Source organism: Squalius cephalus, assembly GCF_949319135.1.
Source record: "Squalius cephalus genome assembly, chromosome: 3".
Taxonomy (NCBI): domain Eukaryota; kingdom Metazoa; phylum Chordata; class Actinopteri; order Cypriniformes; family Leuciscidae; genus Squalius; species Squalius cephalus.
In genome coordinates this window covers 20393818-20537996 of record NC_137124.1, presented here as the reverse complement: position 1 = coordinate 20537996, position 144179 = coordinate 20393818, and the positions used below count along the sequence as shown (strand labels likewise).

Here is a 144179-nt window from a genome sequence, read left to right as displayed (position 1 = left end):
GAGAGGTAGCAAGTATGAATACTAGACAGCGCTGACTGGGTTACCTAGTTTTAAAGCCAGAGTTCACCAAAAAAATCTGATTTTGTCCTCAATTACTCACCATCACGTCATTCCAAATCTGACTTTCTTACTTCTGTGAAACACACAAGATATTTTGAGAAATGTCTGTTTTTTTGTTCATACAATGGAAGTCAGTGGTAACCAAAACTGTTTGGTTCTTCAAAGTCATACAGGTTTGGAATGAAATGAGGGTGAGTATATTATGAAAAATTTTATTTTTGGAGAAACTACATTTAAGCCAATCAAATGTAAAAAAATTTTTTTTTTGCACCTCTAGTGGCACCAAAAAGAATTACAATTGTTTGTTTTAACAAGCAGCAATATCGGTTCAGCCAATGGTGTGATAGTAATAATACCTTAACCACACAATATCTTTAGATATAAGTTTGCAAATGATTTTGGGTAGTTTCGAAACTAATAGAGAAACTAGGCATGAAGGCCTACTAAACTTATCTGCATGTGCTTATGTGTGTGCTTTACAGGAGGAGAAGACACAGCGGCTGGTCAGATGTTATTCTGAGGCCATGCACCAGCAGATGGACGCAGGCACGCAGACAGACCCTGTAGTGGTCCTGTCGCTGGCCCAAGCTGCTGTGTTGGGACTCATCTCACAGAACGAGGTCTTTGGCGCCACCATCGCCCCCAACGGCTTCTATACCGGAGACCCCAAAGAGTCCCCCGCTCCGCCAGGTGAGAGAATGGACTACGAGTACGCTGACCAGCTTATAGGTGCCAACGGCGACTATCTTGGAGAGAATTTGGGTGAGGATGGGCACATGCACTCCAGCTGTGTTGAGAGAAGGTGGCAGGGGCAACCTGAGAACAGTAAACCCCCTGTAGAGCACCAAGACATGGCGTTACACGTTAAAGGAGAGGTCGTGACCCCAGGTTTGCCCTCTTGCACTCACATGATGAATAACATGGTGCCCAGAGATAGCATGCAGATGGTGGACCCCTCCAGCTACAGGGTCCTGCCCAAACCCCAACCCCAACCCAACAACTGCTGCACCACCTGCGTCCGAGACCCCAAGAGTACGCATCCTCCGCCTGACCAACATTTACACCCTCATTCCCACAGCCACACACCTCATGAGGTGCCTTCACGCAACCGGAGCCACACACATGAAAAAGGAGTAGATGAGGTGAGCGAGGATAGGGACAACGCGAGAAATAGCATGGGGAAAGCAGGAAGCGGCGGCGAGGAAATTAGCAGCTATTTTCAGGCTAGCGAGGTCGGCTACGAGGGAGGTGAGATGGAAGGGGTTGGGGACTTCGATGAGAACAGTGAGGGGATGTTCTGGGCAGAGCCTGTGGAAGGGGAGGCACCCCGTGGCCGCCGTATCGACCGACTGGACATCAACATCCAGATCAATGAGTCGTACTGCGTGGATGTTGGCGAGGGCTTGAAGCGATGGAAGTGCCGCATGTGTGAGAAGTCGTACACCTCCAAGTACAATCTGGTCACGCACATCCTGGGCCACAATGGCATCAAGCCACATGCGTGTCCACATTGTGGCAAACTCTTCAAGCAGCCCAGCCACCTACAGACGCACCTGCTGACGCACCAGGGCACAAGGCCACATAAGTGCACCGTGTGCAAGAAGGGCTTCACCCAGACCAGCCACCTGAAGCGGCACATGCTGCAGCACACCGACGTGAAGCCCTACAGTTGCCGTTTTTGTCGTCGTGGTTTTGCCTACCCCAGTGAACTCCGTGCTCACGAAGTAAAGCATGAAAGAGGCCGGTGCCACGTCTGCTCGCAGTGCGGCATGGAGTTTCCTACCTATGCCCACCTGAAGCGTCATCAGGTGAGCCACCAAGGACCATCCACCTTCCAGTGTAGCCAGTGCAACAAGTCGTTCGCCTACCGCAGCCAGCTGCAGAATCACCTGCTGAAGCACCAAACGCAGCGCTCCTTCTCCTGCAGTCAGTGTGGCCTCCAGTTTCTTCAACTGCATCAGCTACGCCAGCACTCTCTAACACACAAGACAAACAAGCCTCAGACCCGCGCTACCAAGGTACAGATACTATTAGTGTGTTTTTGAATAGTTGTATCCTTGCTGCTGTTGTATTGGTGTCTTTATGCTCTGTTATGGTGTGGTCCCATGCTACGTAAACAATAATTTTATGATAGTAAAATTTTCAGTACTGTAAATCAGCCATAGTTTTAATTATTGGCTATAATGGGTCATTCCAACTGTTTTCAATTTAGATCAAAATCTAGCAGTAACGTAAAGGGATAGTGATAGATTACGGTATAAACTTAACTAACTTATCTAACTTTTTTCTTTTGAATATCTTAAAAGGAATATTTATCTTTCATACTATACATTACATTACATTACATTACATTAGAAATTATGCCTCAGTACAAATACCCATTGAATGTTTTAGTGATTTACCTGACAGTTTGCACTTTTATTTTTCTGCCTTTATTCTTTCTTCTTCCTTGCCTTTCTTTTTACCTCTTAACTTTATTACAACCTCTTTACCCTAATGCAATTTTACTAGGTTACCCGTCTACTATTTTCTTTAACTCCTCCCATCTCTCTCTACTCCCTCTGGTAAAGGCCTCTTTTCTCATCCCTCCATTTTCAATTCCCTCTCAATTTCACTCAGCCATTTTCCTTTGAACAATGTCCATTGTAGCACAATATCTATCTAGCCAGCTTTAGTACTTAATTCAGTGTAAACACTGCAGTAGAGTAGTTCAGTTGATACCATAACAAATAGCTCATATGTAGGCTGATTGTTTAGACTAATTATCCACTGCTGTCATAAAATTCAGTATGATTTAAAATGTACAATTTGCATCAAACCTTTAGCACATTTTAGTTGTTGGTTGTGCTTTTTTCCCCATTAGGGAACAAAGGGGTTTAAGTGTGACGTATGTGCCCGAGAGTTTACATTGTCTGCAAACCTAAAGAGGCACATGTTAATCCACGCCAGCGTCCGGCCATTCCAGTGTCACGTGTGCTTCAAATCTTTCGTCCAAAAACAGACGCTCAAAACTCACATGATCGTACACCTGCCTGTGAAACCCTTCAAATGCAAGGTAAGACTTAAAACGCTCTTCACACCATCTCTTTGACACTTTCACCATCTGGTTTGTAAAGCGCTTTTGATTCATTTTCCACAGGTATGCGGAAAGTCATTTAACCGAATGTACAACCTCCTGGGCCACATGCACCTCCATGCAGGCAGTAAACCCTTCAAGTGTGCATGCTGTTCGAGTAAATTTAACCTGAAGGGAAATCTTAGCAGACACATGAAGGTCAAACATGGAATGGACGTCTCTCCAGATGGACAAGGTGAGAAGAATACAACAGTATTTGATCAACATCCTCTAACATGGCAGTTAAATGTTTATAATATAAATTTAATTTTGTTTTTTGATACAGATGGCCCACCAGACATGGAGCCCCATGAGGACTATGAGGATGAGAACTTCAATTTTACAGCACCAGAGAATATGGAAAACAATGATGCACCGAACCTAACTAAGCTATCTGAAGTGGCCATCCAGGAACTTGACTATTATAATTTTGGGAAGGATGTGGGAAACTACAGTACAGCATAATTTTTTTTTTTAAATTAAAGTCAAGCTGAATAAATGTTAAGGAACAAAAGGCCTGTGCTGGCACTTATCAACCATGAGTTGATTGAGATGTTCCTCCATGAGAACCAATGCTCATCTTTTTGGAGTTGCAAATGAGCAGGTAGTTGGAGGCCATCTTGACCTCCTGGTTGATCTCATTGGGTAGCCACTCCGGTTCTGTCTCAAATGAAATGGGCCGATAGTTTGCAAAGAGTCTTTTAACTCTTTTCATCTCAAACAAAGATCAACGCTGTATTTTTAGAATGAAGTGGATCACATGGTTACATTAATACCCGATACATTAGCTTCATGACATGCAGGTGCATACACGTGCAGTCTTGTTAAAGTAATACACGCCGTCCTCCAAATATAATTTTGGTTGGGAATATGGAAATGGGAGGTGCATGCAGCCTTGTGGCCTTCATCAGTGTGGTACCTCAGAACAGTCTGTTGTATTAACTTATTTTCATTTATATTGCCTTCACTTACAGTAACTCAAAGAAACGCACCAAGAGATTTCTAGTGTAAAAGAAAAAAACATGTAAGGCCCATGTAAATGGTTGGATATCTGCATGAGTAGATAGGCTTGTGTGGGTAAAAAAGCAAAAAAAAAAAAAAAAAAAAAAGAGTGAGCGTGTGCCTGGGCCCTATGTACCAAAGCTACAGCTCTTCATCGGGTACAGGACCATATGCCACCCATTCCTGAGCACCACTACTGTTGCCAGAATTAAACTAATCTGAAGTGTGGTTTAACAACCTCTTGAATGGAAAAAATTACTGTTCTTTTGTACTGATTTGCTATTTATTTTGCACTTTGAAAAAAGAAAATCGAATAATTACTTGTGATGAGCCTCTTTCATCATTGACTGTTTTGAATTCTGGTCTAACTTAAGGAGATAAAGCCTGTCACATCCATAGTAAATTGTTTCTCAAGGCAACTCTGCAGATTCTTAAATAAACCTGTTTTTTTTTTTTTTTAAGTTTATATGTATTGGAGTGAGTGTGTTAATGGATAATGTGCTAGATTGGACTATACACTCTTTGCATTTGAATTCAGGATGAACACGTGTTCATTAAAAAATACAGGTACAAATTACAATCAGCTACTGAATCGCATGGTATTATTTTTAAAGAAAAAATATATGACTAAGATTATTCAAGTCTATATCCTCTTCTTTAATATTACATGTTAAATCTTATAAGAACGAAAACAAACGTCTTTTATATAAAACAACAGTACAAGCAAGTGCTATGTTGTGTGTAAAAAAAAAAAAAGAGGGAAGCAGAAAACCAAAACCATAAACTTTCTTTGCATTTGAATTCAGGATGAACATATTCATAAAAAAAATACAGGTACAAATTACAATCAGCTACTGAATCACATGGTATTATTTTTAAAGACAAAATATATGACTAAGATAAGATTATTCAAGCCTTTAAATCTTTAATATTACATATTTAATGTTACAGGAACGAAAACCAAAAGTGTATTTTATATAAAACAACAGTACAAGCAAGTGCTTTGTTGTGCATTTAAAAAAAAGAGGGAAGCAGAAAACCAACACAATCAATTCAATAAACAGGTAAATAAATGTATCTCTCCTAGTTGATGAAACTCTCGGTAAAGATGTGCAGTCTCCCACTTGAATTGCCTCCAAGCAGAGTGTTCCTGCTTGGGTGGAATGCTGTGATGGAGCACACTGTGGTCAGGTGGTCCATGTTGCGAATAGTGTGAAGGAGACGACCACTCTCGTGATATACCTGAATTTGGCGAGGCCTGTTCACGCTGCCAATCACAAAACAATCTTGGTGCTTGGGGTCCCATACTGCACTCAGCTTGGACAACCACCGACCTGTATGCATGTTGTGCCTACATAGAAAGAATTTAACAGGCTGTTAACAAGGGGCACCTCTGATTTAAAAAAAAAAGAAAAAAAAAAAGGTTGTTAACTAAAATGGTTCCAACATAGAATATTGCATAATCTAGACATCTAGTCAGAATAAAATATGAACACATCTACAAAAGATAAATGCACACAAAATAATGTATTGTTGCTACTGTTAATAACTGCATTTAAGTTTTTGGCTTGTAAATTTATGATTTTGGCACCCACTTTGTGTAGGGTCTCAAAGCATTTATGTAAAAAAGTAAAATGTAAAAACAATGTTGAAGTTACTGACCCCAATATTTTGAACAGTGCTATTTAACAGATTATTTTACACATATGATAACACCCATACTTACATAATTGATTTTATTACAGGAGTGTTGCAATCCATTTGGGAAGTGTTGAATACCCTAAAACAAAATTGTAAAAAGGTTAATAAAACATTTGTATTACAAATTGTAATGCATTTCCAATTCTTCAGGCTCCAGCAGACCCTAAAGAGGATAAGCGGTTTGGAGGATAGGTGGCATTTACAATTCTTGGAAGACTATTAATAATTGAAATACTACTAATTTACTAACTACTAATTTAAATTGCTTTGTATAGTTTAGAACTATAGGTAGTAAGGGGGAAAGAAAAACACGCACGCAAAAATTAATACAAAGCCTATTCAACCTATTCTGGCACATAGCCATGATGCTCTGTCACCCTCTATTGGTACATTTGCAAGAAGATTTAATACAAGCAACTTCTAGTAGTGCCGCTTGTGATCTCTCAGCACCTGATATTGTCGTCCATGCAGGTGGTCAGAACTCTGTTGCCTGTGTGTGGGGAGAAAAAGGCACTGGAGACGCTGCGGCGGTGACCTTTGAGTTCACAGACTGCTAGACTGTTCCTTCGTTTTAGATGACGCAAGTCATATATGTTCACAAAGCTAGAAGAAAAAAAACATAACAAAAACATACTTTTGTCTGCAGTGTATGTAATTTACTCAGCAACTTGTGAAACATCACGTTGATCATTATTTGGTGAAAATGAACTGAAACAGTCTAGTTGAGAAGTGTTATGTGATACCTGCTCTCTGCCACTACAAAGTAATGCTGTTGCACAGGATGGACATGAACACAGCGTATAGGTTTTTCAGCCATGGTATGCAAAGATTCATATTTCCTGCAATCACACATTTCCTTTATAATTTATGATGTAAATACTTATATTTGTATGGGGTATTTAGGTTTAACATTTATGTTGACATTTCGATCTCACCCAGGAGTTCTACGGTCAACAACAGCAACTTCTCCATTCCATTCACCGAGTAGTAAAGTGGAGCAGTCATTTGACAAAAAGTCAAAACTTTTCAGTCCAGAAGTTGAGCGATACACCTGAGTACAAAACAGTAGTTATCTTTAAAAGTGTTGAAGGCTGTACATCTGTAAGATGGCACCAAAACAGGATTAAAAAACAGATATTGGATGGTAAGCTGATTTACTAGGGACACACTAACGTGTGTAATTTTTTTTTTAGTTTTTTTGTTGTTGTTGCAAATGACAGATTCCAATATCTTCAAAAATACAAATTTCAATATTTTGTCACTTTTCTTTTACTCATGATTGTAGCCAATATGCAATATTTTTTGTCATTTATACACTACCTTTTAAAAGTTTGGGGTCAGTAGGATTTTTTTAATGTTTTTGAAATAAGTCTCTTATCTACGGAGCCCCTAAAGGGACGTGGTGGTGGAAAAATTTTTAGGATGGGAGAATTTTTTTTTTCAAATCTTTTGCGTTCCCCCGAGAAACTTTTGCGTTCCCTCGCAAAACTTTTGCGTTCCTTCGCAAAGTTATTTGCGTTCCCACGCAAAACTTTTGCGTTCCCTCGCAAAGATATTTGCGTTCCCACGCAAAACCTGTTTTGAGCTCGGACAGACACTTCCTGTTTAATGTCCCGCTGGCAGTGTTTCAGAGCTCCGTAGGTTAATGGAGCGTTTCATAGTGTTTGACCTTGATCTTGACTGAATAACTTTTCTAACTATATTTGTAATGTATATTTTATTTATAAAGCGCAGTTATTTTACATTTGATTACGGTTTCTGTACCTGAACACAACACCTACATGAAAATCTTAAAACACTGTTCATTTTATTTGTATCGTTGTTCAGTTGTATTTATTTGTGCTACTGCTAGTTTATTATTTATTTATATTAGTTAGGCTAGTTGTTTTTGTTGTGATATTTTTGTTAAAACCATAGGCAAAGTTCCGTGTGTAAGTGTTCCTAAGCCTATTGATTTTTGTTCATGGTATACAGCTGCAATTTTTTTGCTAAAAGTTTTTTTTTTTTCTTTTCTTTTTTTACCTTATTGGAATCAAAGCTATGAATCGATAAGAATCGAAATCGATGTGCAGAATCGGAATGGCTTACAGTCAAATGATACCCAACCCTACATATGACCAGTGTAAACATGTCAAAGACTGGCTGTAGTTTTCACCTCATCAAACACAGCCTTCTCCAGGTCCATGCTGCGTGCAGAGCCATCATAGCTGACTGTGATGAGGTTGCAAGGGTGAGATGAAAAGGCCATGCTGGTAATTGCACGAGAGTGGGGTTCAAAGCAGAGTACACCATCATCGCCCCATTTAGCATCCTAAGGGAAACACAGTTAACATTGTACATTATGATAGGCATAGCAGAGAAAATCTTGGATTAGCCATTAGTCACTATCCAACTTTCACAAACATCTCTCCTTTCCCACCATCCAACTTTCACAAACATCTCTCCTTTTTATCACCCCAGTAAACTGTTATCTCACTGGCTTCCAGAGTCCCAGGTGGCCGAACTTGTCTCCTGCTGCCATGAGCAAGCTAGAAGCGGAGGGGTGAAAAGCTGCTGAACAGACCCGACCTTTCACAACTTTCACCACACAACCTTCATCGATGGATAATTTCTGCAGCTCTTCTTTGTACCTGAAAAAAATATGTTATTCCATTTTTAAAAAAAAGTGATACGTTCTCATTGTGTATATTGCTACAAATTACAACAAGATTGACCTCATCTGAAACTGACAGAAGAGACACAAAAATGACATGCATAGATAAACACTCTCCTTTAGACACGTTACTCACAATTTCAAATCCAATGTTTCTGTATCTTGTTTTAATGGGACCTATAAAATATATAAATCATACATATTTTGGGTTAATACGTGATGCACAAGTAATTGGAATATGACCAAATTCCGATTAATATAGGAGTGTTCTTGTCCATGTGTAAACACTGACCTCATTCCAGAGATTTAATAAATCTTCAGGTACCCTGACATATTCCTCCAGGTTGATTGGATCCAGTGGTATTGGTCCAGGGGCTTTTTTAACAATTCTTTCCTGAAATAAGAGACACATTTGTTCAATTTCATATCCAATCATTTCATAGTGTTTTGTCAAAAAAGGGTGTTAAAATTTAACATTAACACTTTCAATTGTTACTTACAGGCTCTATGGCAGTAGAAGGGGTCATTTCTAGAGTAACAGCTGTTTGAGGACCCTTATTCTGTAACCGCAGCGACTTGCGAACAGGGAGCATCTCTGTTTCTGTCTTTTCCCTAAATTAAATAATTTCTTTAGTAAGTGAGACTGTGGAGTTTTTGACCTTTAAACATTAGGAGCACTTCAACAGAAAATAATACAATTATATATATATATTATTATTATTATTATTATATTAAAATAAATATTATTTATTATATACATTTTCATTGTGCCATTTTGAAATGTTACTATTAATAGTTACTTTTTCAGGCCTTTCAGAGTAGGTTTTGGCTTGGGTCTCAGAGCTTCAGAAATCTGCAAACAAGTACCAATGTACCAATTCATTAAGTCAAGGGCATAAAGTAAAGCAAGTTTTATGTGGAAAAACAGCCAAATTACTCTCCTGCCTCACTACAAAGTTTTACCTGCGGCAACTTCAGTGAATTGAGGAAGGCCTGGTTCTGTCTGATATTCTCCAGTCGTTCCAGCTCATATTCAGACAAACCCTCACGGTAACCCTGTTTGAGATGACAGAAAAGGTGGATTTTGCCATTCAGATGGACAGTGGACATTTTGGAGTAGAAGTGAACGTGTAGTGTTTGCACTTACTGGAAGAAATTCGTTGTCATTGTCTGCTTGTGTCTCTTGAACATTTTCTTCTTCCTCACTGTCATTTTTCTAAGATAATATGTAATAGTCAACATACATGTTCACAAACACAATTAGTGGTTTAATGTTTCATAAGGGACGTCTCTTTACCTTTCTCTTGACTCCCTTTCTGGTGTTTTTCACCTTAGGCCTAAATGTCAGACATTTTGGGGATAACATTTGTTTCTTTTCTTGTTTTCTCTCTCTAATTCGACGGGAAGTCCGGCGTTCAGCAGGTTCGTCCATTCCAGGGTTCTGAGACGGTGTCCTCTCCTAAAAATGATACATTTTACATTCAAAAAAATAATCCTGCTGTAACGACCAGCATATGTCTGCGCACTGTGTCATACAGGGGGCGCTATAATCACTGCATTGGACTGCAGGAGTTTCTTTACAAAAATATAATACTGACCACATCGGTTTTTATTCGTCCGTTACAGTACTTTATTTTATTCCAAATATAATAGGTTTCGCTTTTGTTCAGTGCCTCGTCAGCCATAAATAATCGAAATAACGGTTAAACCGGTCAATTTTCTCATCTCGTCGTCAGGAGAGGCACGCAGTTCTGTCTGGCTATGATTTACCTGCTACTTTGTCGTAATTATTCCTCTATCATAGCGGACCTAAAGTTAAAAAAGTGTAACTCGGGTTTGCTTCGGCCATACGTGTGAATCAAACGTCAATCACGCATTCGAGCCACACAGTGCAATACATAAACTGTCTCTATACATATGTATGCAGATAATGGCAAGATACTTATGACATATAGACTAGTTATCATCAGCACGTGCTTTATTAAGTCTGGAAGTGAGAAACGGGAGCGGACCTCACCTGTAAAAGTTGTATCGTCTTTAAACTTATTTCACTTGTATCTGCATCCATGTCTATGCAGGTGAGGTTATTCAACGCACTTCCTTTGAATCACGCTGCTGTTATGAAAACTCCCGCGTTACTGGCCGGTTTTGTAACTGTCCCCGCCCCTTTTGTTATGGCACTGAAAGAGTGAAAGTTGATTTGATCATCTCTGAAGACCATCTTGATATTCATCATCTGGGAGGTGTTTTAATGTGACCTCGTGACGTTTCATGTTTGGGCACTTATTTAACTCTGCTCACTTCTATAAACCGATGCACGTGAGGTGCAGTAAACGAGCACGGCGTAATAGAAAATGAAAGAGTTACGCTTTCATTTATTTAAGTCATTTTTTAATTTAAACCTAGTTTTAGACTATGTTAATGATTTATTTATTATTTTATTCTTGCTTTAAATCACTTCTAACATGTTTATTAACCCTTATGTTTTTGAATTTTTTTTTTTGGCTCTATGTCTATGTTATGAATGTATGTAGTATGAATGATATCCAGACATACTAGGCTACATTCGCCGTGTTGTCGTTATCATGTGACCTGCAGCATCAGCTATTGCATCCTCTATTATGGTCTCATGGGATAGTAAAGTGTCCATCGTACTATGCAATGGTACTTGTATTGTTGTAATGGTACTTTTTGCTTACTCGTTTATGATTATACTGTGAATTCAGACATACTTAAGTTCTTTTATTAAATGCTGTTTTTCGCCTATTAGGGAAGTATGCAATTTCGGACAAAGCTGCTAAAATTCGGAGCCGCACAGTACACTACTCTTACTACTTTTACAATATCTTTCTATGACAGAAATAGTAGAAGAGGTATGCTAGTATGCAGTTCCGAATTCACAAAGTCTTTGTAGAAATAGTAGTATGCTAGTAGTTATACTATCCCATAATATGCTGCTTCAGTTCAGTTAGGATAAGCCAGTTCCAGGGAGTTGTCTCCCTCTAGTGGCTGAGAAGTGCAATTGTACAAACGCGTAAAGCAGCATGGTCATACGTATAGGTCAACTACTAGGTAACTAGAGCTAGTGCATACTAAGCTCTCCTCTTCCCATTATTTGAAGGGATAGGAAAGGCAGAAAATAATCATATCAACAGTTTTTTTGTTTTTTTTGTTTGAGTAAACCTCAAAAATATTTACAGAAGTCTTTGTGTGGTTTTTAATTTAAATGGGATATGTAGTGTAAATGTATGTTTCAATTTATTCAGTATGATTGTAAAATAGTAATTAATAAAGCCCATTTAAGTAGCTTCAGTGTACCAAGCTGATTTGTAACTTTTTATATGAGTCGCTTCACTGTAGCCTTGCTGCTTTAAATGATGAATATTTTAATAGTTTTCCAAACATTGATGACAAAACTAGTGATGACCAAATTTGTGTTGCTTTAACTTATGTTTGTCTGAATGTGAAAGTGTGAAGTTGATAATCGTATTTCTCAGAAATAACCACATTTCATATCATTTTTCATTTTCACATTTTCATTTTTTGTTCATATGGTATATATAGCTCAGGGTTATTTTTTCACAACTTCTCATGTTTCAGCTCAAAGGAAAAATTTGACAAAGGAGTCGGTCGGACTTTGCTCTTTCAGAATGAAACTGTTGTATCAGGCAGAATATAGTCACCATATAGTCACCTGAAAATAAAGCATGGAATTTATGTTCTTTACATTTTAACACTTTAACATTTGTGAGTGTGACGATGGATATACACTCACCTAAAGGATTAGGAACACCATACTAATACTGTGTTTGACCCCCTTTCGCCTTCAGAACTGCCTTAATTCTACGTGGCATTGATTCAACAAGGTGCTGAAAGCATTCTTTAGAAATGTTGGCCCATATAGGATAGCATCTTGCAGTTGATGGAGATTTGTGGGATGCACATCCAGGGCACGAAGCTCCCGTTCCACCACATCCCAAAGATGCTCTATTGGGTTGAGATCTGGTGACAGTGGGGGCCATTTTAGTACAGTGAACTCATTGTCATGTTCAAGAAACCAATTTGAAATGATTCAAGCTTTGTGGCATGGTGCATTATCCTGCTGGAAGTAGCCATCAGAGGATGGGTACATGGTGGTCATAAAGGGATGGACATGGTCAGAAACAATGCTCAGGTAGGCCGTGGCATTTAAACGATGCCCAATTGGCACTAAGGGGCCTAAAGTGTGCCAAGAAAACATCCCCCACACCATTACACCACCACCACCAGCCTGCACAGTGGTAACAAGGCATGATGGATCCATGTTCTCATTCTGTTTATGCCAAATTCTGACTCTACCATCTGAATGTCTCAACAGAAATCGAGACTCATCAGACCAGGCAACATTTTTCCAGTCTTCAACTGTCCAATTTTGGTGAGCTCGTGCAAATTGTAGCCTCTTTTTCCTATTTGTAGTGGAGATGAGTGGTACCCGGTGGGGTCTTCTGCTGTTGTAGCCCATCCACCTCAAGGTTGTGCGTGTTGTGGCTTCACAAATGCTTTTCTGCATACCTCGGTTGTAACGAGTGGTTATTTCAGTCAAAGTTGCTCTTCTATCAGCTTGAATCAGTCGGCCCATTCTCCTCTGACCTCTAGCATCAACAAGGCATTTTCGCCCACAGGACTGCCGCATACTGGATGTTTTTCCCTTTTCACACCATTCTTTGTAAACCCTAGAAATGGTTGTGCGTGAAAATCCCAGTAACTGAGCAGATTGTGAAATACTCAGACCGGCACGGTCTGGCACCAACAACCATGCCACGCTTAAAATTGCTTAAATCACCTTTCTTTCCCATTCTGACATTCAGTTTGGAGTTCAGGAGATTGTATCGAATACTTCTTGAATAGTATCGAAAGCCATACATGATACATATTTAGTTATGTTGTCTTTAATTTAGATTTTAGATAATTAAAAGGAAATTGCGCAATATTCCTTATTTAATGTCCCAAATGTATATTCACAAAAATGAACCATAATGTAAACAATATAAGAATTAAACTTGTTTTAATGATTTTTTGATGAGTGGTGAACAGGAGATGACTAATAGTAATGCTGGGAATGTGTGTTCTGTAATCCTGCTGCGTTGCTGAAGATGTTTTAGCATATATCCTATTATCCACATGAATGATCCTGGTGTGTGATTTGGACGGAACTCCAGGATCAGATAAAGGACGACTGAAGCTTGTTTGCTTTGCATGCGACTTTCACACCATCCAGAGGAACTCAACTAGATAATCGGCCACAAAGCCCACAGAGTCACTGCCTCTCTTTCCCTGACACAGGCATGCTAAGACATCACTAACCATCACTCGCAAAACAACCAGTCAGGCGGAACGACTGCTCATCTCTCTGGAGTAAAGTTGTCTTAAATTTGCCAATAAAATCAATGTACTTGGGAGTTTCATTTGATTTAATACACTTTTTAAAATGTAAAATATTTATAGCTCTTCAAAAATTCCGTGTTTAGTTATGTATATAAACCTGCTATAGGCAATCCACAGTTGTCCAAGGAAGAGTCTAATAAGGAAGTATAATGCTTGAAACTGGGTTTGGTTTCTGGGAATTATATAAACTACATCATCTACACCCTTTATGGGGCATCGTCATTTATATCCAAATGTGTTTTCAAATGGTTTTAGTCATTTTTAGTGCACATTCGGTAAAATAACTCAAAGATCAAATGCATAAATGACAAAGTCCTTTTAGGGGATACTTTCTGTGTAGCTGCACTATTGTTCAGTACTGGCAGGAAGTATAATAGTATTTTTGCCTGTGTTTTAGGCTGATGTTAAGAAGTTTTATAGAAGACAGAGAGGAAAAGCTGTACCTTTCCCAGAAAGTATTGATGATAGTGACGGCAGTGCATCAGTAAAATAAGGTCGTAGTAAGAAAGGAAGAAGTTGAAGATCAAGGAAAATCGAAGCAGCGAGGGTGATGGCAGAGATGAAGAATATAAGCCATAGATTGTTGTGGAAGTCAGGAATTTTGTAACATTATCCTCTGGCAGTTTGGAAGATGTGATCCAGGTCAGGAAAGAGGCCACTGCCTATTGGTCTCACTACACTGACAAACAAATGATCCAAAAATGATGACTAAACAGAATCGAGTTACGCGTGGAAAGTGTGGGCTTCACTGAAAAAGAAGTGTCATGTTGATTTTCACTTGTGCTACAATCATTGATTTGCAATTCCAACTATGAAACAATGTTAAATAATTTTTTTATGTTTGTCGAAACATCACGTCTAGGACATCATTTCACTACTTTCCTGGCAGCTAAGTTGCATCTAAATTTGTGAAGTTGTAAAATTGTAAAGTTTTTGACATTTTCAAATGTAAGTTCCAAATGAAATATAGCAGTGCACGATAAAATGGAATCTTAATAAAGCTTTATAATGTTTTTTGAAACACTAAGACTTTTTCACTACTTTTGTGTGTGAAGTGTGTGAAGTTTCAGACAAGTTTCAGGCAAAAATATTTTACCCTAATAGGACAGTCAGTGATAAATGACAGCGCCCTAAAAAAGGTCAAAGGTCAGATGTTGAAAACTAATTATGGAAAATGATTTTAGGCTTAAATATATGTAAAATATAAAGTCATTTATCTTTTCTAGCTGTGATTTCATAATTAGTCCCACAGTGGGTTAACTTTGACTTTTATGAACATTTATTAACTGTGACGTTTAAGTTCATTTTAGTGTTAAGAATAAACCAATGCACCATATTCTGTCAGTGAAGCATTTGTTGAGTCATTGAGAGATGAGCGTGATTTAATTTGTTGGACAGCTGTCCGGGATGTGTGATTGAATGCGTGTGTGTGCATTTGTGCGTGTCGGTGTCCCCTTCAGCCTATTTTGTACCAGACGTTATATATCCCTTATGTCTGACATCCATTACACATGATTGCAAGTGATAAGTTCTTAGTCGCACTGAAGGATGATTAACCTTTTTACTTGTTTTAACTCGTCTTAGGCTGAAGCCGTGCAGTGAGTTTGTATTCCCTGGAATGCTACAAACCTGCATTCTCACACCACCTTGAGGCACATGTGTACAATGACAAACACTCACACACACCCTAATAAATCCTGCGGTGTGTCTGTGCGTGGGGAAATTTAATGTGATGTTGACTGCTCGGAGCAAACAGTGCATGTTACTGCATGCACCTGTTACAGGGACAGTCTACACACAAAAAAAGAAGAAAAAAGGAAAATGCTCTCATAATTTTACATTTTCTAAAATGTATCAAAAATATGTGGTTTTTGGGACTATACAATGAATGTCAATGGGGTCCAATGTTGTTTTGAAAAAACTGTTAAACATTTATTGTGTATTCCGCAGGTTTAAAATGACTGAAATTACATTTTTGGGTGAACTATGCATTTAAGGGCTTAGGGTTAGGGTTACTGTACTATGAATGTTTTACTAATGTTCCCATTAAGTTATGAAAACGTTATCTTGGTTATGTGAACGTTAGAGCGTTATTTTATCATTTTGTAAGTGTTGCGGGAACGTTACTTCTGAATATTCTCTATAGCATCTGAACAAAAATGTTTGTGATAATGTTTTAATAATGTTATTAAAGACCAAATAACTTTGAATGTATGTTCTATTAACGTTACTGGAAGAACATTTGTTCATAACTTTGAACAAGAACCTTGCCAGAGTGTTACCGAGAATGTCTCCTATTAGCTGGTTATATAAGTGTGTGAGATTCAGTGCAGTCCTTGATTCAACTCTAAAACTCAGCAAAAGCTTTTCCTACTTTAAAATTTTCTCCTCCTTGGTTTTCCAAACCAACTCTACATTCTACAGTCTTCTTATATCTTTATCTCTCATTGAGCATTAAGTGACAAGTGATGCTGAGTGATTTTGGCAGGTGAAAGCCCATAAAAACAACAGCAGGAAGTGTTCTGTCGCTTAACTGAAGAGGGTGTGCCGCAGCCAGGGAAGCAGAAGAGGAGATAGATAGGTATGTGAAGACTGGAATGTTCATTTCAGTCACACCTGGGATAAAACACACCTATTGGACCTGGTCTTTCCCTTTTCATTGGCTGATTTGATCATGACTGACAGCACAACCAACAAATAAACACTCTCTTTTGGCTGCTGAAGGGGTTTGATCTATGATCCCCAATTGTGAACCAATAGCATGTCATGGTTGACTTGCAGATAGGTGGGGTGGAGAGGAAATAAAACTCATCTGTGGGGTGTGTCCACAGTGGCATACGTACAGACTGTGAGTCTGTACAACACCGTGCAGATCTCCTGCCTCAAAACCATGGTTTGTGGAAGGCGGACTTAGACTCTTCCTGGTGGAAAGCTGCCGAGAGCCCTGGAAAAATCACAGATGTCCTCTCTAAACTGGTAATCTCAGCTGCAGCTACCTAAATGGGGAGACATGTCATGAAGACTCATTTGCTGTTCTTTTGGCTGAAAGAAAAATGCTGGACAGAGCAGGTGGGAACTTGTGCCGGAGATTTGTATGGAAGCAGTTGGAGTTCTCAGTGGGACTGTTGAGTATATGTTCAAATGGTCGCTCACATCTCCTTATCACTTTTCCAGCCCAGCTAAAGATGGTGAATCTGTTGGACGGAGAACTGATAAGGGCATGTGGCTGACACATACAGCTTTGTGTCTGCTGGGCTCTCAGGTCAGGGTGCGTTGGTGATATGTGCACATTTGTGAATGTCAATGACTGAATAACTAGTAGTTGGTAATAAGTTTAACTCAGTATTATTTTAAAACCTTTTCTAACTCTTATATGATTTACTTGAACTTTTATCCAGATACTGCTGAAACAGCATAATTGACTGTCATTTCATGTCTTACTTGCATACATATAATCATCACGTTTGAGTTTTGTATTTCTAAATTATGGTCCCAATGAGAACCAATATTTGTTAATTTAACCATAATTAACTTTTTTTTTTTTTTACTATACTAAAACTGAAATGTAGGTGTATGTATGTATGTATGTATGTCTCAATGTAAACTCGGGCTGCGCATGAGTTGGTGATTGTTGTATTTTTAGTCTCTTTTTTTATTCAGCTTTACCAAACAGGACACTTCTCAATCACATTAATTTCTATAATAATAAATTAGCAGTAGATTAGATTCATTGACTTTGCAAATTGGTAGAGTATGTGTTACTTTTCTTAATACAGACATTATTAACTTTTGATGACAATAATGCTCACGGCTTAATGAAAACAATACCAGCGTTTTAAATAGACGCAATAAAACTAAATCTGCAAGCAAAAACATTCAGATAAACTGTTTATGTAAGGGGAAAAGAATTTAAACATTCCAATTTTACTCTAAATGCAACTCATGTCATTCTACAAACTTTACTGTATAAAATGCTCTTTACCTTTAATTTACAATGTATTTAATGTCTTTATTTCATCATTCAAGAATAGGCTTTGTGAAAATGTTAACCTACATTCATGTTATGCATAGAATTTTATTGTGATACATGGCATCAAATTACACAAGCGATGGCAATGAAATTTGAATATGAAAGGTATATCAAATGTCTAATTTGTATAGCTATGCAATATGGCTAATAACATTAAGATCTCACAAATTATTTCATGCTTAAATGTACACTTCATACTGCAGTTTATCTTATTGCATAGGCATCACCAACCTGACAAATTTCCTACATTCTTACTCAAACAGGCTCTCCGTTCTTTATATAAAGTAAGCAGATTAAATAGACTGAAAATTTGGAATGTAAAATTTAGGCAGGAAAAGGCGACACACTGTTTTTTAAATGAAGAGAGTGATTTTCATTGGGCAAGGTGTTGTCTCAAGCCAGGCCCACCATGGAAGCACTGAGATCCCACAGTCTGCGGGCTGCAGCATCATCCCTACCCTGGGGAGCCGCCTCTTTGGGTGCACAATCACTGCAAAATGACCAAAAGAGAGCAATGAACAAAAGCATGAAATGATCATTATTTAACGACAATGCTCAGACAATAGTGTGAATAAAAGCTTTAAAACTGTATGGAAAAAAGTTTGTTGTTTTTTCTATTTTGACCTTATTAAAATTATGAAGACATCCATTGTAAAACTTCAAAGCATGTTCGTTGTATCAAGTTTGTCAACTTCTTCCTATAATTGCCTGTCTATGATATCTTGGGAGAGGTGACACACATGCAACCATGTTTTGCGTTGTAACGCTAACTTTAGAAAAGTTGCATGCCTTGATGAACATAATCATACTAAATTGCAGTTAACACATGTGACAGAAAAAGCCACTGACCTGTAGTAAAGGCCACTGGTATTCTGCAGACTCTCATCCACAGCACAATAGATGGTGGTCTGTGAACCCTGCCAAGGTGTTTTGACAAAGAAAAAAAAGGGCAAGAACATAAGCCTCTTCCACAGAGGCAGGGCGGGTAAAAAGTGTCGGCCGAGTTCAGTACGGATCACCCCAGGATGCAGAGAGTAAGTTGTCACTCCTGTGCCTGAATGACATAAAGGGAAAGTGTTTGAAATCAGCATGATTGAGAGTGTGACACTGTGATGTTTCAATTCAATAAGAATGAGAAAGTTTTCTTTATAGCTTACCTTTCAGCCTGACAGCTAGTTCACGTGTAAACAGAACATTGGCCAGCTTGCTCTGTCGATAGCTTATGTGTGGATCATAGTCTTTCTCCAGGTTTATATCATCAAAATAAATCTTGCCTATCCAACAGAAAATAATTTGAAATTTAATGAGTTACATGCTTGGGAATCAAAAAATCGAATGTGTCAAATAAACACTTTAAATGTATTTACATTGTAATACATTAAAATAAAATATGTTGGAAAATAATACCATCATAAGGAGTTCAATCACTGCTTCCAATAATTTAAATAATTATGATAAAAAATGATAAAATGATAATGATAAATATGTGCAAGCTTTTTTTTTTTAGGCATAATTCAGCTAAGCATATAAAGACATAGATGGGATTCCACACCTTTCTCATGGGCCAAGCTAGAAACATTGACAACACGGCTGGGTGTTGATTTCTTCAACAAGTCCAGAAGTAAGTTGGTAAGCAGAAAATGGCCCAGGTGGTTCACCCCAAACTGCATCTCAAAGCCATCTTTTGTCTGCCACTGTGGGCACATCATTATCCCTGTTGGCAGAAAAAAGAAAGAAAAAAAAGAAATCAAATTAAATTTAAATGAATGAATAAGTAAATACATACAATACATAGGTTTGATTTGCTGACAGAGCAAACCTTGTAATCTGTTGCCAAAAAATAAAACACTTTGTTACTATATCAACCATGTGCTTATGCATTCTAATCTGTCTGACATTCCTTACCAGCGTTATTAATGAGAATATCCAATCTCTCCTCATTCTGCTGTACATCTTTGGCCAGAGCTCGGACAGACTGCAAGGAGGCCAGATCCAGCATCTTCACAACCACGTTGCCATTTCCGCTCCTCTTCCTGATCTCATCCGCTGCTTTGTTGGCTCTGCCCATGTCTCTGCAAGCCAGAATCACCCTTGCACCTGAACAATGGAGGTTTATAAACAGTAATTGTTGTGACAATGCAATATTTTCTGCAACCATCAAGCCTTCAACAAATACAACAGTACTACAAATCTCTTATGCACTCTCTTGCTGACCACAGCAGTTTCTAACTTTGAAGGGGTTCCATTAGCCTCAGAATAACAAATTGGGCCATGTTAGTGTGGTTTCATAAGTGATGGATTGCTTAATTAAACCAGTTTTATCTCCCCCCTGTGAATTTATCATCCTTTTCAAACCCATCGGATATACCATTGAGGGTACTGAATATCAATCAGTATAAAAATAAATCAAATGAATAAGATAGAGCCTCCAACAATCATCTAACCGGCCTGTTTGTGAAATTCAGGGACAGAGTTCCATCGGCACTGTTATGAGGGTCATTGATGTGATGCTCATTTTGTGTCTGGATTCAAAAAGTTATTCAAAAATACATTAAACATTCAATTCAGACCAACAAATTTAATTGAATGCACCTCTACTATGAAAAACATACAATCAATTAAAATTTTGTGGAGCTTAAAAGTAAAAAATGTCAAGGTGGTATAACTGTCCAGAGATGGTAAAAAAATAGTGACTTTAGTACTTTTCAGTAAAAATAAGCTATTTTGTTTTAAACTATAATATTTGTTTAAACATTTGTCCTCTAAATCAAGGTCAGTTTTTTGCCAAGTCACTAAAAAAACAGAGTGGACCTCTTTAGACCCTCATTACCAGGGCTTTAACTTTTTTGCTCACCAGCCACTGTGGTTAGTGGTTTTCCAGAGTTACTAGCCACTAGCCATGGAAAAACTGCCATATAGATATTTTCATAATTTGGCATCCGGTATATTAGGCTGCTGTCACTTTAAGACCTGACGCACGGACACATTATACTGTTTTATATAGCCAATATACTTGTCTTTATTTGCACGCACTTTGGTTGTGAGCACAAAATCTGAATAAAATTATACTCAATACGTGCAAACCCTCTCTGAAATTCAAGCCCTGTAACACAACAATATTCATCCAAAGCAAATGAAACGAGTGAGTAAAGGGTTTGTGTTTCAACTCGCTGTCGGAGAGATTATAGAGCTAGAACGCGCAGCTGGTATTGTGCATCTTGCAGAAGAGTTTCAGATATTTTAGTGATATGTATCGAAAAATCAATACTTTTGACAACACTTCATTGCACTTAGTTTATTATTTCAGATGCCTTTTTAAAGCTACAATATGTAATTTTTTCACCTCAAGGGGTCGCTAACCTCTTACAATAACAAAGGGGTAGATTGATGATGCAGTAAATGAGCGTGGAATCATGGAACTTGACGTCATGCTGATGGATCTAACATTAATAATGTTTAAGGGGATATAATGTTTATGAGTGAATACATTCATGTTTTTTAACATGACTGTGGTTGAAGCAGGTCGCGATTGCTAATGAGAGACATCAGATATCAGTGTCACACACGAGTCCAGGGGCAACGCAGATATTGCGTCATTGACAGGCAACAAGGGACGGGCACTATTTAAAATTGTGAATTTCTCTGAATTTACTAATTCTTGGAAACATTTAGGATAATTTAAGTACACAACTGAAAGAAATATATAACACTGTGCAAGTGGTTTTTGGATATTTTGATACAAAATTCTTACATATTGTACCTTTAAAAGACTACAACTGAAAAATGTATATTATATAAAATTCAACCCGCCAAAGTGACTGCATTACACGCCACCACTGAAATCCACCCGCATTTGGAGGGTGTTAATGTCAAGCCCTGCTCATTACTGTGTTTTAAGGTTGTCATTAAAGGTGCAATAAGCGATTTCTGAAAAATGCTGTTGATATTTGAAATCACCAAAACAAACACGCCCTTCCCCAAAAGGATCGCACACCTACCTTTATGGCTCCGCCTCCAAAATTCACAAACAGGCTATGCAACACTTGCCTGGTAATTCCAAACTCTGCTACTTCGCTTTGCTTCGTAGACAGAGTCTGGCCTGGCATAATTGAAAAGCGTTTTCTTTCTCGCAGGGGGGGCGCTTGTCTGAAGTTTAAAATCATTGGTTACCCGTAAGCCAATCACATAACGTTTGGTTATGGCGTGTGTTATGCGCATGCTCAGCCGCATCTAACTTCCACTGTAAACACATGTATGATGCGAAAACAAAACCATCGAGCGAAATACCGGAGTTAACATGGCTGTGAACGACTTTTGCAGATTATGTGAAGTAAATCTACGCATCCACGGTACAATCAGTGTCTACGTCACGGCTCTCAGCCCGCCCTCTGTTCGTTGATTGGCCGGCTGTTTTCAGGCCGGAGGAAAACGGAAAGCTATTACGCTATCTCAGACTGAGTACAGAAGCGAAATGAAATTGAGCGGAAGTAAGAAGTCTGACGTAGTCAGGCTAATGCAACACAGGCACCTTGACCTAATGAGAACGCCCTTACTGCTGATTGGCTACAAGTGTGTTGTGGTGCTCCGTCTGATCCACTTTCAACAGTGTTTCTCAGAAATCGCTTACTTCAGTTTTTTACATACTTTGGGCTTTTTCTTTCTTTCTTTTTTTAAAAAATATCAGATAGGGTAACCCTACCAAGCATTTTAAACTTGATTTAAAAGGCTATTATTTTTGTTATAATTTTGAACATCCTTACTGATATAATATCAAAAAATAGACTTGCTATAGAGACCTATCATGATGCCAGTTTAACTAATACTTTAAAATAACTTAGCAACTCCATTAAAATGATCTGACCTCTCTTGGCCATGTCCACCGCAGTCTCTTTACCGATACCAGTGTTGGCTCCCGTTATCAGAACAGTTTTGCCGTCCAAGCGCGCTCTGCTGCGGCAGACTCCACCACCCAGCCATCTCCGCAGGGCAAAGAGACCCACACCTACCGGTACAGCAACATCATTACCTCACCTCTAATCTTTTCACTCTCTTTTTTTGTTTAGCAAAAGTGGTGTTTTTTTTTTTTAAACAAAAATCACAGGGGATACATATATCACAAATAAACACTTAAGAAAACAGTATAAGAAACTCAAAGTAGAGCAAGGCAATAAATTACATTTTCAAGCAAGATACAGTAAACAGAGATAGTCTACTAAAAAACAATTCACAAAAAATATAGCCTAAAGCAACTGAAATTAAACATACAATAAATGAATAAACATAGCCTAAATAAATAACAAGTAACTTAAAATAAAGAAGAAAAAAGTCATCTTTAGGAAATCAGGAGGTAACTCTTATGATGAAACCATAATTGTTTTAATTAACAGCAGTTTTAGCAGTTTTCTTGTTAAATGACGAACAAAGGGAGACATATAAATCAACACAGAAAAGCCTAAAATTGGGCTTAGAATCAGTGACTACATTTATGGAGACCTCACCTCTAACCTACTCTCAAAACATTGGTATCTTTGATAAGCCCAGACAAAGGTTATCCGATAAACATGCAAGAGGCTCATAGAGATATCAGTAAGTAATATAAAAAAAGATATATCTTAGATGTATCATTATTTCTCATTAAATATTAACAAATATATATTGTTAAATATAACAGTGTTCCCACATCTTTCAAACAATAAAATCCCATGACTTTTTTTCTTTTACCTTTTTTTATTTATTTATCATTTGACATATTGCACGCACTAAAAGCACTTTCTTGGCTGAGTCACTGCAAAATGATACACATTTATATATATATATATATATATATATATATATATATATATATATATATATATATATGTGTGTGTAAATTATCAGTTTTAAAAGTGCCTCATATTGACATGTTTTTGATTGCCGTAGGAACCCTGATTGTTCTGGGAAGCCATTATTTTATCGAACAAGTAATAAACATGCAAACTATGGTTTAACTTTTGCCTACCCGTAACCAGGACAGCTGTGACACCTGTAGGGTGTTCTTCCACAAACTCCTTCGCTGCCTTTGTGTATTCCTGCATTATTACACCTGGTAGATTCACCTTCAACTACTTCAGCTCTTTCAGCATCGAAAGTGTTTACAGAGTACGTAACAGACAGACAGAGAGACGGAGAGGTCAGTCACCGCCCACACACACACACACACACACACACACACACACACACACACACACACACACAGGAAAAGAGAACTTCGGAGTAAACACAGTGGACTCACGTGCTCCAGCCTCGAATTTCAAAATAAGAGTGAAGGTTGTAAAATGCGGCTTTGGCATACACAGGAACAAGAGTCATCAATAGTGTCATAAATCATAATACATTTGAAATGACTAGTAGTGCTGGCTTACAGTCTGATTTAAGCGAAAAAAAATGACACTTAAAATTGTCAGGGGTGAATTGACAGTCTACCTTATCAGATAGACTGGTGCAAAACATAGTCAACGTAATCAAAGTAAATATTTCCCCTTTTTCCCCTCACACAGGATAAATTTGCCTTTAAACATGAAAATACCTTATTATAAATGAATCATATTTGCAGGTCCTTGGCATAAAATGTTTGAAAAATCCTGCTTTAGTAAATACTGAGAAAATTGTCGAGACAACATCGTGGCATAGGGATTCGGTCAGTGCCACTTACATTTTCTTTATAAGGTCATTGTAATGGTTAGAATAGTGTTTGGGTGTGTATTTGATACTTTCTATTCAGGCGAGGACCTGCAACATGGAGGAGCACATATTTGTATACATAACCTTGCGCTAAATCATGCCAAGGTTTAAGGCTCCAGCCTATTTTTTTTTCTTCCTAGCCAATGAAAAAATAACAATGATTAGAAAGGTCAACATTTTGAAGGCTGTGTAGAAAATCAAATATTTGGAAATAAGGATCATAAAACTCGCAAGCTTCTTGTAAATTTGTTGTTGATTGCTATACAGAATTAAACAAAGAATATTTCAGAACTCATAGTGAAAAAGTGGGGGAAAAATATGAATACAAATATTTATTTTAAGTCTTCTACTTTGTAAAGTAGGCTAATTTATTAAATTGCTTCTTTTTAAAGCCTATATATGTATTTCCTACCCCACTTCCTGAGTCTACACTCCGTAGAGCTATCAGAACATGAAAACTTTTAACTATAAAGTGTACACCAACTAGTTTATGTACTGGAAACAGCTTTGTACTTTGCTTTGTCGAAGTAATAGGATATTATAAAACCATGAGGTAATAAGAATGATATTATTGCCTTCTTTACTGCCCCCTACAGGTAACTGTATATAGAACAGGTCAGTCAGGAACTTAGAATTGAAAATAAGAAAATAAAAATAATCTGAAATGATCTAAAATAATTAATGAAATAATCGCACCTTAATTTATTTTGAAAAGTAAAACGCCAAATAACCCGGAAGTGTCCCGTCGTCCTGCCACGTCAGTGGTGTGTCGCTTCAAGCTGTCAAGTAGCAGAGTGAGTTCAGCAAACCAGCTTTAACTCAATGGAGGAGGCTTTCTGTGCATTGTAAAGAATAATAATTTAAGTTTTCTTCCATCATGAGACACCCTTGTCTTTTCATTTTGGCTGTGTACATAGCCTTTATAAATGCTACCGAGTTAACTTTTGAATTGCCCGATAACGAGAAACAATGCTTTTACGAAGACCTAGAACAAGGAGTCAAGTTTGATGTAGACTTTCAGGTAACTTAATTGACTCTTTTGTGTTTTGCAATGTTGGTTTATCATTTATCTTTTGCAAGTCCACGTTTGTTGATTTTTTTTTTTTTTTTTTTTTTTTTTTTTTTGGAGCACAAACAGATATTACCGTGATTTTTGCGGCTTCAGATGTTATTATTCAACACGGTTAAACAACTGAAGATACGATATATTCCATATTCCCAAATTTCAGTATTAATTCTCTCCTTTTCATACAGGTAATTGCTGGAGGAAACTATGATGTTGACTGTTTTGTGACAGATCCAGTGAATAACATGCTGTATCAGGAACGAAAAAAGCAATATGACAGCTTTTCCCATACAACAACCATGAAGGGAGTGTACAAGGTCTGCTTCAGCAACGAGTTCTCGACCTTCTCTCACAAAACTGTATACCTGGACTTCCGAACTGGAGAGGATGCCAGATTATTGCCTGACATGAACGGAGCGACAGCTCTCACACAGGTGAGAAACACAAATGCCATGCACTCACACACAGCATGCACTCTGCATATATGCATTTGATATGAACCTCTGAATAAATCATGCAGATGGAGTCGGCCTGCTTGTCTATCCATGAGATCCTGAAAGTGGTTTCAGACTCTCAGACCTGGTATCGTCTTCGAGAGGCTCAGGACCGACTCAGGGCTGAAGATCTGAATGAGCGTGTGCACATTTGGTCCATTGGGGAGGCCATCATCCTGTTTGTGGTCTGTATTGGCCAGGTGCTTATGCTTAAGAGTTTCTTCAATGACAAGAAAGCCAGTGTTGCCACCAGCACATAGACCTAGATCTCTAGTTTGCCGTCTTCTCTCCTTGAAGATAATCTGCTGATTTATTAGTCTGATCCCCTTAAAACGAAAAGTCTTGACTGTTGCCTACAACCAATAAAAAATAACATTGATGTCAAACAAAATGCCTTAATTACAGAGTCATGTACTAAAAGAGTCCATTATCTTGTGTTGTATATTCAAATCGGCCTCTATGTGCATTGCTTACTGTTGCAGTAATGGAAATCGACCTGCTGCACCTTTATAATGCCACATCTGACTGTTTTTGGTTTGTACCAGTGTTGTTTGTTTTGTTAACATTGTACTTTATCCACTTGAAGTGTGCTCTTGTCAACTTTAAATGCATATGTCTTAACATACCTTTATAGAAAACAATAGTTTTGGTAGTTTTTGTATGGTAACTATAATGATATGATAATGAATGATTATGTTGTTGAGTTGAACCTCTATTTTTCTATTTAGCAAAGCCCTTCTTTGTTTATCCCACATTCAAAAGGGAAAATTCATGCAGGTGGTTTATTTATATGTATATAGATATATCTGGCAAACTATAAAAAGTATAATTTTCCCCTTCATCTCTTAAAGGGGTCATGAATTGAGAAATAAAAATTTCTTTGATCTTTTGACATGTAAGAGGTCATTGTACTATAAAAAAGATCCTGCAGGTTTCAGAACTCAAATCTGCCTCGTTAGTCCAAAAACAGCTTTTATTGAAACCCTGCTCCGAAAATGACTCATTTCGGATTACGTCACATTATGACATAATAATAATGCGACGAGAGACCGCCTCTAGAATCAGATCAACGCCTACTTCTACATTATCGTATCTTTGGCCCCGCCCGCTGGCGCATTACTGAGATGAGAATAGAGATACAGGATCACTGGACTAAAAACAACATTACCTGCAAAGGATCCTAATTCTAGGAAAGTCGTTATTTATTTTCAACTAGGCTATGTGAATGTCTTTTATTTGTTTGGTACATTTCACTGTGGATTCTTTGGTAAATCAGTCGCAATTACGGCGCAGGCTTTGCAAACAGCCTATTACTGTAAGATATGGACACGAGTCACCCGACAGTAATGCCATAACATGTAAGTAGCCGCGTTCTGTGATCAGTGATTTCTAATATGATTCAAGTACAGTCCGACATTCTTTGTCTCAAAATCGTTTATTGCTGTTAATGTGTCAGAGTTCTGGACTCTCACCAAAACTTCCGTTTATCAATGACGCTGTCTACACGGTGCAATACATCTCTTAATAACATTGTGTTTGGACTGTTATGATAAAAGCATTTGTGAGAGTGCAGAAATCGAGTTACAATCACGAGATCACTGCATTTGTGTCTGTCATCGGCTACAATGCTCATCGCTGCAACAATTCATGTGGTAGGAGTAGATCTAAATCTAATGCTATAATCAATACTTTTCATGATTAATTAACCTCGACAGCAGTAATAGTAAATATCTAGTAAAAGTTTTCAGAAGAGTTCCACATGCAATACTTGTTTCATGTGCAAAGATGCTAGCCAGTCACAGCAGTGAGCGTTTACGGAGTCTCATAGCAGACACGACACATCCGACAGAGCGTTCAAATCAGAGGGCTATAATCACAGTAATTGGCCTTTTATTTATAAATTGACCCTTTTTGATGTAAAAATCATACTTGCACTATAAGTGCACACCAGGAAACAAAAAAATAATACAAATTCAGTTCATGACCCCTTAATTATAAATTCTGTCAAGTGCAAACTGCATGCACACAATTTAAGGGCTTACATCATGTCTGTCACATATGATGCCTCTAACTGAAACATCAACTTATTGTGCTATTTTATAGACCTAATTCATATTCTTCAAATATTTGTTACAAACATAGCCTATCTCTTTTTTTCATTTACCTCAGCCCTGGAAGTTGAATTGATTTGTGATTGCATTGATTTATTATGTCATTATTACCTTAAATCAAGTTGTTTATATTCCTGCCTTATGTAAATTGAACAATTAAAAGCAAAGTTTGGGATTGATTTTATGAATCGTCTTAATGGCATATAATCACTGAAACATCTCAGATGAAATAAAAAAATACTTCTTGATGTAAATAAATATTTGGCACAAGCAAGACCATCTTAACTGTTGATATAATAGATGTAAACAATAATGTAAAATACATTTTGTTGGACAGAAACTTAAGTTATTATAGTGTTCTTTTTTAATAGTCTAAGTGTAAATGATCCTCCAGAGTCCATATGACAGTCTGAGTCCAACATCTACACAGTTATGAACATTGACTCTCACTGGCTTTCAGTTTATGAATACATTTCGCCTCAGCCCTCCCTTGAAATAATGCATGAATATGGATGGGCTGTTGTGCCTGAGCCTATTCAGTGCATTGGACTACCTCCAACGTTGGCATAGAACCACCAACGGCAGAGGAGACCACACCGTCCAGTCCGAAGGATAATGATGGGGAGCAATGACTCAAAGGGGCTTCTGATCACCGAGAAGGGTCTGTCTGGCATGTCTGCAGTGAGTGACATGTTGCGCTCGTCCTAAACGCTCGTGCGTCTGTACTGACTGGCCAATATGTTGAGCCGACTGATGAGTGGCAGCGATCGGACTCTTGACAGGGAATTCAACTGTACAGTGCGACTGCTGGACGACTCGGAATACACTTGCACGGTTCAGGTCAGTATTAACATGTTTTCATCATCACAAGCGGGTTATCCCCATCACCGACACACGTGCTTTAATGTTCGCGCTGCTGATACTGCGCATTCAAGCGGGAAAATCCGCGAGCATCTGTACGAATCTGGACACTGCACAAGGGCTGCAATGCGTAATGGCTAATTAACGTGTTAGGACATTTCCTTGATGAATGAATCAGCGCTGGTTTCGGTGACCCGTCTGTATCGGGTCACCTGTCACGTATTGCCTGCCGCCAGCCCGAGAGACCTGAGTCACATTCAGTGGGAAGAGGCACTAGTGGAAAGGTTTCATACATTAAATTGCCTCTCGGGGCGAACTATCCACGATAACAGCTGCTGAAAGATTGTTGTAGCATATACGTGCAACACTGTAATGGTGATTCACTAGCTGTCCCTGTTCTTCTTGTTTGGCCAAACATACTACAAGCCACATTACCGTGCAATTCAGCTATGTTTCTAGACAAATTCCCTGACTGTTTCAATAGGCTATACAGTGTTCTTGATGCATTTGTTTCCTACTACTTGTCTAAGGCAACCCAAAAGCATGAATGGAGATTAATTGCTTTAAGTTAATTGATTAGAATGTGCCATTAATGTAATTTATTGAGTTGTATTGCATCATTGTATTAAGTGAATAATTAAAAGCAAAGTTTTGGATTGTTATAATGAGTCATCTTAATATCATAGCAAAATCATTGGCTGAGATGCTAAGTTGCCAAGAAGAGCAGTGGTTTTGTTTGTATAAATATATGTATGTTGTCCTTGAAAAGCTAGAGAATGAAAATATCCCAGGTGGAATGAAAGTGATAGGCATGTTTTTATTAACGAGTTTCCTCCTGGGCTGAGCTATTCACAGATGTTCAGAGTCAACAACAGTTGCTGAAAGATTGCAGAAGCTATAATATGCCTAATACTTTGCAGCTGCTCTCACTCTAAAAACACTGGGTTAAAAACAACCCACTTTGGGTTGTTTTCAACCCAAGGGCTGGGTAAAAAATAGGACATGACACATGTTGGGTTACCCAGCAAATTGGGTTATTTAACCCAGCATAATGGGTTGATTAATTTTTTACTATAATACTTTCTTTCTTTTTTTTTTTTACTTCATACATAAATTATTGTTTACCGATTAACTTAAATCCTCTAAACTTTTTTAAATACTACACACATCCAATGGTTTGCAACTTTGCATGATAATTCCTTTATTTTCGATCATATTTTACAGTATAGCATATTTTATATCATTTTTTAATACATATTGCCTACATTTAAGCTCATTTAACAAATATTAGAAGTAAAAATAAAAACATTTAGAAGTAATTCATGTGTAATTGACCAGTCTCTGTTCTCGTGCCGGTGTCATGACAAATCGGGTCCTCCCTCAAAATCGGGTCAATTATTGATTAGCCTATACTAAGTATACGAACGATATTAATTTTAAAATATATATATATAGGTTACTATATAGCCTAGTGCATAAAAAAACAAATTGAACATTTATTTCACTTGATAAACTGTTAATTAGTTTAATTATTATTATTAATAATAATAACAATAGCCTATTAAGTGAATAATTGAACATCATTACATTCTTTTTATAATTGAAATATATTTGGACATTTAACACTTTATTTAACATGTAATTACCTTAAAGATGATTGTAAATGTAGGACAAGTGAAAATGCGTGTATAAAGCTATCAGGCTAATTTGGGTATCTGTATGCTATGCTAAGCTAACTAATACAGACATTAATGGTCATTATAGTTCAAACAGCATTTATCATAGCATGATTTTGTAGGAATTGTAATCAGGCGCTAAAGAAAATACCTATCACCACACCTGTGTGGTGAAGAGATGGTAGAGATGAGTCACACCTTGTAGTATGCCTGATCTAAAGCTGTTCTTGCGATAACTTCTTGTTGCTAACGTGAGCTGTTTTAGCTTTATGTGGTAGATTTATGTAGCATGCCAAATCACGCTGCTATGTAGGCCTACAGCTAAATCCCGCTGCTATGTACAAGATAAGATAAAAGCAGTTTGTAAAAACATTTTAAGCAGGTAGTCTAGCAGTTTTCTGCCATCAACTAATATATTTATTTGTATAGCGCTTTTCACAGTACAGCTTTACAGAAAGACAGACAGCTATTGTATAATAATTGAATTGTATATGTAAGCTAACTAAAAAAACGAGAAATGTTTATTTTTACAATCTATAGCTTCGGTTATATACTAGTATATGAAACATATAAGTTTAGACATCAATGGTTGTTATAACGTAGTTCAAACGTCTTATATAATAAAGTGATTTTGTCTGATTTGTAACCAGGCACTAAAGCGATTACCCATAAAATGTGCTTTGAACCAATCGGATTGCTTGGGTCCTAAGGTAGGACTCATCTCTAACTGGGACGGACGACGACTTCTAACTTCAGACCGCTGCCCTGTGTTTCACTCGTAGCCAAAGTATGCGGTGAATGGCCCCATAACCTGTCCATAAACAAACAGTGAACAGCTCTGAGGACATATTTTAACATCCTAAGTATATATTCTGTATCTTTTTGAATAAAATCCTAAACTTTTATACAAAGAAATCACGTGAAAAGGCCGACGCAAGTCACATGACACTCGTGTAGGTGACTCACATCGCGCCCCTGGATGTTGCTTTGCATAAAATTAAACAATATACATCACAATAACGAATTTATAGCTAAAATAAAATGTACACAAACCTTCACCAATTTGACGGAGCTGCACTGCTCTCTCCTGAAGAGGTCGCAAAAAGCCTGCAATAAATAACTCGACCCCTGGGTTGTTATGTCTGACCCAGTATCCGGGTTACACAAAAACTACCCAAACACTGGGTTGTTACGTCTGACCCACGATCCAGGTTACACAAAAACTACCCAAACACTGGGTTGTTACGTCTGACCCAGGAGCTGGGTAACACAAAAACTATCCAAACACAGAAAAAATAACCCTAAAAAATGGCTCAACCCAGGGTTTGGGGATATATTTATTTATTTATTTATATATATATATGCTCATGTGTCTGAAACTCATTTTGGTGGGACAGTTTACCATGACTGAACTCCACATGCACAAGTTACTAAAGGATTATGTTCAGAGCTCAGTTGAGGCAGAATTCTTAAACACTGGAACAAAGAAATTTTCCAAGAAAAGAAGTTAATGGATTTGAAATAGTAAGTGTCCTGTGTATAAGTTATATATTTGACAACATGAAACATTAACTCTTGGAATAGTGAATTTAGTAGTCATTCATGGTACTAGTTGTGTGAGGTCATGTTTGTGGTATGTCTGGGAATATCAGCATCAGATTGTGACATTCCATTGTCCTTGGAATTCTGTGTGATGCTGTGGTCTCCATGGCAACAGGCCGATTCCATCATCGGTTCCCAGCTGCTCCTGCTCTCGTCAGACAGGATATAAGCACACGTGTGCAAACACACATACCCGTCTGTTACACAGGATTCATTCAAACATGGCGGCTAGACATTGCAAACAGAGACAATCCTCTTCTGTCCTTTCCGCCCCTGTCCCACTTGGGATCGTCCTCTGTAATTGATTGATCAGGACAGTGGAGTTTGGTTAGTGATGAAATGCTTATTAGTGAAATATGGCCTCTCTCTTTTGAGAGACTGCTGACTGCGTTTGGCTCCTGGCAGTCACACATCAAGAGACCAGATATCTGAGACACTCACACATATACCTTCATTACAGAGCTCACCTTTGTGTAGGTCAGCGGTGCCTCTCAGCTATATTTCACTGCTTATTGTTTGGCCACACATACTACACGTCTGTCAAACGTCAACTATTCAGATAATTCACTTGTAAAATGTTATATAATTTGTCCACTGTACCGCTCTTGACTTATCCTATTTTGGCTGCATTGTTCTAATTAGCATTTCAGAGTCATAATTAACTTGAAATGAAAGTACCAGTTGTTGAAGGCATGTCCTCAGGAAGGCACGTCTTGCTCAGTTTGCAGTATCTAATTGCTTCTCTTTCTTTCATATCTCACAGTAGCATGCATGAACATGAGGCATTATGATTTGTCGTTGTTTTCATGGGGATGGCATCTCTTTTTCTAGAACACAAATTATCAATAACTTTAATCAAATCCTTTGAGGAATGAAAACAATGGTATTGTATTTAATGTTGTCAAATAACAATGGCAATGGTATTGTATTATTGTATTCATTTGCCTGGTTCAGCACATGCAAGTACAGTATGACACATGGGTGGAAAAACAGCAATATCTGCAAGATGGTAAATGAGGCAAGTATTTTGTTTGTGTGCTCATGATCGGAAGAAAGGCAGAGTTCATGTCAGAAACTACAAGCAATGTCTGACAGCGTGTCAGTATATGTTCTCAGATCTCCATTCACTTGAGATTAAATATTCAAATCAGCTCCATGCAACCCGGTATCACGACAAGACGTGAAATAATCACGTTGGTCCCCTTTGGAAAACGTGTAGATGTCACAGTTTAACGCCCTCAAACGTGAATCTTACACGTACCCTCAAACGTGAATCATACATGTTCTCAAACGTGAATCATACACGTTTGCCATATATTGAAGATATCTGTACAATTTCCTATTCCATTTTATAGATTATAAATGTAAGATCCCTTAACTCTACTCCGACACCTAAACATACCCATTTTATGGACAATATTAAAATGATAAAACGTATGGACAGATATGTGTATGAAAATTGCATTTTTATGAACAATATGGCATTAAAAGATAGTTTGAGCCACGAATCCTACCCCTAAACCTACCATAACAATTTCTTAAAACTACCTAGAAAACAATTATAAATTATAAGAAAAAGATCCAAACTCAGCCCTTTATCCAGTAATCGTCATCTTGACCGTAAACGTCAAACCCCGTTTGTTATGAATTCAAATTCAAAAATTGCGCCCGAAGCGTTACGACAGGTTACTATGGTTACGGCAATATCAAACGCTCATTGGCTCTCCCCTCGCCTGCTTCGTCACAGATTGCGTCATGCACATTCACAATTTGAAATGAAGCGCGCACTGTGCCGCGCAGCCCTCAGCGAACCGAACCGAAGACGGATTAACATTTCATTTCATTTGAATTAATAACTTAAATTCTGCTCTGTTACCTCATACAAAACCACTGCCAGAGAGGACTGCCACACATCGTCACTTGAACAACTTTTGGTACCGATTTTGACATTTTCTCATTAAATAAATTATTGTGATTGTCTGTCTGTTGTTTTTCTTTAAAATTGTAGCCTACGTAACTTAGTTTTAAGAAATGGTTATGATTAGATTGGGGTAGGATTAGCAAACGTCCCGGGATAATGGTACGTGTAAGATTCACGTTTGAGGGTACGTGTAAGATTCACGTTTGAGGGTACGTGTAAGATTCACGTTTGAGGGCGTTAAACTGTGACATCTACACGTTTTCCAAAGGGGACCAACGTGATTATTTCACGTCTTGTCGTGATACCGGGTTGCTCCATATCAGCAACATAAATAATATTAATAAATTATGCCTTTCAGGTCATGAAAAGGGAAACCAATAGTGAGAGTTGAAGGTGAGATTTGTGTTACTGTATGTGTGTGTTTGCACATGAGAGAGAAAAAGAAAGAAAGTGACATGGAATGAGAGATATGGTTCATAAATGGTTTTCTTGGTAAAAAGGAGGCATAAACTGCTAAGTCTTTCTCCAAAGACCAAACCTTTAAGGTTCATACAGTACATAACTTTATCAAGTCAGTTACAGTTTTTTTTTATTTTTAGATTGGTCTAATTTGATACCAAAAAGTAAGACTGACTGTCCCTTGACTAAGTGATACTAGTACTTAAGTCATAGGGCCCTATTTTAACGATCTGAAACGCAAGTGTCAAAGCGCAAAGCGCAAGTAACTTTGTGGGCGGGTCTTGGCGCTGTTGCTATTTTCCCGGCGGGATAAATGACTCTTGCGCCAGGCGCAAATCTAAAATGGGTTGGTCTGAAGTAGCTTCATTATTCATAGGTGTGGTTTGGGCGTAACGTGAAATAAACCAATCAGAGCGTCATCTCACATTCCCTTTAAGAGCAGGCGCGCTTGTTCTAAAGCGGATTCCTATTATAACGGCGGATTTGCCAGACGCACGCGAGGAGCGGTTCACAGCCGAGGAGAGCAACGCTCTCGTCAGGGACGTTGGGGATGGAGAAACCCACCCAAATTAACTTCGGTTAAAAAGGCGTATGATAATTTGGGTAAATGTGTAAGCTAGATGTATGATTTTATAATAAATTATCTATCTATCTATCTATCTATCTATCTATCTATCTATCTATCTATCTATCTATCTATCGTAATAATGTATGATTTGCAAAAATGAAAACTGCTGCTTCTGTGTAGATGAGAGAATCAAAGTGTATGCGCGTTGTGCACACGCTACATTGATTATGGCCAAGCATGCGCCCTTAAAATAGCATATGAATAACATGCGCAACGCGCCACTGACTTTAAACTATTTTTTCCTGGTTAGTGGCGCAACTGTTTTCTAAACCTGCAAAATAGCATGAAGGAACGTTTGCGCCTGAACACGCCTCCTTTTTTGCGCTGAACCGCCCAGGGAGCGCAAGTTCATTCCCTAGTTTAGCGACGTGCTTCTGTGGAGGGAAAAACTCGCTTTGCGCGGGTGCAAAATAGGAATGATACATGCGTCAGTGTACAAAGTCAATTGCGCTGGGTGCAAGATAGGGCCCATAGTCTTTAATGGCTATGTTTATGCAACTGCCTGAGGTTATTGCTTGTTTGCTACTAAACAGTATACTTTTGAGGAAAAAAATGTGTTCATGTGTATTGTGGAATGAAATATCCTTGTTCTATTGTACATGTATTACGGCTTGGAAATGTTATTGGAAATTTAATTTCTTTTTTTTACTTAGTAGTCCAGCAGTTGTTGTGCTGAAGAGTAATAATAAGAAGAGTGGAGGGCATTTATAAACTCAACTAACTGTGTAATTTGTAAAATGACCGTAGGGTATGGCTAGTTCCCCTGCCTCATCAGATCAAACTCCACAGTCAGTCATTCTAAATCTTCTAAATCGACACATGACCATGAACAATAAGAATGAGAGAAAAAAAGAGTAAAAGAGATTTCTTTCTGTTCGTGATAAAAGCAAAAAATTGCATTTATTTATTTATATGATGTGCAGAATATATCAAAAGAGAAAAAGATCTTTATTTTTATTTTGGTTTTATAAGTGTTAAATACAAATTCTTGTAGCTCAAATAGAATAGTAACACCAAGTTCAATTACCAGAGAATCCATGATCTGTTAAAATGTTAACTTATCTAATTAATACCTTAAATCTGCCAAATACATGAAAATAAATAAAAGCATTTACTAAATTAATAAATGTAAATTCACCTACTCATTGAAATCACTTACTGTATTGTCTTATATGACTTGGATGGTTAAATATAAAGATGTACCAGAAGCATTTTGTTATAAGAGAACTTGCTGTTATATATTCTGTGCGTAATAGTGGTTTTCTCCTTTATTTTGCTTCTGCTCAGATACTGCTTGTAAGATGATCCTTAAGCAATGCAACTAAAAGATAAAATGATTAAATAAACCAGGTCAGGATGAATTTACACTTTGATGAAAAAAATCAATTAATACACCAGGATGCAAGTCATTCTGTGAAGACATGCTTTATATATAAGTTTCAGGAGATTTTACTTGGTTACTTCAAAATGCAATGAAATGTTTGTATGAAAATTAATACACGGTATATATATATATATATATATATATATACACAAGCACACACATACAGTGTATGTATATATATATATGTGTGTGTGTGTGTGTGTGTGTGTGTGTGTGTGTGTGTGTGTGTGTGTGTGTGTGTGTGTGTGTGTGTGTATATGTATGTATTTGAAATGGCTAAGTTCTAAGTTCTTGATCATTTTAGGCCAATATGGCAGTCGTGGTTTCAGTGCTTGCTTCTTGTAAAATAAAACATATTTTATTTAAGCTACTGATATAACTGGATTCATCTCACATGGCTGTACATATTTTGAAAAATGTTTTTCAAAATTTCTCTTCATTTCAGTCATCATTTACTTACCTATTAAGTAAATGATGACTGATCTTCTTACCCTCATATCAGTCTAAACCCATTTGCCTTATTTTCTTCTGTGAAAAAAAAAAAGAAAAAGGAAAGGTTTAGCATAATTTTCATGTTGCTCTTTTCCATAAAATAAAAGCAAATAGTGAATACAGGTTATTAAACTCCATATAGGATTAAAAAAAAATCACATTTGCTCAGTGCATAAAAACACAGCAAGGAATATGACTTGTAGCAGCATTGACATTTTACAAATTAATAGACTTCACTGTAAGGTATAGGAGAATTGAAACTGATTTCTCGTTTGATACTAACCTACTGGATGCCTTGACAATAGGGGAATGTGTTGCTGTAGAGTAAATCTTGGCCATATGCTGTCAGGTGTAGATAATTTTGTCACTCAGATCACTCTGTCCTAATTGCAAGATTTCAATGCATGTCCCAGTGCAACTGTCTAAATCATGATGTGGAAGGTTTGGGGTTTTGGATATAAAATATTTAAAGAGGAAAAGAAAAAACTGTTCTAAAAAAGAGAGAGGAAAAGTTTTCATTAAGAAAATAGTTCTTCTCCTTACAATACTATTTTTTGGTGTCAAGTATGTAAGACTGGAGAAACTGGAAGAACTGGAAAAGAGGGCTAGTCTCTGAGAAAACAAAGGAAATTAACATTTGAACTCTCTTGCTATATTACCATCCCCATTCGAGACATGATCACACTTGAGTTGATCACCTACCAATTTACACATCATTCCCTTCACCCCTCCCTACCTGAATTCACCCAAAAATATGGTTTAATATGAACAATTATCATACAGTATTATACATGTTTGGTATCATTTGAAATGTCTCAGTGCGACTGGTACAAAGTTATCATTGCCACAGAAGTAAACCAAAAAGGTAATAAGGTGTGGAGAGTTTGGAGATATCTTGTTAACTGCTGTGGGTGTGCCCCAATGTAAATCAACTCCTGTCCCCTGTAAGTCTGGGACCGTGATTAATGCAAATTCCCACTGTGAGCTCATGTTTACATTTGAAAAGAGGTTTCTGCCTTGGTCTGAGTATTTAGGGAGATGCTGAAGAAGGCTTGATGGCGATTTGTAACTCAAATTAGTGCCTGCATACACTCCGCATTATGTATTTTATAGTGTAAGATTCGCATCTTCTCTCTTTATTCCAGAGCATTTGATGTTTTGTATTTATTATCTTTGAACTGATTATGAAATTGGCATGATACATTTACCAGACATAATAAATTGTCACATTTGATTTTATTCCGACTGTGGCTGAAATTGTTTTCCCAAGTAGATTAAACGGATTTGTATGTTAACGCAAGTTTTGCGTCAGATTAGTCAAGTCAAGTCAAGTCAAGTTTATTTATATAGCGCTTTTCACAACATAGGTTGTATCAAAGCAGCTTCACAGTAATAAATTAAAACAATACATCAATGTTTGTTTCTAGTGGAACGTCCACGTTTGGTAATGCTGATCAATGGTATCGTTGATTGATTAATTCAATTAAATATCCCCAAATATCCCCAACTGAGCAAGCCAAAGGCAACAGTGGCAAGGAACCGAAAAACTCCATCAGGTGACCTAATGGAGAAAAAAAAACCTTGGGAGAACCCGGGCTCAGTCGGGGGCCAGTTCTCCTCTGGCGTTTATGAACTAGAGACCGGATTTAACGAATAATATTTGCCACTAATTCAAGTGTACGTGTTTTGCAAAGACAATAAGTGAATTTCCGTTTAGTACAGCAAAAGTGCTGCTTGACCAACCTTAGTCTGGGTGTGTCTTAACTCTGTTTTAATTTAATGTTACTTTAGATAAGTGTATGTGGGAAACCATGGCATGGGCAATCCAAAACTAGGCAAGCAAAGTTGGTTGACTTATCTGTAGTAGTGGCCGTACCTCTACTGAAGTAAACGTTACTTTAATTTCAAGTGTATGCTATCACGGGGGCTATTATGGCTACCGTATCTTTGATTGTGTAAGCGTGAATGCAACCGATCTCAGGTATATAGCAATTACCTCTGTTTGGTGACCGAAGCTGGCGAGCTTACGATCGTGAGACCCACGTTAAACAAGGCGTGAGGACCTCTGAGCGACATAGCTTATGAATGGGTAAAATATAAGTAAAGAGTTTTGAACAATCAAATGTATTGCTAAACTATTATATAATTGACCAATAACCAATTGGCAATCTAACCTAAATTCGAGGTTGTGATAAAATAGAGTCAGATGGAGTCACATAAAAGCTTAAATGGAATTAAATTACTTTGCCTCGTGGAAAGACAGTAACACGCAGAGACCTTCACCCGTTATATCGGAAACCTCCATTGAGCCGATTTAGACGGGCTTACAAGTAGTAGCAAGCAAGCAATAACCAGAGACTGCTTTTCACCAAGAGAACCATACCATCTATATCCCTCACTCTTTTTCTCTCACATTCACATTCACACATACGCATACACGCATACAAATCACACCTTTAACTCTCACTATATATTCCCTTCTCATGACCTGAAAGGAATAATTTATTAATATTGTTTGAGATGCTGATATGGAGCTGATTTAAATATTTAATCTCGAGTGAATGGAGATCTGAGTACATACTGAGATTACTAGTGTCAGACATTACTTGTAGTTTCTAACATGAACTCTGCCTCTCTTCCAATCATGAGCACACTTATAAAAAACAAACAAAATACTTGCCTTATTTACGATCTTGCAGATGTTGCTGTGTATAACATCTCCTGGTGTTTTTCCACCCATGTGTTATACTGTATACATACATGTGCTGAACCGGGGAAATACTCCACATTAGTGCTTATAATGTCTGATAAGCCAGTCTGCTAGTTCACATCTGTCTGTTTAGTCCTGAAAGCTGCTGTTGTGACCCTGATCCCTCGCCTTCCTGAACTGCTTTTTGCAGGCAATGATTATTTTAAAATCTGACTTTCCTCTATCACACAGCTCTAAAGCTTTCTAAGATGCCTTCAAAGTGCTGTGTGATTGTTAATATTTGATTGAGCTCTGATGTCTCCAGAGAGATTCTGAAATATTAAGCAGAAGGCAGGCCAAATGCTCACACCCTCTCTCCTTAATTGTCCTCTGACTGCCACTGAAATTATTGCCACAACCAGGGCTTGGCATAAAAATCTTTTCACCACTATAACAAAAAACCTCATTCAGCAATGGTGTTTAAAGAGACACATTCCCCTAACAGCAAGATTGCCTTAATCAACACAAGAATCCCCATACAGTGGAGGTCGTTTTGTCTGTATCAGTGTCTATTTTGCACCACAACATGGATAAACTACAACAGGTAAATGTTAGCTGTGTGGAAAATATAGATTGCTTGATTTAAATCAATACTGATGTGGATTCTTAAATCTCAAGATAATTCTTTTAATCTATACTGTTTTCCAATGATGCGTCAATTCAATAAACATTATTTGTAGCACACATGCCACCTATTAATGATAATATTTCAATAAAAATGGGAGGAGAAAGATAATTCTATTATTAATACTAATAGTATTATGTGCAATTTAAATGTTTGTACAACTTATAAATAACGTTTTATTTGAGTGTTGATTATTAAATCAATTTGTATAATTACTTGATTATTAATGTTACTTGTGGTATGTTCCATTTAGGGACTAATATACACTTTTGGTACCAATATGTACCTTTGGCTTTGAGGTACTATTATGCACTCTAAGTACAAAAGTGTACCTAAAAAAGGGTAAAGCAAAGTCACTAAAAGGCAAGTCTCCAACCGTTAGCCAAAAAATTGCAACGGCTAAAGCTAACGCTCCTGCTTTGGCTGTATGCAGGGAAGGTGACAAAAGGCCATTTTTATTTTTAAATGTATATCACCACACTGAATAAACAGTTTTGTGAGGAAATAGCTAATCATTTAATGAATCGACAGCCTGTTCACTAATCTTCAATATGTTTTAAACTAAACAATACTTTCATTGAAAACTATATGTAGATTTCACTGTGATAAAATGTTTATTTTTTAAAGGAGAACTCGGCAACTCTAGCGAACTCTAGTCACTTCTTCGCTGATTTTCCCTTTTGTTGTCGCATGTTTTCCCCACGAGCTCCCCCTACAGCTGTGGGGGGGCGTATATTTCACAACACGGACGTAAAAAACTCACTTGCGGCGGCCTCCTCCCCCTCTCTACCGCTGCTCATGTGCGTTTGTTATGATCGGAGCAAGCCAACTGTATCGTGTGGAGCTATGTCTACCGAGGTGGGTAATCTGGTAATACATCATACATGCGTGTGTGTTTATGTCGAATTGCCGTAAAGCAATTCGTGTTTCGCGCTCGTTCTCGTTCTCGCTTCTCACGAGACTTCCAATTTCTGTCTTACCGGGACGGCAGTCCCCAAGTTGCAAGGTTGTTTTTCCACCTGGGAACGCTGGGGGGAGCAGGGAAAGTCATCAATATCACCAGAATAGGTTGTTTAACCATCCAAATGATTTCTAGACAGTTTTATTAAGTTAAAAAAGTTACCAAGTTCTCCTTTAAGAGAAGGCTGAGTGGGGAATGTCATGACAGGTAAGACTCATTCACGGCATTACCACCAGCAAATGTGTAGTAGTATTTAATAATAGGTGTTGTGTAATATTGAATGATATTGTGTATTGTCAAAAGAAAATAAACAATATCGATGTTCCCTTTCAAGGGAACTCAAGCTGCGTCAAAACGCTGTGGGAACTCCTCTGCGTGATTGCGTCATGAAGCATGTATAAAACCAGTCCATTGGTGTGACGGAACGTCATGTGACGTCAGCGATCAGGAAGCACACCTGAACCAAACAGCGTCATCTTCTGTGTCTTCAGCAAGCGCTCTGTGTGAATCTATGTCCCTGGTGTTTTTTGTCTGAATTTGCTAGGCAGGAGTTTTCACCCATAAATATATATATATAAAAAAAAATTTATAATGGCGCGCAAACAACATTTCAATAGTGTGTTCATCCCTACCCAATCTACATCATGGGTGGGGATACACATGTATTGTGTGTTGTTCGTTTGGGAGCGCAGCATGCTCAATCAGCCCTCTAAGGGGGTGAATATAAGCATTGTTGTGAGAGTTGAGAACACTGTGCTCCCGCCGATCGCTCTTTGAGGAGGGCTCAAGTTGCGGGGTTCACAAATGGATCTGGCAGAGGGGTTAGAGATGGGCTTCGCCCTTTCTCTGCCTTCACCTGCCAGGTCCAGTGTCTCATCTCGGGGAGCACGCTTTGCGGTTACTTCCACTCCGAATGAGGCACCGGTACTGCAATTATCCAGTTCGGAGGAGCTGAATGTTGTAGTTATCGAAACAGACTCGCCACTTCTTGTGAAGCAAACAGCCTTTTGAATTGTGTCCCTCCCTGGCCTCACAACATTACAAGCGGGTATAGACGTGGTTAAAGTGTGTTTGGCTGCGGTGCATGCATGTCAGAGTGGGCTGACAGTTTCATTCATAAAAATAGGCTTGTTTGAGATGAGCAAAATCTGCGCAGAACCGATCAACGGTGATCACCGCGAGATGCATGCCGGTTAGAAATTGTGTCCGAGTGCGGTCCGCCTTGCTCTGATGTCATGCTGACGTATGTCAAAAAAACTCTCACGACCGCAAGGCGCACGTGTCGGATTCTGCAGTCGCGCGCAGTTGCTCTCCACCGACTGTGCTGATCAAAAGCACCATGGGAAACGACTTGCTGACGACACAGCTTAATGCTCATTGTTTTAAACAACCGTGATGTATTTTTCTCTTTTAAAATGTTTGATTTTAAAATTTTGATATCATGTTTTATGTGTATACGTACGTTATATGTAAATACATTCTCTGACAGTGCGATATGGGTTATGTGATGTAATTTTTATAAAAAAATATATATATATAAAAACACATGTCTGTATTAAAGAAAAAATTATTGATAAACACGTATTTGAAATCGAATTAAATAACAAGTACTTTGGGAGTCTTGTTCATTGTATTTATTTTCATATAAAAGCAACCGAACTTAAATTACATCCAGTTTATTAGCAACACCGTGCACGAGCGTGAATCCTGTGAATCCCGCGATATCCACCTTTGATCTCACAAGTGTCAGATCCACTGCGAGAAGAGAAAACTGTCCGTCTTGCCTGCGCTTTTTTCACTCCTCCTCTCACTGCAGCCGCCTACTCTCACCTACATTTCAGGCAAGGCAAGGCGCATCTCAAACAAGCCTATTGTTCCCTATGTGTAGAAAAACACACACACTATAAAGGAAGTTTTAGCTCTGCCCCTGTTGAGTCTTAACTAGCTTGGATCTCGCGCTTGCTGAGGCAGCGCGTAGATTATGGGTCAACATAATAGGCTTGTTTGAGATGCGCCTTGCCTCGCCTGAAATGTATGCGAGAGTAGGCGGCTGCAGTGAGGGGAGGAGTGAAAAAAGTGCAGACAAGCAGCCCCCAAGGTGGTCGAGCTCCTTTGGGAGAAATTTGGTCGAGCAAAGGCCGACCTTTTCGCATCCCAAGAGACCACACATTGTCCACTATGGTTCTCACTCAGCCATCCAGCCCTGTATCCGGTTGGACGCTATGGTGCAGACGTGGCTGAGATCACATCTGTACGCATTTCCCCCAATTGTTCTGCTCCCAGGAGTTCTGGAAACGGTTCACCAGTCTACTGCTAGTAGCCCCGTTCTGGACGGCCCGAATATGGTTTGTGGACCTAGTGTCTCTCCTCGACGGCTCTCCTCTGGAGATTCCGATCAGGAGGGACCTACTCTCTCAGGCGAGTGAGTCGATCTTTCACCCCCACCCAGAACTCTGGAACCTGTGGGCTTGGCCTCTGAGGGGGCCCAGCTCATAAGTTCTGGTCTCTCAACTGAGGTTGTTCAGACCATTCTCCACTCCAGAGCTCCATCCACAAGGAAACTGTATGCCTTGAAGTGGAGACTTTTCACTTCCTGGTGTGGAGAGCACCAGTTTGACCCGGTTAACTGCCCAGTCGGTGCAGTGCTGGAGTTCCTGCAGGAGCACTTCTCCACAGGGTTTCCCCCTTCACACTGAAGGTGCACGTGGCGGCACTAGCTGCTTTCCACATCCCTTTGAGTGGAGTATCTTTGGGGAGACACCCACTAATAACTTGTTTCCTTTGTGGCACTTTGAGGCCAGCAGTCCGCACGAGGGTGCCGACATGGGACTTGGCTATTGTACTAGAAGGCCTCTCCCTAGCTCCATTCGAGCCCATTGAGGAAGTTTCTGAGAATATCTCTCTAAAGACTGTCTTTCTCCTCGCTATTTCGTCTCTCAAGAGAATTGGAAGCATTCAAACACTTTCGGTATCTCCCTCGTGCATGGAATTTGCTCCTGGTATGGTAAAAGATTTTCTTCACCCTAAGACCAGGTTAAGTTCCTAAGATTCCTACTAATACTGTAAGACCTAGAGTACTACAGGCCTTCTGTCTTCCTCCGGACGTCAGACCTAGAGAAACTTTATCTGCTCTGCCCAGTTAGGGCCTTAGATGCTTACGTCCACAAAGCTGTGGAGAAATTCTAAACACTGTTTGTATGCTTTGGGGTACCCATAGAGGGGTGCCCCGCATTTAAGCATAGATGGTTGAAGGTTTAAGCATAGATCACATGCCCGTGATCAACTTGCTTCAGCCTATCAGAAGCTGGCGCTATTTGGTTCAGGTGTGCTTTATAGTTTCCTGGTCGATGACGTCACATGACGTTCCGTCACGCCATTGGACTGGTTTCATACGTGCTTCATGACGCAATCCCGCAGAGGCGTTCCCACAGCGTTTCAACGCAGCATCTCGTTCCCTCTTCAGGGAACTAGGGTTACATAGGTAACCGAGACATTTTCTTTCTTTAGCTTTCAGGTTTTACAAATTATAATAAGACTTGAATGACTATGACTGCCATGCACCATGATGGCATATATAAAGCATTTTAATGAATAAAGAGATAAGGAATAATTTAATTATTGAATTATATTGTTGTTTAACGGAACAAAATAAAATAATAATAATGATGGCTTCCAGGTTTCAACAAATGAATTAGACTTGAATTGTAATGATTTTTGACTTCTATGCCTAATAATGATAGCGCTTTTTAAAGAATAAAGGTAAATTAATGAAGGTGCTCTTTTTTCCGCTCAGTAAAGCCTGGAAAAGCAGATTCCACAAACATTGCAGTCCTAACTGTACATTTACAAGCGATATAACATCAAATATAGAACATTTTTCACAAAACGAACACACAAATCCACAAGAAACATTGTGCAACAACTACAACTGACTGTCATAAAACTCTGAACGCTGGCCACTGACGTCACTGCCATAATATGATAGGCTGAGGTGTCTCATGTGATCTAAATTAGCAGTTACGCTTTTTCCAATGTTAAGAGCCACAGACCCTCTCATCTCCCAATAATAAGAAAATCTCTGGGTAAAGGGTGTACACTTTTGAAAGGATACAGTTCCAGTGACAGCTTTTATATGTCTTTTTCTGAAAGTGAAAAAAACTTTATTTCTGGTTTTGGGCTAAATGAAAAATTTTATTTTGGTTTTGGTAAAAAATTATTTTGGGTGTAAATTCTACCTATTTATTTTACTGAAGGTTCATTAAACTTTAAATCTAATGCCTAATATGCTCCTATAATGTTTATTGTCTCATCACATTCTTGTCTTGATTCATAAATTGAGTAAATTATAGTGAAATTTGACAAAAAAGTAATGTTTTTCGGGTATGAAACGTAGCCCAGCAGGCACCGGGCGTTAATATGACGTCAGATTGACGTTGGACCCCAACGTCGGACAGATGTTAGATTTTGGTTGGAAATGAAAATCGGGTTGACATCAGAACCCAATGTCAGATTGACGTCAACATCCAACATCAAACAGACGTTGCATTTTGGTAGGAAATAGCCTGGCTAACGTCAGACCTCTTCTCATTGAGACGTGGTCTGGGAACCACATGTTCATTTTCTCGTATTTGAGGCGTGGTTAACGAATGCCCAGAGCCGTTTATTGGGCGCTACGAATGTCTATCAAATGCACCTGTACGTAGCTCATAGCCAATCGTTTCAATTATACCAGATGACGTATGTAGAGCGACAGAAATTCGACGAGGAAGAAGACTAAATAAACTTGCGTTCTAAACTACTTAGAACACTATCTAAGGCTGCATCGAAAGTTAACTTCGCGTCTGATGCCATGTTGGATCCATAGATATAAACAAACTGCTTCGGTGTGTCGCATAGACGTCGTCATCGTCTTGCTGCTCCCTCCCCGTTCTGTGATTGGTTCCCTTTTTGAGGGGAAAATCTGGTCCATGTTATCCAGGCTGCCTAGCAGCGTGAATAAAATCGCGCTGCGCTCAAGGCAGCATGGGGAAACCCAGGCTAGGTAGGAAATGAAAATCGGGTTGATGTCAGAACCCAATGTCAGATTGAGGCCAACATCCAACATCAAACAGACGTTGCATTTTGGTAGGAAATGAAAATCGGGTTGACGTCAGAACCTAATGTCAGATTGACGCCAACATCCAACGTCGAACAGACGTTACATTTTGGTTGGAAATGAAAATCGGTCAACATCCAACGTCTGAAACTGAAACATCAACAAAATTGTCACTAATTCACACGACTATTGATTCCAAAACTGTTTCATTATTCAGATATGAAAGCTTTAGCATAAGTTCTGCCAGGAAGACTCAATTACTACGTCACTTATTACCTTCACATCTATCCAATCATGTCCTAATACTTGCTGTATAAAAGATCGGTACTTAAACATATTTGAGTCTGACGCAAACTGTAACGGGGTTTGTTGGTACGGGAAGAAGGAGGCGGGAACCGGCGAACATTCAACATATTTTAATAAATAAATCCACAAATACAAAAAATCCACAAATACAAAAATGAAAGTAAAAGCCAGCAGCCCCTCACGGACGACTGCTGGCAACACAAACAGAAACAAAACATGAACTAAAACACAGGCCTGTCCTCTCTCGCTCTTCACTGTCGTCGCTCCTCCTTTATGCCTCCGCTCCTCCGTGAGAGATGCGAGACCGGTGCGTCTCACAGGTGTAGCTCATCACAATTACGCCACCGATCTCGCGCCGTCCTCCCACGGCCCTCGACCTCGTCCTGCTCGCCACATACCCCCATCGCCCCTCGCAGGCCGGGGGGTACCACCGAGGCTGCGCCTACTCCCCCTCCCCCCCTCCCCGGGGGGACCGATCACGGCGGCTGCGGTACCTGGGGGTATGGACAGACGAGGCGAGAGTACAGGAGACGGAAGCATGAGGAGCGACAGAGACGAGAGAGGGGAGAGAGGAAAAAAAAAAAAAAAAATTCTTGATCCGGTTCCCGGACACACTGCCGCTCGGTCCTCAACCAGCTGAGAGTCACTCGCGGTGCCATGCGATGGTACTGGACATCCGTTGGGGGACGGCTCGACGCTCCTCCGCCTCCTGGCGGACGGCGATGGCTCCTCCGGTCGAGGGCAGCCGGCAGCGAGCCTCCCGTTCCCTGCTCCGCCCCCATCATGGCCGACGGCAACAGGCTCCGGCCCACGGCGAACGGGAGCGACTCCTCCGCTCCCTCTCGGACGGCAGCCACCCCTCCTCGACCCAGGAGCACGGCAGCGAGCTCTCCGTCCCACCTGATCTTCTTTCGATCCAGCACCATCGCCTCGGGCAGCAATCGGCGGCCGACGCTCCCTCGTGCTGCCCGACCTCCTCAGCACCGCGATTCCTCCCAGCAGCGAGGGCTCTCCGACAGCGTGTCCCTCCCTCTTCCCGGGTTTCGGCACCAATGTAACGGGGTTTGTTGGTACGGGAAGAAGGAGGCGGGAACCGGCGAACATTCAACATATTTTAATAAATAAATCCACAAATACAAAAAATCCACAAATACAAAAATGAAAGTAAAAGCCAGCAGCCCCTCACGGACGACTGCTGGCAACACAAACAGAAACAAAACATGAACTAAAACACAGGCCTGTCCTCTCTCGCTCTTCACTGTCGTCGCTCCTCCTTTATGCCTCCGCTCCTCCGTGAGAGATGCGAGACCGGTGCGTCTCACAGGTGTAGCTCATCACAATTACGCCACCGATCTCGCGCCGTCCTCCCACGGCCCTCGACCTCGTCCTGCTCGCCACACAAACAATTACCTCCACCCTTCCCACCACCACCAGGATGGTCCTGTCCATACCTCCCGGGGGGTTGGCTGCGTCCCTGCCTTCGTCTTCAGCAGATCCGCTACCTTCGGATTATGTACTACGGGCGGGGCCTATACGCCAAAGAACTTTATAAATAATTGCTTGCTGGGCTGTCAATAAATTAATGCTTTGTTACATCATTCTATCTCCCGAGTCTTTCTGGTAGAAGTAAATTTATGTAAACAAATTCTTCACAAACAGTTCTTCAGAGCTATGAAAGCCCATTTCCGCCACAAAAAAATTAAAATTAAAATCATGCATAAAAAGTCAATATAATGACATAACTAAATCAAAATTATGACATAACTAAATCTTAGTTATGAGTTGCAAGCTCATTGATCTGACGTAACCCGACACAGGATGAATTGTGAACAAGGAGTATTTTAAACATGGTTTTACTAATGATGAAATTCTTGCCTTATTAAGCATGGAATGGAAAGGCATGGAATAGCTTGGAACAAACGCACTTTTGAAAGGATTTTACACGAGAACAAGCTTTGGTGCAGAAAGAAACAGATGTGGCTGCATGAGGTGGCTGCTTTCATTGAACATATATGTTAGAATTTGACGTTGTGTGTACATCACCATTATGACGTCAAGGAGACGTTGGAATTTAGTAACTTTACAACACAACCTAAAAACAACAAAGTGTCAATGTCTTATGATGTTGTGTGCCTGCTGGGAGGAGATTAGACATCACCAATGTGAATTTAGGTAACGTTAAAGCCATTGTGTGTGGATTTTGGTGACCTGTTATGCTGCCTTGTCGGATTTGGTGACCCTGCTGTATTCCTGCAGCTGTTCACATCAGGATAAACTGCTATAGATGAGGTAACAGATTTAAATAACCTTTAATGCTGTGTTGTCGGATTTGGTGGAACTGAGTATATCTGCAGTTGTTCACATCAAGCAAAAAAATATTTCTAGGATATAAATTACAATAGGTTAGTCATCACCAGTGTGAATTTGGGTAACATTTAAGCCATTAGGCCTATGTATTAAATAGAGAGGGGTAACAGATTTTGGTAACCTATTACGCTACATTGTTGTTACATTATTTATATATATTATATAAATATGTGTGTGTGTATATATACAGTATATATATACTGTAGGCTAATATACACAAATATATTATGTTAACACAAACGTTTATGTTAGATGCTTTTAATCAAATTGACAGCACTAATATATATATATATATATATATATATATATTTATTTATTGTTATTTTTTTTATGTGAAAACTGGTTACAAAACATAGTTTGGAAAAATGTGGGAAAATTACTTTATAGAACAACTGCTCAAGTGCAACAATTTCTGTTTTTGAAAGAGTACATTGTTAAGGCATATTTACCTAAACACTAAATGGGATGTCAGCAACAGTGTTTGGGAAAGTTATTGTGAAACTAATTTACTCCCTAAAAAAGTAACTAAATGTGATACTTAGTGACTTTTTATGGAAAGTTATGTTGCACGTTATTTTGCATTACTTTTTTCTCACTTGGGCTGGGCGTGGTAGGTTGTTATTGCAATAAAACAAGTTACATTTTTGACAAATATCAAGGCTCTTTCACACCAAAAAAGTGAAATGACACAGGAGAAGAAAGTTCAACATTCTTACTTCAGCAACAAAAACAAAAAATTAAACATAAATGTGATGTTTAACCAAAGTCATTTTTGCTTATTAGTATGGTTGAATTGGATCATCGAAGGATAACCATCATATTTACACAGCGCGCACAACGCCAGTCAATAAATGGGAAAACAAAGTAACTTAAAAAGTAACAAAAAAGTACAGTAACTATTTTGTTGTAAATTTAAAAAGTAAAAAGTAATGTGTTACTTTCCTCGTTACTTGAAAAAAGTAATCTGGTTACATAACTCATGCTACTTGTAATGTGTTACCCACTACACTGGTCAGCAAAAGAAGTTGAGTTATGTCCAATATACTGTAGAACTGATATGATACAATATGATCCCAAGGACTGTATACAAACATTGTCACATTGATTCCTGTGTCTCTCTTTTCCAGAGGGATGCAAAAGGTCAATGGCTGTTTGAGCAGGTCTGCCATTATCTAAACTTGTTGGAGAAAGACTACTTTGGCATCAGATTTGTGGACCCAGACAAGCAACGAGTGAGTTTCTATAGTATAAATATAAAATGAGCTGTTAATAGTGTACTAAGCTTGTGGAAAATGGTTATTTTTATATTTTGACTGAGATTGGACATGATAGTTAAGGTGGACACCATATTTAATTTTACACAAATAAAAACAAGGCTGTGAGTGTTACGGTCACTACATTTCCCATCATCCTCCCTGGCCCTCACCTGCATGCTCTTCCTCTGCGTTCATTGTTTAGTTTCCAGCCACTCCATTAGTTCTTTTGGTTCAGCTGTATCTTGTTAGTTACTATGGTTACTGTCATTGCGTTAATTTGCCTCAGCTGTGTCTTGTTTCCCTGATCTGTTTCTACATGTTCCTTGTCTTGTATCATATATATTTTTATTTGAGCGTTATGTGGTTGTACTATTTCATGTTTATTTCTAGATTAAAGTCTTCCTTAGTATCGCCTTTGTCGTGCACTTTATCTTAACCACCTCACCATACAGTTGGTTCAATGGGTTGTAATGTTGGGTGCCTTGATGTTGATTATTCAGCCAATGTAATTGAAAATGTTTTTCAAAAAAAAAAATCCAGTCAACAAAACACAAACCATGGATTATGAAAAAGTAGACTTTCAGACAGCACAACAAATTGACTGTATATTCATCGCAGCCTTGATCTATGTCCCATCAATTTAAATATGGTATCTACCCTGACTAAGCTTCATGCTAGTTCTGACTATATATATGTATATATATATATATATATACAGGTGCTGGTCATAAAATTAGAATATCATCAAAAAGTTGATTTATTTCAAGAATTCAACTTAACAGGTGAAACTAATATATTATATAGACTCATTACATGCAAAGTGAGATATTTCAAGCCTTTATTTGTTATAATTTTGATGATTATGGCTTACAGCTTATGAAACCCACAAAATCAAAATCCCAGAAAATTAGAATATTACATGAAATCACACAGTAATTACACAGTGATACCATGGTCATTGAAGCAGGTTTTGGTTCTTTTGGCAGTGTGGGCAGGTGCAAATCCTGCTGGAAAATGAAGGAAGCATGAAGTGCTCTGAAAATGTCCTGGTAGACGGCTGCGTTGACTCTGGATTTAATAAAGCACAGTGGACCAAAGTCCTCTTTTCTGATGAGAGCAAATTTTGCATCTCATTTGGAAACCAAGGTCTCAGAGTCTGGAGGAAGAATGGAGAGGCACACAATCCAAGATGCTTGAAGTCCAGTGTGAAGTTTCCACAGTCTGTGTTGGTTTGGGGAGCCATGTCATCGGCTGGTGTTGGTCCACTGTGCTGTCCACTCAACGCAGCCGTCTACCAGGACATTTCCAGAGCACTTCATGCTTCCTTCAGCAGACAAGCTTTATGGAGATGCTGACTTCATTTTCCAGCAGGATTTGCACCTGCCCACACTGCCAAAAGAACCAAAACCTGGTTCAATGACCATGGTATCACTGTGTAATTACTGTGTGATTTCATGTAATATTCTAATTTTCTGGGATTTTGATTTTGTGGGTTTCATAAGCTGTAAGCCATAATCATCAAAATTATAACAAATAAAGACTTGAAATATCTCACTTTGCATGTAATGAGTCTATATAATATATTAGTTTCACCTGTTAAGTTGAATTCTTGAAATAAATCAACTTTTTGATGATATTCTAATTTTATGACCAGCACCTGTATATATATATATAATAACCATGCCTGATAAAAGCAATGTTAATGTTTGTGCTTGAGCTTGAAGCAAGACACCCAAAGATCACATGCTGATTCAGATGAAGAGCTGCAAGGGGTGATGCAATCGATATGTAATGTTGTGAACAGTCATCAGTTGACATTGATAGTCATAGCAATGTGTTAAACTGGAATTTCTATCTGCATTCTAGACATCATTTCTTTTTTATTTTGTTGTTTCAGCACTGGCTGGAATTCAGCAAGCCAATTACCAAACAAATGAGATGTAAGTCATATTGTATGTGGAAAATCCTTCTTACACTGTGTGGATGTTGTGAAAAGAATAATCTTTGCATTCAAATATCCTTCTAAAAGGCAGAAAATGTGTATTGTCTGGTTAATTACATCCATATGGATATTTTGTGTCCTAGCTCAGCCACCCTACACCATGTGTTTGCGTGTTAAATTCTATCCTCCGGACCCTGCAGCTCTTAAAGAAGAGATCACTAGGTACTGCTCATTAACATGGAGTCCATTATTATTCATAATTAACATAGTTAAAGAATCTATAGGAAATCATATTAGACAAGTTAAAGAGTCTTACAATTATCTGATGTATGTATGATTAACACACTGACAGTTCAATATATACTCTGCATTGTTTTCAGATACCATGTCTTCCTACAGATTAAAAGAGATTTGTATCATGGCCGACTCCTGTGCAAAAGTTCAGATGCTGCTTCATTGGCCGCATTTATTCTGCAGGGTAACAGCAAACCACAGTCACAGGAGCCATTCTTTACAATATTTGTTGAATTGTGACATCTCAAGAGTTTTGTTATATGAATGACATTACAGTAAGACAAGACTCTCAAGATGACACTCTTTTTGCTTTATTCTTTCTCAATTTTTTTTTAGCTGAGATTGGCGATTATGACCCAGGGAAGCATCCGGAAGGTTACAGCTCTAAGTTTCAGTTTTTTCCAAAGCATTCTGAGCGCCTGGAGCGCCGCATTGCTGAGATCCACAAATCCGAGCTGACGTAAGCTTACATTCAATTAGCCTGTCACATGCAGTATGTCACTCTTTTTAAAGCAGCGCTGGTGTTTAATGGAGAGATTAAATATATTTTATGAAATTTATCTCCCAGAACAAACACAGAATATTAACAAGTCTGTTTATTTCCTACAGAGGCCAGAGTCCTGAGACATCTGAAATGAATTTCTTAAGGAAAGCTCAGTCTCTAGAAACATATGGAGTAGATCCACACCCCTGCAAAGTCAGTATCCAAATGTATCAGCTGCCTCATATACAGGAAATTATTTCAACACAAGTGTCTGAACTGAAAGTCTTTTAATCTGAATTTTTACATTCACAAAAAAGTGTAAACACACAGATTAAAAAAAAAAAAATTCTTTTTTTGTATGATAGGATGTGTCTGGGAATGCAGCATTTCTTGCATTTACCCCCTTTGGCTTTGTGGTACTGCAGGGGAACAGGAGGATTCATTTCCTCAAATGGTGAGAGGCGAAATTAATCTCGCATATCATTTTCATTTGCTTAGTAGTCAAGATCAAATGACTGTGTATATGAATAACTTTGACAGTATTTTGTCATATTGTACAGGAACGAGGTCACCAAACTAAAGTTCGAAGGAAAGACATTCCATATATATGCAACTTATCAAGAGGTAGGTGACAGCAAGGCAGCCCCAGGTTATGCAGAAGAACAAATGGTCAAAAGTAAGATGAATGCAGACTGATACAGGACATAGGAATTGATCAGGAAACCAACCTGTTCTATTTAACAACTAAATAATTTCACTTACTGACCTCCTGTGACCTTTACTAAGGATCAGAAGATCATCTTGACTTACTTTGCTCCAACACCTGAGGCCTGCAAGCATTTATGGAAGTGTGGGGTGGAAAACCAAGCTTTCTACCAGTGAGTGTGCATAACCTTTTTGACCTATCAGGCTGAAATTTGGTTCAAGCATGGAAATAGCATAAAAAGAGAAAGAGCAAGCAATCAAGCATAAAACATCTTGCCAATGATTTAATTTAGTTTAAACCAGTGGTTCTCAACCTAGGGTACAGGGACCCATTTTGGGGCCTCAGCAATCTTCTAAAGAGTCTACAGGAGGACTTAAAATGAATTATATGAAAACTTAAAGGGGGTACTTCATCGCTGGCATAATATCTTTCAATAAAACTTGGCTGCCTATGCAGTAGAAAGGCGGGGAATTTTTTTAAATCGGTGCTAAATGGCTAAAGAAAACAGAAAAAAGGCTGTTATCTTCCCTTTTGCCATATAGGTAGGAAAACGTCAACACCCATAATACACTGGGCATGTTTTACTATATTTGCTATATTACGTCTTAGCAAACTTTTAGTCATAATGGTGTTGAATTGCACTTCCCCTTGGGGGAATCCCTGCCGCCATCTTGAAGTGCATTCAACAGACCCTCGACCCTTAGATTTTGACAGATGGAGCGAGCCTTCTCAGTAGCTTTATACCAATTCAGAGGCTGCATCCTTCAAAGGCCACATTCAAAGGCCGATTGTGTAACGGCTGTGTGACAAATGCTGTCCCGATTCTAAGGCTCCTTCAAATGCAGTCTCCAAATGTGTCCTTCGTTTCCCGTGCAATGAAGAATACAACAGATGGATTCATGATCTTGCCAGATGGCCTTGCTAGAAATTGCTGAATTACACTTTTAAACGTAAGGATTTGGTTTCAACTTACTGAAATATCTAATGATATACAAATGTAAAAATAAAATAAAAAAAGCTTTAATGCGGTTAATATGTTGACTTATATCTTACAAAGATTGAGATTGTGATGTCATAGCAGTTCGGACTTATTTTTAATTTATTCCTGAGATGGAGAGAAGTTATCGAGGGAAGGGCATAAAAATTGGACTTAAAAGCAGCGCTGAAAGTTTGATTTTGAAGGTTGGAGCTAATCTCTGCAGGAAAGTTGACCTCGAGGGTCAGAGTTGAGAACCCCTGGGCTAAAGGCTGCAAAGAAGTGTAAATATGGAGAGAACACTGATACAAAAAAAAATCTGTAGTCTTCATGTAGTTTCCATTTCAAACTGGATGACAACGAACATAGTGTTTTAGGCCAAACGGAGGGTAAAGAAATGAAAATTCCGCCCAACCCCCAAAGCAAAACGGCATCGTGTACAGGTAAGAAAGCTGTTCCCATAGAGTCCACTTTTTACCATAATGCTGTTTAAAGAGTAGACAAAGTACAATACAATTATTAGTGATAAACCTACCCTTACAATAAATGTTCTGTTAATAACGCTCTGTCGATCTGACTGTCTGTGGGTGGGGATACAAAAATGCGCAAAGTATAATCTGCAGTTTTCATGAAAGCAATAGAGCTTTGACATGTTTTGCATGAATAAACATGGATTTAACATGGAGAAAGAGAAAACAGTTCATTTACATATTTTGACATTGTAACAATACAAAATTAACTCTACCAGTTTCTGTCAATAAAATAAAAATAAAAACTGTCATAATTAGAGCAAAAATACGAGAGGAAATATATGGAGTTAATATTGTGCCATAATTAAACAAACAAATCCAGCATTTTGCAAACAAACTAGATCTGCTTTGCAAAGGAAAACTCGACTCGCAAACAAACAGAAAGCAATGTGCAAGTACAAAGGTAAATTTGAGCGAAAAATGCAGTGAAGTAACAAATATGTATTGTGTTTTACAAATAGAAATAAGTGAGCCTAGATCATATTTCACAAATAAATACAACCCATCCTACAAATTGCATGTAACCTTTGAACAAATACCAAGTCTAGTGCATACAAATGCATATCTGTCTGTTATGATTGTGAGACACTTGGCTTTTTATGAGATCTCTCAGCTCGATTTTCTCACAAATGTGTCCAGGCAGATTTTCTCACAAATGCAGTTGAGCAACTTCCTCTTCTAAAAAAATAGATGGCGCTAAGATAGGAGATTAATTTAGCCCCAGTCTCCCGGGAGAAGCACTGATTTGAAACTTGCCTTTGCCAGAGCTGAGGAAAATGACCGGTGAACAGGTGTGTTTCTGTCTTACTTTATCTATAATTAACCTTTTTAAGGTTTTCTTTTGCAAAATGTTTATTACATATCTAGACAGAAATCCACATTAGCACTTAGTAGCACTCTCTCTAGGATAGGGGAATCTATAAGCTGAAAGCTCTGCCATTATATGTTGCTTTTTAAAAAAATTTCTGCATCGGACGCATACGAAATGACTAAATTAGTGATTATGTCTACACTGAACGAATCTATTTCTTTCGTTTTCCATAAATTAATGAGAACATTTCATTTAATTGAAAGGAGGGTTTCATTTGTCTGTCCAAAATAATAATTTGGGCACTGCATACGTCACAGGCAAGTTAAGAAACAATTGTATGTAATTTGTTTTGTTCATTAATAATTTTATTACATTAACAGTTAAGCTGACTGAATTCTAACTAAATAAATAAATAAGTGGGACCCTCCTTTCAATTAAATGAAATGTTCTCATTAATTTATGGAGAACGAAAGAAATAGACTCGTTCAGAAAATGTAATGTTTTTACAAAAATGTAAAAAAAGCAACATATGATGGCAGAGCTTTCAGCTTATAGATTCCCTTGAGAGAGTGAATTGTAAGTGCTAATGTGGATTTCTGTCTAGATATGTAACAACATTTTGCAAAAGAAAACCTTAAAAAGGTTAATTATAGATAAAGTAAGACAGAAACACACCTGTTCACCGGTCATTTTCCTCAGCTGTAGGCAAAGGCAAATTTCAAATCAGTGCTTTTCCCGGGAGACTAGCGCTAAATTAATCCCCTATCTTAGCGCCATCTATTGTTTTAGAAGAGGAAGTTGCTCAACTGCATTTGTGAGAAAATCTGCCTGGACACATTTGTGAGAAAATCGAGCCAAGAGATCTCATAAAAAGCCAAGTGTCTCACAATCATAACAGACAGATATGCATTTGTATGCACTAGATTTGGTATTTGTTCAAAGGTTACATGCAATTTGTAGGATGGTTTGTATTTATTTGTGAAATATGATCTAGGCTCACTTATTTTTATTTGCAAAACACAATGCATATGTGTTACTCCACTGCATTTTCGCTCAAATTGACCTTTGTACTTGCACATTGCTTTCTGTTTGTTTGCGAGTCGAGTTTTCCTTTGCAAAGCAGATCGAGTTTGTTTGCAAAATGCTGGATTTGTTTGTTTAATTATGGCACAATATTAACTCCATAGTAATATCTTAGCCAATTTGGGGGACCTTTAGATATTATGTTGGACAATGGGGGGCCTACGAGTCAAAAAGGTTGAAAACCACTGGTTTAGACAAACAGTTATTTTTCTTATTTATTTTTAAATCTATCTCTCATTCTCTCCATTTCTTACAGGTTTGAGAAATCAAGTCAAGTTCGCACTGTGTCCAGTAGTAATCTTTTTTTCAAAGGGAGCCGCTTTAGATATAGGTGAGTAGTATCTGCTATAAGTGAACCTCATGAGTTTGTGAGCCCTGCTTAATTAGGCTTGTGTTGTGAATATATGTTAATTAATGGATTAGCTGCAAACAACGCTAAGATTTTGATTGCATAATTTCCCTTATAGCGGTAAAGTGGCCAAGGAAGTGATGGAACAGAGTGCCAAAATCAGACGAGAGCCTCCAGAGATCCACAGGTAAGTCTTCTCAACACTGACTTGTTTTCTTAACAGTTTAACTGTGTTTGTATGCCAGTATGCCAATTGTTATGTCACATCTTTTTGTGGGTTCAGGGCTGGGATGGTCCCCAGTAGGAGTTGTCCCTCCATCACTCATGGCCCACGACAGAGTAGCGTTCCCCGAACACGAAGGAGAGCAGTCCATATTTCCATCATGGAGGGTATGCCCATGTGCCTACAAGCACGCACACACGCACACACACACACACACACACACACACACACACACACACACACACACACACACACACACACACACACACACACACACACACACACACACACACACACTCTTGTACATCTATCTTTATGAGGATATTCATTGACACAATGCAATCTCTAGCCGCTTACCCTAACCTTACCCATCACAACTAAGTGCCTAACCCGAACCCTTACCCTAAACCTACCCTTAACCTAATTATAACCTTATCCCTAAAGCCAAGTCTTGACCCTCAAACAGGCCTTTATGTTTTTATATCATTATGTAGACTTTAGACATTATGGTTTTTATACTGTACAAACTGTATATTCTATCCCCTAACAGTACTCCTAAACACAATCCTAACAGAAAACATTCTGCATTAAAAAAATAAATAAATAATCAGGTATGATTTATAAGCTGTTTTCCTTATGGGGCCCCGGCCACCTGTCCCAACAATGTCAAAAACTTAATTTACTATTATTTGCTCCTCGCAATGTAGGTTAAACAAGAACACGAATGTGCGCACACACTTAAGCATATAACTGCTCCTTTCTCATAACAAAAAAATAATTTAATTTGTAACTAGAAAAGTTATGCATTCTGTCTTCTGAATCCAACTCAAGGCAAGATCTGTTGGTCCAAACTCATTGAAATACTGCTATCTGGTGGTATAACGTTGTATCTCCCCTATAATAAAAAGCATCATGGAGATTTTTGGTTTGGTTTATTCTTCCACCATGATTCATTATTGTGGACTATACTGGACTATAACTTGCAGTACTTTTTTAATGCCTTACCATTTTTGCCAATTTTTAGTGTCAGCCACTACAATACTATAGATTTAAAAAAAAAATATATATATATATATAATTCACAATTCAGTTCTGTTCACAACACAATTCTGGCTGCAATGTTTTTCAAAATATATAATTCAACTTTAAACACATATACAGTTAGGCGTAAACCTACACAGAGTACACTACCATTCAAATGTTTGGGGTAAGATTTCCTAGTGTTTTTAAAATAAATCTTATGCTTACCAAAGCTGCATTTATTTGATCAAAAATGCAATATTATAAATAAAAAAAAACAGTTTTCTGTTTTAATAAATAAAATTGAAAATTTATAAAATAAAATAAAATTTTAAATTGAAATTCCTTTCTGTGATGGCAAAGCAGAATTTTCAGCATCATTACTCATTACTAGTCTTCAGTGTCACATGATCCTTCAGAAAGCATTCTAATATGCTGATTTGTTGCTCAAGTAACATTTGCTGCTTAATATGTTTGTGTAAACTATGTATTTTTTTCAGGTTCCTTTGATGAATAGATTGTTACAGTTCTCTTTAAACTACGTAAACATCTGTCACATCTGCCAATTTAATGTGTCCTTGCATAATAAAGTGTTAATTTCTCACTGACCCCAAACTTTTAACTAAAGTGTACATAGTCATGATTACAAACCTTGAAGTTGAGAAGATAACAAAAGTGTGCTCTGGATAGGAATACACCACACTCCATCTCCCTCTATTGCTCTATGTGTAACATGAGAGCTGCTCTTATTGTGCACAATGTGACCAGACGTTCACCTGTTCCAGTCACTTTACTGCGTTGCCAAATGCCATCATGGTTGCATTTGTCTGTGTGTGAGGGTACTCTATAAGTGTGCTGTATATTTTGAGTTTAAGGTTGGTTTTGTTTTAGTACCTGCCCTGTACAGAAATAATAAAAGTCTAGTACTTAAGTGAAACAGACACAGTGTGCTTGCAAAAACACACAGGCTACTGGTAAATTAAAAATAATTCACTATACTAAAGCAGGAGGTAAAAGCTAACAGGAAGTACCAATTAAGGCTTCACAAGTCCTGCAAGTGGGTTTCATGACAATTTGTGTCATGCACAAGAAAATACAGAGACAATGAGGAGTGACAGATTTTACCTTGTCCAACCATCACTGTTATTATTACACTGTCTATAAATAGACAGCCTGTCCATGTATGTCATGTGGTTTGTGTCAGAATGAGTGTGTGTTGTGTATGTGCTCTTTTGTTACAGCCCATAATGGGTTTGAGGGGGTTGGAGCATGCAGGGCAGCTGGGCTTTTGGGCATAGATGGACTTATGGAGCTTTAGGGCTTTAGGGTGTTCTCGCTTTCTCACACTCACTTTTTCAAACACACACACACTGTAGTGTTATGTCATTTTTGTTCAGGAGGATAGAGGGAGGAAAGGGGGCTATTGGTGATACACTGACGCAGGGGTGAGAACATCAGACACTTTAGCGGCTACATTCTGAAACCATGGTGAAGTGTCTCATACGGATTAAAACAAAGGTGAATGTTCACCTGCGGATGATCAACCACTGTTACCGGGATGTGAAGGTACGGGTGTTGACGATGGGACCTAGACTATTAGGGAAAGCTCTAGGAGCTCTGCCTCTGTTCCCTTCCTTGCCCAGCTCCTCCACTTCCTCTGGAGCTTCATCCAGACTTGGTGTTCAACCCACCAGCACTGCAGGTAAAGCTCTAGGTCATTTGGAACAGCTGGGCGTCCAACTTATTTCAGTGTGACTGCATTTGAATTTGTTAGTATACAATGGATTGGAGTGCCACCATTGTTAGCATGGATTGTGTTTAGCTTTTATGGATTGTGGGTGGAGCCATATTTTCCTGTGTTGTTGTGTAGTTCTACAATATACACTAATTATATTTATTTACAGTGTAATCAAAATTATTCAACCCCCTTTGCAAATCAGGTGTACTGGAAAAATGTACAGACTTTCAGCTGTTTGTAATGAACAAATCCAACAAAAGTAATTGCTCAACACAAATGTTTCAAGTGGTTTTGCCATTTCAACTGAAAATTACTTTTAATGACTTATGCAGTCTCAAAATCATTCCACCCCTTCATGGCAAGCGTCTTGTATAATCAAGAGATGTATAATCAGACTCCAGCTTCTGGCAGCGTTTCTGAGGAATCTGAGGAATCTTAGCACGTTCCTCATGAGAAATGGCCACCAGTTCAGTAATATTCTTGGGTTTGTGTGTTGCAACCGCCTTCCTCAAATCCCACCAGAGATTTTCTATGGGGTTCAAGTCAGGTGACTAATGGTCACTGAAGAATCTTCCAGGACTTCCTCTGCAACCAAGCCTTGGTGGAATTTGAGGTATGCCTGGGATCATTGTCCTGTTGGAAGGTCCAATGACACCCAAGCTTCAGCTTCCTCACTGATGGCATGATGTTTTCTCCTAGGATTTTCTGATACTTCAATGAATCTATCTTCACACGCTGCAGGTTTCCAGTGCCAGAGCAAAAGCAGCCCCAGAGCATCACAGAGCCACTATGCTTAATTGTAGGCAGAGTGTTTTTTTCAGCATACACTTCATTCTTCTTCCTCCAGACATACCGCTGATCCGTAAGGCTGATCCATTGTTTCATAGCTCCACAGAACAGAATCCCTAAACTTCTGTGGCTTAATTATTTGATATTGAGCCCTTTTCTTGTGCTTTGGGGTCAGTAGTGGTGGCCTATTTGACATATTTCTAACATGCAGTCAAGTGTGACAATCAACAAACCTAGCCAGTACAGATATTTTGTGTTGTAACATGGTTAGTTGTCCAGGGGAAGAAGGAGGCGGGAACCGGCGAACGTTCAACAAATTTAATCATAAATAAACAAAAACAAAATGAAAGTAACATAAACATAAATGCACATAAACAAAACATAACTTAAAATAGTCCAGGCCTGGTCCTCTCTTTTCCTTCACTGTCGTCGCTCCTTTTATGCTTCCGTAGCTCCTCCGTGAGATACGAGGCCGGTGTGGCGCGCAGGTGACGCTCATTATCAATCACGCCACCGGCTCCCGCTGTTCTCTGTAGGCTCTTTGCCCTGCCCTACTTGCCACACATGTGTTCTTGCTCAAGCACACTTGCTCAATTGCTTGAGACAACACCTGTTTTGCAGATTTGTGCTGTTGTGAGGGATTTTATTCACGGGGTTGAATAATTTCAAGATTGCAGAAGTCATTAAAAGTTGCATTTTCAGTTGAATTTGGGGAAACCACTTCAAACGTTTGTTGTTGAACTACTTAAATTACTTTTGTTTGATTTGTTCATTGCAAACAGCTGAAAGTCTGTACATTTTGCCAATAAACCTGATTTGCAATGGGGCTTAATAATTTTGATTACAACAGTACATCATAGTCAGTGCATATTATCAATACATTGGTACCAGTTTAATGAATGTAAATGGTCTCTGTGAATAATAATGGAATGTCACTTATATGTTAACTAGCAAAGAAAAAAGAACTTAAACAGATTTTTTTTTCTGATTTTCTAATAACTTTTTCTTTTTCTGAATATCCATTATGTGGAGGATATTGATGTGGCTTGGATATTGATGTGCTGAAGTAGATTTGCCCCACATTTATCTTTCCATACCAATATACAACTTTTAATTAATTTACCCATTCTGATACTTTTGAACATTGTTTAGACCAGTGGTGCAGATAAGCTTGTGAAATCAGTACAATACATTAGGATTGGGCAATTTCATAATTGACTTGATTTTAATTCTTCAGTATGAAATGAAATGGCCACAGCACACATGAAGTTAAATTGGAATTAAAGGAAGCGCAATTTACTGAATTGGTTAGAGAAATGTAACCAGCTTTCTGGGAAATTAAGTTTTCTTCCATCCTGGACAATACATTTGTAAAAAAAAAGTATATAATATATACACTATGTCCACTAAGTTTGGGGTTGGTATGATTTTTAAAATGTGTTTTATAAGTAACTTATGCTCACAAATGCTGAATTTATTTAAATAAAAATTTCAGTGATAGTGTGATATTTTAAAAGAACTGTTTTCTATTTTAGCATATTTTGAAATGTAATATGATCCTGTGATGTCAAAACTAAATATTTAGCTGCCATCACTACAGTCTTCAGTGTCACATGATCCATCAGAAATCATTCTAATATGCTGATTTGCTGCTAAAGAAACATTTCTCATATTTATCAATGTTGAAAACACTTGTGCTGCTTAATGTTTTTGTGGAAATCGTCCTACACTGTTTCAGGATCCTTTGATGAATCGAAAATTCAAAAGAACAGCATTTATTTGAATTAGATTTCTTTTTGTAACATTATAAATGTATTTACTGTCACTTTTGATCAATTAAATGCATCCTTGCTGAATAAAAGTATTAATTTATCAAAAACAAATCTTACTAACCCCAGACATTTGAAAAGTAGAGTATACATGAAGTACAAATTTCTGTAGGTGACATTTCAAACATATCTATTTGTCTGTTCTTAAGACTTAAAGACTTATGTTCTTAAAACTTTCAACTTTTTAAACTACTCTAAACTTTCAGGCAATGCTTTGTCAAGCCATCATTCATGGTCCCTTGCTATAAAATGACACTTATTTCAGTTAATTTATACTTCCTTAAATTCATAATTTATCTATTTATACTAGCAATCCTGTTTGCTACCTCAATCAAATTTGAATTTAAAAGGCATTCTAAATTCAATTCTGACTGGTACAAAACCCTGAAAGCAAATAGACATCAATCCATCAAACACAATCACTGAACATCCTTACTCTGTTTCAGGTTTGGAGTCCCTGCGTGACAGTGGCCATTCCACACCAGTACGATCGGTCTCCAATGGCAACTCATTCCTACGCTCCCATGGAAATGGAGCCGAGGGAGGAAGCGGAACAGCTGAATTTTCTGAGGATTCTTACAATCCCTCTGACAGCGTGCTTCCCACACCTGTGTCCAATGACCCCTCGGACCAGGCTCAGGTTCGCCACACAAACGGCCCACGCAGGATCCAAGATGAAGGAGGAACAGAACCGTGCACTCAAAACCAGGCAAGGCCACAGGCCGTTAAGCCCAAAGGGAAACGTTCCCACCTGGAGAAGGTTCAGCCAACCCAACACGGCCCAGAGGAAGGGGTGAATGATTTCATCTGTAGTTTGGCCCGTCTTTTCTTAGTGACCCTGGCTCTGCTTTTTGCCCTCCTTATCCTTCTTATTGTGCTAACAGAATCTGAGCTGGACTTGGCCCTTCTTAGGGACATCCGGAGGACACCCGAATTCCAGCAGTTCCACTATGAATACTTTTGCCCCCTTAGGCGCTGGCTGGCCTGCAAGTTGCGCTGGATGGGTGGGAATCTCATTGACAAATAACTGAGACTTGAGTGCATAAGCACCCCTCTCTCCTGAGAGTGTAGTCTGTAGAAGTTTGAGAGTGGGACGTTCTAAGCATTAATATCATACCATGTACCATGAGATTAAAACGAAATTACTATTATCTACATAGCCAAAGCCGTGGACTTCCTACCATGCCAAGACGAGAACCTGTGTGTTTCAGCTCTAGTTATTGTGAAATTGTTCCCTGCAGCATTTGGGTAAAAAAATGGTATGTATAGGTCTTTAAATGCTGCTGTCACCCACACGTCCTTTATCTATCATTTAAATATAATATCTACACTTAAGAAATGTTCAACCAGACTGTGACAAGTAAGACCTCATACTGCAATCAAAGACAAAGTTGCCTTTATTGGCCAGACAATAGACAGGGGCCGAGACAGCCATAGTTCACCCAAAAATGAAAATTCTGTCGTCATTTACTCACCCTTATGTTGTTCTAAACCCATAATATTTTGGTTAATCTAATCTAATGAAACACACGATATTTTTAATAAAACCTGAGAGGTTTCTGTCCCTTCATTGAAAGTCCACGCAGTTTGTCCAAAAAAAAAAAAAAAAAAAAACATTTGAATTGAGTGGTTTATTACAAGTCTTGAGAAGAGATATGATCGCTTATATGATGAACAGATTCAATGTAGTCTTTTATTTACTTAATAATGAGTGACACACATTCATAAAGCACATCACATATGGTAAACATACAGAAGCTCCAATGTGAGAATCAATTATGAGAGATTATGAAAAAAAACTTAAATTTTTACCATTTGTGATATGTTTAATTCTGTTCATCATATAAAGTGATCGTATCACTTTAAAAGACTTGGATTTAACTGCCCAATTCGTATGGATTTATTTCATGACACCTTTATATGACCTTTTTGGAGTTTTGCTTACCTGGAATTTCAATGGAGGGATAGAAACTTCTCAGGTTCACAATATCTTATAAAGGATGAGAGAATTTTCATTTTTGGGTGAACTATCTCTTTAATGTTGGACAGTTTGAGAGTGAGTTTGGAGGTTTTTTGGATGAGGTATTTTGTAAGTGTAATATGTTGGTACAAGGTGTACATTTGATCCATATCATACTATAAACATGATTGTGGGTCGATGGTATGGATCAAAGCCATTGACAGTGTCATCTCTTTTAATAGTGCTTCAGTGGTGTTTTGATGAGAATTTAGTAACACTTTACTATAAGGTTTCATTTGTTAACATTATAGGTATCATGAACTCATAAACTATTATTCGTCTTTATTATGAACAAACATGAATTAACAATGAATAATAGTACACTTAAATTAACTTAAATTAAAAAAATGCTTTAATATAGTTGCTCATTGTTAGTTCATGATACCTAATGGATTAATACATTCAACCTTATGGTAAAGAGTTACTGAGAATACATTTGTGTAAAGACTTTAACACCAAGGTATGGGTCAATGAAAATTCCCACTGACCTTTAACCAATCAATCCAGAGCGAGAAACGATATTCTATCCCATACAAATGAGCACTGATATTTAGTGGAAGATGGCGGCCTTGAGATTCAAATGTTCTGATGAGGGTGAAGAAAGTGCACTGGATGGACAAAGTAATGTGAAATATTTGAAAGTCTAACCTATTTCTGAAAAAAACATTGAATTATCTATAATTTGTTCAATTATTTTTTTAAGCATGCATCATTATTTTGGAGACCTCATTCTTTCACTTACACAGCCTTAATTTTCAAAATTAAAATGTGACGATGTCTTCTGTAGGTGATGATGAATTTGTTCACACAACTAGTTTATCCAGTTGTGTGATTATGAAAAGATCTTATCCAAAGGCATATAGTCTCAGAATGGCTGAACTGGTAAATGCATTTTCAGTCTAAACCAAATGACAAAATGTTTCATTTCTGTTACTTTTCTGTTGCCTTCATGAGACACATATAGTAAAGGGTTGTATTAGCTGTAAGACAAGTGGCAGAGTAATTTAATTTAAATGACAAACTGATGGTAAATTTAAGACACAAAGGTCATCTGTGGAAGTAATCACATAACTATATGCACATTTTTAAATATCTTTGGTAGAAAAGCTTATGTCAAGAAAATAAAAATAAAACCTAACTGGAACTCGTTGGTACTGTCAGTTGTCAGGCCTACAGCAATTGCAAATGTCCTGAAAAGATTTGGGGGTTGAAACCCTACATTTCAAGGAAGCAACAAAGTGTGACGTAATTCTTTTATGTGCTGTTGTGTGCTGTGTGTGTGTAGCTTCGTAAAATAGCCTAAAGAAACAGTATGCAACAAAACCACTGATGGCACAGATGAAAACAGCTGCATCGAAATCCTAATATGTTTGTCTCTGCACTGGTGATTATGCGATAATAATACAAAAAGAAATGAAGCAATACAAAATGACACTAATAAGCCAGCAGAAAAGTGTTTTGTTAACCTAAAACAACAAGATGGTTGAGAAGTGCATTACAAATTCAGTAACCTAAGAATGTGTTGATTGTTTGTCTGACACTGTGCCGTTTGCAATCGGCAGGTGGCGCTATAAATCAGCTCTAATATACTGTGACTGACTAATTCTTCAGATCTCTTACTGGTGGCGATGGACACTGTTTCAGACATTTCAAATGGTATGTTTCACTCAAAGCAATAGCAGATTGAAATGTGGTATTTCAGAAGACAATCTGAAATGGATAATGAATTACACTGTTATACAATGACTCGACTGTGCCTGAGCCATGTGATCTTCCTGCTCACTGTACAGCATCAGATTATTATTTTCTGTAAATTACATATTTTATTTTCATTGATTCATACCATAATTTGGTTACCCTGTGTTGTACCAAGAAGGCATTAAAGCAGTTTATTTTTATGTTTTTCTAAAAAAAAATAAACCTTCTCCAAACCAAATTTAATGTACTTATGCAGTTTTGTGAGTTTCATAAAATAATTAAAAAAAATAAATGAGAAATTCCACTTGATGTAGGTCTGCAGTAATCGATGTAGAATTGTAATCTCAACTCTCAACATTCTTACTGAACTATTTTAAAATAATTTCCAGAAACCTTGCTGCGATCCTCTGAGACAGGAACGAGGCCTTCTCTAAATGTTCTTACTTTACATATGAGTGTAGCCTACTGATGTGAAAGTGCACGATAAATGACGTTTAACTAATATCTTAATGTATTTGAGTAATCAATCCGAGTCAACAGGCTAGTGTGATCACTGCAGAAATCATTGCAATGTTAAGCAATTACCACTAGTCGGCAGAAACACTCCTCTCATCCAAATCTCTCAACAAATTTTCATATAATGCTAATGCTAATGCTAATCTTCGGGCAAACCTAAAAGGGGAGATGAGAGGGGAGAGCTTATATACAAGGAGAGCTTATATACAAAGTAATTCATGACAAAATATGGCAGAAAAAGTCAAAGGTGCCATATTATCTGTGTAAAGCCCCATACCTAGTAAAAAATTTACTATTTGCATTTATACTTTCAGTAGAAATACTCAGTTGCTAATTATAACATTTGAGTACTTGTAACTTTAAAATACACTAACAAATTTTGAAAACAGTAGATCCCACTTGAAATTTGTAATCTGGAAATGTACAAATTAAGTTGGATTCAATCAAAAATAAACATTTAGAACTCTTAAAGTTATGTAGATCACACACACAAAAATGACTAGAGCAATGCTAAAATTAAGTTAACTTTATGTACAAATTTTATTTTAACAAACAGAAAAATTAAGTAGTTTGTACAAAGACTAGTCTTGTTGGATCTACGTAATAAAATTATGCAAAAGAATTCATCATATTTTTTAAGTAAATCAAGCAGAGAATTTTTATCAGTGCAGACTTGGTTTTAGATAGTGGATATTACTGAATGCACAAGGTTTTTATTCACAGAAGAGATTAGACATTAAACAGGCAATAAAAGGTAAAAAGTGAGGGGAAATTCATAAAGCAGTAGAATGAACACAACACTGTCAACACTAAATTATCCAGCCTTAGTTCAAGCATGGTACGTCAGATTGCCATCTTAAATGTTTATGTGTTTTTGGTCATAGACTTTAACTAATTTTGCTCACAGCTCAGAGCAGCACTGGTGCAATGTAACTGTCAGTGCTACAAATCAACTGAATTAACTATAGGCTACCTATTATCCTAACAATGGGCTTTAATAATGATGAAACACACACCCAAGCCAACATTTTCTTTAAACCTGAGCAAATTGGAGTATATATCCGTAAAAGAGACACCACATATGACACACACAAGACTGAATTTACCCGTTATTTCTATGTTTAATAGTGCCTTATACACTTCAGTTCAAAAGTTTGGGGTAAGTTTTTTCTTTTCTTTTCTTTACTTTTTTCTTTCTTTCTTTTTTTGTGAAAAAATTAATACTTTAATTCAGCAAGGGTGCATAAACTGATCAAAGTAACAGTAAAGGCATTTATAATGTTACAAAATATTTAATATTTCAAATAAATGCTGTTCTTTTGAGCTTTCTATTTATCATAGTATCACGTTTCCACAAAATATTAAGCAGCGCAACTTTTCAGCATTTTTGAGCAGCATATAAAAATGATTTCTAAGGATTATGTGACACTGAAGACTGGATTAATGATGCTGAAAATTCAGCTTTGCCATACAGGAATAAATTACATTTTAACATATATTGCAATAGAAATAAGTAATCGTATTTTACAATGTTTCCGTTTTAACTGTATTTTTAAACAAATGTGACTTCACTTCATAAAAATATATATTTTTAACAGTAGTGTAGGCCATATCCAGCCCATGTCATACAAAAGAGGTACATTTTGGTAGGTTACTGGTTTCAGTGGTTCCTGGTGTGACCTGATGTTCACCTGCATGTGGCACCACACATCAAAATCCTTGACAAGCTTTCCATACTTCCATTGATCAACACAGGATGAGAACTATCATCATGAGATGTCCATGTAACTACAGCCTCCTGGTGCTTGGAAAGGATCCCCATGTCCCAGATGCCTGACTTTATAGTCAGATTTAATGGAGCTCAGAGGAATGCCATCAGGCAGACGAGCAGGTTTACTTGAATAGACGGTCCATTTAAGGGTTATGCTGGGTTACGACAGGACTAACAAACACCACGTATTCTCTCAAACACCCACTTGGGAGCATATTAACATGGTTCTGGCTTACCTGTTTATGCTAGTGGTGCTGGTAGACCTTGAAAAATGTAAGAGGGACTTCGATCATGGATTTCAGCAAGAGAATGACTTTTTTTTTTTTTTTTAAAAGCTAGTAAGTCAGTTTTGGAAAATGTGATGTGCTTGTGTGCCTATTTGTGGCCCTGCTATAATTAGCCTTCATGGCCACGCAAGCTGCAGACTGATTGGAAACAGCAGAGTCTTATGCCCCCGTGCACCACCCCAGGAGTCCAACGGCACTGAAAGAAAACACTGAGCTTGTAGAGTGCACCCCTGTCCTGAGTGTCAAAGTAAAGACATAAACCAGTGAGAAATCTACTGCTGGGATGCTGGCTGTGATGACGGAAGATTTTTGCTCGACCCCTTAACTTTCTAAGTTTGGGAAAACAAACACTTTTGCGTTTAATGTTGACAGGCTTTAAGAATGTTGGATGCAAGCAGATGACTCTGTGAATGCATGTGAGACTTACAGATTAAGAAGATGAGTTCCAGAAGGCTGATGAACCGCTCGCTCTCGAGTGATGGAAGGTCTTACTACAGTGCCAGCGATGCCTCTCAGAATAGAAGGTCTGGCAGAAGGAGCTACCTGAGCAGTGTCCGATCTGAAAGCAGGTACAGGTTTATGATTCCTGATGTAAAATCAGTGCCCTCGTGTAAAGAATTTAACTCTGGTTATTACAGAAGGACTGTCCCTGTAATATGTTGATAAAAGCATCTGTTAAATGACTGCTTGCAAAATGCTTTTAGTGATTGTTAAATTGGAGATTTGTGATAAATAATGCAGTAGTGCTTAAACAACAATTTAGATTTATCAGCCTAAATGAACAGCACATAAATAATGCATATTACAAGCCATATGCTTCCTTATATTACAAATTAATTCAAGCTTACGTTGTTTATAATTCTGAGTAAACAAATAATAATAATAAACTGTGTAAGCCTAGAATACAGGGTGACTGAAGAGAAGATATTTGATTTCCTTACTTTACTGCCAATAGTTCAGAGCTCCACCACTGTCGGACTCTTGAAAGGCTTGTGTGAAGGTCATAAGGTTATAAATAAGTAGTGCGCATGCCTCCCTCAATAAATGTCTTTTAGTATTCACCAGTGCCCAATTTACCGCAAGAGCAACGGTTTTATCAAATCTGTTTTGTCAAAAACACAACCTTTAAATATTATGAAAGCTTTACAATGTGCAAATAATAAATGTGATATAAATTACTATGGAGATTTTATTGATTTCAGTTTTGGCCAAAATAATTCCCAAAATAAAGAAATTCATGTCCTTCATTACAAATAGACCTGAATGCTATGGTTGTGTGATTTTGTTCATCACTAAAACAAACTTGTGCGCAAGGCTGATTCTTGTGCTTGCTTCATCTCTGCTTAGCTATGTTGGCCATAGATTCTCTCAGTTCAAGCCATCCAGGTAAAAAGACAACTGTTATCCAGAACTAGCTAACTTAACAAAATTCTCAGCAGTTTTGATTTATTGGTGTTTCTTCAATTTCAGGCACTTTTGTTCTTGTGGACTTTTAGAAAATAGTCTCTTAAAACACTCTTTTCACACTCTCAATAGTTGATTTCATTTGTTTTCACTAACAATGTCCAACATACACAGGAGAATTCTGATGTTTTTCCATTTTTCATGAAAATTCCCACTGTAGTGTAATTTCCCATCTTGATGATAAATTGAATAATAGAATTTTGCAATGAAAATGATGGTGTTGAAAATTGTTTGTACTGTATCCTAAATGCAGTAAATAAATAATTTGATGCACAATACAAAAATCCTGCTCACAATTGATATTTCAAGCATGCTCCTTACTTAATGTGTCTAGATAAAAGGGTAGTTCACCCAAAAATGTAAATTCTGTCATTAATTACTTTTCTTTTGTTTATCTTCAGAACACAAATGAAGATCTTTTTGATGAAATCTGAGAGCTTTCTGTTCCTCCATTCTGACAGCCTAAGAAACTACTTTCAAGCCCCAGAAAGGTAGTAAAGACATCAAGTAATTCATGTGCCTCCATTTAACCTCAATTTTATGAAGCAATGCGAGTGCTTTGTTCACGCAAAAAATATAATTGACCACTTTATTTACAAAATATTCATCTCAAACGTGCGTTCACGTGTGCACCATGATGCATGCGGGTTGATGCGAGAGCAGACGTTGTTGCGTGAATGCACATCTGAGATTAATATTTTGCAACTAAAGTGGTAAAATAAAAATTTGCGTAACAAAGCACTTACGTCACCATAAAATTCAAGTTAAACCACTGGAGTCACATGGATTACTTTAATTATGTCACTTTCTGGGCCTTGAAAGTGGTAGTTGCGTAGGCTGTCAATGGAGGGACAGAAAGCTCTGATTTCATTAAAAAAGATCTGCATTTGTGTTCCAAAGATGAACGAAAGTCTTATGGGTTTGGAACAACATGAGGGGGAGTAAATAATGAATCTATATGTAGAATTCAGAAACCTGTTTTATTAGCAAAACTGGTGGCCGAGGTGAACTGCAGCCAGCAACTCATTGCTCATGCTTGCGCTCTCATGCACATTACAAGAGACTGAATGTGATTCAAGGCCCCAAAATGCTCAAGGCCAAGTTCTTTTTCGCTATATGCTTAGAAGCAAAAAGAAGTTTGAAATACCTTTGCAGCGATATACTGTTAACGAACATCCCGACGTTGTCCACGCTGCTGTGAGCGACGCTTAGAATGAATGTGTAAATATGCTGCGCACTTTCATTTCAATAATAAAATAAACGCAAAACAAAAAGGACAGTGGTGAGAAAGCAGCAGTTAAGAAAGCATCTGATCATAGCAATGTGGATATGTTTGCACCAGCTCTGCAATTCACCAGCATCATGTCGACAGGTAATTAAAATTACACTGTTATGATAGTTTGATTATAAAGTAGGCTATATTTGAGACTATATAAATCTGGCTATGTGATTTGATGTGATTTGAATTAATCCCTTTCTTTGCATGACAATTGACATTACAGTACAGAATGGCTCTTTCGGCATTGTCCTGACTCCTAAAATTTGAATAATATAGGCTTATTTAATGTGTCATTGAATGGAAGAGAGCCTCTTGGGAGTGCGTGTAACACATTCCTTTGATTTTCCAGACAAAATCATCCCGAGTCATTGACATAAAAATCAGTCTACAGCTATCATAGACAACCTATGAAGTCGGGGAAGGTCTTGTTTTTTTAAGTTTCGGTACAAGCTATTCTCATCACACATTGGCAATAAAAAAAGGTTTAATACATGAAAATTCTTACATATAGCCCCTTTAAAATCACAAAAACAATTTATAGAACCATATTGTCTATACATAAAATGAATGAATAAATTATGACGTTATGGTAAAAAAAAACAAAAAAACTTTCAAAGACTAATTTTCTTTTTATTGTCAACTTCATACGACAAAAATAAAACAAAAGGGACATAGAAAAAACACCCAATTTGTGAAGTCACTGTAAGATATTAGGAAAGCTTATGATAAACACATCAATGATGATGTAACATCAGAATTACCTGCCATTATCTAGAGTCAAACAACATATTCTCAGCTAATTTATACATCTAACAAACTATTGGTTATTCAGTTGTAATATTTAGAATTTTCCGTTTATTTTAATATTGTGTCTCACCTAGCTAATATAACCACTGTAAATCTTACTTTGCATGAATGCTAACAATAATGGTGACTGTGATGACAGTGCTATGCTGATGATAATGCAAATGATTTATGCAAATTTAGCCTTAGATCAATTATATATTTACCTCCATTTTAGGAGCACTCTCTGCAGTGTCATGGCTCAGTTAACTGAGGAGACACAGCCAACAATTGAGTCCACCTTAAAATCCAAAGCTGTGTCTGAAGATGCAAACGTCAAATTCAACTGTGTGGTCTCAGGTATCCCATCAAAGCAAGCATTGCATTATACTGTGTAATGGAACATTAGTAAAGTTGTCCAAACTTTCTGCTCACCAGGTTTGGTTTTTGTCCATCCCATTTGCAGGCTACCCAGTTCCTGAGGTGACATGGTACAAAGATGACATACAGCTGGACAGATACTGCGGTCTTCCCAAATATGAAATATCACGTGATGAGAAGACACACACACTCCAAATATACAAGTATGCTCTTTTCTGAGAACCTTTTTTCTTCTTTTGATTATTGTTTAGTGAACATTTTCAGTGCTTATTTCTATCTTAGCTGTACTCTGGAGGATGCTGCAATTTACCAAGCATCAGCACAGAACAGTCGAGGCATTGTGTCATGTTCAGGTGTGTTGGAGGTCGGAACAATGAGCGAGTACAAGATTCATCAAAATTACTTTGCAAAGCTTAAACTGCGAAACGAGAACCGTCGCCATGAGCAGGAGGAGCACCGCAATATAGGCAAAGAGAATGTCCCAGCAGCCTTTGAGCACGACAGTAGTCCTGAAAGAGCCCAGAGGAAACGCAGGTCCATGGAGACCAGGGGCGCTGGCAGCCCTTCAGAGGAGAAAGCCGTAGAGGTGGAAACACCTCCAGTAGAGGACAGACTAGCCGCTCCAGTTCAAGAGTCAGCAGCAGGACTTTTCCATGGCATCTCAAACTCTGAAATGATCGCAAACAGAGACAAAGACAGTGAGGGGCTAATGTATATCCATGATACTGTGCATAGTGCCTCCAGCAAACAGACCAATGAGCATTATATCAAGAAGAAGCTCAAAATCTCGACAGCTGCAACAGAGAGAAGCAAGGAAAACAGACCAAATGGAAGAAGGGAAGAGATGATGAATGAGAGAGGGACTTCCAATGAGAAGATGGAGGTACAGAACACAGTCGATCAGATCGCCTCAGTGACTGAATCTAGAAACAAAATGGACATAACAGACAGACAAAAAAGTACAAAACAGCCAGAGATAGTCAACAAAAGTGCCTCAGAAGAATCAAAGAGAGCTAAAGGTGCTCGGATCGCCTCAGTGACTGAATCTAGAAACGAAATGGACATAACAGACACAAAAATGAAAGAAAAACAGTCAGTGAATGTGAACAAATGTCCCTCAAACGAATCAAAGAGAGCTCAAGGTGCTCGGATCGCCTCAGTGACTGAATCTAGAAACAAAATGGACATAACAGACACAAAAATCAAAGAAAAACAGTCAGTGAATGTGAACAAAAGTGCCGCTGAAGAATCAAAGAGAGCTAAAGGTGCTCGGATCGCCTCAGTGACTGAATCTAGAAACGAAATGGGCATAACAGAGACAAAAATGAATGTAAAACAGTCAGTGACTGAATCTATAAACAAAATGGACATAACAGACAAAAAAATCAAAGAAAAACAGTCAGTGAATGTGAACAAAAGTGCCTCAGAAGAATCAAAGAGAACTCAAGGTGCTCAGATCACCACAGTGACTGAATCTAGAAAGAAAATGGGCATAACAGACACAAAAATGAATGTAAAACAGTCAGTGACTGAATCTATAAACAAAATGGACATAACAGACACAAAAATGAAAGAAAAACAGTCAGTGAATGTGAACAAAAGTGCCTCAGAAGAATCAAAGAGAGCTAAAGGTGCTCAGATCACCACAGTGACTGAATCTACAACAAAAATGGACATAACAGATACAAAAATGAAAGAAAAACAGTCAGTGAATGTGAACAAAGGTCCCTCAAAAGAATCAAAGAGAGCTCAGGATGCTCAGATCGCCTCAGTGACTGAATCTAGAAAGAATATGGACATAACAGACAGAAAGAGTGAAAAACTGTCAGAGAATGCACAGGAAAGTCCCTCAGAATCAAAAAGAGTTCAAAAGCCCATTGCAACCCAGAAACGACCAGCGTTGAAGGTTTCCATGACAACTCAGACCAACAAGGTAGTCGAAATCACGAAGCAAACAGAATCATCTGAGAAAGGGACATCAAACCTCAAACGTTTTGATGAACACGGGAATAGAAACCCAGTAAGTACATGTGTGTGAGGATCTTGCCTCATTCTTGTGGCGGGAATGACGTCAATGTGGACACAGGGGAGAGGAATGTATCTGCATGCTCCCTTAGGGATTTGGTGAGTGTTTCCTCATGCTCTGGCTGTGACTTCATGCGAGTGTAATGTTCCCAGTGGTAGTGAGACCAGTAACCCCCCTCAGCCACAATCATAAACTATAAATAGTGCCACAAGCATGACTTTGATGATGTGACAAGACCCATCTTAAATGACACACAAGTAGGGTCACAGACAACGATAATATTCCCATTACGCACATTGTGGCTCCAGGGTACACAGTAGTATAGAGATCCTGAGATCCATCAGATGTGTTTGCTGTCCCAAATCACCTGTTGCTACATGCCGTTTTAAAAGCAGAAACAAAATAAAACTTTACTGTGTAAGCCGTAAGTGCTGGGGACAGACCAGCTGCTCTCCTTAATCCCACATTCCCCTCCGATCTCATAAAGCCTTAAAATACTCTCTAAATATGGCCAGTGCAACAGCTTCCCCAAGGCAATAGATACTAAATACGAAGCAAAGATAGACCTAGTCAACTGAAAACAGGTGGCTTCTCATTCTAACTTGTAATCATATAATTAGGGCATTCACATTATCTAATATTGGGGTCTTTCAAATAAAGTAATGTTGAATCCCCTTATTTTCTCTGGTTCTTCCTCTTGTTTTTTCTCTTGTCCTAGCTAAATGAGAGATAATCAAGTGCTAATATTACAGAGGTTCAGCTAATATAATGCTCTGTTGATTTTAGATTAAGGACTCAAGTGCTAAGCGGCAGAATCTCCCTGCAGATTTACAGTAGTCAGGGATCTGGCATTAGTACAGTGCAACAGAACCAGTATATCTGGGGCCAGTTGCATAAACTGAGCCACTAAGATTTCAAGGTCTTAAGAATTCGTTTTATAAACTAGCAGCATCGGTCTTGAATTTTCTGATTAAAATTAGACCGATCAACCTTTTTAAGCAACAGACTTCAAAAAGTTAGAACCAATCTTTAAGAAAATAATTAGATGACTAACTTTTAAAGGGGTGGTATAATGCCCCTTTCACAAGATGTAAAATAAGTAGTTGATGTCCCCAGAGTGTGTATGTGAAGTTTTTGTTATAATACCCCACAGATATTTTTATAAATACCCCACAGATAAGCATGTTAAAATTGTCACTTTTTCAGGGTGAGTAAAAACGCACTGTTTTTGTGTCTGTCCCTTTAAATGCAAATGAGCTGCTGCTCCTGGCACAGAGGGCGGAGCTTCAAGAGCTTGTGTCCTTTGTGAAATTTCAAAAACTTTTAGCCTTTTATGTTAAAACCAGAGTCAGACAATGATGGAGAGACTCAAGAAAATGTAGAAGCAACAGGACATTTCTGTGTGGTTAGTTGATGCATTTATGTAGCTGATGTGTAGTTATCTTCTAGTCATTGATTAGCATATTCTGTCTTGATAATCTATAAATCGTGTTCAGGGGGCGGGGTTTATGTAAATTGTAGGGTTGGTGATGTCACTAACCCGTGAGGAATGTCGTGTAGTCTCTACCAGCCGTTTGTTGTAGTCCTTAAAAAGCAATCTCTTTAAAAGAAAATATCTTCCTTTGCTTTGAACTTTGAGCTTCGTAACTTTGCAGATGTTGTTTATGCTCAAACAGCAACATTACACACTAACTAAAGTTAGAAAAGTGAAATCATAATCAACCACCCCTATAAGACTAGTCTAAGTAGTGTATACAACTGGTCACTGGTTTATTTCTGTGGTATGAGGAAATTAGCTTTCCATTAAAGAAATGTCTTTTTTTTTTAATTAAATGTAAATAGGTCCATGAGAATATATATTAGTATATGGTATATATTAAAGGGATAATAATTTACAGCCAAAAAGAGAACTGTCATCTTTAGCTGACTCGTGTTATTCCAATCCTGTAGGAATTATATATTTTTTTTGTCTGTGGAACTCAAAAAAAGATCTTAGTGGGCTTTTTTCATACATTCATACTTACAGTCAGTAAGATTTTAATTTGAAAGAAATTAATAATCATTTTATTCCACATGGATGCATTAAATTGACCAAAAAAAAAAGATTTTTTTTCACAATTTCCAAAAAATATAAAACAATATAAATATAAAATATATATATATATATATATATATATATATAAAGGATCATGTGACACTGAAGATTTGAGTAATGATGCTGAAAATTCAGCTTTGCCATCACAGGGGTAAATACAATTTTTAAATATATTAAAATAGAAAACAGTTATTTTGAACTGTAAAATATTTCACAATATTACTGTTTTTTTTTTTATCAAATAAATGCAGCCTTGGTGAGCATAAAATACTTCTTAAAAAACATTTAAAAATCTTACCGACCCAAATTTTGAGTGTAGTGTCCAATAAAAGTCATTGGGGTCCAATGTTGCTTTGGACCCCATTGACTTTCATTGCATAGAAAAAAAATAGTTGAAACATTCTTCAAAATATATTATCTTGTGTTCCACAGAAGAATGAAAACAGCGTTAAGAGCAACATAAATATGGGTAGTCTAAATTATGATTTTTGGTCGAACTATCCCTTTAAGGCTTCTGAATATAAACAAATATATTTCTATGATTTCAGGCTGCAGGCGATACTCACACTGAGCCCACAGAGTCACCGATTCTTGATGATATTCCTCCTTTTCATAAGGAAGTAGCCAAGAAGTTAAAGGAGCAACCCCCACTGATGTGTGAGGTCACTGCGAGTGTTACGGACACACTCAGTTCCTGCCACCTTGCATCACAGGGACAGAAGTTGAGAGCAGGTGACCAGTCTGTGGCATCAACAAAGAGCAGTACACTTGTCACTGGGCCTCAAAACACTCAGCCGAGTGTGAAAATCTCCTCAGGTCATGTTTCACACATGCTTCATGATGGCCAAGTTACAACAGCTATGAGTTCCTCATTAGGAGATGACACATTAACCAGCGTGTTTGAGAAGGATAGCAAAGCTGAAAACCAACTCATCAAAGAGTCTGACAAACCTAAGGGTGAAACAAAACCTGCATCCATGTCTTTTGACAGTATGGAAGAAAATGAGATGACAAACATAAATACAAGTACAAATGTGCACATACAGAACAGCATTTCAAAAGAAAAATCAACAGCAAACTCAAACCATTCCACAAATCAAGTCATTGTCACAGAGTTTGTTCAAATTTGCAAGTTAAACTCGAATGTGGTGCAACCACAGACCATGAATAGCTCCTCTATTACTAAAGTTGAAATGAAAGATACTAAGGCCAGAGAGTGTCAGAGCTCTTCTCTAGCTACAAACAATGTTTCTAAAATGGACACACAGGAGCAATCTAAAGTTACCACATTTGAAGTACCAGAATCAACTCATCACAAGATGCAAAGTTACTCTGCAAAAAAAGGTATTGATCATTCTGGTCCCTCTACATTCCTCTCCCAACATTCAAAAGCTTTACCCACCGAATTTACCATTCCTGCAATATATATTACAGATGTGGATGGCACATCTCAAAATAGCACAGACAAAACAGAACACACTTTATGCAAGAGTGCTATTAATAAATCAGATACTGTTAAAATCAGAACTGAAGCAAATGCGGTAACCTCTAGTGTGACAAATAGCAACACTGTCAGTCAAACAAGTACACTTATTCATTCTGATTGCACAGACACCACAAACAAAACCTCAGCCGTTTTGGAATTTAAAGGTCTGCGTGATGAGAAGTTTGATCTTTCCCTACGTTCACAAACTTCTGAAGTCAACAAGCCTGATCAACATTCACTAAGTCAAGAAAGCCTGATTCAAGGACCTGAATCATCAAGTCATTGTTCCACTGAGAAGGTTTCAACAGATTATATTAGACTATCAGAGGTTCCTAAGCAACATCACAATGCTGACAAAAGCATAAAGACAAATGAGTCTGAATTAACTGAAACCACTCGTCATCCAAAAACAGATCTTAATCTGAAAACTGATTCTGACTCTTTCATAAAACAATTGAAATCAGCTGCATTGGACCTTGAGATGTCAGATCAAAGTTCCACCAGCACCATGTCCAGTGCTGCAACACATATAAACTCTAGAGACAATGATAAATATGGGGAGGAAGTCAATTCTGCAGTGATCCAGCCTGGTGTCTGTATGGAAATAATCCCACTGAAGAATACAGACCATCAGGACAACTCTACTGCTGCCCACAGTGAACTTGCCACCAGGACGAATCAAAAGACTACATTACCTAGCACTAAAACAGAGAGGAGTGAAATGGGAATGGCCATATGTCTTGAAGAAGCAAATAGAGATGCATATCAGAGGGACATATTATCTTTGAAAACACAACCTGAATCTCCATTACAATCAGTCAGTAACTCACAGTTGAAGACATCATTAGAAACGCACTCCCCTCGTCTCACCCGGAAGAGTGTCCCGGCTGACCTCCACAAGCCTGCAGAAAATGAGAACATTAAGCCCAAATCAACAGAGAAAGACAAAGAAAACCAGTTCAAAGGTAAAGATAGCAAGGAATGGACACTGAACACACAATTAAAGCAGTTATTTTCATTTAATAGTGTAGACAAGTGGTTCACAGCGGATGGAAAACCTGAATTCTAGCAACTATTTATAATGCTTGTATGTGACGTTTGTTTTGACCATAAAACGTGTGTTTGACCATAAAACAATGACGTGTCATTTTGCTACATTTCTATTCAGACATTTGGGCACACTTTAATGCAAAGCTACATTGCATTTTATGCATTCCCTGGGAATCAAACTTATGGCCTTTGTGTTGCTAATGGACGTTGCTCACTTTGCCTTTGGACGTTGTTTATCACACCATTTATCCCCCTATATTTCTCGTCCTCCCTCTCCTTCCTTGCAGTTCCACAGGTTATCCGTAAAATCCGACCAGAGGTGTTTGATGCCTCTGGACATCTGAAACTCTGGTGTCAGTTTTTCAATATAGTAAGTGACTCGACAATAAGGTGGTACAAGGATGAGGTGGAGATTGCACAGATAAAGAGAAGGTACGCACTCCTAGAGTTTTACTGACCCCTAGTGATATCCAGTGCTTCAAACCCTAATGCTTTCATCAGTGGTGTCATATGACAACATGCAAAATACAACATGATGCATATTAGTATTATTATATTATTATATTATTATAGGCTTACGTACTCTGCTGCCTGCTTGTATATTGTTTTGTTTTCTGTTTTAGTGCAGGAGATGAGACTCAGTTGTGCTTGGCTATTATACGGATGTCCAAAAGAGACTGTGGGGTTTACAGATGCACAATTACCAATGACTATGGCAAAGATTCCACAGAGTATCTTCTCAGTGCAGAGTGTAAGTCTTATCTATGCTCTTAACTTTCTAATGTGTTCTTTTGTCTAAATTATCCATGATAAAATTCTCACAGATTTTTTTTTTCCTAGAGAATGTATTCTAATTGTGACTGTGCTTCCTGTTGTCTGTTACATCTGTTGACAGTTATTTCCAATATGTTTCTGCGTGAGGAGCTCCAGGAAGGTAGAAAAAATAGCAGCTGTATAGCCTAGTGCTTTCAGTCTTTTGTTGACCCCTCAGTATACATATAAATCTCTCTGTCCCTTTTACCATTTCTCTCTCTCTCTCTCTCTCTCTCTCTCTGTCTCTTTCATATGAAGTTGGGGAGGAGATTGAGATGACTCCTCTGATCTTTAGTAAAGGTCTTGCTGATGCAGGCTGCTGGGGCTCAAAGTTCTACGGCCGTGTTACAACAGAAGAAGCTCAGGTCGGAATGGGATGTGAGCACAAAACCAGACGGCTGAAAGTGATCTATGGGTTAGATCCTGTGTTTGAGTCGGGCAGCTCATGTTTTATAAAAGTGCGGAGCCCCATTGCATATGAGAGCAGAGAGGAGACCGTATTGGCTGAAAGGAATCTCCAAATCACAAAACAGGTGACAGATCTTTCAAGTTTTTGAAAAATCCATGTAAAATTGTAACATTTCTCAACGATAAGTTGTAACACTTTTTCGAATTTCTTCCCATAAGTTCCTTATTTATAGGACTATAAATTTCTAATTTGTAGGAATGTAGAATTCAGAACATGGCCAGAGAATACTTCAAGATCTTTGCTACAGAGACGAGAGTGATAGAGAGCTTTGGTGCAGCGCTGGAGTAAGTGAGGTTTTTTCTCTACCAAAATCTGCTCAAATCATGTGATTTCATTCCGTAGATTTATTATAGTATATCAAAGTCAAAGAGCATATGAGGATCCTAGTTGATCTCACATGTGTTGTCACTGTGACTATGTATATTTTTCAGGGTAATCCCTCTATACTTCATGTACTGTCCAGCAAGCAGTGTTCCTTATGCAACAGCGGAGGCAGAGCTTAAGGGTGTCTATAAGCGGTATTGTGGATTGGATTGGACCGGGTCACTGGTATTAAATGAGAAGTTAGAGGTGGGACAAAAATGTTCTTCTCTCCAGCACTGGATCCACCAGTGGACCAATGGAAATGTGCTGTTCTCAAGACTTGAGGGTAAGTTAAAGAAAATATATCCAAAACAAATGATTATGCATGTCTTCGCACTAGTTTTAGTTCAAATGCTGACTTTGATACTATTGTTTTTTGCAGGAGTTGATACAATACTGACAAATATCGGAATAGCAATCAGGTCAAAGGGGTGGGTATTGTAAGAACAGTTCATTCAGGTTTTCTAATGATAAAATATTTTTTTTGAAAGAAGTTAATATTCTATTCAGCAAGGATGCATTAAGTTGATCAAAAGTAAGAGCAAAGACTTTTACATTGTCACAAAAAAAACAATATTTCACATGAATGCTGTTCTTTTGAAAGTTTTATTCATCAAAGAATCATGAAACATATCGTGGTTTCCACAAAAATATTAAGCAGCACATTTATCAACTGTGATAATAATAAGAAATGTTTCTTGAGCACCAAATCAGCATGTTATAATGATTTCTGATCACGTGACACTGAAGACTGGAGTAATGATGCTGAAAATTCAGCTTTCACATCACAGGAATAGATTACACTTTAAAATATGTTAAATTAGAAAACAGTTATTTTAAATTGTCATTTTTACCAATATTATTGTTGTTACTGTATTTTGATCAAATAAATGCAGCCTTGGACTACGAGACTTATTTCAAAAACATCAAAAAATCCTACCGACCTCAAACTTTTGAATGGTATTGTATGTGATTTAATTGGTTTAAACATTATAGATTAATTTACAGTGCTATAATATTCTGTAATTTCTTGTTTTTTTTTGTTTTTTTTCTGATGCAGGTATCAGGGGTTTCCCTGTGAAGCTAATCCGAAGGTTTTTGAGCTGTTTCACATTCAGCATCAGTGTAATTACTTCTGTGGTCTCTTAAACCTCAAACCTCTCAAAGCCCCAGAAACACTCCAGACTCCATCCAGATCCAAAGGCTCAAGCAGCCCACTACTACAACGAAGAACAGATCCCAGCTCCTCCAGTCCCCAAACCTCACGCAAGTCCACAAAGAGCCCCAAAGTATCCCGCAAGCTGAACCCTCAGACCTCAGCCTAACTCGAAATTAAGGTGTTTAAAATAGGCCAAAGGTAAAACTAAAGGGGAAAAAGGAGAAGTATGTCTGTTATTGATAGGAAAGGTCGCCTACTGATCTGCAGATAGGATGCAGCTGCACTTACAACCAGAATGCAAGTAAAAAACATTCTTTTGATAAATGCAACATTTTAAATGAGATATGTAAATCCAGAAACATATAATCTTCTGTTGTAGTGATCCTTTCAGAATCTGTTGTATAATCCTCAGAGGTTTTTTGAAAGGGCATTGTATATGTGCGTGAAAATGTCAAGAGGAGCTGTGGCACTACAAAATGTTATTACCTCTTTGTTTATTTCTGAAAGAAGTACAGTGCTGTTGGCTCACTAGCTGTTTGTAAATAATAATTTTAAAAAATATAATAATTTAGTTATAAATGACCTTTTATTTTATGAGATGAGAGAGCATATTATTTCCATTTGGTTGTGGATTAATGTGATGCGTATCCTGAAAATGATAAATATTTTTCAAATTATAATCTTTAACTTTTAGAAAGCTATTGAATGTTGTCCATTAAAATGCTACGGCACTTTATAATACAAACTCTCAAATCTTTTGTGCTCCACAGAAGAAATGAACTTTTTGCACAACAAGAAGGGGAGCTGAATTGAGCTTGATGTGAGATGCATATAATAGAAAACACAGAAACTGATGCTAACATTATTTATTTATTATATAATGACATTGAGTGCCATTTTGTCAAGCAAAAAATACGTTTTGAGGCGGGACTATTCTTAATAGTCTTTTCACTAATTTCCTCCACTTCTGCAGTTATCTTTCTCTAGTTTTACTGCATTCACTAATTTCATCTTGAACATTGAATTGTCAATGAGCATCACATGATACTGACTTCATAAATTTATTTCCCTAAAATGTTATTGTTTGAACTTATCATTATGGAGATTAATGTTCGCTTTGGTTGGGCACTTTGGAACTTCACTTACAGTATTGTAATTCTCTTCCGATGCAGCGATGCAACAAGACATCACAGTTATTTGGTTTCAAAGGAAAGGAAGGAATAAATAGGTTTTTAAAAGGTTAGGTCACTTTTAAAAGGTGACCTAACTTCTAACTAAATCATATATTGTTCATGTCGAATAATGATCTTTTACGATTTTATTGCTGCCACTTCTGTCATAAACACCTTGTGGAACTTTTAATTGGGTTGATGTAATCTCTCTATGTTTGTGATGATATCTTGCAATTGACCATGCTTGAGACACACAGACCTCAACATTCAGCATGCAAAACACAGTTCTGTAAACACTCTAGTTATTTTTTAATTACTTGAACTCTTGTGAACTAAGCATTTGTCAGTACAAATTACTATTCCTATTTCACTTTACTTCGTTTTTTTTAGGCAATCGGTTTTCATGCCGTTTTTAAGCAATAACTTATTAGATTTTACTGTGTAGAAGATACAGGTGATCAATCTGTAAATTTGCATTTGGCTTAAGTGAAAGGGAAAGGAATCATTCCAAAGAGTACAAGTGTTGCATCTCATATGTATGAACATTTGTGGATTTTGACTTTGTCTCAGAATGGAATAGACAATTTTATAATCACTGCTCTATTTCACATTGTTTATGAGACAAGCTTGCATGGACTCTGTTTCATATGTATGCACTCTGTATGCGTTTTAACAATAACTTTACTATAGCTCATCATGACAGCCATTTCGCATCTTGCCCCAGAACCTGATTTGAATGACTTTGATGGATAATTGTCATGTTTTGCCTTTGTTCTGGTAATACTGGGTCAGTAAACATATAGTAAGACTCTGTGAGTAAGAGGTATTAATGCAGGTAATCATGAAGTTAGATTAACTGATTATAATGTTGACTATAATAAAGGATTGTGTCAACAATTGATAACATTTAGACTTATATATATATATATTATGGATACTGTTATATCCAAATTGAAGGAAATTTTACCAAACCAACCTAATTCTAAGTGTATATTGGTCTGTGGGCAAACTACAGTCAACGGCTAACACGGACACATGTGGAGAAAACATTATGAATACAAAATGAAACATTCCAAAACCTAGACAGGATCTGAGAAGAGTGTGCAGAGTAATGAATGCATTAACATAGTCTCTCATATCCAGCAGAGGATTGGTGATAAGGCATTGCCATATACTTTGATTGTGATAAATTAGTCGAATGAACGAATATATATTCTAGCCTGAGGTTTTGCAAATGCCTACCATGAGGGAGCCTAATTATAGTCCCTAGCATGTACTTATGCGTAATTGTCTGTTCACGTCATGATGGAGTAATAAGCTACAAAGTGGAGGGTTAGACTGGAATCCAGACTGAGTATGAACAGGCAAACTCATTAATTAAAAACAAATGCAGAATAAGAAGGATGAGAGGAAAGGGTTTGAATGTGTAAACATAGTGCTTTTAAAAGATCATGCGCAAAATACACCTTACCATATAATATTATTAAAAGGTCAGGTTGAAATATCAGGTTGAATATACTGTCATCTTTTCATTTTGATAATCATGACACGTGGGATGTAATTTTTGCACTAAATAGGGAATTGAATTAGAAGCACCCGAAGCTTCTGAAATGTCACAATAGCGCTGGCATTTTAACAACTTTTATCTCTTATCCACTAAAAGTTGGAGGCAGCGAGTGTGTCTATGCCGTCACTGTGGTAACTGTCACTGGTGGTATAATCTGGCACTGCAGACCGTGTGTGTGAACTGTGTGTTGCTCTGACATTCTGATAACAATCTCACAGCCTTCGCGCTGTGCATCTTAACAAGAGAAAAGGCTAAACATTTTTGAATGAAATCATGACTGACTAATTATATGATAATGCTTTTAGAAAGATTACAGGTTAGATCAATAGTCCTTTGGTCAGTGTTTAATCATTTCCACGATTGACCATTATGCAGGACTCGTGTAGCCTAGTTCATCAAACTGGATATTAATTTATGTCAATTGGCAATACAAAACACAAATACAAATACTTTGATGCTTCATGCAGACAACTAGACACAACTCGATTTTCGAGAAACTGACATCAGAGCAGTTACTTATAGGCCTATCAATTTTAGGCTACTGTAATATTGTGGTAGTGTTCGACTTGTTGCTAGGCCATCGGTTTTATAATATATAATGGACTGTTTTTTCATAGGTATTGTAAAGGTAAAATTATAATTTCAACTTACATTGTGATAGCAAAAAGTTCAATATTTCATGTAGCCGCGTGTAATAAGCAGGATAATGTTCAGTCAGGAGGTCATTATCATAAAATAAACCCATTCAGGGTGAGTATTCAATGTTTATTTTACGATAAAGGCCTGCTGGCCGTACATTATCACTTACATAATCAATATACAATCGATACAACCAACACAGACTTCTCAAATCAGCCTCCATTGTTGTATTTCTACCATCTGCTGTAAACACATATGGATCAGTCCATCACACATCAGTACATCCATATAAAGGAAAACTCATTTTCCCTGCAAGAAATGCATATTTGAACTCATGGATGTTCATAATAATAAATAATAATATATAAATACAGGTTATTCACCTTTTGATTCTGTTTCTGTTGTGTAGTTTAATTTTGCATATAAAAATGAGTTGACAAGACTTGTGCAACTTCTTAAAACTGGTTGTAAATATTTTCTGTTTATTATCCAGAGCTATAAAACGTGGGGGTTGAGTAGCTATAATATGCTTCACTGCCATTAATAACTAATCGGCAATATCCCATCAACTGACATTCAAGAAATGAAAAGATCAGGGAATGACTCAGTCAAAGTTGTCCTGTCAGGCTGAATGTGAGTCATAATGCCCAGCGCAGGTGTGTATTGTCAAAGGGTTTAATGGTGTGGCATGTGATTCAAACTTGCCACACAATGGTGCAACGGAGGTGTGCATTCTCCAGAGTGAGGTGGAAACTATAAGACTCATCTGGGTGTATAGATCCAGCTGCATATCCTACAGTCAGATGTACATAAACATTACAAATACTGACATGCTTCACCAAATCTTCACATTGGAAAAAAGAAACAAAGTTCTGCTTGCATAAGGCTGACCTCAGTCATAAAAAGTTAGCTGATTGGGAACTGAGGATCAGACAGCATGTCGTCATCTTTCTTTGAAGACTGGCTGATTCAGACGTATAACAATTAATTTGTGGACTCAAAAATCATGTTCTTTTTTATTGTTTTTCTTAAAAGCTGATCCTCTTTTTTTGACAATGTGGCAATATGACTGCTAGTTAACCAATATATTGTGTGAATCTCTTAGCATAACATATGGAGTGTCACATTGTTTTGATAAGATTAGCCTCTCAGATGTACTCATACCGCCATGGGAACCAGCTAAGCAATTAAAGTGGCAATGTTTGTCCAATGTCCATCGATGTGTTTCTTTAGAGTAAACTTACAATATGCAGTGGTCTTTTTAGTTAAGTTGATGTTGTTGTGAAACTGAAACTGCTGACAGTATCTCTGCAAAGACAATAAAGTAACCAATAACTTTTTTTTGTAATCTCAAGTAAACAATGACAGATGCTAAGAAATTGGCCAGGACCTGTTGTTCCAGAGATGACTAATTACCTACTCATAAATTAGGGTGTCATTCTCACCTAATTGTTTGAGCTTGATCACCATAATAATGTGCTTCATAGTATAACATCCCTCCAGGAAATTAGAACAGCATTTCATGATAATAAAGAGAAACATTTTGAGTATGGAAATATTTACTCAGCACTGTCAGTGTGAGCCCAGACTGATAAAGATGGAAATACTGTGATTAATTATTGTGTTTGAACTGTCCTCATTCAAAAATACAAGCACAAGAAAAGCATTAAAATAAGAAACGTTATTTCCATTACACTTTATATGTATATGGCTCAAAAACATAATTATCATTTTTCTGAACCTAGGATAGTTATTTTACAACATATTTTGAAAACAGCAGTGGTGTTCATTTCTGGGATAATACAACATTAACTGCATTAGTTAACATGAACTAACATGAACAACACTTCTACAGCATTTATCAAGCTAATGTTAATCTCAACATTAACTGATTCATTTTTAACATAAAAGGTTGTATTCATAACCATTAGTTAATGCACTGTGAACTAACATGAACATTTTTATTTAGTAAGATTAACTAAGGTTAATAAATGCTGTAAAAATATGTTCCTCATTAGATCATGTTATGCTTTAATAATGTTAACAAATGAGACCTTATTGTAAAGTGTTACCAAACATTCAGTTTAGAGATGAGGCTTACAAATATTTTAACACACATATTTAATGGAAGAAGTATGTTCTGTTTTCACAACAGACTTAAAGTGACTTTCCATCAATTACTTGCCCTGACATTTTGGTACTTTCATGGACATTAACAGCCTGCGAAAACACTCTCTATTAACCCCTATGCAACCATAAGGAGTAATTGTATGTGTCATACAATTTTTTTGATGCAAAATCATTAAATTAACATCTGTTTTTGCCAACACAGGGAGAACATGCAAACTCTACAGAGAAATGCTTCCTGGCTCAGCCAGGACTCGACCCAGGGAACTTCTTTCTGTGCAACAGTGCTATCAACCGAGCTACCATGCCACCCATTAATAGCTATTATTCTAGTGTACTGAACTAATGCAAGATGAATGATGTGATAAAAATATCTTTAAAAGGTTGAGTTGTCAATCACATTTAAATGATGTAGTTTTCTGAGGTACTAAAAGTGAATTGCGTGATGTGCCTTTCTAATTTGTAGATCAGAACCATTCATAATGATCAGTCTCACATTTGAATCAATACATGTTTTGCCATTTATGGAAATTTTATGATAAACTCCATATATTCAGAAACTTAAATCATCATTAATATTAACTTTTAATGGACATCTATAAATTATCTCTGAAAATGATTTGATCTGTCTCTGCTGCTTCAATTTATCCTGTCAAAACACAAGACACTTATTCCCTCACTGGCATCTATTAAAAAAGGGCAAGCACTAACACAAAGTGATAATTAGATAGTGTTTATCACATTCAGCGTCATAAAACATGAATCATTCTGCTTTTTTCTTTCACACTTTAAAAAGTGTGTAAATGTTAAAATGGCATGGGTGAGAGACAGGACAGGTTCAGGGTTACACTCTCTCTCTCTGCACTCTATACTACAGCTTAGTTCTTATGTGGGTTATCATAAAGAAAGGTGTGAGGCAGGGGAAGGTTAGCGCCTTTAAATTCTCAGTATTAATCAGCCATTATCTGCTTCCACACATCTGAGTTTTATGGCATGCTGTGTGTCCCTTGTGAGTCACTGGCCCATTTGTTTCAGACTTCAGAGAAAAAAAATGAACCGAATGCGTGTTCAGTGGAGTCACACCATTAGGGTTTCAGGATGTCAGGCTATTGGGAAAAGAGGTGTCACTGGTGGTAATGGATTGCATTTTCACATTCAACCACATTCACACCCCCCCCCCCCCCCCCCCCCACACACACACCCCACACACACACCAGGGAAACTCATTGATTTCCATGAAAGGGGGGGAAACAAGACGAGGAGAACCTGATATAAATCCTTCTTTTATAAAGGTTGATTTCTTTACTGATGTACTTGTATAATGTTTAAGCAAGCTTTTTAGAGTAAGGCATGCCATTGACCCAATCATTGAAAAAAATCTATTTCGCATAACGTCATAACTGACAAGTATCGGTAATTTAACATATTGTGTGATTTGACTCACAAGATCATTTTTGAACCTGACATTTTTGCATTTAACAAACATATGAATGGATCATGATGCAAAGAACACATTAGCTGTATTGATTACAAATGGCAATTAAATAATTTGTACCAGAAGTACAGGTGCTGGTCATAAAATTAGAATATCATCAAAAACTTGATTTATTTCAAGAATTCAACTTAACAGGTTGAAACTAATATATTATATAGACTCATTACATGCAAAGTGAGATATTTCAAGCCTTTACTTGTTATAATTTTGATGATTATAGCTTACAGCTTATGAAACCCACGAAATCAAAATCCCAGAAAATTATAGAATATTACATGAAATCACACAGTAATTACACAGTGATACCATGGTCATTGAACCAGGTTTTGGTTAGTTTGGCAGTGTGGGCAGGTGCAAATCCTGCTGGAAAATGAAGGAAGCATGAAGTGCTCTGAAAATGTCCTGGTAGACGGCTGCGTTGACTCTGGATTTAATAAAGCACAGTGGACCAAAGTCCTCTTTTCTGATGAGAGCAAATTTTGCATCTCATTTGGAAACCAAGGTCTCAGAGTCTGGAGGAAGAATGGAGAGGCACACAATCCAAGATGCTTGAAGTCCAGTGTGAAGTTTCCACAGTCTGTGTTGGTTTGGGGAGCCATGTCATCGGCTGGTGTTGGTCCACTGTGCTGTCCACTCAACGCAGCCGTCTACCAGGACATTTCCAGAGCACTTCATGCTTCCTTCATTTTCCAGCAGGATTTGCACCTGCCCACACTGCCAAAATAACCAAAACCTGGTTCAATGACCATGGTATCACTTTGTAATTACTGTGTGATTTCATGTAATATTCTAATTTTCTGAGATTTTGATTTCGTGGGTTTCATAAACTGTAAGCCATAATCATCAAAATTATAACAAATAAAGGCTTGAAATATCTCACTTTGCATGTAATGAGTCTATATAATATATTAGTTTCACCTGTTAAGTTGAATTCTTGAAATAAACCAACTTTTTGATGATATTCTAATTTTATGACCAGCACCTGTATTATATGAACCCATTCAAAAACATACTGACCATTTATTTAATTATTATTTATAAAAATATGATTTCTGTGACATTGTTTTGAACATTACACAGAATGAGGAATTAAGACAAACAATAAAAAAAAAACCCAACAAGGTAGGATAAACATCTTTCAGTTCAACACTATCAAAGCATGTGCAATCCTTTAGAAAGCCAGCAGCTACTCCCCTGTTAGCAGCATGTGATGTGAGTGTTGTCCATGGTGCTGAACTCAACGCTGCAGATCAGAGACACTTGACTCTGCAAAATGTTGGCACGTGTTAGCAAATGAAAATTACTTTTCCATAGGCTCGCTTATATTCTCAACACGCGCCATATTTGTAGATACTGACAACGTCGCAGCTGTTCGCTGGACCTGAATGGAACGCAATAAGTCATCATTCATTACTACACGACACCATACCCATCCCTCCCATCCGCGCGATATAAAAACAACACCTGACTCCCTCAGTCGTAGTAGATGTACGCGCACTGAGAGAGAGAAGGAGACACCGACAACGTTTAAAAATGTCCAGTTTAAGTGTAGCCAGTTTTTGTCTCTGTGGATTCCTCACGTACCTTGTGCTGTTCTCTTTTTACATTCCAATAACGTCCTCAGTGAGCCTTGACTTGACTGAACTAAGAAACAAAGTTGCAAAGATCAAAGTTAACCCGAGAGGAAATTTATGGGCAACAGGTGAGGTGCATACATGACTTATTATTGTGCTGCATATAACGTGACATACCTAGAACAGAACTGTGATTTGACACTTAACTTAAGGTCATTTTATGGGGAAGAAAAGTGTCGTGGACAGCGAACGCCTCCCGACCGAGGACGACTCCGCGATGAAAGCCTTCGAGGCTGCTCTGAATCCCCAGCAGGTCGAGCCCGCGGACCTCTACCAGGAGATGCTGAGGATCGCGCTTCAAGCACACCTCGGCTCGCCGGAGATCCGCCATAAAGTTCCGGTAAGAACCGAGACTGGATCTTCTGTCGTTTTGAAGTGATTATACTGCACTCTGGTCTGAAATGACTGATGAAATATGAGAGAGAATATTCTTCTATCTGTTGTAAATACTTTTCATGAATAATGTGATTTAAATGAATTTGCTTGTTAGTTTTAAAATGTCAGTTGCGCAATTCTGCATGTTAACCACAGATCAACAATTGATTCATATGAACTGTTTCTGGTTGTTCTAGGAGACTGCAATATTAATGAAGATATTAGAAAGCTACATCCAAGACAATCAAAAAATGATGATGACTTCCATTGTCTGAAATCTTCAAAGGTTCAATTCACATGGAATTTGAAATTGTTTTTTCATCAACTGTAATTTGTTCCTTAACTAAGCCTATTAACCACCTCCATGTCACAAGAAATGCAACAAGTTACTTGTATATTTATTTTTAGAGGATGTCCAGAATTGTATTATTTTTTTCCAATAATTTGTATTAAATAAAGACTAAATTAGTGAAGTCATTTGCTCCTGCATGCAACTACAATGTTAAAAGTGTCATAATTTGTATCTAAATTTCTATATTCAGTGAAAGTTCAGTGAATGTGTAAAACTGATAGGATTGACAGATTTAGAGAACAGTTATTCTTGGTGCTTTCATTGATTAATGAGCTGTAATTGTAGAAGGTATCATTTAGACTAACAAATGGTGTTTTATGAAAACTAAAAATGTTACACACTAATACACAGAAAACATCAGAAGGAAATTCGAGACATGATTGAGGAAAACAAAACAACTAAAAAAGTGATCAACCAAAGCACAACAGTATAATCTCAGAAAAGAGCAGGGCTGGGCTATGGTACAAAAAATGATCACGATAAATGTCAACTATTTCTTTCTTTCAAGTTTAAAGGCAGATTTTGCTCCTGAGTGAAAGAAATCATACAGTTTATTGTGGTTTTATACTCTTTATTGTCTGAACATGACAAACCCTTGCCAAACAGGTCAACATCTCACAAATCTGAGGTAGCCTTATTTAAAAATTTGTTTTAATTATTTCTACTAAGGTTGTTAAAAAGTACCGACTTCGGCACCTAGTCGGTAGCCTACTGAAATTTTAAAATTGTGACTCTTAGAGCGCTTTTGAGCGGAATCGTAAACACCTCTGGTTTCCCGATAACGATGTATCTTAGCTCTTAAGAGCGCTTTCTACGTGCAAAGTTACGAACGCTCGCAGCAATTCCACGAGCGTTTCCCAAAAATGCACTTAACATGAACGCGCGAGAACGCGCTCTACGTGCTACTTAAGAGTCGCTGTCCATCCGTGAAGTGCTGAAACATAACCTTATATGGAATCGTATTCTGAACGTTTAACCTAATAATTGTCATCTGTTGTTGATTAGCAATCAAGACAAGTATATATAAGCACTGACAAAATGGCTGAAAAAAAAAAAAAAAAAAAAAAAAAAAACCCGAAAAGATACCTTTCAAAAAAATGAACTTAATGTCCTTTTAGAGGAGATAGAGCGAAACAAAGATGTAATTTTTTTAACAGATTTAAAGGATTTCTTTTATTATTTTTTTTTGTTCATTCATTTAATTTTGATTAAAATTATTGATTAAATTATTTCTATTTTTTTGTTTTGTTTTCTGACCTTTTTAATTATTTAATTTATACATTAATTTAACCAACAACATAAAAGAGTAATAAAGTGTACAATAAAGTACAATCAAAACCTTATATTATAATCACATACATTTGAATAAAGTTAAAGGTGTAATCTGCCGGTTGTCCTGCAGGTGTCCTCATAAATCTGTCTTCTTACGATGCACTTGGGGATGTACGATTACTCCAGAGCACTCGTAGATCTACGAAGATTTTCAAGTGCTACTTAAGCTACGATGCTTTTGGGAAACAGACCGTAATATTAAGATCAGTCGTACGATCGTTTTTACGATCAACTTAGGCTTACGATGCTTTTGGGAAACGCAGCCCAGGTTTGTGTTGCCTGACTTTGATGGCACAGATGTCAATTTATGTTAATTTATAAAAATATAACATCTATAAAAAATAAAATAAAAAATAGGTAAAAATTTTAATATTCTGAGTGTTTGGGTTAAGCTTTTATTAAAATTAACCATTGGTCTTCCATATAGGCTATCATACATTTAGATCATGATAACCATAGGTAAAACCATGCATATAGCACCTTATACCCTGGTTAAATGTAACTATATATTTGTTACAATAAAATTCAATATGAACATACCACACATCTGCAAGAAATGACGTAAATGACGGCGATTAATAGATTGAAAAGTCTTCTGAATCATTCATGGAACAATGTTTCTCGTGTTCATCCAACATGCAAGAATGTCAACGCTGTTTCATCTTAGCTCTAAACTGACATTTGTGTTCTTCGCTGAATTCAGGTGTTCAGCAATTCATTATCGTTTTATCGGCCAGTTTACATTTTTATCAACATCACACAAACCTCACAAATGGAAATCAAAGATTTCAAAGATAATAAGCAATACACTTATCCAGATGAATAATTTAACCATATTTTCACACCTCAACTAGATTTAACAGTTACATTGACAAACCATCAAAATCCAAATTTCAAAGCACTACAAGATGAGTTGTAAATGTACTAAAATAACAAAATAGTATATACAAAAATAACCCATTGCTATATAATATATTTCTTGGCCTGAGAACTTAATACTTGTACAAACAGTGTGCAAAGAGTGCAACCAATTACCAAATACTTATTTGTGCTCTATATTAATTCTTGTACCTTTTGAGTCGTGTTTCTGTCAATGTGAAAATCAGTTGACCATAATCTTCTCGGATATAAATTTACTATACAAGCTCATTATCTTTAGACAAATACAAATGACAACAATTTTCTTTGACCAGACCTTGTTACTCATATAACACTAGCTATAGCCTACTACTTTCCTTCTTTTTCTTAAACATGACCAGATAACGTCTTGGTTACGTATGTAACCCTCGTTCCCTGAAGGAGGGAACGGAGATGTTACGTCAGAGACTGACGAATGGGGGTATCGCTAGAGAGCCCTATCACCTTCAAGTTATTAGAAAACAAGCCAATAGTATGAAAATACCATCGGTATTAGTATGATAGTATGAAAATACCATCGGTAAAAAACTTAAGTGGAACCACACTCTTGCCCTCAAATTGACTGAGGCAATTCAGCTGTGACTGCGCGCGCGCTTGCTTATAAGCTGCGCGTACATGGCGACCGAGTCGATTTCCATACCAGGAAGAGATCCTTTGCACGGGGGAGAGTTTGCTCTTTTCCCAGTTGACCCAAAGACCCAGACGGGCGAGGTGTCGGAGCACCAGGTCCCTGTGTTCGCAAACCTGCTCTCGAGAGTGTACTAGAATCAGCCAGTCGCTGAGATAGCAAAGGATGCGAACCCCGTGTTGCATGAGTGGCACAAGGGTTGCCTCGACGATCTTCGTGAAGATGTGAGGAGACAGGGCTAACGCTAATGGGAGTACCATGTACTGATATTCCAGCCCCTCGAAAGCAAACCGTATAAATGGTCTGTGTCGGGGAAGAATGGAGACATGAAAGTACGCGTCCTTCAGGTCGATCGCTGCTAACCAATCCAACAGACGAACACATTCGAATTGCATTTGGCTGTCAACATCTTGAATGGAAGCCTGCGAAGGGTTCAGTTCAAGACGCACAGGTCCAGGATTGGTCGTAACCCACCGCTCTTCTTGGGTGCAATGAAGTAGGGGCTATAGAAGCCGGACTTCATCTCGGCTGGAGGGATGGTCTCGATCGCACCCTTTGCCAGTAGGGCGGCGACCTCCGCAAGCATGACAGGGGCATTGCCACCCACCATGGTATAGCGGACTTCCCGAAAGCGGGGAGGAGACCGTGCGAACTGAATCGCAGAGCCTAGCCTGATAGTTCACGCGAGCCAGCGGGACAGATTGGGAAGCTCTAGCCACGCTCCCAAAAACTGAACCAGCGGGGTCATGTGAACAACAGGTGTACCCACGATGGGGCAGCAAAACGGAATGACCGGCCCAGACGTGGGAGGTGGAGCGTCCCGAAGTGGGGGTGCGGTCATGTTCCGTGCCCTGACAGTGGAGGCCAGGGAAGGACAAGTGTTCCACGGTGGCCTGCTCTGATAGGGGACTGGCGACAGAAGAGGACGAGAGTCGAGAGGCATAGCGTCGCACACTGCGATCCGCAACCTCTTGGGGCTTGGAGGAAGGGGAGTCAGTTCTTTCTTTAAGAGAACAAAAGATTTTCCCTCGGCCCTCCGCCGGCCACCATCTCCTGAATAGAACTGAGGCCTAACTCTGAGCTGCCCGTCTCATTAGTGGAGACGAGTTATGGCGCCCTCCTGTGACCTTCTCTTTGCTTGGGCCTGGGTGAAGGCTGCTGCGTGGGCCGAGCAGGAGGGGCGGGAGCCGCAGGAGGGCGCCCTCGGCAGGAAGCAGACTGAGGTGGCACGCGCCGCTCCCAGGAACTAATCATCCAGCTTTGAGAGCTAGGGGGAGGGTGGCAGGCGCCACTCGAACCTGATGCTCTCAGATGCCCAGGCAAGCATGGCCGTCAGCTCCGGATCCCACTCGGACAATGCTGGCACTCCGGAGGGAGGCAACGCAGCCGAATTGTCATCTCCAGAGGAATCAAGCCCGCCTTATGATGCTGTAAGCGACATGACATCATCCACCGGAGCCCTGAATGAAACACTGGGTTCCCGAGAGGAACCAGGCTCATCCGGAAGCTCCACGGCTTGCGATGAGAAGGGGGGCGTGGCCCGAGGAAGACTCGTCGGGTTATTCCACACCAAAACCCTCAGATCACCCTGGCCACCAGCCAAAGTATCCCCTCTCAAGGAGGAGATAGATTGGGGTGTGGCAGAGGGGACTCGGAGGGACTCGGAGGGACTCAATGTCTTGATCTAAGCATCGCGATGTTCATGTTCCCACAGTGAGAACATTACTCATCCACGAGCGCTACCTGACCATGATTAAAGCCCAAACACGCGAGGCAGCGCTCGTGACAGTCAGGCGGATGGATCACGTGCCTACAACCAGAAACACACTGGCGAGACATCTTTAAAAAGATGTGCCCGTGCAGCTCTTTCAGAAAAGAAAAACTCTTTCAGCAGTGCTGAAACGCCCAGGGGAGAAACACGAGCCGCGTGCAAGCCACTGCACAGACCAGCAGCAGGATTGTGAATCCGCTGAAACGTGCCGTCACACCAACACAGACTGAAGAGAGAGTTTGTTGCTTGTAGATGAAGGCGAAGAGAAGCACATAAACATTTCAGCTCTGAAGCAGAAACATAATGCGAGATTGCACTCACGGCTCCTTTATACCCATGCGGTGGGGCGGAGTTCGCGATGCAAATTCCGCAGACCCATGGTATTTTATACCATTGGCTCGTTTTCTAACCCCCAATTGTCAGTCTCTGACGTAACTCGCAGTGACTGACTGAAAGGGAACCAAAGAAACATGTAGGCCTACAAATTTCATACATTAAAGGGTTAGTTCACCCAAAAATGAAAATTCTGTCAGTAATTACTCACCCTCATGTTGCTCCAACCCCGTAAGACTTTCGTTCATCTTCGGAACACAAATTAAGATATTTTTGATTAAATCTGATAGCTTGATCACTCCTCCATAGGCTTCTAAGGGACCGAAACTTGCTGGCCCAGAAAAGTTATTAAAGAGATCGTTAATATAGTCCAAGTGACTACAGTGGCTCAATCTTAAGTTTATCAAGCGAAGAGAATACTTTTTGTGCGCAAAAATAAACAAAAATAACGACTTTATTCCACTATTAATTTCCTTCTCTCTGGGCCTCCAGTGAGTTCGCGTAGTGTTTTAGCTCAGCGGGTCTGTGTTGTGCGTCACACGCATCACACACATGATCAGCGTCGGCCAATAGTGAGCCTACGTGGTGACGTGCAACACAGACGCGCTGCGCTAAAACACTACGCGAACTCACTGGAGGCCCAGAGAGAAGGAAATGAATAGTGGAATAAAGTCGTTATTTTTGTTTATTTTTGCGCACAAAAAGTATTCTCGTCGCTTGATAAACTTAAGATTGAGCCACTGGAGTCACTTGGACTATATTAACGATCTCTTTAATAACTTTTCTGGGCCAGCAAGTTTCGGTCCCTTAGAAGCCTATGGAGGAGTTAGACAACTCTCACATTTAATCAAAAATATCTTAATTTGTGTTCCGAAGATGAACGAATGTCTTACGGGGTTGGAACAACATGAGGGTGAGTAATTACTGACAGAATTTTCCTGAACTGAAATTTACATTGTCTCTTTTTTTTGTCTTTTGTCATTGTCTTTGACTTTTGAATTGAGTGTAAATGCTTTGTAAGAAGCCTGGATTATTTTTTTTTTTTATTTTTTTTTTTGTATAACGAGAAGATTGATCTTTTTAAAACATATTTTATCCATCTATTGTCTTATGTTTATAAAGAATTGGCTACACATCATACATAGCCTTGCATATAAATCAGAAGCGACCTGAAAAAAAAAACATCTGTTACTTTCGTTGACTAAAGACATCACTTTCAGACCTGCAACTAGCCCACTACCACAACAAATTGTTGAGATGGATGTGCAAAATCTACCCATTAAGCTTTCCTTGGGTGTCTTTAGACTCACTCTTCATTAATTCATACATTTTTAATAGTTTTAATAGTCACATGATATGACCTAAGGAACACAGGTTGGCGCAGTTTCTTATAACAACACAACATTGGACTGTGTTTTATTAGCGTCTGTCTGCCGCTGAGAACAAATAGCACAGTTCGCTTTATTGAGGTCAGTGGGACACGTGACTGCCGCTGTCCAGTTGGATGCTCTGTTAAGTGTTGACTAGAGGAGCTTGACAATCGCACGATATGCATCTGCTATTAACGTAAATATCTCTCCCTGGATTAAAATATTTACTCTAGCCTCAGCGTGATCATGGGACAATGTGGTATTATTTCTTCGAAGACGGTTTTAGTCTTCCTAAATCTGATATTTTGGGTAAGTTGGCTAGAGTATAATAGCTGGAATGCAGTGGTTAGCGGGCACTATGGCATAGCTCTGCAGGGATACACGAGCTAACGTTACAGCGAATGAGCTGTTGTTTACGTTACATGTATAATCGACAGGCTTTTAATGGACAGAAAACTATTATGATTTTTGACTCAAATCATCATTAAAAGAAGCCAAGCGCTAAATTTCACCCGGCGAATTTCAATAGATCTGTCTATTTTGTCCTTTATGCGTCATGTTTGTATTTTCAATCTATCCTTATTCCATTGTATAAGATCCGCTAAATAAGACCCCCAATTTCTGTGATGACTGAAATTGCAAGGAAAATCAAGACTGTATGTCTTTCTACAATATCATTGTATAGGGATTTAAATGTAGCAGGGATAATTGCAGCAGTTTTTAGTTTTTGAAAATTGAAAAACTTTTCTTTGTCTTAAACATCTTTGAGATATCCCTCATCACCTGTTTCAATCATTTTTTTTATCTTAATCAAGTCTAATAATGAAACTTGAAGTACACAATTGTGACATCGTTGGTAAGCCTATATAATTGGTATATTATAGCCTACAGTATATAGCCTATAATATAATATATAAATATGGTGGCTTGTGATGCATAACACTACAATTAGTTCATGTTTGTCAATACACAACTTAAATACTATAATAAATGTGTAATAGTAATTGTGACATAATTTTAATAAAAATGTATCCACATTTTAGTTGGACCCTCACAGAGACAACTGATTCATTCAGACAGACATAACAAAGCAGGTTGTTTGTGATATTGCCTCTAAATCAGGCTCAAAAACAACAGATAACTTTTTTTTTGGAGAGATAACTGTATAAAATGATGCCTGCAATTAAAATGACAATCAACAAAAATTACAAAAGAAAGATGTTTTAATCTCTCAAAACAGGTTTTTATAAAAATCGATTGTGTGCAATTTTAGAACCACTAACAATATTTTTGTTGCACCTTCCCAGGCTGCCGCAGGTATACTGTGCTACATTGGGGCCTATGTTTTTATTACATATGATGATTATGATCATTTTTTTGAGGATATCTACACTTTCATCCCTGCCATGGTGATAATTGCTGTGGGCACGCTTCTTTTTGTCATTGGTTTCATTGGCTGCTGTGCCACCATTCGAGAAAGCCGCTGTGGCCTGGTCACGGTAAACTAGAGTCTGACACTCCTCACTTCAACATATATAGAGCAGCTTTTTATTCAGAAACTTTCCTGATTGTTCTTTATTTTTCTACAGTTCTCAGCAGTGCTGCTACTGGTCTTCGCTACAGAGGTGGTTGTAGTGGTGCTAGGGTATATTTACAGAGCCAAGGTAACTTGGAAATAATAAAATTACATGTGCATAGAATTCTATTCTACATGTGCATGTGGGTAGTTTGGCAGTATCATTGTTAAAACATATTTTCTTCTTCTCCCAAAGGTCGAGGCTGTGGTGAATCACTCTATTCAGAAAGTATATAATGAATATAAAGGCACCAACACAGACGCTCCAAGCAGGGCCATTGACTATGTGCAGCGACAAGTAACACCTTCAGTTCCTTTGCCTCTTTTTTTTTCATAATTTTTTCACCAATTCTTTCTAAACCTCTCTTCTTATAATCATTCACTTTTAGCTCCACTGTTGTGGCATTCATAACTACTCTGACTGGATGAACACTCACTGGTTTATTGAGTCCAAAAACAATAGCGTTCCAGTGAGCTGCTGCAAACCCACCATCAGTAATTGCACTGGGACGTTAATGCGACCAGGAGACCTTTACCCTGAGGTAACACCCTCACACACATTCTCCAGAAGTCCAAAACTATTAGGCTAAATGACTAATTTATTATAACTGAACTTCTTGTTACAGGGCTGTGAAGTTCTTGTAGTAAAGAAACTTAAGGAAATTATGCTGTACGTCATACTGGCTGCATTAACATTCGCTGCTATACAGGTAATTTGCAGTTGAAGCCAACCATTGTCATACCATAGCATTAAGTACAGAGAGTGTAAAATAATGGAAAACCACATGGAAAAAGTAACCTGGCTAATCAGGTACAAATAAATAAATACGTGGACATGAAAGATTGATTCCAAATTATTTAATAATCTTACCTGAATATTATATTAAGCAAAGACAAATAAAATGTACAAAACAATCGGCCTAGCAACAAGACGTCCTCTGAGGTAATTTTAAAAACAGTCTATAACTGATGATAGATGGCGTCATTTGTTCTACATTTAAAATCGTCTATCCATTTGACCGCCGGACCCAATTGTTCGTGACACCAAGTCGAGTGGTTTGATATACAGCGAATACCCAAGTTGAATTTGTCCCTTCTAAATGCTTTCCATTCAGTCACAAGGTCCCGAATTTGTGTACACAATACTGATTCATGACCTAGGGAGCTGATTGAGATGCTTCCACAGAGTTCTGTTTATCTGGAACGCGCCATCATATCAGTGTCTGTATTACTGAACAATCAGAATCGTATGGAAGCTTGTTTCTGCCATGGAATAATAAATAAATAAGATAGTTGCGACTTTTTATCTCACAATTCTAACTTTACTCCCTCGGAATTACAATTTTATATGTCACGATTCAGACTTTTGTTCCCCACAATTGTTAGATAAATTCGGACTTGCGAGAAAAAAAGTCGCAATTTTATTCCGTGGTCGCGTGGTGGAAACAAGCTTCCATGCAGTAATCAGGAAAGCTGTGTAATAGCCTATCTGTTTGTTATAAGAACATGTTTATTTAGAGTTCATTGCAGCTATTCTCTTTTTGTTAGTTCTTTGATCAAAACATCGTTGAACTTTTTGTATCGTTGTATCCTTTTATGAACTATACTGCTTTGATGTTTACAGATAATACAGAATATTTTAGATACTTTCTTATAATCTTTTTTGTCATCATCCTCAATGTAAATGTATGTCTTGACCATAGTTTCCTGTTCTCTGCACAGATGCTTGGGCTGCTGTGTGCATGTGTGGTCCTCTGCCGCAGAGGTCATGACCCTGCCTATGAACTGCTTGTCAGCACGGGTATAGATGCCTGAGTACCTCATGGCATCATGGGAATGGCTGGTCCTCCCAGCCAGTGTACTGTACACGTTTAAACTAAATCAGGCTACCACTTTTCTACGCTAGTATTAAATCAATACCTTTGTTTGACAAAAGAAAAAAAAGGGGGAAAAAATAAATTAAAGCTTTGACAGCTTGAATAGCCTCACACTGGTTTGATTGTGAAGTATTGGATTGTTCCTTTATTTACAGCACTACTGATATTTGCCAGAGTCTGATGAGCAGAAAATCATCATTCAGTTGTTTTGTAAACAATATTGTAAACATTTTACACTAATTGATTCCATGTGTCATGGTAATGTGATATTATGTTTTATTGCAAGTGTTTGTTAGGCCAAAGAAGCTTTAGATTGAAGTCACTGGTTGACATGGTTCAGATTTTTCCCCCTTCATTATTTACAGTATGTGTTGTAGAAGTTATGCTTTGTAGTTATAATGAAGAAGAAAGATTGTTATAAAGTTGTGTCATTTGAATTATTTTCAGGCAACTTCATTTCCTCTCATTCAGAGTTTGCATTCCTATAGTGTGCATTTACCTTTAGAGAAATATAATGATAAAGCATCAAGCAGCAGCATTAAACTTGCAATTAAAACAAGGTTGCATAACATAAAGTGCGAATTACACTTGCAGTCAAGTATTTGGCAGTAAAACAATCAAAAGTGTAGTCTAACAAAATAATTGTTGTGTATTTGTAAAATAGAATTGACCTTTTGAAAATTCACTAAAATCTCTGTAATTTCAGTTTAAAATGGATTTTTTTAATTGAAACTGTGCTTGGGACCAGGAAACATTTATTTGCTTGGCTAAAACCTGCGTTTACATGACTGAATAGTGAATAATGATGTAACTTAGAGTATATTATCTCTAAAAAAAAATGGGGGAAAATTATTATGTATACAAAAACATATACATGACTGTTTTGTAGCGTGTGAAAATAACCTTTTAAAAGAACCTTTTAAGCATCCTTGTCCACTCATAATGTCACTCTTACAAAGGGTAAAAAACGTCTCAGGTTACGACTGAAACCCTAGTTCCCTGAGAAGGGAACAAGACACTGCGTCGATGGCGCTTTGGTAACGCCCCTGCGTGATTGCGTCTGAAGCACGTATGTCAACTAGTCCAATGGCGAGAGTGAGCATCACGGGCGGGTGACGTCACTTCCAGGAAAGGATAAAAGTACATCCGATCTGACCGCCGTTAGCTTCGATATAGCCGAAGCAAGTCGATCACAGGGATGCAGGAAGTATGGCAGGGGGACGCAGCGTCTCGTTCCCTTCTCAGGGAACTAGGGTTACAGTCGTAACCTGAGAGGTTCCCTTTCGAGGGAACTCGCACTGCGTCGATGATGCTTTGGGAACGATAATACCCAAATGCTGTACTTACAGTTGCCTGTATGAGAAACTGTTGGCAACTAAGTCATAAGCACTTGAGACCCTGGGGCAGCGTCCAGGTCCAGGCTATAAAACCTCACAAATGTGAGTGGGGAAGACCAGCCCGCTGCATCACACACCTCTTGTAAGGAAACCCCTGAAATTAAGGCTTTGGAGGCCTCCGAACTCCTAGTAGAATGAGCTCTGACCACCAAAGGTGATGGCTGACCAGAGAACTCATAAGCAAGAGAAATAGCCTTGACTATCCACTTGCTGATCGTCTGTTTAGAAGCTGGAAGACCTTTCTTAGGTGATCCAAAACAGACAAACAGCTGATCTGATTTTCTCCACGGGGCAGCTCTGTGGACATAAGTGCTCTAGAGACCCTGAGCTGAGCGGCCTTCCATTACCGCTCCCCAGCCAGCGAGGGAAGCATCTGTCGAGAGCGCAACTCGATGGCAAAGAGCTCCTAACACTGGACTCTGGGACAGGAACCAAGATTTCCTACATATAACCAAGGTGCGGAGACACCGCCGCGTGATCTTGATCATACGAAGTGGGTTTCCCACGGCTCACATCATGACTGAATCCCAGACCACACCAAGGAAAGTAGTTCACTGTACTGGAGAAAGCACACTCTTCTTGGCATTGAGCCTCTACCCCAATTTCTGCATGTGTGCGAGGACGACATCTCGATGCCGAACCACCAACTGCTCTGATTCCACTAGAATCAGCCAGTCGTCGATATAGTTCAGAATGCGTATGCCCTGCAACTTGAGTGGGGCCAGAGCTGCATCTTCGCTCTTCGTGAACGTGCGGGGGTGATAGAGCTAGACTGAATGGAAGCACCCGATATTGGTATTCTTTGCCCCCGAAAGAAAACCTCAGGAACTTCCTGTGCTGAGGGAGGATGGAGACATGGAAGTATGCATCTTTTAGATCTATCGTGACAAACCAGTCCTCAGATCTGATTTGAGTCACAATCTGTTTGAGTGTCAGCATCTTGAACTTGAGTTTTTTGACTGTACGATTCAACTGACGAAGATCTAGTATAGGACGCAACCCCCCATTCTTTTTTGGAACAATGAAGTAGCGGCTGTAAAAACCCGATTCTCTGTCGGGTGAGTACACCGGCTCTATAGCTTCCTTCGCTAACACAGCTTTCACCTCTTGCTCCATTACTAGAGCCTGCTCGGGATGCACTAACGTGTTTCAACCAAGTTTAGCCAAAGGTGCCTCTCAGTGGCCACCCATAGACCGCCCTATTGCTCTGGCGGTCTCCTTGGTGGCCCTGAGAGACAGATCTGTGGCTCCCTCTCTCTTATTCAAATCCCCCAGCAGATCAGCCTGATATGCCTGTAACACTGCCATAGTATGAAGGCATGCTCCGGCCTGACCTGCTGCCGTATATTCTTTACCCACTAAATTAGATGTAGTTTTGAGTGGCTTAGTGGGTAGGCCTTCAGGGACGATGCTGAACCAGGGGACAAATAACTAGCTAGCGTCTGTTCAGCCCTGGGCATTGCCCCATAGCCATATTCTTTCAGCCCCCTTATATCGGAATATACATGGACTTGGGGGCTAAAAAGACGGGATGATAATGGCTTGTTCCATGATTTAGATAGCTCACTGTGTAGATCGGGATAAAATGGAAGGCCCCGTGATGGAGGTGATACATCTGATGACAGGGAGTCATGTTTACTTTTAGGACGAGCGCCCCTTTTCTTGGCCGGCCACTCAATATTTAATTTAGCCACGGCACAAGTAATCAACTCCACCAGCTCCTCATATGCTGGGGAAAGAGGTGGCGAATCCTCTTCCCCCCTTTTTGTCATCTTCAAAACTCAATACATCTAGTTCCTCAGAACTAAAGCACTGGAGCATTGGGCTCTCTTGCCAGGTGGAAGAAGCCGCTGGGTGGGCTTCTGACACCGGAGAGGGAGAGCTGGATCACTCGGGTAAGGGAAGAGAAAGGGCTGAGCCCGTCTCTAACCCTGCCGAGAGATCCATTTGCGATCCCCATGAATGCCTCAGGATCCATGAGGATCGCGAGCCTGGCCACTTTCCTCGAAAAGTGACAGGTGAGAGCGGAGTGGAAGCCTCTCACAATGCTGACAGTCAGCCCCCTCGAAGGCTAACATAGCATGATACGCTCCCAAACACATGACACATACATTGTGTGTATCCCCACCCGTTAAATAGCATGGGCAGGGAGAAGCACACAACTTATAAATCTCTTTCGCCATAATATTGTTTTAAATGCTTGTGACAGACAACAATAAATAGACAGACAGTTTAGACGGTCAGACCGGATGTGCTTTTATCCTTTCCTGGACGTGACGTCACCCGCCTGTGAATCTCACTCTCGCCATTGGACTAGTTGACATATGTGCTTCAGAAGCAATCATGCAGGGGCATTCCCAAAGCGTCACTGACGCAGCGTGAGTTCCCTCGAAAGGGAACAAAAGGGTCAAATAGCATTAAGATCAGCACATGACACACATTTATAATATTCAACAAATACATTCTTTTGATATCTCCCAGCAGAAGGATAACAATGTCTATTGCAAAGTACTGTAATCTGGGTCAATTAAATAAATCACTGAATTTAAATGTATCCATTAAGTGATTGTTTTTTTAATACATTATATTGCTTATTAAAATTCAGAAAATGTAAAGGATTTTTTTTTTTTTTAAATGCTGTCTAAAATGTGATTTTTATCTATTGCACACAGTTCCTCTAAAAACCAATTGACAAAACAAATAGGCAATCTGGAAACACATGACTCAAGAAAATAGTTTATTTTTTTTTACATTTTCGTCAAAATGACTTTTATTAGAATCAAAATGTCACAGCAGGAATAATAAAATTAACTTTGGCTTCTTGTGCATAAGGTGTGCACAAAGTGTTAAATTTTCAGTGCTTCTATTTATTGTTAAGTATATTTTTTCAAAACAATTGATGCAATGATCTTCAAATTATCTTTTTTTTTATACTGAACTAGTATATTGTTCTTTACAAAACTCACTACTGAAAAGCATATAGCTTCTAAAAGTACAGCAAATCTATAACAAATATAAACTTACTAAATGTATAGTTTGAACACAAATGTATGTTTCAAAGTGATGTATCATCCAGTGTTTTTCAATTTAAACAAGTTATAAACGTACAGCATATAAGACGTACAGAATGCAAATAAAGGAGCATAAGCATTACTTCAACATAACTTTTAGACATTATGTTGTGCTAATTCACGTTGTTTTTAAGTTAAATAAAGGGCTAATTTTTATTTAGAACTTCATTTGTTTTTATCTGGTGCTCTATCCCATCGCCTCTGGAAAAAAGAAAAAAAAAACACAAAATACTACATTATTTCAATATATATTCTACTGTATTATATGAATAAAGCAGCATATAATAATGTTAACTTTATATGTAATAGGTCTGCCAAGCATAAATGTGTGTGTGTCTTCAAATATACATTTTAATTTTATTTACAATATTTGTTATGGATTAAACAAATAGACAATGAAAAATTTGCCGTCATGAATATGAGCAATGTATTGATTGAAACACAAATATATGCTTTGGTTCTTACCCTTCTCTTTAATAACATACAAAGTTGAGTTTCTCCGTACAGTCTCTGTTCTCCCAACTTTTATCTTTCAGGTTTAGAGATCCACAGTATTGGGCATTGGCAGGGCATACTGGCAGCTGAACCAAATTTCCCAGAGATTCCCCACTCACCCAGAACCAGGAACCTGACAAGAAGCGCAAACCTGTCCACACACTGGGGGTTTGAGTGACTGCAGTCTTGTTTTGGGCTTGAAGGAGATGTAAACTGGTTGGCAGACAGGCCAAGTCAGAGTGTTCAGTTCTGCAGTGTTCTAATGCTTCCTCCCAGCTCTTGTTTTCTGTTACCAGAATCAGTTCAGGCTCCCACTTGTAACAGAAAAAAGGCTTATTTTGATTACATCCGTAGTCCATCAATTCACCAGCTGAACTCTTGATACAAAAGTCAGTGTCTGGGTTATCTGGTTGACCACCTTTCCAGTTCTTATAAATTTCTTCACTTCCATCACTCCACACCCATTCACCGTTAGCAGAGGGCTTGCTCAGACCAACCCAGCTCTCTGTGTACAATTTAATTTTTGCATCGTTTTTGAACCTGGTAAGTTCCTCTTCGCTGTCTATGCTGGATAGGTCGGCATAATTCTCTCGGCAAAACTTTTGAGCCTTGCTCCAAGCCACATTGTTATCAATAAAAATGTGTTTCCTGATCAATGTTAAAGTCAGCACACAATGAGCTGAGAGGAAAAGAGCAACCCAGACAATCTTCATCTTTTCTGTGGAAACCCAGTCAGTAAATGCAGTCGTAAGACAGACTTGGTAAATATAAATGCTAATTTCCCAATTTGTTAGTCAGCAATGTATGCAAATATTCACTTAGTCAAATGTCAAAAATGCAGAACAAAGACTGTAATGACTAATCTCACACTATGAGCTCAGAAAAATCTTTATTATGATGTCAGGTGCCTTTATACAGCAATTTAATTATTAGGTCACAGAATTTAAAACATTAGTTCTACTGAAATATAAACAAACAAAGGAAAAAAGGAAAGAGAGAGAGAGAGAGAGAGAAACTGACCAAAAACTTGTGACTGTTAAAATCATGTAAAATAAATTATTTCAAGTACACTATAAATAAAACTATACTATTAACCACCTGGGCCCAGTTGTTCAAAAAGTTTAATCTGGATCATAATTAGATTTGAAAAATGGGATTCCTCCCATTTAATTAAATTTTTTTCATGTCCCTTAGTGCCTCCAGGGGTCTGATTGTTTAAAGGAATTTGAAAATGATATTTTTGTTTGTTTATGTTGTTTTCTTTCTCTTCATATAAAAAAACTTAAAGTGACCCACACTGACACTTCTACCTGTTGTACTTTACTAGCTGCAAATACTGTGAAATGTAACCCCATTTGGAGCACTGGTAATACAGATTGTGTAATCTAATCTGATTTCATGTTGCTCTGATGGAGCAACATGGGATTAAAGGGTTAGTTTACGCAAAAATGAACATTATGTCCCTGAGCAACATGGATTAAAGAGTTTGTTCACCCCAAAATGAAAATTCTGTCATTAATGACTCACCTTCATGTCGTTCCAAACCTGTAAGACTTTCATTCATCTTCAGAACACAAATGAAATTCTTTTAGATGAAATCTGAGAGCTTTATGTCCCTCCATTGACGCAACTACCACTTTCAAGCCCCAGAAAGGTAGTAAAGACATCATAAAGGTAATCCATGTGACTCTAGTGGTTTATCTCTTATGAAGCATTTTCAAATTTACCACTTTATTTACAAAACATTAATCTCCAACGCACGTTCACAAGAGCACCACAACGTATGCGTATTTTGTTGACACGAGAGCAGACGTCGCGTTGACTTAAGTAAATGTTTTGGTTTTTTTTGCACAAACGAAGCACTTGCGTCGCATAATGAAATTTATGTTAAACCACTGGAGTCACACAGATAACTTTAATGATGTCTTTACTACTTTTCTGAGGCTTGAAAGTGGTAGTTGCGTAGGCTGTCAATAGAGGGACAGAAAGCTCTCAGATTTCATAAAAAAGATCGTTATTTGTGTTCCGAAGATGAAAGAAAGTATTACAGGTCTGGAACGAGATGAAGGTGAGCCATTAATGACAGAATTTTCATTTTTGGGTGAACTAACCCTTTAAATGTCTTATTTAGAGTCACAGTGGTGAAAGCTGAACTGACACCAACTAATCCACTACAACACACATTAAATGTAATAGAAATAAGATATACTTGGTTCATACAGTTCACTTAATGCCCAAGCAACTTTGAAGGTGCTTACATTTATACGTAGGTCACATGCAAACATTAGTTTATAATGAAAACACACACACACACTGAAAACAAACCTAATGCAAAACGCATGTAAAAGTACAAGGACAAATGGAAAATGTCTGACCTCATCTTCTGACTCTTTCACTGCAGAGAATGCCTTGTTGACAATGAGAAATAATTCATATACAATATGCGGACAAAAGTATTGGGACACACCTATTATTTATTGAATTCAGGTGTTTCGATCAGACCCATTGCCACAGGTGTATAAAGTATCAAATCAAGCACATAGCCACGCAGTCTGCATTTACAAAAATTTGTGAAAAAATGGGTCGTTCTGAAGCACCCAGTGAATTCAAGCATGGGGTCACCTTTCTTTGCAATAAGTCAATTAACTGTAATGGTTTTATTGAAAAGTGGAAACATTTAAGAACAGCCACAAAGAGGAAGACCACATAACGTCACAGAGTGGGATCACCGAGTGCTGAGGGTGGGTATAAGTCACCAAAGCTCTGCTGATTCCATAGCTGAAGAGTTCCAAACTTCCACTGGCATTCATATATGCACAAAAAAACATGTGGCGGGAGCTTCATAGAATCATGCTTCTCTGTTTGGCAGTCTGACGGACTGGTCTGGGTTTGGCGAATGCAAGGAGAACGGTACTTGCATGACTGCATTCTGCCAACTGAACGTTTGGTGGAGGATGGATAATGGTATGGGGCTGCTTTTCAGGGGTTGGGCTTGGCCCGTTACTTCCAGTGAAGGGAAATCTTAATGCTTCACCATACCAAGATATTTTGGACAGTGCTATGCTTCCAACTTTGTGGGAACAGTTTGGGGAAGGCCCTTTTCATTTCCAGCCTGACTGTGCCCCAGTGTACAAAGCAAGATCCATAAAGATATGGTAAAATGAGTTTGATGTGGAAAAACTTGACTGGTCCACAGAGAGCCCAACCCCAAACACCTTTGGGATGAACTAGAATGGAGATTGCGAGCCAGGCTTTCTCGTCCAACAACAGTGCCTGACCTCAAATATAACTAATATAAAAGATACTGTACATTTCCTGAAAACAAGTCTCAAAGGTTTAATGTGTCAAATGTGCAACAATATAGCAAACTGAAGTACTGAAAATTACATTTTTATTTATTTTTTAATGATTAAAATAGTAAATGAGCAAAAAAAAAAGTGATGTTAACCTGCCAAAACTATTTTCCTCTTTTCTGTGGGCTTATCTCTTTCATTTGCCATTCCTGAGTAGAAAACAACTCTTCTCCTAAAACTAGGCAACCAAACAAAACAAAAAATACTATTAAAAGTCAGAGATCATAATTCCATTATATTCACTGCATAATGGCTACATGGTTTTTAAAAGAATCAACTGTCAGTGAAAGGAAATATGCAATGAAACAAAAAGGATTTGCATGCCCAGTATTTTGATATGTATGCAAAGTTTGAGTAACAATGTATTGTCTTGTGTTAAGGCACTTAGTATTAAGAGTGGTATTCACACACTGCCACATCCAAAACTTATGTCAGCTTTAACATATAGAAACTGAGGGGTTACGCATTTGTGATAATGAGGTCAGACATTTTACTGTCAAATGTAATGTATCCATGTTTTGCATGTCTATTGCACTCTTAAGATCTCAAGTAATTTTCCATCTTGTGTAAAATGTTTGCATGAATCTGTCTGCTCAGTTTGGAGGACCAAACCTAAAATAAATAAATGATTCAATGGGGTGTTTTAATTTAAATTTACACAGTTTAGTCCTAACATCAATCCATTCTCCAAACCACTCCGAAGAAAGAAAGAAAACTTGATTATTTGTTGATATGGTGGGTTTGGGCAGTTATTGCATTAATGAGTATTTATACTGTCAAACCAAAAATTATTCAGACACCAGATATCATTTTTGATATTTTTTAACTAGTGGGTGCAGGACACTATAGTTAATTTATGTAAGTGAGGGTAGCAAAATAAAGTAAACTGTGACATATTTTACCCAAAAATTATTCATACAGTGGACTACCAAAAATGATTCAGACACTTTGACTTAAATGAATATACATTTTGTGACTGTATGTACCAACTATTTTGGGACTTTCTCCACTAGTGGTCGCCAACTCACATTTTTCTAGTCTTATGTAGTTTTGGTCTCTTATATTAAAAGTGCTGCTGTTTATATTCCATATTTTGGGTAATTTTATTCCATATTAGCAGTTGGGTAACACAAAAAACTACCAACAAAGTGACCCAATAGGCTCAAACCAATGTTTGCACATCTCTCATCTCACGATACTTCTGATTATATTACAGGGATGTCTTCAGTTGAATGTCTTTATGCTTTGCTAAAGCATATGGGTTTTGCGTGTTTTGAGTGGACTTGAATGCAAATTAGGGCACATATTTATTTTGAATGGATTACTATGCTGTATACCAGACAAATAGGCCATGATAAACTATAGTAATTACGTAACAAAATTGTTAATACAAATTTTATACATATATTACAGTATACATATATATAAAAACTTTAGAATTCATAATTATAAAACAATAACATTTTTTGTATTATACAACTTCTGACTATAAACTATAAAAGCTAGATTAAACCATGTAGAATAGAATCATTATACAAACGGCTGCAGAATAACTTCCATTATTCATAATATAATTTGTTTATGCCTGTGAAGAAAGCTAATATCTTTCATATTTCTAGTACACGTAAATGTATTCATTCTACATCAACTTGTAGGCTGAAATAATTTGCAGAGAATCTTAGTAAAACTTGCTAAATTCTATTTGATAGGATCACATTCAGGGTGAGTGGCAGCAAGATGTGTACTGTGCGGTGAGATCTTGGTCAAGTACGTTCCAGGGACCAGCCCAGATATTCCATCCCTCCACGCTCTCCACCACCCATCCTCGCCTTGCTCAGTTATTGTGACAACTTGTCCTTTACTGACAGACAGCTCGTCATTTTCCTAGAAAGGGCAGGGAATGGAGTACACAACTCTGTTTATCAGTCTGTAAGGCCTATAAACTTTGTTTATAAACCTATAAAGCTTTTTACTTTTTAAACTTTTCAACAAGGATGTCAGGCAAAGTGTGTTGGTTAAAATTACACTTATCAGGTTTTTTTTACACATTACACGTGTTATTTACTTCCTCTAAATCAAATTTCTCTAAATCAAACACTAAGTATTACTAGTAACAACAAATACTTGAACAAGTTTGTATCTCTGGGATAAAAACTACACTGATACTGTATTTATTTACCTGAGCTTTAAAATCATATAACACCATGTACTTTTCCTCAGTTCCTCCTCCCCTTTGTTGAGCCGGTGTATATGTTCCACCCAAATTACTACCAGCTTCAGAGCAGCCTGTGATGTAAGGACAGCGACGCTCAATGCTCCACATTCAACTACTTGACTTCACTAAAATTCATTGTGAATTTAGTTTAATGCTCTTTGCATATTGTCATGTTTTAAAGCATAATCTATAAGTTTAAGACTTCAGAGAAGGAATACTGACCACTAGAAGGTATCCTTGGAAGCAGGACAGATAATCTGTAGAGAGTTCAGATATGAAAGAGTTTCACGATCAAGTTTCAAAGAAAAAAAAATGTCTTAAAGTCCCCCTGTGGTGAAAATCAAGTTTTTAATGTTGTTTATGTCTATGTGGTGTTTTTAATGTGCTTAACAAACCATGTGCAAATTCATAAATCAACACCATTGCTGAGTATTTTCTCCTTAAAACTGCAGTGAACCAAAGACCGTCTTAAAAACACCGTTTGAAATCGCTAGTTTTTCCCGACGTCAAAAACTACCTTGTAACCAATCACGTCAACGTGCCGGAGGGCTTTAGCATATCATTAACAGCGAACCAGTAGGGGAGTCTCGAGGGATGCCAATATTATCTCAACATTTTTTTGTTGATATGAAAAATTGGGTAGATTTAGCAGTATAGCGGGTCTATGATGTATATTACGATGTTATGATGAACTATATGCCCTTCTCCACTGACATTCTGAGTTCTTCAATGCGTTTCTGATTATTGTTAGAAGGCAGACTGAGATGGCGAACGGGAACATTGTTTGTGTAACATTAGCAACACATTAGTAGCTGTTTAATAACATAGTCAAGCAAAAGGCTAATCATATTAATTACCGTCATGTGTCCAACATTATAAAGAGCGATACCATTGTGCAGCGTCTACCTTAGTAAGTTGGCCGAGTAAATCTGTGAGCGGGCGCAAGTGAGAGGAGGCGGGGCTAATTAGCATATTCATGGAGCCACATAAACTAAATGAAGCAAGGGTGTCGAGTTACATTCAAGCTACTTTTTTCCACAGGAAAAAAACATTTAAATGTAATTTTAGTGATCAAAGATGAGTTTTAAGGGGGATAAAATTATTGACTACAGGGGGACTATAATTCATTCTTAATTATTCAGACATTCACCTGTTCGTTTCAACCCTCCCGACTCCTCCATTGGTGTCCACGTCAGAGTAACACTGAAACTCAATGGGAGCTGAAGAGAGATGGAGGAGTGACTCAATTTATGTAGCATTTCTTAAAAGCATCACATCATCCTATGTCAACTCTTCAAAAAGACAGCTGATACATTTCTGAAGAAAATCTGGATAAATGTGATGAATTTACCTGGGGGGCGACTTCCAGTCTTTTTCATCTTAATGAAACAGTTGTTGTCAGTGATGATGTCGCACTGCTCAAGAATCTTCCTTACTTCCTCATAGCACTACAAAAGAAAAGAGTTAAAATTGTAAATGTAAACAGCATTTAGCTAGGCTTTTAATTATAAAGATAGACAAAAGGAGGACATTTACATCATCGTCCCGGACACACTGAATCGAAAGCAGATTGCAATGATCCCATAGCACACAGCGCAAGATATTAATGCGCTCAGACTCCTGCTGCTGAAACACCTAGAAGGCGACACAAAAAATACAAAACATATTGTTCCTTTTGTAAAATGTTGGATGTAACTTCCTTTTAAAACACACCCAGAAATTTTTTTACAACTATTTTTGGCAATGACATTTTCTTGACTCATTTAAATCTTTGTTCTACATCAGTAAACTTCAACGGCGGAGTGCTATGACTGCTTATCACATGCCTATGAGATTGTGTTATATCTTACTTAGTCATCACCCTAAAGAAATCATGAAGTTTTGCTTATTTCTGTATACACTCCTTCTGCTTACATGTTTCTGTATACACGTTCTTTACCTCACATGCACTCCTGTATGTGCTCTCCCAGTCCTGGGAAGTTTTCTCTAGTTGATCAACATTCCATCTGTATTGCTTTTCTGAACCAGAAAAGGAAATAAAATGAAGTCAGCTCTTCATTATCAGTAACATGTCACAAATAGCTACTGCTTCACTTACAAAGTTTGGACATTTCCAGATCTACATCACTGTTCAAAAGTTTGGGCTCAGAAAGATTTTTTTTAAATAAGAAATGAATACTTTTATTTAATTTTTTTTTTATTTTTTTTTAAGAATCCTCAAAAATGTGTCATGGTTTCCACAAAAATATTAAGCATTTCTAAAATAATAAGAAATGGATCTTGAACACCAAATCAACATATTAGAATGATTTTTGAAGGATCATGTACTTTCATCAACACTTACGCTTTCAAACATATTAATGTTCATGTTAACAAACATACACAGACATTACATTGCATTTATCTTCCTTCTGCCATCAGGATTAGTACAACAGAGAAGTTTGTTAGCACGAACCTGCCAGGTTGGCTGCTTGCCTGCATAATCTGGCCCTGTTCATCACCTACAACATAGTACAACATAGATTGATAAATAGCCAAATTCAGTATTTGGACCTGACCTGAAGTGTAAGTTTACACATTAGCAGTATCTGTAACATAAAACTGTCAAAACTGTTCACTCAAAGATTCTATTCTAAAGAAATGAAAGTGTTGCACTGTCTGATGGTATTTCTTTCAACACTGAGGTGGAATGATGCCCAGTCAGACTGAAACAAGTTTGCATTGCTTTAATCCTCATTTTGGCCTCACTGTGACCACAAACCTGCCATAGGTAATTTTTCACAACTGCCCAAAATTCCAGAATTAAAATGAACAGTTCTCTTTAGGAAGTGTGTGTAAAATACAAAGTCCCCCTGTAGTCAATAATTGTATCCCTTAAAGGAACACTCCACCGTTTTTTCATATTAAACTATGTTATTCCTTTAACTAAGACGAGTTGATACATACCTCTCTCGTCTCAGTGCGTGCACTCAGTCGCTCTGGCGTGCGGCGACACTTTGATAGCACTTAGCTTAGCCCAGTTCATTCATTAGGATCCAAACAGAGATGAAGCTAAAAGCGACCAAACACCTCCACGTTTTCCCTATTTAAATACAGTTACACGAGTAGTTACACGACCAAGTATGGTGACACAAAATAAAACGTGGCGCTTTTCTAAGCGGGTAAAAAGGATAACTATAATGTATGGCGGAATAGCACTTGGGACTCGGGAGCACTTCAACTCGGCGCAGTAAAAAGTCACGTTGGTTCTAATGACAGAAGTGAGAGGGAGAGGATTTTTCAGGCGTGACTTTTTACTGCGCCGAGTCGAAGTGCTCCCAGTGCTATTCCGCCATACATTATAGTTAGCCTTTTTACCCGCTTAGAAAAGCGCCACGTTTTATTTTGTGTCACCATACTTGGTCGTGTAACTACTCGTGCAACTGTATTTAAATAGGGAAAACGTGGAGGTGTTTGGTCGCTTCTAGCTTCATCTCTGTTTGGTCCCTAATGAATGAACTGGGCTAAGCTAAGTGCTATCAAAGTGTCGCCGCGCGCCAGAGCGATTGAGTGCACGCACTGAGACGAGAGAGGTATGTATCAACTCGTCTTAGTTAAGAGAATAACATAGTTTAATATGTAAAAATGGTGGAGTCTTCCTTTAACACGCATCTTTTGATTTTTCTCGAGAAAAAAAATGTGTCATGCCTTAAAATAACTTGAATGTAACTCTACACCCTTGCTTCACTTAGGCCCCGTCCACACTACTGCGTTTTCGTTTAGAAACGGAGAATTAAAACGAATACGATCTCCGTCCACACCAGCGTTTTAGTTGCGTATTAGAAGTGATCTCCGTCCACATTAAAACGACTGAAAACGCGGATCACGTGACCATTCACCAACACTGGGCATGCGCGTGCCGGTGTAAACACAACTTCATTGATAAAATTATCCCACCATGCGCTGGTTCTTCCCGGGTTAACCCAAAACCGACGCTCCATGTACGGTCGATACCGCCGCTGCACACGGGAATTGTCACAGATCGCTCGAATAATAGCTTGCCTCCGGCGCATGTAGGCAGTTATAGCATTGTAAAATGCAGAATTTACTTGCACAACAGCTGCTAGCAAAGATATACGCCATGACTGATGACACCCAATCATAGAGCCGAGCGTGAGCCTCTACTACGTCATCGTTTCTAAAGTCCTCCGTTTGGACCCGTCCAGACTAAAACGCCCTCCGGAGATTCAAAACGGAAAACGGGTCGGCAGCGTTTCTAAACTTCTCCGTTTTGGGTCTCCGTTTTTGCCGTTTTAGTGTGGACGGGAGGTGCAAACGTAGCAAAAGGTCTCCGTTTTTAAACGAAAACGCAGTAGTGTGGACGGGGCCTTAGTATACGAGGCCCCATGAATATGCAAATGAACCCAGCCTCCACTCAACTGCACCAGCTCGGAGATGCACAGGCTGAGGTAGACGCTGCACAATGGTATCGCTCTTTACACCATTGGACACATGACAGTAATTAATATGATTAGCTTTTTGGTTGACTACATTATCAAACAGCTAATAATGTGTTGCTAGTGTTACACAAACCATGTTCACGTTCGCCATCTCAGTCTGCCTTCTTACAATCATTAGAAACGCTTTGAAGAACTCAGAATGTTGGTGGAGAAAGGCATATAGTTCATCATAACATTGTAATATACATCATATACATAATTTAGCTATATTGCTAAATGTACACGATTTTTCATATCAACAGAAAAATATACCAGGGCAGGACCTAGCTTCTCTTGAGACTCCCCTGCTTCAGAGAATAGTTAATGATATGCTAAAGCCCGCCGGCACGTTGATGTGATTGGTTACAAGGTAGTTTGTGAGGTGAGAAACACTGGCGATTTCCAACTGCGGTTTTTAAACTGTCTTTGGTTCACTGCAGTTTTAAGGGTTTGTCTTGAAGCATATTAAAAACACCACATAGACATATAAACAACATTAAATTTCACCACAGGGGGTCTTTAACTTAGTGTATTTTTAGTGTATAAAAAGTTATAGTATGTGTTAAATGTTTACGCCCTCACACCTTTTCTGACTGCCGGTGGGTGGAGGCGTTCACGTTTGTCTTCTTCCCCACTGCTTGCTCAGCTTCATCAGCCTCCTTAAACCTCTGCTCATATAACCTTTTTGACTGTATAGGACATACAGTAAAGAGAATAGATTCAAAGTGAGTAAAAGTGCAAGATAATCGAGAACAGGGAGGGGGGGTATAGAGCTCTTTATGTGTGTCTAAAACGTATCTCACTATCTGTGGTGTTTCTGTGGTTGTACAGCACAGGAAGTTAAAGTCTTATTATATCCAGAGACAGCATGCATACCTTTCCTATAAACCAACCAACCTATTCTCTGTTTCTATTCTCTTTTACTTTCCTATCTCTCTCACTACACATTTCTTGGTGGTCAAAATAAATGTTTGAGTTAGTCTTCAAACCCTAAGCCAATGAACAAACCCTGCATTTATCTAATGTGTGCTGTCTAATCATGTCCAAATACATTCTGCAAATATAGTCACTGCATTCTTGTTTCTTCTTTCAGTTTCTAACTCTCTTCCTCTTTTGGCTGATACTGAATTTTGTGTGGACCCTGAGAATGATGTTTCACTTACGCCCCGAACTACTAATGACAGTCATTTCTAAAATGGGAAACAAGAGGACCTAGGGTTGGAAAATAGATACTTGTTTTAATCTCATTGACAGTACTTACCTCCATGGTCTTCTTGTGCAACACCATTTTAGGCTTCTGAAGTTTTTCAATAATCTCTTCAAGCTAATTAGGACAGAAAATAGATACAAGTTTCAATCTTTTATCAGTTGCATTATTCATTAATTAATTGGTGTTCACTCCTTACAAAATACAACAAATGGTGTCTAAGTTTATTTAAGTGATAATTTACAGTGTTTATGTGCTCAGAAAGGAAAGTGCCAGCTTCCTTCCTCTATACTGAATAACCACAGCAACAACCATGGAAACATATCTAAAGTGCTGGGCTGTGTGCATAATTTGTCTTGATCATTTGATTTATTTATTTTGACCTTTTTTCTCTGTTCCCTCTGGTGTTCTCGAAACACCTCAATTTTGAGAACTTCCTCCTTTATCCTTTCAGATAGTTGGATGTGCAGGTTTCCTGCCTTCTCAATCTCTAGAAAACAATGCAACTCAAGTTGAGGACTCTAGCATTCAAGTATTTTTATAGGTGCGAGGCAAAAAGGAATTGCATCACATCACATACCTGCTTTAAACTTGTCAAACGATGCCTTTAATGTTCTGAGTATAAAAAACAGAAAGTGAAATGAGTACATAATACACACATTTCAAGCCTACCTTTGAACTTTATTTTAATATAAGGTAGGAATAGTTAAGTTATTCAGAAGTGGCATTCACTGAATCAACACGTCATTTGAATTCAGAGTGTTTGAATTTGAATGAGTTTGCATGATATTCACAGACCAACTGACCCAATCTCGGTTTGACCTTCTGCCTTCCGAGCAATCGCCACCAGATCTCGTCCATACTTCTCCTCCGCCAGCGCTCTGTGAAGGAGAGCAGAAGTCACACACAGACATTTGTAGAGACACACAGATTTAATTACCTCATTTTCCATACCTCATTTTCAACAGGTCTTCTACGTCTTTGCACATATGCCTGCCATCATGTAACCTCTGCAATATGGCATCATAACCCGACTGATCCATAAAGTCTGTACCCTAAAAAGACACCAAACATGCAACCTAATGACACTATGCAGTGGGGAACAAACTAAACAATTAAATATGAAAATATAGGACTTTGCAAGATTATAGTTTTAAATGTAACTGCTCTTAAAACTTGACGTTAATAAAAGGAAATAGGCCTACATCCTATAAAACAAGTTTAAGTTTTATTAGAGTGGAAATTTTTACTAGTTCAATTCAGAAAACACAAAAAATCCATTATTCTTGAAATAGAAATATAGGAAGTTGTATTTCCCGTAGTGAAATTTTTTAGTTAAGTGTGAGAGGCTTACTATAAACAATAACTTACCCAAAAGGCATCGCAGAACAGTAAAGCCATCTTGAATGTTTAGTCCTCAGAAGTGTCTCCTGAACACCCACCGACAAACCCCGCTGAGACAGATTACATTAAAGTTGCTGTAAAAGTTGAAGAAACACACGCTACAGAGGCAACAGTCAAATGAAAAGTTTGAAACGAGGAAGAAACTGCGTGGCGGTTTCAGCTGGTCAACTTTGATCTCTTGACGTCTATGCTCTTTGAAAGAGGAAGAATAATGTTGATGTCACTGTTTTAAACGGTTCAGCACGCAATTTCTACAGAGATGACAATGAAATTGGCTTAACGATCAAACGAACTGATAAGATAGCCTAGGCCTACAGTTAGTTCAAACAGTCTGTGTTTACGATTTTATTTCAACAGTGCACATTTGATAAGGGTAGATATGTTTTCATATATAGTTAGGACGATATTAAGGAACAAAGCAAAACAAGCTTAAATCGGTATAAAGCGGCAGTAAAAAAAATCGCCGTTGAATGCCAATGTAAACAAAAATCTGTGCTCTCTCGTCTCTTTTCCATTATCACTGTTCTGGCTGGCTGGCTCTCCTTTTTCTGGGAGAAGATTGCTATAACACACTTAAGCCAAAAGAGGGAGACACAACCCTCCAAATCTGAAAGAGTGTAGGCTAGTGTGGGGTACTTCAGATCAGACTTCACCTGGCTCAACAATGAGAAACCGATCAAGTGTCTGGGTGAGCAAGCATCACACTTTGGGATCAATATAGGCCTACAGTGTGAAAATCTAAGCAGCCTCTTTGCAAAGAGGAGGTCCTAAAAGCATGCCTTTTCTGTGCAACAAGATGTAGCCTACGTTGTTGTTGATGATGATAATGCAAGTAACACTTACAGGTTTGATCAGGTTTTAATCTGTGAATAATTCAAATATATATATATATATATATATATATATATATATATATATATATATATATATATATATATATATATATATGAAGAGTTCTTCAGATGCAAAAGCCTCTAAATGCCATCTGAAATTTTCTTATAGAATGATCATTTTTTATCAAGCTTGTATATTTAATTTCAGTAATTTCACTTAAATGACAATTAATAGTAATCTTCATTGCCATTTAAGTGAAATTATTGAATTAGTAGTTTCAATTAGTAGTTGAAATTAGTAATTTCACTTCAATGACAATTAATAGGTAATCTTCATTGCCATTTACGTGAAATTGTTGAATTTAAATATACGAGCTTGAAAAAAATGATCATTCTATAAGAAAATTTCAGATGGCATTTAGAGGCTTTTGCATCTGAACTCTTCATATATATATATATATATATATATATATATATATATATATATATATATATATATATATATATATATATATATATATATATATACTACTATACTACTTATATATATATATATATATATATATATATATATATATATATATAGTATAAATAATTAACATATGAAATATAGGCCTACTAACATATTAAAGAAATTTCAAAAATGCTGAAATGTTTAAAATGTTTGTGACGGTCAGGTTTAAGGGATAGAAAATATCATTATCTCACTATAAAACATAAGAAGTCAACGCTTATGAGTGTAGAACAGTTTACGGTAGATGCATTTCAGTTCCCTTTCGATTCGGGTTCACACTGTATGAATTTGGCCACGATTTGACCATCTGACTCTGAGACAAATTTTGCTAATCCTAAAAGATTCCTCTGTTTGACATGTTCACCGACAGCCGATTAATGACCGCTGCGATAAAATTTGACCTCCGACGAAATTCTGCATGGCAGTGTCAGAAGATTTGACTCACAGTCCTGCAGTGTGACTCCTACGACGACCGTCAAATTGTCTTTGTTTTTCAAGACAAGCCATGACCAAAATTAACGTTAGAGATTTATTTGTAGCCACCATTTTAGTCCCGTGTGTAATGCAGCTCCGGACAAGTTTTCTTGCATGCGTCCGTTTTTAACACATCTTGACTGTCGAACAGTCTGACATTTATGACAACTCAGATCTTGCAGTGTGACATGGATTACATCAGTGATCATGTTCGTACAGTCTGACAAGCAACAATCGTAAAGGACTATGATAAACCGCACAGTGTGCACCCGGAGTCGCATTGCATCAGTGGCTGAAGCGCATTGGGGAAAAAGAGATCACCTGCACAGACAAATGGCAATGGCTCTTTAGCCAGCCAAATTGGGTGGGGCCGACTGCCTATTTAAGTCTCCTTCAGCGCCTCACCCCCACACGGTTCCATCTTGGGACCTGTCCACAGTCCTGAAGGCACTCTGAGGCCCTCCGTTTGAGCCACTCGCATCGGCTGACCTTCGGCCTCTCTCGCTGAAGCCCCTCGAGTTCAAGCCTAATGACAGTAAATTTGTCCTTTGACCAAGAAGAGGCTATGTGCATAAGGTGCTTTCCACGCCCTTTAGAGCACAGGTCATAATGCTCTCTGCTCTTCCTTCCACTGAGGATGAGCAGGTGCCACACCCACTCTGCCCGGTCTGGGCACTATAGGGTATACATTGAGCCAGTTCCAGCAGTCAGTGCAACTATTTGTGTGCTTTGGAGACTGCTCAAAGGGGCTGCCAGTTACGAAGCAGACCATCTCATTGGATAGTGGACACGAAAGTGCTGGGTTATAAGTCCCTGGGCTTGCAGTGCCTTAAAGAGGTGAGGGCCCACTCCACCAGGGGAATGGCCTCCTCTTACACTTGGTCTAGCGGAGTGTCCATTGCCGGCTGGTCCTCGCTGTCCACCTTTGCCAGGTTTTACAAATCGGACGTCCCTGCTCTTCAGGCACAGATATTGTCCGCTCCTGACCCTAGACTGTTTTGCTGGACAAACCTTTTATGTCCCTATCTCTCATGTAGCCTGCTATGGGGCCCTTGTCACCAAGCCCCCCAGGCTACGGGCTCACATGACAGCCTTCCATTCTGCGCTAGTAGCATGGCCCTTTGAATTGCGTTCCCCATATGTGTCAGGTGCTGACGTAATGTGAGTGAACTGTATTGAAAGGGAACATTTCGGTTACTAACGTAACCTTGGTTCTCTGAGATAACGGGAACGAACATTGCATAACTTGCCATGCTACTGCGCCTGCACACGAGTCGACGCTGCTGCTCAGTCGAAAAATTCTGATGAAAATGGCTTTCTTAAATAGGCAGTCGGCCCCACCCGTTTTGGCGGGCTAAAAAAGCCATTTGTCTATTCAGGTGCACATAAATCAAGCTTCAGTATTCGGAGAAAAACTGAGTTTTCCCCATACGCATCAGTTACTGACACAATGCTCGGTCCCATTATCTTGGGGAACCAAGGTTATGTTAGTAAATGAAACGTTTTTTTCCAATCGCTAGGACACATTTCTAAATACTTGGGTCACTTTTTTAAAACTCTTCACATAGTTCTCCTTACCAACTTTCAGCTTTTCACATTCAAAATGCACGAAAACTACCAAAACATTTAATATGTCTCAATTGTATCTCGTTCCAAACAATAGCAAAGGTTGTCATCCAACAAATAAGAATGACACTCAAGTCTCAACTGTTTGTAATTCACTGCAGTTTGTTACATTTTCCATGTTTACATTACAGTAAAAAAAAAATCCTAAGTTGTCCCTTTTGTAGCCTATGGTAATGAAATTGAAAGACACCTGTGCAGGGGTGCGTTTCCCGAAAGCATCGTTGGCCAACTATGGTCGCAAGTTCATCGCAATGTCCATTGAACTCTATTGGTAACGACGGAACTTGCGACCATAGTTGGCCAACGATGCTTTCGGGAAACGCACCCCAGGTTGATTTTACGACAGTGAAGCTTATTGTTTTCAGAGAAACACACAATCAACGAAAAACGAAGCCTCACTTTCTTTCCAGTCACGTGAATGCTTCACTTTGTGTGTCAGAATGTTTGTAGGAAAACTAAACATATTTAGCGTTGCAGAGAACGCGACAGAGATCATAATAAAACGAGAATCAACACTGGCTTGGCTTTTCGGAGATGATGAGAACTAAGGAATTTTTTTTATAACAGTAAGCACTCTATTCATGTAGTCGCGCAATATTATATTGTGTCATGTTTATGCAGTAGGGCCTACATAAAGTATTAAATGAAAACATCTCTGAAACGTCAGTGTATTTGACAAATATTGCATATAAAGTATACAAACAACACGTGAGCACTATGGGAAGCAGAAAGTGTCAGAATTCACGTCTTTGTTTTCAGCTCCTCCCCTACTGCAAGCGGCAACTCTCGCCGATCGGTTACATCACAGGTGTCAAACTCAGTTCCTGGAGGGCCACAGCCCTACACAGTTTTGTTCCAACCCTGCTTCAACACACACACCTGCAGTTTTCAAATAAGCCTGATGGACTTGATTAGCTGATCAGGTGTGTTTAATTAGGGTTGAAGCTAAACTCTGCAGGGCTGTGGCCCTCCAGGAACTGAGTTTGACACCCCTGGGTTACATCCAGCCGCAGCCGATGTCGAACGCACTTTTCATCTCAAGCCTACTGCAGAGCAAATGGGTGGAGCTTACGTCTAGCCCCCCCATCCTTAGACGTCCAGCAAGGAGGAGTGAATGTAATATCCAATGACCACACCCTAACCCTATCCACAACTCCATCCCACCACCCCATTAGACGTCCAGGGAGGTGGAGCTGAACGTCATTCTGCAGTGAGCACCACTTGAGCTCACAACCAAAACAATGTTCTTCCACTAAATGCATGCAGTTTTGTTTTTAACTGCTTGAGTGCCAAAAGGATTTATGTTGAACAGTTTTGAGTAACCGCTTGAGTGCCAAAACGATTTATGTTGAACAGTTTTGAGTAACCGCTTGAGTGCCAAAAGGATTTATGTTGAACAGTTTTGAGTAAATGGCTAAAGAGTTTTGGTGGTGGTTGTGTCTGAGTGAGAAAATAATTTATGAAATTTGAAAGTGCATTGAATGCATTTTGTGCCAAGGCCAAATGATCCACAGTTTGGTCCATATAGACTGCTGTTGTGCACAGTCTGCACACTGTGTGAATTGTTTTGAGAAAGTGACCCAAGTATTGAGAAATGTGTCCCAGCGATTGTAAAAAAAAAATCAGTCATATGCAACCTGCTCACTGGTTGACAGATTTGTAGTTTTATTTTCTTCAGCACTTATAATAAGTTAAACCAGCTGGACAATTTCAGATTTAGGAATGGAGGAGGAGGGTGGGGGGTGTAGATTTTTAGATGGAGGGTAGAAGGAAAGAGAACCTTCCTAATGTTACTGTGTAATAATCACACATTATTTAACTACACAGTCAATGCAACCAGTTCAACATTTCTCAGTTATCATTAGTAGGCCTACCACTGGAAAAAAAAAAAAAAAGTTTTGTCTGGTAACCAAAAAATGTTTGTATTAATGTGGCAACATCTAAATATGATATAATATAACAACCTTTCTTCATTACACCGAAAAGAGCATTTTTAAAGAGCATTGTTAGATCAGGTAAAATATCATTTTACCAAGCTACCTGCTCATTGGTAGCTTGATATGGGTATGCGCTTGGCAATATCCTTTCTGTTTGTCCTTGTGTGTGGAGGAGATTGTGAGTACAGGCAGCATGCACTTGTGAATATTTATATAGTTTTGTATTTATGTATTTATTTAAGAAGTATGCATAACTGCTGTTGAGCTATGTGGTGGTGTACATAATTATCGATTGATGTGATGAACAGTGTGGTGGTGGTTTGTGTGTGTGCGTGTATTGATTGTTCTGTTATGCAGTATGATGCTGATTGTGGCATTGTTGACTGCTTGCGGTCACCACAGCAGGCAAGAGGATTGTGGTTAGGCTGCAGACAGACTGACGTAGTGTGTGTGTGTGTGTGTGTTTGTGTGTTGAATGCCCCCTCTCTAGTTGAGGGGACAGACTAAAAGCACATTTTCGGTACCATGGATTTTTTTTGTGTTTGATTTCACATGTATTTGCAGTAAGAACATGTTCGATTAGAGTATGCTGTGAAAATGTGCATTTGTTGCCCTATTTCTACCCTTATCAACATGTCTTTTGTTCAGTTATGTTGGTGTAACCTAATACAGTCAGGTTGATTTATTTATATATATTATAGAATGTACATTTCATTTGGACAAATCCGCTAGTTTACATGACAAGCATTTTTAGGTTACTTAAATATTATACTTATAACTGATTTGAGAGTGCACAATACAAATCAAAACAAACTTGATTACAGAAATGCATGTAAAATATATAAATAATTTATTATAAAATACTCTAAATATAATGAGTATATAAATGTTGTTAATATTAAAATATTTAAATATATTTCAGCCAGAGCACTAGTAACTGGCTACAATTGTCTTTTTAGGGGTAGCAATACACATTTTTCATTGTAAAGATATATTGAGTACACTTCCTACACTTTAACAGGAGCTTGATATTAAAATCTCCAGAAATAGGAACTTATAATCCTCACCACTGCTATATGTCTACCTAGCCATCATTTACACAATATGTTATTTGAGGCTTTATTCCTAGATAGTAAAGTGTCCTTGCAGATGATAAAGTGTTTCAATGAAATAGTAGTATCTCTGGGTGTGTCTGTGTCCTTTGCAGGTGTATTTTTATCATAATCGATCTGGATTTCCTCTCTTTCAAGACATCAGGGATGACCTTCAGAGTAGGAGGGGTTCACAAATACATACAGGTTTGGTGCCAGCCCTGCATGAGATGAATGAACTGCTACCGCAAAACACTAGAACACACACAAATAGCAGCAAACACACACCCATATTGTTCCCTATCCTGTCACAATCATACACATTTTCTTGCAATGATTAACATCAACACTTTCTCAGATGCTTTTGGGTTTCCAGCTGGCCTGCAGGTGCTCTATATGTTTGTTTGTGTGTGTGTGTGTGTGTGTGTGTGTGTGTGTGTGTGTGTGTGTGTGTGTGTGTGTGTGTGTGTGTGTGTGTGTGTGTGTGTGTGTGTGTGTATTGATGCGCTTGCTTCCCTTGGGCTGTGTTTGCTGGTGTAGTGTATCAGTGGGGCAGCAGCGTGGCGCCATCCGTCCTGCTCCCACCACCAGCCCTCAGAATGCATTACACACCAATCGAACACAGCCATTCGGGATAACTCCACTTTTTTGTCCTACTGGACAGCACTGCTGTTAGGAGCTTTTGTCCAGCCTCTTTCTCCCCCTCTCGTCCTGTGCATTTTCTGTTGAAAGGATCATGTTACACAAGCTGTGGAGACCACCTCAGTGAGAGTTTGTGAGTGGCTATAACACACACACACACACACACACACACACACACAGAGAGAGAGAGAGATAGAGAGAGTAGCAGTCTTATTAGTAGTCGAACAGGTGATTCAGTGGATACAGATTTAGCTTAGCATATTTAGTCCCCTCCCAAATATCATTTTAACTGCTTCTGTCAAATTTGGGAATACTCGTTATAGTTTGGTTTCAAAGATTGTCATAGATTACCATGTCATAGATGGCTGACTTTCATTAAATGGATAAAAACAGGTTCAAATCTTCTTCAGAATCGCTTCTTTTAAGTTATACAAAAGAAAAAGTCATAGAGGTTTGGAATCATGACAGAATTAAAAATTTTGGGTAAACTTTTGCTTTGAGGCCTCATTAGTGAAATATGATAAGTACCTGCATTACTTTTAATACCTTTAATGCTTTTATAATGCATTTGTAACAATGTTCAAGTTCAGGGAAGAAGGAGGCGGGAACTGGCAAACGTTCAACGTAACTTTAATTACACAAAATAAAACAAAAACAAAACAAAAGTAAAGTGGTAGCTAGCCCTCACAGATGACTGGTGAATAAACTTAAACAAAACAACAACATAAAGTCCAGGCCTGGTCCTCTCTTGTCTTCCACTGTCATAACTCCTACTTTTATCCTTCCGGAGCTCCTCTGTGGGATTGAGACCGGTGTGACGCGCAGGTGACGCTCATTAACAATTGTGCCACCGACCTCGCTCAGTTTCCACAGCTCTTGGCCCCGCCTACTTGCCACAGTGTTATATGTTAATAATGCTTTTGCATTATGTGGAATACTGTGGTTCATTAGGGTCATCACGGTAACTAGAGATAAGTAGCACATAGTTTTAGTGAAATATTATGACAATAGAGAAGAAAGCTGTCAGTTAAGACAACTTCACATTTCAGGTTGACTTATCTTAGAATGCAGCATGAACACATACTTTAAGTTTAACCAACAAGTTTTTTTTTCAATGTATCTTCTTTAATTACTGGTACATGGCCAATACTTTTATTCTCTGGCTCCACTTATGAGGAAGCAATGTTTACCTGAGAGACTGCCTGATGAAGATGGATTGTGAGCAGTTAGTAAGTCAGATACTCACTGTTGTTTCTAAATATTAAAAGAAGGATGTGGGGCTTTGCACTGATCCAGATCCAGTCCTTAATATAGACTGCAGGCAATGCATATTCATATATTCATGCTACTTTGTCTTAATGCAGGTACATAAGCTCTGGATGTGGTGAGACATGTTCACAAGACTTGACGTGTGTCGCTAAGTGATTGAGATAAGCGGTGTGCTGTGACCTTTGCTGCCAGTGTGCTTGAGATATCTTATGCCTCAGTCACACCAGGAAGTCGACCAGAATAGCTCTCAACGTGTGAATGAGACTGATGAGTTTGTTCCGGACTGTCAGTAATGTGTGTGTGTGTGTGTGTGTGTGTGTGTGTGTGTGTGTGTGTGTGTGTGTGTGTGTGTGTGTGTGCGTGTTAGACCAGTATGTTTGTCAGAGGTGTGAAAAAACACATGGCAGCATTGTTTTAGGATTATTGATTAAAAGTACATTGGCATTTCAGTTAAAATAAGGTAGAATTTTATTTATCAATTGTTTACCAATTGTTAATCAATTGTTATAAAAAGAACACTTTAGTTATGATCTCCTCTAACATATCAATTATTACAAACATAATTTTAGATAAAATGTATCCTTTATGTTACTTAAATATGTATGTATTATTAAATATGTATGAGCGGGGTCCAAAAGTCTGAGACCACATTGGAAAGCTTGGATTCAAATTATAAATGAAATCAATGTAAAAACAGAAAGTTTCATAAAAAAAAAAAAAAAAAAAAAAAATATATATATATATATATATATATATATATATATTTTTTTTTTATTATTATTGTTATTTGGTGTGGTGTGTGGCCTTTTGAAGCACGTTTAATTGTATAAACACTTAGTGCTGAAAATCATGTTCTATATTGATATCCCTATGAAAACCGATCCCTCAGGAAGTATAGCCTAGATATTGATCAGGATTATCCTTTACTCGATTGTACCACGATTGCCAGCTGGGCTCTGTGTGAACTGTTTTGATTTGTGCGTTTACTGTATATGTGTGGTTAGTGTTTGTTTAAGTTTGAAGGATCATTTTCAGAATTATTATTACATTTAAAAAAAAAAAAATGTTTGCAGTGATATTAGTTGGCTGGACAGTTGTGCTAAAGATAAACAAATAGAAGAAACTGCAAATCTGCCCAAACTGCCCTATTAAGGACACACTCTCACAAATACACACACTCATGTATGAATAATTCAGCTGATGATAGATGGATCAGTTTGAGTGATATCCAGAGGGCTGTGTGATCATTGATCGCTCTGTTAGAAAGGCATAAGATTGGCTCATCTCTTAACAAGTGTGTGTATTTGCCTGTGGCTGCCTACGTTTATATCTGCTTATTTAATTATCTTTTTAATTGATTATAAGCAAAAATACTCTTCTGCATCTTTTATATAAAGGAGGCCTAAGGAGGCCATAAAGGAGGCCTATCTTTACGTGATATCTTGTGTGATATCTTATCTTTGCATGAGGCCTATGGTGGTAGCTCTTTATCATTCACATTTGTGCATATATCCTGTATATCATGCCATGAATATGTGGATGTGTGTGTCTCAGATGAGTAAATCTTATCTGTGTTCTTGTTGTCAAGCCCAGTGTTCCTCTCTGGCTCGAGTGAGCTCACTGGTCCTTTCCTTTGCTTCTTCTTTTCTACAATCATTGCAAAGTTCATTTTCATTGTATGTTTTGATCATTTATAAGAAAGCATGGAAGATATACAATAGGGTTTCATAGGGTGAATGGATTTGAGACATTACAGGCACCAAACTGTCTTTGTGAGCACAGCCACTCATGAAGTCAGCATGAAATTGCGGTAGGGTTTTCTTTACTATTGTGATGTGTATATCGAAGTGAAACGGCTTATTTAAAAAAGTCTAGGGCAGGACTTAATTTTGTCCATGGGGAATTGATTGGATGGTTGGATGTTGTGGTTTGCTATTGCTGTGATGTCATGTGAGTGACAGGTTGTCCCGCCCTCACGCCAGTAAACACGTCATCAGAAAGAAGAAGAGATAATGCAGCAAGGTTATTTTGAATAAAGATTATGAGGACATTTTTTATAATAAATACTGCAATATTCTCTATAAAACAAGTCAATTTTGATTTCATGGTGACTTTAATGTCACCAAGCATATTTTTTACCCACTGTGCCATGGTTAACGGCCATTATTTCACATGCTTTTCTGCATGATGATTCTGTGCAAACCAACCACTGTGTGTGCAAATGTTTCCTCTTTTCTTCTTTCTCATCTCTCTTTGTGTAAGCGTTCGTAACATGTTCCTGTTCATGATGCAAGTCTGTGTGACAGGTCACATAACCATGATTCTTCAGAGGCGGTAATATGCTGTTGACTGGGGCACTTAATGATATGTCATCCTGTGGTCTACAGTCTCTTTCTCTCTCTCTCTCCCTCCCTGCCACAGGTATTCAGATTTCACCTCCTAAAACCACCTTGTCATCATTTACTCCTCACTGAGATAATCACTCCTAGTTTGTAGTCAAACAGTCTCCATGTCCAGCTGATCCTGGCGATGGGAAGTGAAATACAGAGGGTTAAATAAGGAGCATTACAGTGTCTTATACAACATTTTTGAAAAACATAGAAGATGAAGAGGTTCAAACTCAAAGGTATGACAGAGAAGACAGGACAGGCGCACACACACACACACACACACACACACACACACACACACACACACACACACACACACACACACACACACACACACACACACACACACACACACACACACACACACACACACACACACACACACACACACACACACACACACACACACACACTCACACACACACACACACACACACAGACATGCTTTCATTTCAGCACTTGTTCTCTGAAGCACTGAGCTGAATAATCCAGCTTGCTAATGTGTTTCACTCAAGCAGTGAAGCAGATAATCTGGCGTCTCTCAGAAAGACACAGTTCTCTTACTCCTTTTTCCTCTTTTGCGCTCCTTCCCATTCGCTTTCTCTCTCCATTTCTGTTTGTACTTCTGTCAAGTTTTTTGATATACAGCTTCACACTGTTTTTTTATGTGTTGGGCAATATTTAATGACACATGATAATAATATTTTATGGCAAAGGGAGGCAGACATTTAGAAATAAGACTTAGGAAATTTGATAAAGATTAGTTTAATTACACACACTGTTCCGTGTCTCTGGTAGTGGATTTTACTAGTCAATTTATCTAAAAGAATTATTAATATATGTTTACAACTTTACAGTTCTTACTATATTTTTGATCAAATAAATGCAGCCTTGACTTTTTTCAAAAACATTATAAAACCTTACTGACTCCAAACATATCTTATCTACTTAAATTTTATGTACTGACATCCTAACTGCTAAATTGAAAACCATTATCCTACTCCTCTCTTTTCACTTATTTATGATACTATTTTGTCAGCAGGATCTAGGCAAGCCGTTATTTGAGTAATTGAAACTCAAATAAGTTTTGATCATAGATGCCATTTTAATTTTCTGATGATTGATCTTTTTCAATATATAAATACATTTTGTATTACAGTTTTTTGTTTTTTTTCCCTCCTATTGGCTAGCAGATCCTGATGACCAGACCTCAGACTCACATGGCTTTCATTTTATGAGTCATGTCATGATGGTGGTCTGTCTCGGTTGTTATGACGCAGTCAGGGGTCAGCTGGCTCCTAGTCACCTCCTGTTACAATAACAAGCGTAGTGTTTGATGAACAACAGTCAGTTTATGAATGCAAGTAAGTCACTGTATATCTGAACTCTTGTCAGTGTGATTCAGGCACTAAGTCTGACCCCTGTCTGGCACCATAGGCATACTTGACAGGGTGACTGGTAAAAAAAAAAAAAAAAAAAGCTCTATTAATGTTTGCGATTACAACAATGACTATGACTCATGCCACATTTTAGGTTTGTGCTTTACAAATTAGGGATCTATTAACAGATCATTTTTTATGGTTGTAGTTTATGGTAATGTTCTGATTAGGTATCACACTATACAATTAACCAAATCTTTAAAGAAAACCAACAGCTGTGATGGTCAAAGTGGAAACTGCTTAATGAACATATTTGGCAATAAATCAATACCAAATAGTGATCTAATACAAGGAGAAGGAAATTGATACTTTAATTCAGCAAGGATGCATTACATTGATAAAACCATTTTCAACACTGATAATAATATGATGTGTTTCTTGAGCAGCAAATCAGTATATTCAAATTATTTCTGTAGGATCATGTGACACTGAAGACTGGAGTAATGATGCTGAAATCTCAGCTTTGCCATCACAGAAATAAAATGCTTTTTAAAATATATTAAAATAGAAATACTTAATTTAAATTGTAATATTATTTCATAATATTTCTGTTTATACTGTAATATTGGTCAAATAAATGCAGCCTTGGTTAACATAAGAGCCTTCGGTAACACTTTATTTTAGTGTCTTTGTTACATGTACTTATTGTGGAAATAACAGTAAATTATGCATAATCACATGCAATTAAACCCTAAACCAAACCATAATTATTTCCATAACTCTATAGTAATTACATGTTGTTAATTAATATTACTCTGTACTTAAATGTATGTATAACAGTGTAACAAGGACACCTTAAAATAAAGTGTAACCAAGACTTCTTTTTAAAAATCATAATTTTTACAACACTTTTTTACAATATTGTAATATATATAGCCTATATATTAAATATTTCAGTATTTGTAATATGATTTTAGCTAGTGATATTTTCTTTAACAGTTATGTTTAAAACAATCATTTATTTGGATCATAAATTATGAAATTGTTAGAAGCAAAAAGGAAAACAGAACCCAGAATTAATAATCTGATAACTGTTAAATTGTTGTGAAAGTAAAACAAAAGAATCATTGCTCTACTCTGATCTCCTCCAAATGTAATGCAAGATAATCTGAGTTTCATATCTATAAACACTATTCACTTCCCTTCCATAAATAAAGGCATGACGCTGCTTCTTGTGAATAAACTCCCATGTGCCTTCTCTCAGAAGTATTCCTCTGAGTATATTTGTTGAGCAATATCTCTGTCAAAGGGGGAAGTAGCTTTGAAAATACATACTATGATTCAAATGGTTCTGAGAAGTAAACTGTTGAAGCAGAGTTACTGTGTTGTTCTTGCAGATGGTGAGGCATGAACCTTCAGACTTTTAACTGGATCAAATCAAGTAAAGTGAAGTCTTATTGTTGTTGCTCTCCTACAAGACAAGAGGAAAATTTAGCTTTTCCAGTATCTCCTCTGCCCATGTGGTGAAGTTGGTGAATATGATGATGTCCTTTTGTTTAGTCTGAGATCTAGTCATCAATTCTGACTGCCTGGCGATGTGAGGAGAGTTTAAAGATCAGAATCAGAGGAGTGAATGGTGTTTTGAAGTCAGAAAAACAGCAAGCTTTGTGGTTGATAGGAAATTGTCAGACATTATGTGCGTGGATAAAGCCAAATATTTATGTGTGTGATCAAATAAATTAAAGTTGGACTAGAAGCAATATGGCAGGTTCATTTTTGTTAAATGGCTGCTCTCTGAACGCAAAAAAACAAATACCCAAGAGGCCGTGGGGTCAAGAGTCAGTTCAAAAGCCTTGCCCCCACCCTACATATCTCTGATAACTGGAGTCACTGGCCTGAATTCATGACCATAACCCTTAAACTCACTACATACAAAGCCAGTCTGGAGTGCAATAGCCATGTGCTTGAGTGGTCTCATCTTTACAGCTCATAATGAATCTACAAAATAGGATTGAATATAAACAATAAGGAAATAAGCTATGCTACATGTCCAAGGGATAGGAGCTTTTCAATATATTACAGAAGGACCCAAGTTCCAATATATTCCAATAGGTTTTCAACAACTCATGAAAACAACTCATGTGTATACCAAGCAACAGATGATGTAAATGATTTGTGGAATTGGAGAAGGTTCTGTTTTTTAATCTTAGACAACTGGCTGATTTTAAGATGGGAAAACCCTTTCTTTCTACTTAATTTGTAAACATCTACTTCCTTTTCTCACAGTAAAAAGACTGTTTTTCAAATGATTTCTATTCAAGATTATTTCTCCATAACAATGTTCATTTTTGTTGTCTGTATCATCTCTTTAGATAATGCAGAAGACCATTTGAACTTCAAGAAATAAACAACGTGATGGATTGGATTGTTCTATTACTGTCAGAATATAAGTGAAAAGTTGTCTTATGTAGATGTTAAATGCCATTGTTGGTGTGTGTGTACATGCACAAAATCACACATGAGTCTGATTCATAGCCACTCTGTGTGATTGAAGCAGAAAGCTTGCGGTCGATCCATCTGTCTCACACCTTTCAAGAGCTTTTGTGCTAATTGGTTAAGAGCATCCCATCAAAACGATGCCTTTAACCAGCACGATGACACAGGAGGGATGTTAGTCAACTAAATCACGGAAACATTGATTCTTCAATATTTCAATCCATATTATTAACATTTAATATTATTTATTTTTTTCTTTCCATCATGATGCAGGAAGTCAAGTATCTTAGATCGCCATGCTTTGAAAGGGAAAATTGGATCATTTCTATAACCCACAGGCACCCCAGGCCAGTCCAGATGGTTTCAAGGTACTTTGTGTCTGAAAGGAGTGCACGTATGAGAATTACTACATGAGATGCCTGTGCAAACTAGGTTGTTAATTTTCAAAACTCTCTCTCTTTCTGTAAGGTCATGTTTCAGTGATGCAGGTTCAGCTGTGTTCATCTGTTGAGGATGCTGAATGACTGATCTCGGGTCAGTGGTGTCGCCTGGCGTCTGTCTGCCTCCTGTTAGCAGAGAGCTATTTATCAGTGTCAGCAGCTCCATACCTGAACTGACAGAGAGAGAGAGAGAGAGAGAGAGAGAGATGAGCACTCTTCTAAAGGGCACATTTAACTAATGGCACTGAACCCGTGAATACATTGTAGTGTGTTTCCTCACAGCACTGAGTGCACATATTTTTCGTCTTCTCTGTGAAAGGGTTTTCCTGCCTGTAGTTCTTTAAAATTGTGATTTAAAGAGTGTTTTGGAGTGTTATAATTCTAATTTAGCCCACTGTTGTCAGCTTGGGTGATTGAGAGGGTCTAACCTATTATACGTGGGCAGCAGTTCACCGTGTTGGCGCCAAAGCTCTATAAACACTCAACACGTGCACACACACACACACACAGATGCTATCTGCACCCACATCACTGTGACAGTGTGAGAAATGCAGATATGTGAGTGAGACTAGAGGAAGCCCAGCTGTTTGGCACAGTAAGCACGGCTGTGTGTATATGCGTTTCTGTCTGTGTGTGAGTGTGTGTGGTTCAACTGTTTGAGAGTATTTGGGCGTGTTTCCTCTGATGTATATGTTTTTGTTTGATTTCTCTGGATCTGCGCCTCTGTTTGGATTATAACGATTCTCTTCCTGTCTCGCTCTCTTTGGCTTGCCCTTCCTCTCTTCCTTCATGAACCACAATCCTTAAGACAGAATATATTCAACAAAATAGTAATATATTTTGGTAGCCTATATCTAAATTGATTGATGGATGGACAGATCCTGACAAGAAGCACAAACAGTTACAGCTTATTCAATTACTGTAAAATATTTTAAATAGTATCTTATATATTTTATACTTTAAATCCATTAAAAATGTGGTCTAAATGGATGGATATAGACAGATTGACAAAAAGACACTTGAAGTGCTGTGCTGGTAAAAAAAGATATTTAATTTATTATTTTATTATGTAATATTTTATCATATTTATTTCACACCTATTAAAACTGGATGGATGGATGGATGGACAGACAGACGGATAGATAGACATAAATAGAAAATAGAAAATCTAATCAAATTAAAAAGTATAGCCATCTGACAAGCACATTAAATTACTGTTTTATATGATATTTTATAATAGTTATTTACATCCATTAAAAATTGGATGGATGGATGGATGGATGGCGAGTGGGTAGATAGACAGACAAACAGACATAGATAGATAGATAGATAGATAGATAGATAGATAGATAGATAGATAGATAGATAGATAGATAGATAGATAGATAGATAGATAGATAGATAGATAGATAGATAGATAGATAGATAGATAGATAGATGGGTAGATGGATAGATAAATGGATATAAAATAGCATCCTAATATAATAAAAATAACAAATCTTAATAATAAAAAATGAAATAGCATCTGACAAGCAGCACAAACAGTAAGTAAAAAGTCAAATGTTTTTTTAAGTTCTAGCAAATATGTGTGATGTGTAGATGAAAAGGAATTCTGATTTAAACTCTGTTATTATGCTGAATTTAGATAGATCAGTCTTTATGTGATGAGCCTGGGATGTTTTTGGCAGATACATCAAAGGCCGTTTCCAGGTTGTTTAGAGGACAGATGTGAATGGGCTGAATCCTGAGCAGGCAGGAAATCAGAGACAGGGTAAAATAAACAGACCAACACAGCTTGACCTTTCCTATAACCCACCTGACCTCTCCTGACCCTTCCTTCTCTCTTATCTCTTATCTCCCCCTTATTCTGACACTGAGGGTGGAGGACAAGTCGTCTATCTCCTCTCTTTTCTCTCTGTCCTTCTTTCTTACACACAGGCAGACACACAGATCAATCACTGTTCTGGCTCTGGCTTATGCAGTCACTGAGAAGGCTGGAGTCTCACTATCAGACCGCAAGGAGAATGTTAGTGTGCGGTAATAAGAGGTATAAAAAAAAAAAAAAGCAGAAACTGTCTACTGATCAGATCAGATGTGATCAATAGACAGCATTCATGATATCAGCCACAGAATAAGTGAGAGAAAACATTAATGTGTTGATAGATGTTTACTGATGAGATGAGAGAGACTGGAAAATGAGGGGAGGAGGAAAGAGAACAAGGGATAAAGGCCAGAGCATAAGGGGTAAGAATCAGTGAAGATAACAAAAGTGATTTAGGAGCACGGGAATAAAATAAAATGGGGGAGTAAGAGGAAGGATCGGAGAGTCCGGGCAGAAGGACGTGTGTGTAATAGGAGAAGAGAAAAGGGGGATATTGAGGCACCGCAAGCTGTCATCCAGTTGGAGAGGGTCAAAGGTGAAGAGTATCATATAGGACACATGCATGCATGCACACATACACTACCGTTCAAAACGCTGGGGTTAGTAAGATTGTTTTACTGTTTTTGAAAGAAGTCTCTTATGTTCACTGAGGCTAATATAATATTATGCTGCTTTCTATTTTAAAAATGTAATTTATTCCTGTTATGGAAAAGCTGAATATTTAGCAGTTCTCAGTGCCACGTGATCCTTCAGAAATCATTTTTCATGATTCTTTGATCAATAAAAAAAGCTCAAAAGAAGAGCGTTTATTTGAAAAAGGAATCTTTTGTAACATTATGAACGACGTTGCCTCTTTTGATTAATCAGTGTACACACAATTCAAAGGGAGAATATTTTATTTTATTTTATTTTATTTTATTTTGCAAAATTCTTAGCCCTCAAGCAAGGAAAATTTCTTTGCAAAAATTCTTAGTCATTCAAGTTGATCAGAACAGGTTATCATTACAGATCAGTGTGATATAATCACATGCCCCACCTCATTGAGAAATTATGTAGGCCTATTATCATAGCACAAACTTTGCCTCACAATTTAAAAACCAAACTTTTGTTTATCCACTTCGGGTGACACCCCCTCACGCATTTGTAACAGTATCCTGCCGTTAGTTGAGGAACTTCACTACTGTTACAGAATGCTCGGGAACTGTTAGTCAAAGGGATTCTTGCCAAGAAGTGACGTAAAGCTGGAATCCACTAGGTGGCAGCGGCACTGTGAGTCTTGTGTTTATTCTCTCAACTGGCTGAGGATGCACTGTTTCACAAGTTCAGAGAGTGTTTTTGTAGTGTTTGTTACAGGAATTTGCTTTTACAGAATCAACATTGCAAGAAGGTAAGCTGCCAGAACAGACTGGAGAAAATTCAGTTTAGAAATGAAAGTAAATATTTACAGCCAATCATCGTAATGGTGCACTCAGTAATTTTTTCCTCATCAAACATTTCATACATAAAGAAATGAATAGTGCTTTTGAAAATATGTTTAAAATCACGTTCACTAAACCTATGGAGAATCCAGGTCTATCAGTAGCCTTACTAGCCTAATAGAGTTAAGAGCTGTTTTATTTTACATGGAGCGGGCCAACAGCTCTCTTACTAACATAAACCAAAAGTCATTTGATTTTTATTGCAGTACACTGTGTTATTGATTAGTTGTCTGCAATATGTTGTGCCTTTTTCCTTTCTACGTTGTGTCAAATTACAGTAAGAGAAGGAGAGATGGGTGCACACACACACTCCATCACAACTCATTCATGCAGCTATGACTCTGTGGTCTCAGGCTAAAACAATATATTCCATCTCTAAGATGTCTTGGCAGATGCACACACCGACAGACACACAGACAGGGAGTCCTTCACCGAACAAAAGGCATATTTGAGATATGAGCATCTCCCTGTTGACTCAATAGCTTCTTATATTTCGGCACCACCATTCATCTCCTCGTATGTCAGTGCTGCTACATGCTTCTTTTGTGCTTCATAGTTGGACCATCAGGGATCTCACATGAAATATTTTGTTTAACTGGCCCATGACCGGAGTCTGTTGAACCTCGATCAGGCTACCTGCCAACAAGCTTTTCTTTCTTTCTTTCTTTCTTTCTTTCTTTCTTTTTCTTTCTTTCTTTCTTTCTTTCTTTCTTTCTTTCTTTCTTTCTTTCTTTCTTTCTTTCTTTCTTTCTTTCTTTCTTTCTTTCTTTTTCTTTCTTTCTTTCTTTCAGTTAGAACAATCCTGATTGATTATTGGACACTCTCTTGGGAATGAGTTATAATTAAAACTAAAAATATTTACGTTTAAAAATAATAATAATATATATAATATTAACGTTAACTGAAAGGGTTAGTTTAATTAATTTAGGTCATTAATTAGGCTACAGTCGTTCCACACCCGCAAGACCTTCGTTCATCTTCGGATTGGAACACAAAAGAAGATATTTTTGATCAAATCCGAGAACTTTCAGTCCCTCCATTTGGAGCAATTTAAAAATTCAAACTCCATAACGATATTAAAGACATCATTAAAGTTATCCATGTGACTCCAGTGGTTTAACCTCAAATTTATGAAGCGACGCAAGTGCTTTGTTTGCACAAAAAAACATAATTTACCACTTTATTTACGAAAAAATTCACCTGCAGACCAGTAGGGGGAGCATCACGACGCATCTGTGTTGTTGACTCAAGACCGGAAGTTGTTCCTTAAACACTCTTTGTAAATATAGAGGTAAATTATGTTTTTTTTGCGCAAACAAAGCACTTGCGTCGCTTCATAAAATTGAGGTTAAACCACTGGAGTCACATGGTTAACTTTAATGATGTCTTTCCTATCGTTCTGGACCTTGAATGCGTAAATTGCGTTGTTCCCAATGGAGGGACTGAAAGCTCTCGATTTCATCAAAAAGATCTTTTGTGTTCCGAAAATGAACGAAGGTCTTTACGGGTTTGGAACGACATGAGGGTGAGTCATTAATGACAGAATTTTCATTTTTGTGTGAACTAACCCTATAAGTAAAATTTTTTTTTTTTTTTACTTTTAAATAGTAGCTAAAGTAATGTATCACTTTTATTTAGTTTAATTTGATTACCCAGACCTAATCTAAAAATAAAAATGAATACTAGAAATATTTATTTTTAAAAAAAACCAAGACAATATCAAGAAAATTATTAAAAACCAAAATGAAAACAGAAAATACAAAAATAAAAACTAATTCAAACTGCAAAAAAAACCAAAAACAACAACTAATAGTATCTCGATATTAAAAACATTGACACTTCCTGGTAAAGATTGGTTTAACCTTTCATGATGAATGTTGTATTGCTGATGACATATTAATCCATATTTGCTGAAATAATTATTGCAGATCTTTCTCAATTGAATTCTCAATGCATGACTATTCTCATATATTTACTAGACAATGTTTTAATTCCTTGGTTTCATTTAACCCTGATGATAATAGAGAGTAGCAAAGACTTGGAAAATAAGAAATAGTAGAACAAGAGATGGTATGCGGAGACAGAGAAAGCCAGTGATGGAGTGAAAGAAAGATGCCAGAAGTAAATCTCTTCTCTCTGTTGGGGCAATGTGATCCCCCTTCTCCGCTTGGCTGCTTTTGACTGGAACTCCTGTTCTTCCCTCCCAGAACAATGCAGGTCAGCTTAACTTTCAGTCGAGGGGGGCACCCCGTCTACAGGTAGTCCCTTACACACACACACACACACACACACACTGCTGAAGTTTACCTGAGGTTTAGAGCCAATAAATTCTATATCTACCTTACACTGGACAGTTATATATACTTGAATGCAGACTTACTCTTTTTCTCTTCACATAATGATGCTCGCACAAATAATGTATTCTTTAAACTTATTTGAGATCACAGATTCATTTAAGATGCTTAATCATTAAGAAACGCTCTGTCACATTAGAAGAAAGAGATTTTTGTATAACTGTGTGTGTGTGTGTGTGTGTGAGTGTGTGTGTTTGAAATATTTGTACTCCTCACTTTTTTTTCTCAGCATACTCATGTACTTATGTGTACACACCAGCGGGAAGCAGCACTGAGTAAGAAAAATCTGCAGACAGGAAACAGAGTGTTTACTCAACAAACTTTGAACAAACACAAATACACCTTCCTGAAGTGACAGGCACAGATACTCTCTGACATTCATGCTGAGAGCCTTCTTAATGCACATTATACAGAAATGACACAAACTCACAAAGAGATGCAGACTAAATATACAAAGGCTATATCGGAGCTAGTGGTTTACTGAAAAGCATCTTGAGGAACATCTGAATGTTAATAGCTCTTTTGGACTTTGGGACCACTGGAGAGGTGTATTTAGGTCAATGACATTCAAAAATGCATACAATTTTTAAAGTATTTGTAAATGGAATTTTCAATAAGTTTGGCACTTAATCATTTGACATTTCTAAGGAAAGAAAATCTATGAAGCAGTTTTAAAATTTTTGGAAAAACTGACAAAGTAGAAAGTATCAAAGAATTTCCGATAGAGTTGAGCTTGTAAAATGTATTGACATTTTGGAATTACTGTATTACTGTATTAGTTCATTATGTTTATTAAAAACTTTTTACCTATATAAAAACTTTAAAGAAAAACATTAGGATTAAAAGTGCGATGAAACAGAAGTAGTAACACATCATATACGTATTATGACTTCAGAGTGAAGGCTGGTACTTGGTTCTATGCATTAGTTCAAGATTGGATTTTAAGATGTGGGCATTGCACTCAATAATGGAGACCGATGAACGTGAGTGTCACAGATGGGTGTATCCAATATAAAGAGATGCTTGATGCAGAATGACTGATGAAACAGACTGTAAACACAAAGAGTGAGAACATCTACCATAATTTTAAAGGTCCCATTGCATGAAAATTTCACTTTATGAGGTTTTTTAACCTTAATATGAGTTTCCCTATCTTGCCTATGGTCCCACAGTGGCTAGACGTTTTGATAGGTGTAAACCAAGCCCTGGGTATTTTTGAGAAAATGAAAGCTCAGACGGGCAAATCTAGAATCTTCCCTTTATGTCGTCATAAGGGGAAAAGTTACCTCCCCTTTCTCTTCTTTGCCCGCAAAAAGAATTTGGCCCGCCCATGAGAAAATGAGCTGCGCAAGCGCGATATTGGTTTTTACTCGAGAGACATCATGGCTTGCAAACGAGCAAAGCATGGCAGTTGCTCAGTGTTTGTGGATGTACAAATGAACACAAAAGTATTTTTTTAGTTCCTTCATCCGAGCCTCTGAAGAACCAGTGGGTTATGTGCATTTCTGATGTGTAATTGTTCAAGTTCAGACAGATAATCTTTCTCTCAAAGTCGTTCAGTACTGTTTATGAATCAGTAAATCAAGCCAGTGACTAAACGATCAACTTCACGTCGTTTCTCTTAGTAGGATGAAAATAATCTTACTTAAACTGTGATTAACATATATACAGAAAGCGATCAAAGAACAATCCCTTTCCAATCGCTCAAGCTGTCAATCACACAGCGCGAGTTTATCTGGACACTTGCCAAAACTCGTTATGAAATGAATGACGCTGTTACACTGCACAACGACGTTTCCTGTCAGATGTCAGATAGACGTTTAGAAGATGTCTTTAAGATGTAATGATTTAGAATGTATGTTAAACTGACATCTTAAAGATGTCTATCAGATGTTAGTAAACAGCAGATGCTTTCCAGATTAAGTGATCTTTAACAGACATCTTGCAGACCTACGTGTGCTATCTGGGTATGTAATGGGAATAGATCTAAATACTTAAAAAATACGATTCGTTAATCCCGATAGCAATAGTAAAAACGTATAATAGCTGTAATAGTAAAAGTTTTTGAGAGAGTTCCACATGTAATGCTAAATATTTCATATGCAAGCATGTCAGCCAATCACAGCAGTGGACGTTTACACAAGCTGACTATAGATAACGCTCTGAATGTTTATGCGGTTGTTTATGTGGTTGTTAGCGAATTGGACACTAAATATAATTTTAGATTTTAAATTATTTCCCCAATAAATAGGCAAGAAAAAACCTGGTGTCCTCCATGACAAAGCACTTGAATGCGACAAGCCCGTAATCACAACTTCACAAGTGGAAAGTAGGAAATTTCCGATAGAACGTGAAGGCAGCAAGAACAGAACATGATTATGAAACTCTGACACTACACAAGACAAGACATGATAATGAAACTAAACATGACCGCAACACGGTGGCAGTGAGCTTGCAGGAGCGGTGGTTTAATTGGACTAAATGATTGGAGAAGTCCTGTATACTCATCATTCACAATAAGATCTAGAATGCTTTTAGAAAATAGATTTTCTATTTCATGCCGATTTTTCAAATTTAGTTTCATCCCGACTTTAAGATGCTCAAGAAGGTGCATGTAAAATATGTTACTTCTTTTTACTTGGTTACAACACATGATATTTTCAATAAAGTAATTAAATTTAAACTTTAAAAAAAAAAGAAAAGATTTGCTGCAAATGGTATAAATATTTTTCATATTTTATATAATTCACATTTTTAATTGAATGCATTCATTATGGTTTCTTTATAAATGGCTTTGTGGTCTCTGTGTTATTGTTTATATGGCTGGTATTTATTAGGTAATTCAGGCTTTCTCCTTGTGTGCATAAATAAAGAGGCTTATTTCCTCATTGGCTGCTGTTGCACCTTGTTTGCGAATGGCTTCCGATGAGCACTCCACTTTTCACACTTATTAATCTCATCCATTAACACATACATATGCACACTGGCTTCCTCTCCATCTCTCTGCCTCTCTCTTTGACACGCACACAGGCCCAGCCTCTCGGTGAGAAGCCACTGCGAAACTGAATCCCACCACTACAAGATAAGGCAGAATTACTGGAAGATGAACAATATGGTCGTTGTTTAGTAGCTGCCAGCCATCAGAACTACACCCACTGCGGAGAGAGTCCAAGGTAGAGTCCGCTTGAGTGAGCCCAACACTATCGGATGTGAACTCTGACAGCAAGCCTGAAGGAATGCCGCAGCGTGTGAGTGTATGTGTGTTTTTTGTGCATATATCTTTGTGTGTGTGTGTGCACACATGTGTCTTGGAGCTGCACCAAGTCAACTGCGCATAGTTGACCTGTAATAGGAGAAGCAGAGGCCTGTCACTTTCCCAAATTGCTACTCAAAAGC

The 144179-nt window shown here is 38.0% G+C and overlaps 9 protein-coding genes across 11 annotated transcripts in view; 6 read left to right on the top strand and 3 right to left on the bottom strand.

The window, feature by feature from the left end:
* znf710b (zinc finger protein 710b) overlaps positions 1-4458 on the top strand; it is a 14415-nt gene extending 9957 nt beyond the window's left edge. For both annotated transcript variants that reach the window (XM_079867482.1, XM_079867481.1), the window contains exons 2-5: positions 543-2078; positions 2924-3115; positions 3200-3371; positions 3462-4458. In XM_079867482.1, the coding sequence (XP_079723608.1) occupies positions 585-2078; positions 2924-3115; positions 3200-3371; positions 3462-3640 (2037 nt within the window). In that variant the 5' untranslated portion in view covers positions 543-584 and the 3' untranslated portion in view covers positions 3641-4458. The remainder of the gene's footprint in view (positions 1-542; positions 2079-2923; positions 3116-3199; positions 3372-3461) is intronic.
* A 280-nt stretch (positions 4459-4738) lies between these two features.
* Positions 4739-10684, bottom strand: wdr76 (WD repeat domain 76). The gene is made up of 15 exons (XM_079867483.1): positions 10549-10684; positions 9829-9990; positions 9679-9747; positions 9495-9587; positions 9332-9384; positions 9032-9143; positions 8824-8925; positions 8668-8708; positions 8355-8508; positions 8034-8189; positions 6814-6929; positions 6622-6717; positions 6329-6481; positions 5904-5957; positions 4739-5528 (listed from the first exon to the last, which is right to left on the bottom strand). The coding sequence occupies exons 1-15, from the start codon at positions 10597-10599 to the stop codon at positions 5261-5263; spliced, it is 1680 nt and encodes a 559-aa protein (XP_079723609.1). The 5' UTR covers positions 10600-10684; the 3' UTR covers positions 4739-5260.
* A 7146-nt stretch (positions 10685-17830) lies between these two features.
* On the bottom strand, positions 17831-24256 carry LOC307155461 (retinol dehydrogenase 11). Its single transcript, XM_079866091.1, has 7 exons — positions 23984-24256; positions 22847-22987; positions 19891-20082; positions 19538-19699; positions 19143-19259; positions 18835-19039; positions 17831-18475 (listed from the first exon to the last, which is right to left on the bottom strand). The coding sequence occupies exons 1-7, from the start codon at positions 24057-24059 to the stop codon at positions 18379-18381; spliced, it is 990 nt and encodes a 329-aa protein (XP_079722217.1). The 5' UTR covers positions 24060-24256; the 3' UTR covers positions 17831-18378.
* Positions 24257-25455: 1199 nt separating this feature from the next.
* Positions 25456-28551, top strand: tmed3 (transmembrane p24 trafficking protein 3). The gene is made up of 3 exons (XM_079866090.1): positions 25456-25726; positions 25960-26205; positions 26292-28551. Exons 1-3 carry the CDS (start codon positions 25583-25585, stop codon positions 26523-26525), a joined length of 624 nt encoding a protein of 207 aa, XP_079722216.1. The 5' UTR covers positions 25456-25582; the 3' UTR covers positions 26526-28551.
* A 285-nt stretch (positions 28552-28836) lies between these two features.
* Positions 28837-67488, top strand: frmd5b (FERM domain containing 5b). Its single transcript, XM_079866089.1, has 14 exons — positions 28837-29216; positions 50630-50734; positions 52656-52698; positions 52844-52922; positions 53081-53178; positions 53331-53454; positions 53604-53691; positions 53844-53932; positions 54039-54102; positions 54265-54356; positions 57841-57915; positions 58052-58120; positions 58217-58323; positions 63979-67488. The coding sequence occupies exons 1-14, from the start codon at positions 29115-29117 to the stop codon at positions 64557-64559; spliced, it is 1716 nt and encodes a 571-aa protein (XP_079722215.1). The 5' UTR covers positions 28837-29114; the 3' UTR covers positions 64560-67488.
* Positions 67489-69993: 2505 nt separating this feature from the next.
* Positions 69994-85256, top strand: alpk3b (alpha-kinase 3b). Of its 2 annotated transcripts, XM_079866087.1 has the most exons (14): positions 69994-70393; positions 71172-71210; positions 73589-73710; positions 73817-73934; positions 74014-75751; positions 78401-80303; positions 80676-80820; positions 81012-81139; positions 81284-81322; positions 81460-81734; positions 81866-81954; positions 82102-82319; positions 82416-82464; positions 83094-85256. In XM_079866087.1, the coding sequence occupies exons 1-14, from the start codon at positions 70263-70265 to the stop codon at positions 83356-83358; spliced, it is 5259 nt and encodes a 1752-aa protein (XP_079722213.1). In that variant the 5' UTR covers positions 69994-70262; the 3' UTR covers positions 83359-85256. The 2 variants fall into 2 exon arrangements, with proteins under 2 accessions (XP_079722213.1, XP_079722214.1); XM_079866088.1 differs by lacking the exon at positions 71172-71210 and having other exon boundaries at positions 70014-70393.
* A 6423-nt stretch (positions 85257-91679) lies between these two features.
* Positions 91680-92693, top strand: nmbb (neuromedin Bb). The gene is made up of 3 exons (XM_079867596.1): positions 91680-91894; positions 91979-92166; positions 92399-92693. The coding sequence occupies exons 1-3, from the start codon at positions 91726-91728 to the stop codon at positions 92474-92476; spliced, it is 435 nt and encodes a 144-aa protein (XP_079723722.1). The 5' UTR covers positions 91680-91725; the 3' UTR covers positions 92477-92693.
* Positions 92694-99010: 6317 nt separating this feature from the next.
* Positions 99011-103389, top strand: tspan3b (tetraspanin 3b). Its single transcript, XM_079867534.1, has 7 exons — positions 99011-99214; positions 100213-100404; positions 100495-100569; positions 100678-100779; positions 100871-101023; positions 101108-101191; positions 102204-103389. Exons 1-7 carry the CDS (start codon positions 99152-99154, stop codon positions 102294-102296), a joined length of 762 nt encoding a protein of 253 aa, XP_079723660.1. The 5' UTR covers positions 99011-99151; the 3' UTR covers positions 102297-103389.
* Positions 103390-111755: 8366 nt separating this feature from the next.
* pstpip1b (proline-serine-threonine phosphatase interacting protein 1b) lies at positions 111756-120181 on the bottom strand. The gene is made up of 15 exons (XM_079865783.1): positions 119946-120181; positions 119529-119629; positions 119381-119455; positions 119155-119189; positions 118958-119064; positions 118629-118691; positions 117952-118056; positions 115345-115390; positions 114829-114908; positions 114426-114524; positions 114241-114337; positions 114040-114109; positions 113112-113146; positions 112854-112960; positions 111756-112558 (listed from the first exon to the last, which is right to left on the bottom strand). The coding sequence occupies exons 1-15, from the start codon at positions 119973-119975 to the stop codon at positions 112373-112375; spliced, it is 1236 nt and encodes a 411-aa protein (XP_079721909.1). The 5' UTR covers positions 119976-120181; the 3' UTR covers positions 111756-112372.
* Positions 120182-144179: the final 23998 nt, after the last annotated feature.

What these genes read in the sequence shown, in the direction of transcription:
- wdr76 (XM_079867483.1), bottom strand. Translation starts at nt 10,599, where the DNA reads ATGGATGCAGATACAAGTGAAATAAGTTTAAAGACGATACAACTTTTA. An exon ending in GAAACATTGGATTTGAAATT is followed by an intron (nt 8,509 to 8,667) that starts GTGAGTAACGTG and finishes TATTTTTTTCAG; the next exon opens with GTACAAAGAAGAGCTGCAGA. An exon ending in TGCATGGACGACAATATCAG is followed by an intron (nt 5,958 to 6,328) that starts GTGCTGAGAGAT and finishes ATTTTGTTTTAG; the next exon opens with GGTATTCAACACTTCCCAAA.
- LOC307155461 (XM_079866091.1), bottom strand. Translation starts at nt 24,059, where the DNA reads ATGCAGGAATACACAAAGGCAGCGAAGGAGTTTGTGGAAGAACACCCT. An exon ending in TATTCTCATTAATAACGCTG is followed by an intron (nt 19,700 to 19,890) that starts GTAAGGAATGTC and finishes TTCTGCCAACAG; the next exon opens with GGATAATGATGTGCCCACAG. An exon ending in ACCAGTGGCCTTTACTACAG is followed by an intron (nt 18,476 to 18,834) that starts GTCAGTGGCTTT and finishes GTCATTTTGCAG; the next exon opens with TGATTGTGCACCCAAAGAGG.
- tmed3 (XM_079866090.1), top strand. Translation starts at nt 25,583, where the DNA reads ATGAGACACCCTTGTCTTTTCATTTTGGCTGTGTACATAGCCTTTATA. An exon ending in AGTTTGATGTAGACTTTCAG is followed by an intron (nt 25,727 to 25,959) that starts GTAACTTAATTG and finishes CTTTTCATACAG; the next exon opens with GTAATTGCTGGAGGAAACTA. An exon ending in GAGCGACAGCTCTCACACAG is followed by an intron (nt 26,206 to 26,291) that starts GTGAGAAACACA and finishes TAAATCATGCAG; the next exon opens with ATGGAGTCGGCCTGCTTGTC.
- frmd5b (XM_079866089.1), top strand. Translation starts at nt 29,115, where the DNA reads ATGTTGAGCCGACTGATGAGTGGCAGCGATCGGACTCTTGACAGGGAA. An exon ending in TGGACCCAGACAAGCAACGA is followed by an intron (nt 50,735 to 52,655) that starts GTGAGTTTCTAT and finishes TTGTTGTTTCAG; the next exon opens with CACTGGCTGGAATTCAGCAA. An exon ending in GGCCGCATTTATTCTGCAGG is followed by an intron (nt 53,179 to 53,330) that starts GTAACAGCAAAC and finishes ATTTTTTTTTAG; the next exon opens with CTGAGATTGGCGATTATGAC.
- alpk3b (XM_079866087.1), top strand. Translation starts at nt 70,263, where the DNA reads ATGAGTTCCAGAAGGCTGATGAACCGCTCGCTCTCGAGTGATGGAAGG. An exon ending in AGTGTCCGATCTGAAAGCAG is followed by an intron (nt 70,394 to 71,171) that starts GTACAGGTTTAT and finishes ATCTCTGCTTAG; the next exon opens with CTATGTTGGCCATAGATTCT. An exon ending in GCGTGAGGAGCTCCAGGAAG is followed by an intron (nt 81,323 to 81,459) that starts GTAGAAAAAATA and finishes TTTCATATGAAG; the next exon opens with TTGGGGAGGAGATTGAGATG.
- nmbb (XM_079867596.1), top strand. Translation starts at nt 91,726, where the DNA reads ATGTCCAGTTTAAGTGTAGCCAGTTTTTGTCTCTGTGGATTCCTCACG. An exon ending in AGGAAATTTATGGGCAACAG is followed by an intron (nt 91,895 to 91,978) that starts GTGAGGTGCATA and finishes ACTTAACTTAAG; the next exon opens with GTCATTTTATGGGGAAGAAA. An exon ending in AGATCCGCCATAAAGTTCCG is followed by an intron (nt 92,167 to 92,398) that starts GTAAGAACCGAG and finishes TGGTTGTTCTAG; the next exon opens with GAGACTGCAATATTAATGAA.
- tspan3b (XM_079867534.1), top strand. Translation starts at nt 99,152, where the DNA reads ATGGGACAATGTGGTATTATTTCTTCGAAGACGGTTTTAGTCTTCCTA. An exon ending in TTGACTATGTGCAGCGACAA is followed by an intron (nt 100,780 to 100,870) that starts GTAACACCTTCA and finishes ATTCACTTTTAG; the next exon opens with CTCCACTGTTGTGGCATTCA. An exon ending in CAGGAGACCTTTACCCTGAG is followed by an intron (nt 101,024 to 101,107) that starts GTAACACCCTCA and finishes TTCTTGTTACAG; the next exon opens with GGCTGTGAAGTTCTTGTAGT.
- pstpip1b (XM_079865783.1), bottom strand. Translation starts at nt 119,975, where the DNA reads ATGGCTTTACTGTTCTGCGATGCCTTTTGG. An exon ending in GAAGACCTGTTGAAAATGAG is followed by an intron (nt 119,456 to 119,528) that starts GTATGGAAAATG and finishes TCTCCTTCACAG; the next exon opens with AGCGCTGGCGGAGGAGAAGT. An exon ending in GACTGGAAGTCGCCCCCCAG is followed by an intron (nt 114,110 to 114,240) that starts GTAAATTCATCA and finishes ATCTCTCTTCAG; the next exon opens with CTCCCATTGAGTTTCAGTGT.